General features: G+C 38.4%; 3 protein-coding genes across 3 annotated transcripts; all 3 read left to right on the forward strand.

Annotated features, from left to right (window-relative positions):
• The first annotated feature begins 10,779 nt into the window (after nt 1-10,779).
• On the forward strand, nt 10,780-24,191 carry LOC140226803 (small ribosomal subunit protein mS23-like). The gene is made up of 5 exons (XM_072307228.1): nt 10,780-10,918; nt 13,506-13,667; nt 14,062-14,142; nt 19,857-19,998; nt 22,601-24,191. Exons 1-5 carry the CDS (start codon nt 10,872-10,874, stop codon nt 22,688-22,690), a joined length of 522 nt encoding a protein of 173 aa, XP_072163329.1. The 5' UTR covers nt 10,780-10,871; the 3' UTR covers nt 22,691-24,191.
• Nucleotides 24,192-32,964: 8,773 nt separating this feature from the next.
• On the forward strand, nt 32,965-52,196 carry LOC140226804 (small integral membrane protein 14-like). Its single transcript, XM_072307229.1, has 5 exons — nt 32,965-33,149; nt 38,957-39,045; nt 47,855-47,900; nt 49,545-49,690; nt 51,091-52,196. Exons 2-5 carry the CDS (start codon nt 38,971-38,973, stop codon nt 51,127-51,129), a joined length of 306 nt encoding a protein of 101 aa, XP_072163330.1. The 5' UTR covers nt 32,965-33,149; nt 38,957-38,970; the 3' UTR covers nt 51,130-52,196.
• Nucleotides 52,197-58,649: 6,453 nt separating this feature from the next.
• On the forward strand, nt 58,650-61,282 carry LOC140226805 (bolA-like protein 2). The gene is made up of 3 exons (XM_072307230.1): nt 58,650-58,782; nt 59,796-59,893; nt 60,888-61,282. Exons 1-3 carry the CDS (start codon nt 58,720-58,722, stop codon nt 60,991-60,993), a joined length of 267 nt encoding a protein of 88 aa, XP_072163331.1. The 5' UTR covers nt 58,650-58,719; the 3' UTR covers nt 60,994-61,282.
• Nucleotides 61,283-144,179: the final 82,897 nt, after the last annotated feature.

A 144,179-nucleotide genomic window follows, 5' to 3' on the forward strand; every position in this document is an offset into this window, starting at 1 on the left:
TTTCTGATGGAATTTGAGGGGAATTGGGTACGTGTACGGAAAATAGGTGATTTTTTGAGTGACAAGAACTCGTAGTCTGGCTTTGCGGACCCTTGGACAGAATTTGGGCTGAAGAATCCACCCTGAAAATTTGATGGATGAAAGGATATATCTGACTTATCCAGGTTAGTGAAGCTGAAACACCTCATTTCTCCCAGCTATTTTACAGAATTTTTTGAAATTTGATTTTTAACACACATCACTATGGGGAAATATTCATGGGTGTGAGCCCTATTCAATGACTCAAACTATGAACATGACATGCGGCGCTTTTTTAGTCCTGTCCTTTCACGTAATTTGCAATTCTGCCGATTGATGATCTTGCACAGTTGGTTCATGTCATCCGCGTGTTTTGAAGGTCATCCTTCCCGTCAAGAATGTTTTGGGTTTTGTTTGTTTGTTTGTTTTTTAACAGTTGTTCTCATCTTCCTCTACGTGACTATTTAAAGAAAGTGACATATTGTTCTCTGTTCCTTGGAGATTCGTCTCATGCACTCGACCTTTTTTAACTAGTACTAGTTTTCAGTATGGAATTTGACTGCCCATACGCGAAATTGAATGACTGAAATACCATTTTCCGCCAGTGCTGGCAAATTTGAATGACTGAAGAGCACGTGCCAATTTGAATGCCCGTTTTACGAATTCGAAAGGCACATGTGCGAATTTCATTGACCGAAATGCTAAATTGAACGAACAAGTTGCAATTTTGAATGACAGAATGTGTAGTGATGACGATTTTCGCTAAATTGAATGAACCTTTTATCAAATGGACTGACAAAAGTGCGAAATTGGCCGGGAAAACCTATAATACAATAAAGTTTCTTCCAGGTTCATTATTAGTGAATGGTTTGCAGTTAAATCAAATAGATTCAACAAAATTTTTAGATATTTATATTGATAGTAATCTTTCTTGGAAGGTTCATATTGATAAGTTGTTGTGTAAAAACGTTGGAGTTATTCACAAATTGAAGTACCTCTTCCCCAAGCCAATATTGCATTCCCTCTATTCAACTCTATTATTACCTTACTTAAATTATGGCATATTGGCCTGGGGGAATTGCTCTAAGACTAAAACCGATTCGTTATTTTTGATTCAGAAAAAGGCCTTGCGGATCATAAATCGTGCACATTTTTTTGATCATACAAAACAATGAACTGTTTGTTTATTACTAAACGTTTCTGATTTGTATTTGTATCACGTTGGAATTTTTATGTATAAGTTGAGCATTGGCGATCTTCCTAGTTTATTTTCCTCAATGTTTGTTAAAAACAGTGAAATTCATAATTACCCTACAAGACACAGTGGATCATATCACTTTTCCCCCGTTCGTACAGTTTTAGCCCTTAAGACAATTACTTCTACCGGTCCTTCTTTCTGGAATGAGTTAGATTCTGTTCGGCTGCAATCAAGTTCTCTAAGTTCCTTTAAGCAAAATCTAAAAGCCAATTTTTTAAAATCCTATGTATAATAGTTACTTGCCTTGACCATTTGATATATCTGATCTTATTCGCAATGATGCCTCGCTCGGGTGACTTCATTTGACCACATTTCTTTGACCAATAGTGCAATTTTCTGGAGCATTGAATCCCTGAGTTTATCTTGAACATCATAAACTATTTTGTACATTCCGTATAGAGTTTATTATAATCTCGACATACCGATTTTCGCTTGTGTTTCGTCATTTTTCGTAATTAGCATGTTGCACTAAACGCTTATATTATTTCTTTGGAACCTACACCCTACAAGCATTGCTTTTTAGTAGGTTCCTCATATTTACACATAATCATATTACTGTCCTTATACATTTGTGAAATTATGTCTAAAATTGAATGTTGTGTTATACATATTTTACTCCGAAATCAAATGGAATATGAAACCTGAATATAGAATGTGGAATATGGAGCTTGAATTAAAAAAAAAAAGGCTATAAGAACGCCAAACATGACGGTGACGAACTATTCTAGTATATACGCAACGGATGTGAACGTAGATCGTCAAATTTTCGAATTCGCCATGGGCATTCGCTGAGCAGTCGTTCAAGGGTAAAGGGGCCTTTAACGCCCCGTCACGCTAACGTTCAGAAACGCCCCTGCTTTGTCCTATCAAGGAAGTACTAAGGGCTTTTTACACTTGTAAATTTTTGCTTAGCCCCGGACCAACGGTGGGGCTAAGGGGGGGCCTTAGCCCCACCGTTGGTACGGGACTATCCTTAGCCCACTTTCTGTTTACACTCGTTTTTGCCAAAGTGAGCTAGCCCCACCGATAGTACGGTACTATCTGGCCCTGCAAAATAGCAGGGGTTAGCACCGCAATTGCGGTGCCAAGCAAGTGAGTGTAAACAGAACGAAAAAATAATCCTGGGCTAAGCGACGGAGACGAAGTCCGACCCTCACTGACCAATCAGAAACGAGGTAATCAAGAGCTGCCGGTGCGTGCGTGTACGTGTACAGTACACAGCGTAATTATGAATATTCATGTGGTTTGGAAAGTCCGGGGCTAAGAAATACGAGTGTAAAAAGGTCAGTTTTCTCCTTAGCCCCGGACAAGAGATAGTACGGGACTAATTGGCGAGTGTAAAAAGCTGAAAAAATTGGTACGGGACTAACGATAGTCCTGGGTCAGAGAAAGTCCGGGGTTAAGAAACACAAGTGTAAAAAGCCCTCTACAGGCGAGCTCGCCTAGTGATACCTCCTTGGTTCTACCAGGGGAGCCTCCCTGGTTCTACTTCCTCTATAGTACTGCACAATTTTGTTTATTGAATGCTTGCAACAATGTTAATTTTTCTCCCTTCCCCCCTCACGCCCCCTCAATTATTAATGTGGTATGAACCTTTCATCATCGCGTGCATAACTATTTCGACATTGTATAAAAATAACTTTCTGTGACTATGTCGTGACCTCTGAAAACGCCTGTTAAATTTTTACACTCTTATGGTGTTGAACAGCACACTACGGGGATAAATCGCAGCTCAATGACTCTTCATGTGATTAGACTGATGAACCCTGGCTGCGTGATAACAGTAGGCCCTTTATACACACACTTCGCTTGTTCATGAAGCTGAAGTGCAGCCAGACGGTACAAGCACATATCAAGAACAATGAAGAATGCGCACGCGCGAGATTAGCTGATAACAGATAATACACTCAACATCCGGACTATTCAGTCAGTCCGCAGTACGTATGCTAATGAGCCGATCCAGCAAGATTTATTCAGCACTCTCGTTGACGATCTTTGCGTTCGAAAGGTGTCTCGTCGTGCGAGATTTTGCGAGACTTTGATAGGGCTATGGTTTTCACAGTGTAGCGACTTGTACATACATTTGTCATGGCTACAAGTCACGGTAAATTGTTCTCCAGTCTTAGATCTTTATTTTGATACTAAATTTGGGTATAACATCGGATCTTATCATGACTAAATAATCAGTTGAATTTGCGTAAATTTTACCTGCTTTTCACGGAAGATTTTGTCGTCTAAAGTTCTTTTTTGGTTACTGACCGGATTAAGAAACTGTTGTTTCTGATTTTGGCTTTTTCGTAGAGAGGAAACTTAGATGCTCATCATATATTGGAGTCAAGGAGACGCAAGCATGATTTATACTAGTTTTTCCGTTTTGAAATGTCTGTAAAATTCACTCCTAAGCCGGAAGTACGCTCCACACAAAGTCAACAGTGGCGCGATAAGAGCTCTCTGATTGGACAGTGCTTGCATTCAGCGCTCGAACTACATGCGTGCCAAGAAACCGCAAGTGGCATGAAACCGTTATGTAGCAGCGTAATGACGTAATGCAAGCGCTGAATGCAAGCGCTGTCCAATGAGAGAGCTTACTCTTGAGATTACACGGTTTCGAGCTGATCAGCACTGACATCGATGTATATTTTACTGGTTCCTGACCGGATTAAGCAACAAATTGTCAAGATATTTACATGGATACAAAGATTAGGAGATGGACTACCAAATAAAGCATTTTCATTGAGACGCAAGGTGAATTTGATATTTTTTTTGACGTCTTGAACGTGTACTGCACGAATTACTTTTTTCATCATTTTTCAAGCTCAAATTACGCTATGATTTTTTCATTTACAATAATTTGAGTAACATGTGACGATAGATTACATATTTTCCTTGAATTTGATACCATATTTGTGAACATAAGGTGTATTTTTGTTGTCGAAAGCCCAAGGACAAAATCCCCTTACGCAGCTCATTACGTATGCAAGCCTAGAGCGGGCTTGCATACGAGTTGAATAAATACGAGCGAATTATCGGGGTGCTGCGGACTGACTGTATTGGGTTATTTTCTTCCAGCTCCTTTCCGTCTTCTTTTGCCCCCCCCCCCCCCCCCTCCCCCCGCTTTTCTTCCTACTGTCTTCGTGGTTTAAAGGGGATGGCTAGACTGATCAGCTGGAATCAGTGGGAATGCTGGGGGATGATTGTTCCAATCCTTGTGGGATTCATTTAAGAGTACATTATATATCTATTGTTGTGTAAAAATCATTTGCTTCAGAATGGTCTCATATTCAAGTAATGTACAGTTTAATGTTTCCAGGTTAGCATGCCTGTGTCAGTGACGGGGCGATCGTTAACGGCCCGTTTACGATCGCCCCGTCACTGTGCAGGCATGCTAACCTACACGTTACTTGAATATGAGACCATTCTGAAGCAAATAATTTTCACATAACAATAGATATATAATGTACTCTTAAATAATACCCACAAGGATTGGAACAATCATCCCCCAGCATTCCCACTGATTCTCACTGATCAGTTACTAGCTAAATTCAATATACCTATTATCGTACTAATGATACAGAAATCGCCTTCCAATGGCAAAAAAAAAAAAATTAAAAAAATTGAGGGGGACTGCAATACACCAACTCACCTTATACATAGCTGTCCCCTTCATTTTCAGCAGCCTATTTGATTATGCAATACAATTACATAAATTCTATATGTATGATTTTTTTTAAGTAACTGTTACCAACATATCATTATAGCAATTGACATACTAATGTAAATATTCGAAATGTTTTGTATTCATACAATTAAATTGTTATGTTTATGTCTGTGTTTAGTTTTCGTTGGAAATGGAAAAAAATAATGAAATTACATGAAATGTATGTACGTATAACTAGTATGTATTCACATGAATGTATATGATCATGTCTATCAATCTATCTCAAGTATGTATCCGTTACATCCATCTATCACCGGCTACTAGTATTTTCTAATCTATTTATATCTGACAGTTACGCCAACCATCATTATAGGGCTCATACACACTCGTAAATACAATGGAATATCGCAGACCCCTTCACAAATTCGTACCAAAGATACCAAAGTAAATGAAGAAAAAAATTAATGAAAAATCAATGACGTAGTTTGGCAAAAAAACAAAAAACAAAAACAACTGAATAGCTGTAGATATTGAGTATGAATTCCTCTACAAACTGCATTTTGGTTGGAAGATGAAAGCTTTTCTGATGAAATTTGAGGGGACTATATTTCATTGGGTACGTGTACGGAAAATAGGTGATTTTTTGAGTGACAAGAACTCGTAGTCTGGCTTTGCGGACCCCTGGACAGAATTTGGGCTGAAGAATCCACCCTGAAAATTTGATGGATGAAAGGATATATCTGACTTATCCAGGTTAGTGAAGCTGAAACACCTCATTTTGATTTTCTCCCAGCTATTTTACAGAATTTTTTGAAATTTGATTTTTAACACACATCACTATGGGGAAATATTTATGGGTGTGAGCCCTATAAGCCAGTTCGGGGTTCCACTTTGAGCATGAGCAGAAAAAGGTCATCAGTACCGGCAGAGCATGTTGGTTTTTTATTCACTGAGATAAGCATCTGTGATGTAATGATTATTCAAGTGATCATTATGAGTGGTGCTTGCTAGTACATCCACCTGACAGCAAATGCGGTATTTGACAATATCAATAGAAAAAGATTGTTAATACATTCAATGCGAAATAATGAAATGGATGCTTTCCAAAGTGCTAATTGATGGATCATTCTGGTCACCTGGTCTACGCAAGTTCATTCTTTCTTTGAACATGACTGATGAATTCCATAAATTGTTACGTCGGGTAAGCTGAAATACCTTCTCTCGCTTGAAAACTCGTGGAGTGCCTAATCAACTGAGAAAGAAGAAAGGTCATTTGTACCGATGTGCCCATGAGCTAACCCCGAACTGGCTTATTCAATGACTCAAACTATGAACATGACATGCGGCGCTTTTGTAGTCCTGTCCTTTCACGTAATTTGCAATTCTGCCGATTGATGATCTTGCACAGTTGGTTCATGTCATCTGCGTGTTTTGAAGGTCATCTTTCCCGTCAAGAATGTTTTGGGTTTTGTTTGTTTGTTTGTTTTTTAACAGTTGTTCTCATCTTCCTCTACGTGACTATTTAAAGAAAGTGACATATTGTTCTCTGTTCCTTGGAGATTCGTCTCATGCACTCGACCTTTTTTAACGAGCATTAGTTTTCAGTATACACGTAGAAAAAAGGAATTTTCTTGGGAGGCCGAGGAGGGGGTATTTAGGGAGGGTGCTGTTCGTTATTCCGAAGGTTCGTTATTCCGAAGGTTCGTTATTCCGAAGGTTCGTTGATCCGAAACACGCAAATTCCCTATACCTAGTGGTTCGTTAATCCGAAAATGAAAAAGGTTTCGTTAATCCGAACATTTGTGGCGTTATTCCGAAGGTTCGTTATTCCGAAGGTTCGTTGATCCGAAAATAAAATAGGGTTCGCTATTCCGAAGGCTCGTTCCGAAAATGACCTAGGGTTCGTTATTCCGAAGGTTCGTTAATACGAAAATGAAATATGGTTCGTTATTCCGAAGGTTCGTTAATCCGAAAATGAAATAATGCTCGCTATTTCGAAGATTCGTTATTCCGAAGGTTCGCTGATCCGAAAATAAAATATGGTCCGTTATTCCGAAGGTTCGTTAATCCGTAAATATGATAAGGTTCGTTATTACTAAGGTTCGTTGATCCGAAAATGAAATAGGGTCCGTTATTCCGAAGGTTCGTTAATCCGAAAACGAAATAAGGCTCGTTAATCCGAAAATGAAATGAGGTTCGTAATTCCGAAAATGAGATAAACTCACTGTAATGACAAAATACGTCGTAATGAAAAAAAAAAAAAGCTTAAATATTACGCAATGAAAATTCCATATTGTCTCTGGGGAGGATGATACACGTGTATATTTTCAGGTAAAGCACGTCGTATTGCGTGAAGAAGTGAATCAAGAATCTTGATTTTCATTCAGTCTGAACAATTATTTACCTGAGCGATTGGATTTCGAGCGTAGGGGATTGTGTGATTTTTCTACAGCCTATTTTCAGACACCCTCACATTTTTAATGATAATAACAGTAATGACATCATATTCCAAGTCTGAAATTAAGTGCTTCATTATGCCCCATCACTCTAAAAACGCAAATGTTGAATCAACATTTAAAAGGGCCGAGGAGTGACAGCATTTTTTGAAGTGTTGCATCCAACTTTTAAAATAACATTTTAAATGTTGAATCTAGCAGGAAAACCAACACTTTCAAAATGTTGTCACTCCTCGGCCCTTTTAAATGCTAATTTAACATTTGTGTTTTTAGAGTGCACCATCCCCATACTGTAGTCGGGATCTTCAACATGCAGCCGCTCCGAGTAAATATTTATGATCTCACATCGTCCACCTTCATAATGATTATTTTCTGCACGCGGTACCATATCTATTATGTATGATAAAACTGACAACTCGGGTTTTTTTTCCACTTCTAACAATGGGTACCGTAACTTGAACATCCAAACAGTACACCTAGATATGTGTCCAAAATCGGGTTTTACACACAAAAAGTTGCAATTTCTTTTGGTAATACGTAATACAACTAATGTCATGGGAAAGGCTATCATAATGGAGTGTAAAACCCAATTTACTTAACTTCCCGAGAGCTAGAAATAATACAAAGCACTGGCTTACATTTTTTCAGTTACCATAACGACACGAATTCCATGTGTTACCATGTCACACAAAAAAGTGGAGAACTGCATTCAGCTTCTCATTGACTTCATGCAAAAATAATTTCTAACCTAGCGACTGATCGGTAGGACAAGTTCGATTACATTTCACTCTTCACAGTGAAGCTTATTAAAAGAGATGTTACATTTTGAAATCTGCTTGTTGAATATATTTGATTGCTTAAAAGCTTTTATTCTTAAGTCCAAGCATGTGCATGTGATTTTCTTTTTTCCTGCTTGAGACATGTTAGAGTCGCAGAATATGGTAATTATTTCTAATAATGAATGTATTACCCTGACACTGACGAAGAAATGAAGGAGTGGGAGGGGGCGAACTCATCCTCCGGAGGAGAAAATACCTCTACTTTCATCGTTAGTATACAATCATATACTAATGAAATTCTAAATTACGACGGCATTCTATACGTCGCCGATAAAAGTTTATATAGAATTACGTGTGTTTGTGTGTGCCTGTTTACATGACATAGTGTGTGTGTTCGTATGTGTTTATGTGTCCAAAGAGAGTATGAGTATGCTGGCATCCCCTTTTCAAAGTGAACATGCCTCTCCTGAATTGTTATGATGATGATGATAAATTTTAGACTACCGATAAACGTGAGGCTATAAGGCGACGATAATGGGGGTGAGAGCGGATAAGATGGGCAGTTAAACAGTAATTTCAAAGGTTCTATGTACTTGACCTCAATACACACACTCATACATAATTATTATGCGCATACACACGTATCAACAAACGCAAAAGACATTAATTACAACACCATATTCTGTCATAACAAGAATTTTACTCTATTTTCGGAATATTAAGAGCCTTATTTCATTTTCGGATTTACGAACCTTCATTTTCGGACTTACGAACCTTATTTCATTTTCGGAATAACGAACCTACGGAATAACGAGCCTTATATAATTTTCGGATTAACGAACCTTCGGAATAACGAACCTTATTTCATTTTCGGATCAATGAACCTTCGGAATTACGAACCCTATTACATTTTCGGATTAACGAACCTTATTTCATTTTCGGATTAACGAACCTTCGGAATAACGAACCTTATTTCATTTTCGGATCAACGAACCTTCGGAATAACGAACCTTATATCATTTTCGGATTAAAGAACCTTCGGAATAACGAGTCTTATTTCATTTTCGGATTAACGAACCTTCGGAATAACGAATCTTCGGAATAACGAATCTTCGGAATAACGAGCTGTAACCCTCTTATCAGCTGAATAAAGTCAATGTGTGTGTGTTCGTGCCTATACGTAGGGCTTATAGGGGGTGGGGCACTTTGGGGCTACTATCTGAGGCCCCGTACAGGATAAAATAGCTGGCTATTGGTGTTTTGGATATCTCTGATTGGTACTCCTTCCATTGCAAAAGAAATTAGCCGTGACTCTTTTCAACTGAATAAAATCAATGTTTGTGTGTGTTTGTACGTAGGGCCTATGGGGGTGGGGCCCTTTGGCCTTTGGGGCTACTGTCTGGGGCCCCGTACAGGATAAAATAGCTGGCATTGGTGTTTTGGATATCTGGGAACTACTTCCATTGCAAAAGAAATTAGCCGTGACCCTTTTCAGCTGAATAACACCATATTTGTGGGGCCCTTTGGGGCTACTGTCTGGGGCCCCGTACAGGTTAAAATAGCTGGCATTGCTGTTTTCATGATAAGTACACCCAAAGGAACAATATCCACCAACTTTTGTCCGTGACCCCCTTCGGCTGAATAAATCCATTTTTCGGGGTCCCTTTTTGTGGTCCCTATTCTTACGGTACAGGATGTGACTTGCCAGCAATTCATTTTATTGACCCTTGGCCACATCCGTATATGATGAGACCATCAAAAAGTGTGACCCTTTTCAGCTGAATAAATGCTCTGGGCCCCCGGTCTATATGTATTTTTATTGTTTATTTTGTTCGGTTATAACGAAATTTCGATATAACAAAGGAAACTGCCAGTCCCGAGGACTGCGTTAAAACGGGAGTCCAATGTATTTCAAATTTCAATAAAAAACGATCCTTCCAAAACCTCAAAAGGGGTTAACAAGGATAAAACAATATACTAGTAATAAAACAAACGATATTCTGATGGCAATCTTGAAGCCTTCAGGGGCCCACGCACTCCTCACCCCGTGTGCTTCAACAGCCCATACAATGGCCATAAAAAACGGCCCATATACTACGGCCCCTACATTGGAGTACAGCACTGGATCTACATAAAAACAAAATAATGCGATAGTAATGTGCGCCATGTGTATATAATAGACTAGGGGAGGGGGCGGGGACCCGGTGTCCACAAGGTAAGTATGGAACAAGATTACAAGAGATTGTAAGGAGAATATAATAAACAAGATAAGATAACACGCTTACATACATCAGAGTATTAGAAGTCAACGGCAAAAAAAAAAAGGAGAAAAAGAGCAAACAATATATAGCAAGAGCATCAGTGAAATTAGTTTGTCACCATTTTGGTGAAGGAAGCTAAGTTTTTCATGTCATCTTTTTCTAATGAGGTTGAAGTAAAGAGGGAATGTATTGTGAATGTTTTTCAACTCGAACATTTTAGAGAGAAGCCAGTTTTGGAAGCAGGTGTATATGCGTTTCACCAAGCTAGCGCTAGGCTCGGGCGCGGAGCTCCCTCTCTCGAACGAAGTCGAAGATTGATTCAATCCAAAGACTAGAGAGCGGACACGTGTGTGTATTGTGTGTGTACGTGTGCGCGTGTAATACGTGCGTCTACATACGAGCTTGAAGTACCAGTATCTGGCTGTGAAAATTAAAGTCAAAATGACAAGTCTAAGCAGGTTAGAAAAGCTTGGCACCATTTTTACAAGGTGAGTACCCACAGATCATAAAAATTTCAATTTGCTGAATATTGGAACTCTCTCAATTTTGATGCTGCCACTGTTGTCTGTAATACTGTTATAGTGTTAGTGGGTTTACGAGATACGAGTTATCTAAGTTCAGTCCCATACCTGCAATATTGTGTGGTAAGTTCTACACCTCGCAAGCAAAGCTTTCGCTGTTGTTCGAATACCACACATCATAGCAAATGGTAGCCCAGGCAGTGATGCTCCCTTGTACCATGTGTACAGTTGTAAGCTGTGTAGGAGCTCAAACACTTTGCATTCGGGCTGTTCGCAGTCGCAGTTTAGATAGAAAAATCTGTTTGCACGTCTCTTCAGAGTCTTCTTTCTACTTCTTCCTATCTATTTATGGTCATTGATGGTGGAGTATGATCTAGGCCCTATGTAAATTATGAGCTGTTGTGCCACCCCATTGCCAGGGCGCTCCTCAGCTCCTTGTACACAGTAAATTAATGACTAATGTGCAGTCTGTGGTGGAGTGTGTCCCTGTGGGAGCTTCGCGTTGGGGCTGGTCGCAGTTACTGTATACTGTCTGTAGATCTACCACTGTGCAGAACCTCTGGCTCTAACCGCACCAGTTCCCCAGGCCCAGCACGTAACATTACAATTCCAAATACTAGTTACAGCGCCCCGCACCGGGGTTGCAGAAACTGAGTCCGGAGAGTATACTTGCAAAATTGGTTGGCTCTCCCATGCACATGTGACAAACATGAGACTCCAGGACCAGGCATAAGAATGTACAAAAATATAGGTCTATTTATACATGTTTCAAAAAAAAAAAAAAAAATGAAAAAAATTGTACAAGTTGAAAATCCTGCGCTACCCTGGGTGGTTAAAATTGACTTCTTTGATCTTTGATCTGAACTTTAAGATGTCAAGTGATGTCGAGTTCAAGTGCTACATCTTGACTTGAGCCTGAGGCTGGTGGTTCCACAGGCAGATGGTGTCTGGGAGTGGGAAGAATGTCCCTCTTCGGAGTGATGTGAGGGTTCTAGGGATGACAAACCTCTTGTTGACGTTGTGTCCTGTAGTTTGACTCCAGTGTTTAATAAGGGGGGTGAATCGATCATCAGGGATGCAGATGTCAATGATATAAATGAGTGAGGTTGTTGGCCATGCAAAACATCCTGGTGGTTTTGGCCATGGCTCTCCAGTGTTCGAGAGAGTCCCACTTCAGCTGCTCTAGCATGGTGGTGACACTACTTTCTCGTGAGCGGTTATTTGTGGCAAAGAGGGCGGCATTGCGTTGGACGGATTCGACCTTGGTTTTCTTCCTCTTTGTGTGAGGATCACAAACGCAGCTGGCGTACTCCACGATTGGTAGGACAAGAAGGTTTTAACATGCTGTCTTGATGGCAGATGGGCGCTTGCTCAAGTTGCGTTTTAGGAAGCCAAAATCATTTTTTGACATTTAAGGCTCTCCTCCATAGACAGGAGTGGATTCCGTGAAGCCAGATGTAGTCTCCGCAGAACATATCCCTGACGACAAGCTACAGACTGATCTTTCGGTCAAGTCGCAGTTAAGCAAAGTGTAGCCCAACGAGATGCCGCCATACGGAGCACGGCGTCTCCACGTGTGTTTTTACAGTGACTGGGCTGTGTGTAGTTAATCAATGGGTAGACTATGACTTTTACAAAGGCCAAGGCAAGCCAAAATTAAAAGAATACACAACATTTCTACACTAGTCTAGTCCTTTGCACATCGCGTATGAACTTATAGAGGTCTACATAACTACATAAGTCCTAGATCTAGATCTCTTGACTCTAGCTGTAGAATATAGGGAATATAATAGCATAGGCTCTCTGTGTTGATTTAACTGACTAGTGATAGTGATAGGTATTCCTTGTAGTAAACTAGGCCTAGTAGTAGTACTCAAAGTAGTATTACGACCTGGCTAGACCTCTTTGTTCAGGGTTAATGAACTCAGAATCGGATATGATTACTCATGCCATGGATGGGGATTATGGTACTGATGCACGTGGAATGCAGGGCTAGTACTGTTTGTAGGTAGAGTCTAATTGAAGTCAAAAGAGGTGTTGTCTTCAAATCATTAGAACTGAATCTTTCTAGAGAAAGCAAATGTTTGGCTTTGCATGTAAAGAATCAAAAATTAAAACACTTCTATTGTTAGATGAGGGGCTAGTGCCATGTATGAGGTAACTTCTCATAGCAGAGTCAGATGATGGCAATTCAAACAGGTTAGGAAATCATGTTTGTTGCATGTCATTTCTAATTTCTTTTGTTGGCAGTGGGCAGACATACATGTACTTGTACTTGCAACCAGATGCGAGGAAAACTTGCCCTCTGTTGGTTTGACAAAAATACTATAGGTCATTGTCTACCTGAGATTGATAAACATGTATAACTACATGGTCTTGACTCAAACATTATTGAAGGGCAGAGGATTACTGACTTTCTCTTCATTCTTCACTAAAAAAAAACCAACAACAACAACAACAACAAACTGCCTGTTTGACTCCAGAGAGCTGAATAACTTTACAATCACCTTCCTTTTCATTGCAACTGATTGACACCTTCCTTTTCATCCTGCAGAGTGCGGGATCTAATTAGGGCTGGTGTGATGAAGCCAGCCGACAAGCCTGTCTGGTATGACGTCATGGCGGCTTTTCCTCCCAAACAAGAGCCGACCTTCCACCAGTCCATCGATCCGGAGCCGCTTCAAGAACTGCTTTATCCAGAGGACAGAATACGGGCGTATGTATTCAAGATTGGGCATTGCGAAAAAAAGTTGTTGTTGCTTTGTCCTTCCTTATTCATGCCGAAGCACTTATATAGTTTTCACACAAAATTATGGGGGCATAAATCAAATGCCTTTTGGAGAGTGATCTGAATGTAAGAAATTAATTGACGTGAATCAGTCACCACATCAGCAATTTCTTCCTCTTTTTATTTCATACAATCTAAGTGTATCACACAGCTAGAATCATGCACTTCTTCTTCTTTAAAAAAAAAGTCAAAAAAATCTGCATGTGATATTACTTGAAAATGTATGAGAAAAAAGGAAAGAAAAGAGTGTTGATCTTGCAAAATAAAGTTTATTTGATAAAAAATGATGACGTGGGTTGTTTGCTGTTTTTTCATTTTGCAGGAAATTCTATCAAACATACAGAAACCAGCAGACCATAGACCTGACTAACCAAAGTGCAGTCCAACAATCAATATGTTACAGGTATGAAAAAGGTTATACTAGTCTTAAAAGTACAGGATGTGTGATGTATGTGTGTAGCGACATTATTCCTTGAAAGGTCATTCCTTGGGATATGTATTAATTGTATTCATAGATGGATCTTGAAATGAGCTATTGTCCGATCTCCCTGACACAGAGTAATTTATTTGAAATTATGATCGCATTGTAATGTCAACATGGAAAGTTGCACTCCTCCAAAGAAATATGGCTTGCAGGCAGTTTTGCGGTTTTAAATTTGCAAACTATTTCACATAGATTTAACCACATGCCACTCTTGTGAAAATTTACCAAGGACAGTGGATGTTTTGGTTAGAAATGAAAGAAATCAGCTTTTCAAGAGATGTGTGTTTCCTCTCTTGAACCATGGGCTAAAGTAAGCTATTGCGATCTTTCTCAGTGATATGTTGTGCATTGTTTTTATGTCATTCCATTACATTTTACATGTTTGTTTTCTTTGATATTCATTGGATGTTAACTAAACCGTGGAAAAATTTTTCTGTGTGGGCAGGACATGCAAAGTTGTTATGATTTTTTTCTCTTGACTCCCATGAGGGCTGAGTGTGGTTGCCAATTTCAAAGATCTTAATCATTTTCCTGATCCGCAAGTAGTACAACCAAGTGTTATTGCATTGAGATGATTCTCAGCGGAAAGAATGTTGTTCATGATTACTGCACTGGTGTCCTGACAGGTCAGTGATATGAGTGGGAATGTGGCCTGGGACATAAATAAGATGCATCTATCTTCTCATCTAAGATCAGGTTTCACCAAATTCAGCATGTGGCTACACAGATAAATTCCACTTCTGTCAGCATTTTCTTTAAAATGCAATTCAGATTGTGCATCCATGTGTTGAGCTTAAACTTTTGACATTTTCAGCTTGTCCTTGAAAACCCAGTGATAGATTTTCACTTAGTTTGCCAGGTACAAAGTTTGTTGCATCTTTCGGGTGAAAGGATATCACTTTGGTGAGATAGGCACCATTTCCCCCAGCCATATTAAAGGTAGGGGATACCTTTTACAGACCTCCCAAAATGCAGCAAAACATTAAATATGAACCTCAGGGAACTTGCTTAGGCCACTGCTTAGAAATTTGGAAGTCAACAGTTATCTAAAATTGAATAATGCACAAAACTCAACTACTCTGTAGTTCTGTGTGTCAGCCACACTTAAGCCTTTTTGTTGCATTCTTCTGTATTTGTGATCTATAAACACAAATCTAAAAGTACAAGAGCTGATGTAATAACATATAGAGTGTGTGGCAAGAATGTATATAGAAATGTTTGTAAGTGTTGATGAACTTTCTCACAAAATATACATGATGGACACACATGCAGTACATGGGTCTGCAAAGGTAGCCTAGTAATATACTGGAATTTACGGTTAGCCCCGAAAACAATTCAGTTCAAAATCTAATGGTCAAAAAAATGTACTAAATGTTACCTTCCACTTGCAATACTTTATGGGAGTTTCTAAAATGATACTCTCTTCAACATACCACTGTATTTATACAACTCTTCATTTATGTAAGGCGTGCAAATAGGATTCCCTACCTTTAAGGAATCTTTACAAATCATCATCTATTGCAAAAGTGGAAATTTTCACAGAGTTTGAATTTTTGCGCATTTCGCACAACCAGACACGAGCGCGAAAATTAAAGCATGTGAATATTTTTCCTTGCCATATGTTCCAGTTGTGGATGTCTTAATTCCATGGAATTAAAAACATAAGAAACTTATCTTACCCAGCCATGAAAAAAAAAAAAAAAAAAAAAATCAAATCTGGCACGAAAATATCCACTTTTACAGTAGGTCAATAGCACAATCAGGGTATGCAATTGTGTAACAGGGCAAAAATGAAAAAACTTGGTGAAAATGCTTTTTTTGTTGTTTGTTGTAGCTGAGTGTTCAAATTTTCATTTCATGTAAAGAAAGAGTCAAAATTTTGCATTAAACTGCGCATAAATTAGCATTTAAATTAGGGGTGTCGAATTACATTGAAATGACTAATATATTGGAAAAATTCATTAAAAAAAAGGAAAATGCTTTTTTCATCTGATATTGCTGTTAGATATTCCTGATAAATATCCCTTTCATTCACCACCAGCACATAGCCATGACATATCACAAAATATGAATGAATTTCATATTTTCACTTCTCGAAATGGATGATCAATTTTGTAGGCATTATTTTGAATTCAAATAAAACCACTTTTACATATTTTATCATATTTCACTTTTGCCAGAGAGTGAAGAGGCGAAACTTTCAGGAATAGGTAACAGACATATAGTGGCCATTATTACAAATTTTTATGAAATTAGGGCTGGTACTTTGGAAGATATTATATTTTTCATCTAAAAAATTATCTGTACAGTTTGACCTTGAATGTGCGCACAGTGTTTGGATCAATTCTCATATTTGTAAACACAGATAGAAGAATGAATGTGAGATTTATGATGACTTGAGTTGATATCCAAGCTGTGACACTCAAACAATGACATATTAAGCCAAAATACTATGTTTTTGCTTATGATATCTTTAGAAATTGAACAAGCATTGAAATATGAACACGGAACACTTATCATATGACCTTCATGCAGTATTACATGGGCGTGTATCGGTCTTATTTATGCTCAGCAATTTGTAAAAATATAAAAAAATAAGTTCCTATTGCTCAAATTTGCTAAAATTTTCACACAATAGATTTCTACATATGTACAATTCATGGTTAAAAAAACAAGGATATTCAATAAGGGGAAAAGATTCTTTAAAGTAGTCAAATCAGGATATACCTAACTGAAAGTACTGAAAAACGGCTGCACTTATTTTACTCAGCATTTGAAAATGGCTCAAAACTCAAAACTGGCTGAACATTTATTGGCAAACAGCACACCATATTGTAGTGTGTCTTCAGTACTTTCAGGAAAAGCGAAAAAATAAGCTGTTTCTCCATGTATAGCTGTACAGCATGGGTTAAAAGGTCACAATGTCACAAAAATAAGCCAGCATTACACTCCTACCAGGATGGGACTTCAGACCTTATAACTTTCTCCAGCTGAAAGAACCACTGTTTTTTATTGCATGCAAGCAATGCCAGGAAAAAATCCATTAATTTGATACCAAACACATAGGGGTAGACTTAAAATATGGACCTCAAATCTTGATTTTACGTAAGTTGTAAAACGCTTTTTTTGACGCATTACGTGGGTTTTGGGGGACTTTTTGGTAATTAATCTTTAATAATTAACAGTAAATGAGAAGAAATTAGCTATTGTCTTACCACATGTGATTACTGATGTCTTGGCATGCTGCATGTGAATTTTTAAGTCAGTTGGTGCATTCTTTTAGAAGTTACAATTTTTTAAAGTGAGAAAGTCATGATTGCATACCCTGATTGTGCTTATCACCAGTAGCAAAATATTAAGTGATAAACTAAGTTTTTACATTTTGACGTTTTTGAAAATGCATGCTCTCATAGACTCTAATTTCGTCTGTTGAGAATGAGAAGGGCATGAAGTGGTCGTGAACACTATGGGTTTAGTGGCAACTTAACGCCCTTATCATTCTCAACCGACGATTTATACTATTATAGTGTACTTAGCAGGTATCATTGCCAGTGTGATAGAGTACAAGGACACCATGCCCCCTGGAGGCCTCTCAAAGCCCCCCCCCCCCCCCCCACCCCCAAGTTTGCTATGTACCTAGATAATGGGACACAAGAATGAATGGAAGGTGAACTTTTGATGCCAGCATGGGCACTAGACCCCTGGGTCTCTTTGTTTTTCATATTGGTCATAATTATTACACAGCCCTCTTGAAGTACAGTAATGTACACCTGCCTTTGTTTATCATACATGTGCATAATATGCCATCTGCAGGTCACTGTCTTACCCCAATTCAAAATGTTTTGTGTATCAGTAAATTGTTTGATCCAAGGTAAGCTTATTATTTAAAGGAGACCAATGTTTTTATAAAACTGATATATAGTAGTAGTAGTAGTAGTCAATAGAGGGCAGCATAACATATTCCTGTAATGGCTATTTTGCACACAAGCATAACATATTCCTGTAATGGCTGTTTTGCACACAAGAATGTCCGTGTCCATGATGATGTCAAAAGCTTCAGTCTCAGTTTTCTAGTGTGTGATGCAGGTATGTTGCAATCATTGGGTGTGGTAGGATACCAAGTCGAGTCTGACAAGGAACAGTGAATGAGCAGTACCCAGAGTGTCCCTTGTAAACTTAACTTGGTGAACTGTTTGTGATCATTCATGTTTGTTCAATCTGCTATGCCTTCAAATGTTGAGCACTGATAAGGACATTCATGTGTATCTTACTAATTGCCACGACTGCCGCAATTGACACAACTGATCAATTGCTGTGACTCAGGAGACAAAAATGGCTTGCTCTCTCACCAAGGAGATGACGGGACGGCAGCTTCAGAGACATCTCCAAATTAGGTCATAATTTATTTGTTGAGAAGTCTCAAAGATGTTGCCATGACATTGCTGAGACACCTTCTTAGCTGCGGAGACGGATCCACAATGTCTCTAGTAGTTCACCAATGGGTCTCCACAAAGTCACAGAGACATCTCAGAGACCTCGTGAATGAAATAAATCTCTGCACCTTGGCTGTGACTAGAAGGAGACGTCTCCGAGATGTCTCCACAACCAGCTGGAGACTGGTGTGGAAAGAGTCCAGGGTGCTACATAAGCACTGGCCCGATTGCCCGGGGCAAGTAAAAATCTCTAAGTCAGGCCATTGTTTTTGAACAATGAGAAAATATGTTTGCCCGAATTAGGCAAGCAAATGTTTTGCAGCCACCTTTACTTTCCAACACTTACATGAAGAAGACCCAATGCAATTGAACACCAACACTCTATCGAACCAAGTTTGTTACTCGGCACATGTGCTGTTTATTCAAATGAGTGTGTTTTATCAAGCCCTTGACTTTACAAGTGATTTTCTATATCATTTTCTTATATCTTTGGACTTTCTCTTTGGGCAAGTAAAATTCTTGTTTGGGCAAGTGTACTGCAACAATTTGAAAATCTGCTTGCCTGACCGGGCAAGTGGTAAAAAAAAAAGTTATGTAGCACCCTGGAGTCTTTGAAAAAATTGAACATCTGAGATTCTCTCACGACTCCCCAGAGACTCGGCTACATTTCAGGAGAATAGGATGAGGGAGACTCGAGTTGGCATCAGTTCACCAGCTAGTCTCTAGCCCAATGAGATACCCACTTTAAAATATAAAGCATCTATTGCTTGTGGACAAACTCTTGTCTGTCGACATTGTCTCATAAAACATTTTGAAATCTGGATGGGGGAGGGGTTGAGAGGATTAACAATATTACCACTGACACTTTTCTTGGAAAGCACCCATCAATTCAAATCAAATCAATCAATCAATCAATCAATCAATCAATCAATCAATCAATTTGGTTCCCTTGTATGCCAGAAATTCAAGACTGTGTATACATCCAGGTGCATTTTACGGACACAACTTTGTCCTCTGGATCCATTTGAAATCCAAAGGAACCCCGTACAATGTTTCTGTGGTGTGTGTGTTTGTGTGCATGTTTAAAGATATAAAACACATTTGCTCTTTAAAAACTATGTGTCAATTAGGTGATTCTGCCGATCCAATGGAGTGTAGATGGTTTACTCCCTGTATGCCAAATAATCCCTTTAAACTCAGATACATTCAGAAGTACCAGGAACTTGAAGCAGCTGGTAGTCAGACAGAGGAAGAACTGATGGTTGCAACAGAAGCTGCCCTGGCTGCAGAAGGCATTAACCTCCGGAGAAAGGGAGCTCCACAGAAAAAGCCAAAGGAGGAGGTGAGTTTTAGCTCTGGTTCAAAAAAGAAATCTCTGTATAATTAATATTAGATTGATATTTTCAGAACTCCCTCTCAACTGGATTCATATCTTCAACAATTTCCATTTTCGTACCTTCAGAATTTTATGGCATTACTTGTCCCATCTGATATTTTACCTCTGTCTTGCCCGCTTAGTGGAAGCTAGACATAGGCGTCACTTTCCTTCCTCCTCATCGGCATTGGCATTGTCAACAATTTGGTGTATTCTCTCTAACTTTCACAGCTTTGAGCTATGACTGCCAAACTTACACCACAGTGACATAACCTACAAATTTTAGTCAAGTTTGAATATGGGTGAAGTCTGACGTGGTCAAAGGTAAAAAAGGTCAATGAACTTACATTGAAAAAATGCTATAATCACAAATTGTCATATGCAGGCGAGACCTGCTTGGTGTTTGCCTTGTTTGTTCTCCTTTTCAGTCCTCACACTGCAGGATATCCTTCTGATATTGCCATATTGGTGCATATTAAGCTTTTAGTTTTTGCTTTTTGTGTAATTGTGCCAACTGAAAATTCTAAGTTTATATTTAAGAACCAGATAGTCTGGCATTGTGAACTCTGACCCTCAAAATATTGTGAGTAAGAAGCATGCAGTCATCTCTTGACATCATCGTATTGATTCAAAGAGAGCAAGCAAAGAACAAATCTATTTTCTTAGCAGGAAGTAATTAAGAAAGCAGAGTGAAGGTTACATTGTGTGCCAGAGGATATGTGACCCGCCATGACAAAAGGATCCGAAAGTTGCTGGCGGCTTATCTGAGAAAATCGAGTTTGATGTCAGATCATCAAATTGGGTCAAAACCATCAAATTTCTGTTTGGGGCATAATTTTGTAGTCTAATGTTTCGTCCATCATCTGCTGAAATTTTGAAGCTAAATGATCAAAGCCTTTTTTCTGGGGCATGATTTTTACGCCTCCACCACGAAGTGGTGCTGGAGGCATTATGTTTTCGGGTTGTCTGTACGTACGTCCATACGTACGTACGTCCGCATTCGTTTACGCAATAACTTGAGTAATATTGACTGGAATTTACCAAACTTGGTCCAAGTATAAAGTATGATGGGGCAATTACTTGATTAGATTTTAGGTGAAATCGGCTGTTTACGCAATAACTCAAGACTGGATCCAGCAAATTTCACCAAACTTTGTCTGAGGATGATGTATGATGGGACAATTACTTGATTAGTTTTTGAGTGAAATCGGACAGAGGTCAAAGGTCAAATCCTAAAATTTATCTATTTACGTGATAACTAAAAACTGGATGAAGCAACTTTCACCAAACTTGGTCCAAGGATGAAGTATGATTGGGCAATTAGTTGAGTAGTTTTTTAGTGAAATTAGCAAGAGATCAAAGGTAAAAAGGTCAAGGTCAAATGCTAAAAATGTTGCCATTTCCCCCTGTCTATGCAATGCCCAAAGGTATTTTCTTGAAACTTAGTGTAGACATGTACTACTGCGTAATGATTCTCCAGAGAGAGTTTCATGTCGTAAGGTAAAAGGTCAAAAGGTCAAAGGTCAGGTGAAAATGTTACAATTTCACTTTTCTCGCAAATGGTTCAATGTATCTTCATGGCACTTGGTACATGTACGCATGCATTGACTGGCAGGGATTAACTAGGGAATTTAGGGGTCATGGGTCAGTCAGGGTCAAAGGTCAAGGTCAACTCCTTAAAAATTACACCTTTTCTTCATACCTTGAAAATTATTCAATGCATAAACTTATAGTAGGGTTGGTTAAAAGTCAAGAAAAAATCCTCAATTCCCCAAATACTTGCATATGTACCTGTGCTCTTAGACAATTAAAGCAAACCTAGTTCAAGGAAAGTGAACATTCAAGACATTTCTGACAAACCTGTCATTTCATTGTTTTGCCAGTTATGCGAAACTGTCATCACACATTGTGAAGACATTTTACTATTTGGCGAATCATGCATTATGTCGAAGGCATACCAGTCGCCATAGCGACACTTCTAGTTCTGATTTTCAACTGAACAGTAACGTGTCCGAAGATTTAGATTTAGTGCCGCAGATAGACTCATAGCAGCAAGGGAGCAATCTTATTGGTCAGTGCGTGACATTGTGGTTACTGATTGGTCATGCATAGACCGCTGGCGCTAAACTTGAATGAACATCGCAGAGGTTGCAAGGAATGTTTTTATATTCAAGAGGTGAAAACTGTCTTATCTCCCCTTGATCATGATTGTGTCAGAAGGAAAACTTTAAAAGCGGTTTTCTTGAAATGCTGATTTCTTAGACCACTCGACATGGTCTCATAAAATCATTTACATATTTCTCTGCAACCGAGTACTTTTTTTAAATTCATTTTATATATGAAATTGTAGCGGAAGAGTCATGAAATAATGTCATGTTATTTTCAAAAAATCTACCTCCCTTGACTTTCAGGTCCTTTTGTTGTAGGGGGTCACATATTGCAGGAATCAGTCACTGCACTTCACCACCCTCCTAAGCTGTGAGAATATCCTTTTATTCAACACTCTGTAGGTGTCTTGTGTGTCCATATCGCTATGAACTCCCCCCACCCCTTTTTATTGTGTTTCCAGGCAAGGACTCCAGATGCCCCACCAGAGCTGGGTGGGCTCGCTAAGCTATTGAAAGATGCCCTTAACAAGAACGAGATTGAGAAAACATGACCAGACTTCAGTGAGCCTCCTTGAGGACAGTAAAGACTTGATTGCCATCTAACCACCACTGCACTCCTTGTCACGAAAGAACTACCATGGACAATGGGGCAAGCTGTAGAAGTGTGCAGATACAGTCCTACTCTGACCAATAGGATACTGCAGTATCGCTAAACTTCTGGAGGGCATGGCATTAGTAGCATTTTTTTTTTTTCTGCAGTAAATGGTTTATGGCTTGTCTCTGGACATAAAGTGTGAGTATGTAAAGCATCATTTGGAAATGTCGGCAAAGAAATAAAGATCCTTTTTATTTTGAGAAAAGAGAAGTAACATCATGGACGCATATAATTTACTTCAGCACTGATGTCTCATACAATGATAAAATGTGATTAGCATGAAACTTACTGTGAGATGATATGAAGAGGGTAAGAGCTGTGGTCTTATTTGCCTGGTGTAGTTCAGTATCAGCTGGGCAAATGTGATAAATATGAAAATATACCTGTGTATTTTGTCAGAACGTGAAATGGAAAATATGCACATGATATTTGAAGTACAGTAATGCACGATGATAAATGCAATGAGAAATGATGCTCATATTCAACCCATTTGAATGCTTCCTAAAAGTATATAAATTTTCATACCTTCATTTATGTAACAAATAGAATAACCTCCTCCCAATCAGCCAGTGAACTAGAGTATAGTTGACTCCAAATATAACAAAAGTCCTCCGGACCAGCATATTTCTTTCATCATATCAAAATTTTGTTATAACCAAACAAATAAATGATAAAAAATACATAGAGTGGAAATATTGCAGCCTGAATTTTTACTTTGTTTTAACCAGAATTTCAATATTGTCGGAGTGCACTGTATTGAAATTTATGAGATTTTTCCTCAAAGGACTTAGTAACACATGCATGAATTGTTCATGCTTTGGTATTCAATGCCACGGCATACTTGCAGTGGTCACTTTTCTTTTTGGTCATGTGATTTGTTTCAACTGGTTCATGTAATCACGCACTGCCCCACATATGACACTGGAAAGGCAAGCTTGCGCATACACTGCACAAACACAGTTTGTACATGTAGTTCCTGAAGGATGATGCATGATCCCCCGAAAGGTTCAGAAAATTTGCCCCATAATGTAACCTCAATGTCAAAACTTTGAACATGTTGATAATTCTGTCTAGTATTTAATTCATTGACCACCATCCTTCCACACATTGCCATGGATGTTTCCTGCATTGGCATGAAATTGTAGGTGCCAATGCCACAAACCATGCGCAAACCCAAATGTGTGAAATGAAAGTGTCCGGGTGGTTTGACAAGCATTTCCACCCACCAGTTCATACTCGAAGCATTTCAGTGCTTGGTTTGTGCTAAGTTTACAGACATTGATTGTTGGTATGCCTGGCAAGCCTCGGGCATATGTTACACAAACTTCTTGGTGTTTGAAAAGTTTTTGTAATAAAGGTATGCCTGATATTTAAACATGTTGGGAGACTGGTCTGCTGTGTTTAGTCAAGGAGGTTTGAGACCTGGAGTTCCAACTGGCTATAATATTATTCAAACAGTTTTTTTTAGGGATGCACAGAAGAATTCCACAGGTGTTTTTGTGCCTTTCATAATTGGGATCTGATGCTTCCATCTTTCTGAGCAATCTGAAGATTCATTTTGAACTCTTAACATAATGTCAGGTTTTATTTTACTTCTTCAGTCATCAAATGAAATGAAATTTCACCTAATGATCGAATTTAAAAAGAAAAGTCAAACCTGCTCAGAAATAAGTGCAAAAGTGTAAATCAGAGCTGAATGTTGTGAAAGTATTTGAAACTGTATCTCCTGGAGAATTGATTTTGTCACTTTTCCTATTTAATTTCTGCAAGCAAATCTGATAGGGTGTAACCTTCAAGCAGAATTTTTATGAATTGATATGCCAGATTAGTGGCCAGACATGTCTAGTCAAGTAATCTTGACTAGTCTTTCCAAATTATAGGTCTTTGTGCAATTTCTATTTGTGCATCCTTGTGTCTTTACCATTATGTACTGTCATAGTTTATTAGTAAGGATGACAATAAGTAATTATGTGGTACCATCATGAAGATATATCTTCTTTGAGAGAGTGGCTGGTCACTGTGCAAGGAGACTTGAATCGATTGTCTTCCTATCTGTGTGAGGCAGATCCAGTGTGGCATAAGCTTCAAATATTTTTGGGTGGCTGGGCTCTATCAAAATTGGTTCAAAGGGAATGAAGCTGTTGTGACTCCATCTATTGAACCTCCTTGCTTGGATATGGATAGAAAATGACTGACATTACTCTTTAAAGCAGGCCACCTGTTTATAGAGAGATGGACCTCATTAAGAACAGCAAGAAAAGATTATATATATATATATATATATATATATATACACAGTATATACACAATGGCCCGAATTCACGAAGGTGGTACAAATGAAACCATGGTCTAAACCATGGACAAAAACCATGGAATGCCAAGTGTCAAACGGAATATTTCGTTACAAAATTGGTCATTTCGTCGACAAAATGACTGTTTCGTTAACGAAATTATCATTTCGTGGACGAAATGTTCATTTAGTTACAAAATGTTGTCATATCTTTACAAAATAATCATTTCATCGACGAAATGACTGATTTCGTAGCGAAATATCCCATGCGACACTTGGCATTCCATGGTTTTTGTCCATGGTTTAAACCATGGTTTCATTTGTACCACCTTCGTGAATTCGGGCCAATGTATATTATATATCCGTATATATATATGTATACAAATATATATATAGAGAGAGAGAGGGAGGGAGAGAGAGATAGATATTATATAGATATATTCATAAAGGAAAATTCTCTGTGAATTAAGAATTGTTGAATAAAAATTAGGAAAGTGGACTTAAAGGGACTGCACAGTACTGGTTGAGGTGGAGATTCATGTTTTGAACATTCCTAATTGAGACGATGAAAAGCCTCTCATGAAATATGAAAGAGCATGTAATTTTAAGAAGGATTCAACGTTTATTTGATGAAAATTGGTTTTCAAATGGCTGAGATATCCAAAAAAGTGCTAATAATAAAAGGCGACATGGCACAACTTTATTAGGATCTCTTTGTTTCACCTTGTTTTTGGATGTCTCAACCATTTCAAAACCGATTTTCATCGAATAAACTTTTGATACCCCTTAGAACTGCATGCTCTTTGACATCTCATAGAGTGGTTTCTGAATATTTCGCAAAACGTTAAAAGCTACGTCCTCACCTCAACCAGAACTGTACACACCCTTTAACACTGCAGCAGGAGTTTGAAGTGATATTAAATGAATGCAAAGAAAATGAGAACAGTTTGTGTATCAGTGGAACATTTCGGGGAACAGAAAGTAGCTAGTACTTGTCATTTTGGAAAGCACATTTAATAGATGTTCAAGAGTCACCAGTGTATAATGTGTACACATGCGCACAAAAACAGGCACATACACACACACAACACACATGCATGCACATTGTTCTTTTTTTGAAAATATAAACTGACATCAGGGGGGTGTTTCATCAAGTTAGTCAGCGCTGGCAAGTTGTCAGTCTCTGACAATTACCATAGTAACAGTCAGTGACCAGAGCATCTCAGCCAATCAAAACCAAGGATTTTGCTGAAATTGTCAGCGCTGACTAACTTGATGAAACACCCCCCCCCCCAGACACAAACTATCATGATTATTATTTTTGTGTTGTCTTGAAGTCTTGTGTAGCAAAAAAAAAAAAAAAAAAAACTGCTGAAAACTGCTTATCCAGTAGTGACGAGCCAATGAAGTCAAAGGGGCCTGAGCTTTCAATCCTAGCAGAGTCTTCGTCAGAGGCAAAATGACAAAAAGGCAGGGAAAGCAGTCACATGATAAGGACTTACACAACAAGACAGTAAGGACAGGCTGGGGACACAGAACAAAGAAAACAAAAGGAGAGGGTGTTGAAGAGGTCATGGGCAAGAAGCCCAACAGTTAAAGGGAGGGGATTAGAGCAGGAGGGTGGACAGACAAAAGACAGAGGAGGGTCAGCAATGATCCTGAGGACCATGGGGGCAACCACTGATGGAAAGGGATGAATAGGGAGGCAACATCAAACAAGATAAGGAACAACAGAGGTATAAAGAAAAGAAAAGAGTGAAAGTCTTTAAGTCTTCAAAATAGTAAAATGGGTCTGCGTTTAAGATGTCTGATATAACAGATTCTCCTCAGCAGAAAAATAGGGATGAATTAACGGACATTTTGTATGCAAAAAGAAGATGAAGTCTTGTGCAAAGCCTGTCACAATGACATGATCCCACTGACCTTTACAGATGCTGATTGACCAGGCAATGTAATTTTGTTTGATGTTGTTAAATAAAAATTGAAGGATAAAAAATAAATAAATAAATAAATTATTACAAGAATAGGGCCTAATACACACACATATAGTAGTAGTTGTCCACATGTTGGTATGATATATGTCCAAAAAAAATATGAGACTCTGCAATGATAACTTTAAAAGTAGTGAATCAATCCAATACAATTTCAGGGTACGAAACTATAACTCATTGCCCACATCCTACAAAAAACCCCATTCGATTTGCTTCAGGGATCAATGAGAAATTAGGAATTTTCTAGAGCATGTCAGGAATCTCTTCCCTCCAAGTTCGATCTACTGTGTTCACACACAAGAGTATCCAAGTGCTAAACTTGGAAGAATCAGAGTCATGACTTGCTTTACAACAATCCACATTTTTCTGTGACCGCTTAGCCAAATTGAATGGGGTTTTCTGCAAAATAGAGCTAAGATGTTATATTTTAAGACCCTGAAGTAGCATTTAGACAATTTAATCATGTTGGGTGCTATCGATGTGAAAATCTGATTGTACTTTTTTTTTTTTGGGGGGGGGGGGCATACTGTATAAAAAATAAAACTGAAACCAAGTTCATGTTGTAATTACCAACAGTTTATTTTGGCACAAATTTTCGAGCGATTTGCTCTTTCTCAAGTCTTATTGATACTGAATGAACAATAACAATACCATAACAATAAAAGAAGATATATATATATATATATATATTACACTGTATTTACATGCACAGTTAATACTTATGATCTCCTAAACTAACATAATAATGTGAACAAACTTGGCAAGTTTTGACAGTGTTTTGACATCTTTAGTATCAACTAGTTTATGCATTTTCAGCGTGTCTGGGAGTTTTGTACACTAAGTTGGGACATATTGTCCTATCTCCTCTAGAATTTATGCGCACCCCAAAAGACAATAGAATTTGTCACCAATCACACGTAAATTACAAAGATTACATATCTATTATGTCAACGAATACCCTCATAACGCCCCTTCAAGCAGTGTAGCCTAGTTGATGGCTGCCACATCTAAATTCACACAAATTTATTGCATCCTTTTCATAAAGTTGTACCAAAATAAGTTTCTAAGATATCAACATTTTAAAATCCTGTTATTTACACACTATTTTCGACATTTTTGCTGTGCCAGCCCAGTGAGTGTAATTATTTAACTGTATTGAGATATCAGTCTGGTTTCCCAGACCCTGTACCCTGTATGTAATCCTTTCCACCCTAAAAATGTGCCCTTCGCAGCCACGGAAACGTACCATCCAGCTCAACCTGCTACAACTATTTCTCTCGTCGTTGGGTTGGAGGGTGTTAATTTTCTGGGAAACTGAATTATACAGGCAGACGGCCTAGATTAGAATAAGATTACTAGTACCTGTTGCAGATTACTGCAGTTCGTTGCTTGAAACAGGAAGGTGAGAAGCCTGCATTTATGGAAGCATGTGTGTGTGTAATTGGTGTCTGTAAGTGCGTGATGATCTAGTTTCTTTCACTGTTCATGATGCAATGGATGCTCATTTGTTATACTCTAAATAAATAAAAAAAAATCATCAACGGTTTGTTGGTATGGTAGGACTTGCATTTCAATTTCAGTGAGAGCATGAAATAAAGGACACTTTATTGTGACATTCGTAGTGGCAAGGAATAGACACAAAATAACGTAAAAGAAACAGTCTCCATAGGCCAGGCTATTTAAAAAAAAAAAAAAAAAAAAAAAAAAAGGGAAAAAGGTAGCATACTTGCCAACTCTACCGCTTTGGGCGGTAGACTACCGCTTTTTAGAGGTTTTGACCGGCTACCGATTTTCTCGTCTGATCTACCGATTTTGTAGCAAACCTACCATAAAATGAAATGGAAGTTATATTTTCCCTTCATTGTGCCTTGATTCCCTCAAATAAGCTAGTAATTAGAATACTGATAATAATTTCAAGGAACTCGTTTCGCAAAAACGTCGTATTCAGCCTTCTAATATGCACACATGTATGCACACTGCAGTGGCGCACTAGTCTCTATCCGTGCGTGCAAGACTTACTGTACACGTGTACGTGTAGCTAGAACCAGTGCCGTATATTAAGAGAGTCTGGCCAACTCATAAATTGGACGCCATGTCGTTACCCAGCGTACAGTGCGCTTATGGTTTTAGCGTGTGCGCTTGGAGGGTTAAGTGTGTACGCGCAGGCGTCCCAAAGACACGGTGTTGCTTGACTTTTCTTTCTCTTGCCCAGAGAGAGAGAGAGAGAGAGAGAGAGAGAGGGGGGGGGGGAGGGGGGGGGGGGGGACATTCTTTCATTCCATTCATGTTGAACAAAGCCAACAATCAATCATTTTTACACATTCAAATAGACACAAGCACACAGGTATACCGTATAAATAATAGGGAAGCTGTCTAAAGGACATAATTCGTGAATATAAAAAATGATGAATTATTGCTGTGAAAATAAAAGAAGAATTCACAGTAAGTCGTATCGTAAACTTTCACTAGACTGTATGCTATGTGTATTGTATTTAGCAAGTTGTCCAGGGAACAAGAATATTGTATAACAACATGATGTATTATATAAATTTACAATTCTAGCTGTGCAGAGGATAGACGAATTCCACAGTTATTACTGTTTCCCACGTAAATACATTGTAATCAGCAATTACCATAGTCCCATATAATGTTTGAAACTGACATGAAGGCCGATTAGTATGTAATTCAAAAGGAATACACCTATGTACAATGTACAACATGAAAAAGTGACGTCACCGATATTAAGGTATATGTAAAATGATCTAAAATTGTTTAAAAATAATAATCTAAAAAAGACATGTTGAACGAAAGCACAAGTACTTTACCTGGATAACATAATGAGGGATATCCTCAGTGACATCTGCACCAAATAATAATAAAAAAACCCCACACAAATAAAGATGTCCTAATGGCGACCGGTATTCCTCCGCCATATTACATTGTTCTCTTAGCAGGTGTAGAGTATACGTCTTGACAATGTTACACGACAGTTTCACATAATTGGCAGAAAAAATGGCAAATTTGTCACTAAATTTAATGCGTCGAATGTTTACTTTCCTTGAACTAGGTATGAATGGATGTCTTTTATTGTTTACGAGAGCAAGTATTAAGGAATTTGAGCATTTTTACTTTTGCTTACTTCTTTTCACTACTTTTTACTTACTACTATTTTCATGGCAATACTTTCAACGGTTATTTTAAAAGTATATAGAAAATTCTGTCATTTTAGTATTTTCACCTACCTTTGACCATCATGGCCAAAATCTTTCCCTATCACGCGTCATTGTGTAGTAATGATGGCATGCAAATACGTGTACCATATTTGGTTTTAAGTTTGTGAATTGGGTAATTTCCAAGTTATTTAGGAACTGCATGGGTAATAGTATTTCAACAATAGAGAGTAGAATTTTAATATTACAGTTTACCTGACATTGATCCTTGACCCTTACCCCCCTCCCATACCCCCCCCCCCCAAAAAAAAGTAAATAAATAAAACAAATCACGAGAAAATCACGGTCCTATAAGCCCTATAAGCTAAAAACAAAACGTTGTCCACTCACACAAGCATACATGTCAAGTTTCATTACCTCAAACGGTGTCCACAATGATTGCGATATGAAGGACAGACGGAAGGACGGACGGACGACCAAAACAAATGCCTCAGGCGACACTTTCGTATGTTATGGCGGACACATACAAATGTGAATCAAAACTTGGATAGTCTGAAAGACACCGCGAGGAATCCAAAGAAAACAAATAAGATATATTTTTCCCGTCGCACTCTGATTTCCCGCTTTTTCCTTTGTTTTGGATCTGTCGGAAAGCGGTGCATCATTACACTAAGAGCCAGGTCGGTTCGCGCAACGCCATGCTGTGCAGGAAGGCATGACTAATCTTCAGTTTATGGCAATAAGATATCAAAATATCTTTCGTGTTGTACCTTCTATATACTTAAATAAAGCTGACAACCTTACGGCAATGACATATCCCCACTGCACCATGACTGATATTCAGGGGAAGTCCCCAAGGCAAGCAATATTAGCGCGTAGCTGCGCGTAATGAACAATGGGCACTGCGTATGAGCTCTGCTCACGCCCGCGTGATTGACTTTGGTAACGACATGGCGCCTGTAGGTCACGGGACCAGCTTTTGACCAATCACAGGCTTCAAAACACCTAAGCCGAAAACCGAGTTGGCCAGACTCTCTTAATATACGGCACTGGCTAGAACCACGCGTAAATGTTTTGGTAGCTCACGTTCTGTAAGACTGAATGCTACGAATGGAAACCCTCCCAAACACTGCAGAAGAGAGCAAAATCTGCCACGTACAGGAATCTCAGAGCCAGGTCATCTGCTAATTAATTTAGATTTGGTGAGGGCAACATTATGTCTTATTCATCAAACTAGCTCCACAATAGAAAATACACTATAAGGGGATAGATTATTTGCCAATATGTTTGATTACTTTTTCACATATGCTTAGCCTACAAAAATTATTTACCAATATATCTGACTTCATTTTTATATGCGTAGTCTACAAAATAGTTCATAAATTTACATGAATTATATTTTTTTTTAATCAATACCAGGAACCCTTTAAAAGGTTAAAAAGCATGCACCAAATCTCATAGTTTAATATTGAAAAACAAAAAAAGTCCACACCGTGGGAGGGGGGACACACCCTCCCCCCCCCCCCCCCCCCCGGCGCAAGCGCGCTCGGGCTTGGTCGCTTCGCTCCCTCGGCAAAATCTACCTCTTCAGGATTTCAAAATGTTGGCAAGTATGAGGTAGACGTGACAAACTGAAGCTGCATTTGAATTTTCTAACATTCATAACTATGCCGAATAGTCTTGGTTGAATTCGATGTTTCATTTGGGCACTAAATATTTCTCGTGGTGCTCTTCTTATCTCCAGTTAAGGGATTGTATAGTACAGTATTGGTTCATTGGGTTTTTAACTTTTGCGAGATACCAAGAAACCACTTATGAAATAATACAGAGCATACTATTCTAAGAGGATTTCAAATTTCATTAGATGAAAATCGGGTTTGGAATGGCTGAGACATTCAAAAACAAAGCAAAATAAAGCGATCCTGATAAAAGGTTGGGTCCCACATTTTATTAGAATTGCTCTGTTCTCGATATCTCGGCCATTTCAAAAACCAATTTTTATCAAATAAATGTTGAATCCCTCTTGAATTACATACTCTTTCATATTGAGTTTCTCATTATCACACACACACACACACACACGCACACACACACAAATGTTCAAAACCTGAAGTTAGGTCTCAACAAAACCTGTCCAGAAGAGCACATTGTCCCTGCTACATCGACATAGTCAAATTTCAGAATAAATAGCAGTCACTATTGATTCAGAGTTAGGAATTGCATTGTGACATGTACGTACTGGAATTGCAGAATTTCATTAAAAATCTCGACATGAACTAGTCTGATCATGTGGCAGCAAAAACTTGCTTTTTTCACTTCGTTACCTAAACGGATTCTTTTTCTGTTGATTTTTTTTCCCAATCGGCATTGTATTAAGCATTTTGAGAGCTCAGACAGAAAGGTAATAAACAGTAGTAGGCTTTATAATAGCTTGTAAACCCTGTCACGTCAAGGAAGAAGATGATTTTTACTGTTCTTGTTGTTGTTGTTTTGGTTTTGTTTTGTTTTTAAGCAATTTTTATACGATCAATAGCGCCATCTATTGTTGTGATGATGTGTTACATTGGGATTCGTCCTGTGTTTTGTAATCTTTTCACATGTACATCATACACACACGCACACACACATATACATGCAATGCCTTTATTCCACTGTACACTGTGCGACGACTTTCACGAGCCACCTAAACATACCGTCAACGTACCACTCCATACAACCTACACCGTATACAACGGTGGCCCGTTCGTTATGTGCAGAAATTGCCTATCTATTTACCTGGCACCGTCGTGTTTACATGAGAGTTTGTGTCTTGGACGACAGTGAAACGCCGTTTAAAATTTGTCTGTCAAATGTCATTATCTAGATGAAGTCAAGAACCTAGCTGTCCAAACGGAAAAAGACCTGGTAAGAACTTTATGAAGACTTTCTCTAAACAAGGCAAAACCAAGTCTGCGCTACGTACGATATGGGCTGAATACCTTGCCGGAAGCCGGCTGGCTGGCTGTCACATCACACTAAATAAGCGGCGCGGCGAGCATTTTACCCGACCCGTCCGTGTACTTGGCGTCAGGTAGCATCACCTCTTGCTCAGCGGGTTTGGTATAAAATCACAATATTTTGTTGGTAGGGTTTTCGGCGAGATGGTGCCAAAGTAGGCCTACCCTAGCGCCGGGTTTTCATCCTAAACGTTGATTCTTTCTATCAAGATCAGGCAGTTAGCCATAATACAAACGATGTTGCAATTTATTTTCACGAAAGTAGACTCGACTGGACTAGATGTAGAGTAGACAGGGACTCTCTCTCTACAGACTCTAGGCCATATTCATCTGAGTATTAACTAGTTAGATGTAACGTGTAATAGTGAGTGGATAAACGTTACAATTTCTTGTGAAGACACCGGAAATCCACTGACAAGACAAGTGGCATATTAATCATTATTTATGGGTAACTCGGCTCACTGTACAACTACAACTAACTGGATGTCCAGTGCCAGTGGACATACACATCCCAATGTTTTATCCTTTTCTGCTAGTAGAAGCATGCATTGATAACTGACCATTTAATTAGGCCTAACATTAGACCCTACTGTACCTGTACCTACTACAGACAGTTTTTAGATGTGTTCGCATTGCCATCACCTACTAAATCAAATCATATCAGGCCATAGAATGTGATGTTTGGTTTCCGGGGGGGGGGGGGGGGGGGTTGTGTGTGTGAGTGTGTTTTCCATAAATCTAGAACTGTATGAAAATCGTCCTAGCGTAAAGAAAAGGAAAAAAAAAAGTTTGGCACTAGTAAGTAGAATCTAGTGCAATCACACAAATACAGCTCACTATAGAGTCAGTAGAGAAGAGAGGGATGGTTACTACTACGGTATTGGTAAATTCAAGTCCAAGCTAATTAGACAAGGTTCAAAATTATCATTATTCCACTACACAAGCCAGTGGGTACAAGAGTAGCCAAAATCAAGGTGGACTAGCCAAGATCTCAGTTATTTTATCGGTCTGTTTTAATTCAAAATACAGTGACACAGTGTATGTGGCTACTTCATTGTGGATATGAAACTTGAAAAAAAAAATCCAAAAGTTTCAGCCTAGATTGGGATGTTCGTTCTGCTGACAAGTGTGGTTCCACCACCCTCACAGTACACCAGATTTTTTTTTTCCCTTCTACTTTAGCCAGACCCTTCAGCAAAAAAAAAAAAAAAATCCTCAAAGGAATAAGCTGTGGAACTCTCTACCAGTCCATCTTCGGAATTGCAATTAACAGCCTCAATACCTTCAAGTCTGAACTGAAGACTTATCTTTTCCAGCAACTTTGTGGATGATGTGTGACACTTTGTGGGAGCTGGGCGCCTTTGAATGTTTCAACAGATAAATGGTGCTATATAAATGCTGTTTCATCATCATCATCATCATAAGCTGAACCTTTCGGACTACACACAATGAAATAGTGCACATTTTGTTTATGAATGGGAGTTGTGTGAAAAGTGCAGTCCTGTTTATTAATGAACATGGCTGTAACAAAATAAAAATTCAGGTCCTCAAATTATCATTTATATCTTTACAAATACATGTAGACACCATAGCTAACTGTTTCAGCTTTAACACAATGCCGATATAATGTATTGTAAGAAGACTGCCCGTCCCAAGGACTTTGTTATACTAATGGGAGTTGCCTTTAGTACTCCCATTTCTAATCCCACATGAAAGCAGAGTTCCATGCCTCAGAGTAAAAAAGAAATACAATGTGAATATGTACAGTGTACATATGCGATACACTGTAGTACACTTTTGTATGTCACTAAAAACTAGAAAGAAAAACCCTAATTTGCACGAGTACACTGAAGGAGGCCATTGCCTAGAAAGCAAAAATTGTTGTATGATACAATTCTACTAGTAAAATTGTAGGTGGAACATAACTTGCCTAGTTAAAGTTAAATGGCCCCTGACATCCAAATGCATGTTGATATGTGTTGATTTTGATACACTGTATGATACCCTCAACATCACTTTTGCGGTGAAACAAATATCTAGAAACATTCCATATATTTTTAGCAATTTTTTTCTTCTATTTTTCTTCAGATTACTTGGGAATCCCCACACAAAAAAAAAAAATTCCTTCCAAACCAATATTCCTCAGATGACCTCATCTGTCAATCATTGCTAAAGTACTGAAATGTAACAAAAGACATTGGAATGCACCTTCCCCTTGACTCAGCATAACTTGCATGTTTCTGTGATATTAATGTGACTAACAAAAGACATGGCGAGGGAACATGCAAGTTATGCTGAGTCGAGGGGAAGGTGCATTCTAATGTCTTTTGTTAAACATTTCAGTACTTTAGCAATGATTGACAGATGAGGTCATCTGAGGAATATTGGTTTGGAAGAATTTTTTGTGGGCATTCCCGAATAATCTGAAGAAAAATAGGAAAAAAAAAAATCGGTAAAAATATATGGAATGTTTCTAGATATCGTTTTACCGCAAAATCAACACAAATCAACATGCATTTGGATTTCAGGGGCCCTTTAAAGTTAAATTTGAGGGACATTCCCGACAATTTTCATAATTTCACATTATGTACATTTAATGCGTAAATCAACAGCTCCATGTGCAGATTTGTGGAATTTATTGTGGTCCTTGAGCAGAGGAACCAATACTCTAAAAAACCTTAAACAAATAACACTGAATAGTGTTGATGACATATTAGGCTCACATACTACAGTATTTCAAAAATGTAGTACTATCAGACATTACAGTACGGTACTACTTGCTTAACATTCAATGACAAGTTCACTGTGTAAAATCTATGCCTTCTTTTGTTTTGCTTCCTTGAGACTCAACTCATGAATGCTTTCTTAAGGTGAGGCTGCCATGCCATCACCATTCATTACAATTTGTTACAGATTTTGAAAACAGTTTTATTCCCCATCCCAATCACTATGTAAATTCGGAAGCTCTGTACTCAGTATAGCTAAGTTATGTTCAAACATAAAAGTCTTAAAAGCATCTGGAGGTCTTCTGTAACTCTTGAAAATGAGCTTGGACAAATACAACGGTAGATTGAACACCTTTTTTAAAGTTTAGTCACACCAGGTTTAAGAGGAATTAATACAGAACTGTATTCTGTAAGAAATTATCAATACATGAAGTGGGAGAGAAGGAAAAAGTGAAGGATAGCCGGAGGAATAAGAAAAGGAAAATACACTAGTACTGTATCAAGAAAAATAAGGAGAAAATGTAGGATAAATTAAAAAGAAAACCTCAGAATATCATATCCATGTTTGTTACATGTTTTTAAAAGAAGACAGATATTACAACTTCATAGTTTCTGTCTCAAATCTATCAGACATCTGTAAACCACTGTAGCGCTTGATCAACCGTAAAAAGGTCAGCAAATAGGCTGTTTTGGTTTTGTTTTGGTTTTTTTCAATCTTGTAAGCAAGCATTAGACCTATATAGACGTCTTATCAGTGTAAAGTACAGTGTACAGTGATTGATGAGGAATTGTCAACAAACCAGTGCTGATCAAACTAATGTGTGGAAAAAGAGGGAAGATGTGAACTGTACGCATGTGTGTGCATGCGTTCTGTACAACGTTTGTGTAAAGTGTGTGTGTGTGTGTATGTGTGTGTGTGTGCGTGCATCTTTGTTGTGCTTTGTTGTATGGTAAGTATTCATGTAAGCAGAGTAAAAGAAGGCAATGAAAATGATAACCTGGTATTGAAACACACTTTTGGCTGTTGTATTATTGGCATGTGATTGTCAAATTGTGACATACAGCTGTACATACGTGTACGTACATACCGTAAACTTTTGTGCGCTGTGAAGGAAGGAGGAAAAGGCAAAAAAAAAAGAAAGATGTTGTGAAGGATGGCAGTCAACACCACAGTCCTGTTCAGTTGTATATTAAAATGTTTTGGAGGGTAGGGATGCAGCCTAGTATTATGCCTTTTGTTGTGATTTCCTTCATTGATTTATAATGCAGCTGTTCGCAGTGATTGACATTATACTTGTAACATGATGTACATGTGTATGACATTGTATTACAATGTAGGTACCCTGTCTGTTATTTTCTGCATTTGCTACAATGGGAAACTGACATTTTGTTCAAAACAATGTGGATGTCCAGTCCATGAAGTAATTAGGGAAATGAAGTCTGAAAGGTCCATGCCTAAGTTATGATAAGTCTATTCCAACCCCCCCCCCCCTGCCCAGAACACACGCACACACATACACACTGTTTGTTTTATGATATTCTTTATTTGAGTTTCGTTCAATATCAAATCCATATTGACAATGAAATTGATATTACCAACAACAACAAAAGCAGCTGTATTCTTGTTTCTTGTGCTGAGCGTGAATCATTTGTCCAACGTACAGTACAATATTGTTTGTTTTTTTCCAAATCATACCATGTTTATATAAGAGAAATGACATGAAATTCTGCATTTAGAAACTCTCAGAAAAAAGCTATCTTGATTAGCCTAATCCAGCCAATCCAAATGTGCCTTATTACACATGCTCACAAAAAGAAATTGTGCTGCTAAATCACTTTTTTATTTAAATATAACTTCCTTCTTTTTTTTTCTTTCTTTTTTTTTGCAGAGCACACGCTATAAATATATCAAATTAAGCATAACTCTTAAAAGGGGAAAACACACACACACAACCTACATGTACAAAAAAAAAAAAAGCGAGCAAACTAACAAACAGAGCTGACAAAAAAGAGTGGATATTACTGTAGAAGGATGTGAAACAAGGATCTATTCTTGTTATTTGGTTTTCTCCCACTTCATTGTGTCACTGCTGGCAACCAGGGATAGCCTGGTGGTAGTGACGCTGTCCGGAAAGCAGTTGCTGTAGATGACAGGTTGGAATCCCAAGTACTGGTTCCTTTTTCTGGCATCTGTGTTAAAAAATTGTAGATCAGCAGAACTTTGCGATGTTATTCACTATAAATGCAGAGGATGTCACATGGCATACATCTGTTACAACATCTTTTCCCCGTACAATACCCAGTCTTGTACTCTAATCTTATTGTCACATATTGTGCAATGGCACTTTAATATTTTGAGCCATCTGGTATCAATTTAAGTTTGGGCTTGTTGCTTCAGCATGAGTGTATGTACACCATTGTACGTACTTGTAGTACCTCTGTACATGTATATTTGACACTAAAATTTTGTTTGATTATTGTGCATGAAATTCCATGAAGCTACATATACAAGTGTATTGCTATTTTTGCCTTGGTTTATCAAAACAACATCCTTTGGGGCTAGTTTTACTTCATAGTTGTGAAGATGATAGTGTATTCATTTAGGACACAATATGTTGCATGTCACAGTGTGACCTGTGTAGGTCAAGCTGTATTTCTTCCTTGTCAGTAGCTTGTTTGAAAAACAAAACAAAAAAGTGTTTATGGCCTTTTATTTAATACAGTTGTATGTTACTTGGCAGAATTTAGGTGTGCTGTATTGTACAGCCTCCTTCCTTCCCTAATTTTCTGTTGCCATTACACATTCACATCTGACTTTATCAATCACTGAAATTGAAGAGGTGATTAAAGTCTTTCATTTTCTACAGCATATGTATACCAACTGTAATGCAAGTTATTTCAAAGTGACTTTTTTAAATATGTTTCAGGCATTGTTGAAAAAAAAAATTATCATTATTTGTTTGTTTTTTATTCCCTTCCTGTACCGCAGCATCTAGAATCAACATGGCAGAAGGAGGTTATGACCCGTGTGAGTGTATATGGTCACATGAGAATGCCATGAGGAGGTTAATAAATATGGTAAGTCAGCAATTTGTCTACAATATTCAGATACAAGTGTTGGTTTGGGGTTTGGTTGTTGTTTTTTATGGCCTTTTTTTTATCAGTATCATTACAATTAAATCATTTGCCACAGTTGATATGTGCAGTGTCATAGCTGATGTGTGTTGTGTTTCATTCATCAAACCTCATATAGATTTTCTGTGGACTATTGAGGTAAGTCATAGCTGCACTTTGCAAGATAATAGGCCCGTTCACAAACAACGAAAATCGAAAGTTCAATCGCGATCCAAATTTCGATTTTTTTTTTCGACCGTTCATACACAGGGAAAAATCGCACTTCGCAGCAAGGAAAGAACGATCAGTGGCCAAACTGCGCATGCGCGAATCTTGCATGACCGAAGACTGACCCCGCAGTCCCAATAGAGTTTCGCAGGCGCTACGAACGATGGGATTAAAAATACCGATTTCCGAATCTCGATCGCGCTCACACACACGACGCTTGGCAAAATAATCGCTATCATTCTGAAAAATCTCACTAATAGTGCGAGTTGGATCGCGATAAGGATCGCGGTAATTAGTGAGATTTTTCTGTCCACACTGGAAAAAATTTCGAAATTTTGATCGCGATAAGAAAATTGATTTTTAAATCACACTTTTTCCCTTGTGTGTGAACGGGCCTGATATTTACCCATACAATTTGTGTAGATGCCTGATGTAATCAGGATCAAAAGAGACTTTCCATTTCTTTTAATATAGTAAGGTGTGGATAAGATCACATGACATCCATGTAAAAGGGTTTGAATTATTCAGATGGATAATATGGTATTCTCGTGAGTTGTTAGATCTCTGATCTTTCTGTCCCATTCCACAGAATTCTGCTCTTTGCTTTATCATGCACATGCTCATTGAACCAAGCTTAAAGGACAAGTTCACCTTCATAAACATAAGGATTGAGAGAATGCAGCAATATTAGTAGAACACATCAGTGAAAGTTTGAGGAAAATTAGACAATCGATGCAAAAGTTATGAATTTTTAAAATTTTTGTGTTGGAGCTGCTGGATGAGGAGACTACTACAGCTTGCAGGGTTCGAAATTAGCAATGGTCCGCTGGCCATTGGCCACCCAAAATCACGTCGGACTAGCTAAAAATCATAAAATTCTGAAGTTACTAGTCCGTCTGGCTAGCCAAAATATTGTTTCAGTGTTAAAATTGATTCTAAGTAGTCCGCCTGGCTAGTAAAAAAAAAAGTTAAGTGCGACCCCTGGCTTGTGATGTCATATGCGTACAACAGTATAAAGAAAATGTAAAGAAAATTCAACATATTTTCATTTTTTTTTTCCACATAATAAAAGAGCACTTGACTTGCCTCTTTCTAAAGGCAGGGGGAATAATATTACCCATAACGTATGTCAGTAAGGAGTCAAGGGAATGTGTACTTTTTTCAAAAGATGAAATTTTGTGAAATTCTCTATATAGTTTCCTTATATTGTTGTACTCATGTGACATCATATGCTGCAATAGTCTTCTCATCCAGCGGTGACTGCACAAAAACTTCAAAAATTCAAAATTTTTGAACGGATTGTCTGATTTTCCTCAAACTTTCAATGATGTGTTCTACTAATATTGCTACATTCTCTCAATCCTTATATTTATGAAGGTGAACTTGTCCTTTAAGTCACACACAAAGACACATGTTTGGCATACATACCAGGCTCCCAAATGTAATATCGTATTTAGGTGTCTATTGAATAAAGTATGTATGAATGCTGTGTACATCAGTCAGAGAGAAAGCTAGAACAGACAGTGTAACAAAGTAAAAAAATAAAAAAATAAAAAAATAAAAAAAAAATTATAGGGTGCAGATTGCTGGCAGAAAGGAGAAATTAGTTTGAGTACACCCAAAATGATGCGTAGGGCATGGACACACAGACATGAAGTATTGTACACCCCAAGAAGCTGAAGTTGGGACCCTTGCATGTTCTAAAACAATACCAGGTTGCATTTTCAGAACCCCCCCCCCAAAAAAAAAAAAAACAAAACAAAACAAAACAAAACAAAACAAAACAAAACAAAAACAAAACAAAACAAAAAAACTCTGTATTGTCAGTTTTTCCATTAAATGTATGTCATACACAGTACATTACTTTTGTAGATTATGCAATGATGTGTAATTAACTATACATCATAAATGATAGGAAATTACAATGTTTCATAAAAAGATTCATCTTGAATCATAATAAAATTGTTAAAAGTATTGCCTTATAGAGAGCCTTCACCAGTAACAGCTCTCGAGAAGTTTGTCATCTTCACTTGGGAGACAGCCAGTCAAATCTAAATTTCTTGACGTTCTGTAGATGCTATCTGACATACTGTACCAACTAGAAATGGATAATGGTTACACAGCAGGAAGTACAGTATCACAAAACATAGAAGAGGCAACAGGATACCAAGTGTTAATCGAGTTTGAAAGTTAAAACCACATCTCTAGTTGAGCAGAGAAGGCAAGAAATCATGCTTCAGATTACTTGTGTTTACAGCTAGTCATCTATTTTGTGAAAAGAAGGTGAAAAGAATTTGGCCTGCTAGAACAGAAAGATTTTAAGATCTAGGTTTGACATTTATGGGTATCATACAATAGTTGCACATGAACATACGATACCCTTTATGCTGTTCTCACTAGTGCGATGTTGACTTTTGTTGTAGTTTTAAATGATTGGTTGTAAACCTAACTGTGAAATAGTTTAAAGAGAGTATTATAGATCATCTGTTCTGTGGACAGGAAGTGAAAAGAAGGGAAAGAAATAAATAAAATAAATTTGCCTCCAAAGAAAGAAAGATTTTTCGCTAGGTTTGACATTTACAGTTACATACAGGTTTAATACAACTTTACTGTTTAATACAAGTTAACATTCCTGAACAGTGATGTTAACTTTTGTTCGTTTAAATTTTTGGTTTAATACATATCTGTGAAATAGTGTATTAATCAGTCATCTGTTTTATAGACTGAAAAACAAAACAAGACAAGACCATCCACCTTCATCTGTCCCCGAGCTTTGGGGGCAGTTGGGGCTTGGGGCGAGCTCTGCCACTTGAAACCAGGCATTGTGCATGCGCACATTTGATGCCCACAGCTGGACGCTATCAATTGCGCCCAAGGTCACTCTTCCCCTCCAAATCTTGTCCTCGTACCCGACTTGTTTAGAGGGAACGAAGAGACGAGTCCCAGCGAGCGCTCACATTATGGTTTTTGAGGAGAAAGTCCCGCAGCGTGGGACTTTCCCCGAATCGTGGGGACCAATGTGAACGCGGGGACAGTAGGTGCAGATCAGAGGGCATGTTTTTAGTGGTCAATCCGGCTGTAAAAGGTATTCCAAAGTACCAACTCTCATGGATCGGTTACACACGAGAGAAAATTTGTAATTTGAATCATCATTGTAATGATGATTGCAATTTGTCTTTAGAATTATCGGACCTTACACACGCTCGCTCGAAAACTGTGATTAGAATTCGAATTCTCAAGCGAAGGCGTTGCGTAATCCTTGGTGACTTGTCAATCAAAACAACAAGGTTCTATAGCGTGTATTATCTATGGAAGTGCTTGAAAGGTCACGTAAGCTCCACCCCTCAAAAGATGTTTTGGAGGTCAAGCATTACACACGCAAATTTCGCATCGTAATTTGAGTGAAACTTCACTGGAATTCACCTCTGGACTAGAATTTGAATTCGTGATTGTGATTAGCATTCGTGATTCTAATTTGCTTCCACACGTGCTAAAAATTCGTCATTAGAATTATTTTTCACTGGAATCATCATTCAAATGACGAATTTTTGACCGTGTGTAACCGCTCATGATTGATAACCAGTTCTCTTCACCACATCAATCATACACTTCTCAAGCCTGTCATGGTAGTCTGTGCATTCAGACCTCTCTTGGATGTGGAACTTGCAACTGCGGCTGCAAACTTGAAGCCTTTCCTATGTACAAACTGTGCCTATCCCTACCTTATACAGAGCTGCCAACTAGTACTGCTTTTCAGTAATGTCTACTGAAATTGGAAAAGAATACTGAAGGTTACCAGCAAATTACTGATTTTATAAATCATTGTCTGTGATATATTCTATTACACTTAAGGATTACTGATTTTCACTCAAAAAAGGTGCAAATTACTGATTTTCAGCCATCAAAGTACTAAAAGGCTCTTACAAAAGTTGGCAGCTCTGCTTATAGTAATAATGATCAAAACAATGTTAGCCCATGGTCAGTCACAGGTTGTTTGTTTTCTAGAACTTCAGAGCACATAAACTGAGCATAAACACACAAAATGAGCTTGATTTGCTTAAGACATACATACAGGTACTTCACTATGTTTAAGTACACTTTGCAGAGAAAAAGTGAGTACGTTTGTAGTTGTTTCAAAGACATTGCTCAATTCAGTTGCAGGCATTAAATGTGTCTAAGTGATAATGATGCTTGATATGTTGCTTGTGTATTATTAAACTTGTTTACAGTTTTACAGGTACACGTGTGTGTGTGTGTGTGTGTGTGTGCATTTTGGCAAGTAAAATGAATGGACAATTACAGGTTCCAAAAGATATGGGGCCCTTGCTCAATGCCCTAATACAACAATGTCCAAATGGGAAAAATATCTATCATGATGTCTGAGCGTGAGTCTGCGCTGTTCTCAGTGAGTGTACAACATGGCTACATACACAAACTAGTATTTGGCATGTTACTATGCTTGTACAGTGTATCTTCAATGACTGCAATGGTAGCAATTTGCAATTCATTATGTGATCTACATGTTTACATGGCATTGCAATTATTGAGAGAGGATCATAGAACTGTCATTTTTTTTTTTTTTTTTCATCTACATGAACATGGTATACTGGCTCTCTGCGCATTGTCAATGAGATAATCCACTCGTACTGGTGCAGTGATACATCTACTGTATACAATGGACGTCATGCACTGGTAGCGACTCATACAGGTGTATTGCCTTTATTGCGTTATAAATATTGCATACTTTCATATGCCAGTGTTTTCTCCTAATTCAATCTTTCTTTTTTTTTTCAGTGCTATAGTATAGTAGTTTCATTTGAATGTGCCAGAGTTCACTACATACAAAAGCCATGAGCTACCAGATGATGAGTTTACAGTGTTGCATTCCAACCCAGGAAAATAAAAAGAAGGCAACTAATGGATTGCTACCATGCACAGTATAAAGTATTACCATGTATTTCCATCATAGCAGAATAGGAGACATTGGTATTGTTGTCTTTGGGTTTATCCGTATGTCTGTGTTTATAGTTTCCTCTTTTTCATATCAACCACAACTTGAAAAAAAAAATGGAGGCATCTTGGAAGAAAAAAAAAAAAAAACGCCCTTAAGTACACACTACATACAATGTTCTCTACTACAGCACATACCATTGGAATCCATTTTTGTAATGAGGTCAAAAGGTGAGGTGATTTGAGGTGAGCTTTAATATAATATTCAAAAGTAGGCTACCAGCTCTGAACAACTTTACAGAAGGTCATGTGTTGAAATGATACAAGTGTACATACCAAGCTCTACAATATAAAAGTGTAACATACAATCATGAACACATGCTAACCTTGTATGTTCATGATTATGAAAAAGAAAATACATGACCCCCCCCCCAAAAAAAAACAACAATAACAATAACAATAATCAACAAAAACAAACAAAACAAAACTACAACAGTGGGACAAACCAAACCAAGCACTGAAATATGCAGAAAGCTTAAATACAAAATCTGAGACAAGTGCAATTGTACCGCACAGAAATCAACTGACATGTACTTAATACAGAGTGTTTACCCCACGTGTTGGGGAACGTGTGGTATAGAGTGAAGGCATGTTGAAACAAAGGCGCATATAGTGCATGTATTTGGATTCAAGGTCAAGGTCCAAGTCTAAAATCTGATTCAAGGACTCAAGTGGGTAGGTGTATGCATGTCAAAATTTAATCAAGGCTCATACATACATACATGTATGATTATGGGATAACCTTATCCAATACTAATTTTTTTTTTTTTTTTTTTTTTTTTTTTTTTTTTTTTGTTTACCTACTGGTATTGTATAGCCACAGTGCTTGCCAATGGGAATGCCAGAACTCAATTCAAGAACTGCATTCGTTTAAGCTTCATATCGGTATGTCATCGTGAGATACAGTTAGAAAGAAAGAAACATTTTGGGAATAGAAATAATCTCAAAATACAATTGGAGGAGCAAACTCCAAGGTGACAAGAACAGTTGATGGTGGCAGATAGGAGATCATCGTATTATTATTATTTTTTTTTTTTTTGGGGGGGGGGGAGCAGAAGTGCAAAAGGTTGTATTCTGGAGCATGTTATCACAATTAATTACACCTATCTCATGGATAGTTTATAAATGAAATATGATGATCTAACTTGTAAATTATACATCTGTAAAATGGCCAGTTGTGAACGGTACAATTCTCTGGAGCTGCTGATCACAGCATGGCAGTAATAACCAACACTCAGCTATCACTGAAATCATAACACTAACTGAAATGACAGACGTTAAAGGGAAGGTAAACCCAAAGAACAATGTGGATTGAGTGAAAGCAGCAACATTAGTAGAACACATCAGTGAAAGTTTGAGGAAAATCGGATAATCGATGCAAAAGTTATGAATTTTTAAAGTTTTGGTGTTGGAGCCGCTGGAGGAGGAGACTACTAGAGGATATGACGTATGAGTGGACAACAATACAAAGAAAATATAAAGGAAATTCAACTAAAATTCACTTTTCTAGAATTATGAAAGAGCAATGGACCAACCGCTTTCAGAAAGCAGGGGAAATAATTGCTACCCTTAACATATGTCAACATCAAGTTGATGGAATTTGTAATTTTCATGAAAAATGGATTTTTGCAGAATTTTCTTTCTATTTTCTTGGTATTGTTGTCCACTCATACGTCATAACCTCTAGTAGTCTCCTCATCCAGCGGTTCCAACATCAAAACTTTAAAAATTCATAACTTTTGCATCGATTGTCCGATTTTCTTCAAACTTTCACTGATGTGTTCTACTAATGTTGTTGCTTTCACTCAATCCACATTGCTCTTGGGGTTTATCTTCCCTTTAATGTACTAATTGGAGGCGCCGCAAATTTGTGTACTATTGATAAACAGGCCAGAACTCAGAGTTGTGGTGAATACACAGTTTGCAAACACAGTATATTTTAATGTCTTGGATTTTCAAGTAAATCTGGCTCAGTGCAGAGGTCACAAAATTCTGAAAGAGTTCTAACCATTTTATCATTATCATTATTTTGTTTGCCAAGGTCAATACACATTTGACATGGATACCTGCAATCCAAAAAAAGTTTTATATTGTGCAGACAGAGGCTAAACTGTTCAGCAGCAGTTTCATGGATATAACATGGTTCAGTTAATTTTAAATTCAAAGACTGTCCAAGCTTGAGACAAGTTAGACAGTTTTATGCAATGGAATTCAGTCAGATTTTATGTTGTCATACAAATCATGATACAAACACAATTTTATTGAAAAGACCTACAATATATAGTGTTTATTTGGATATCAATTATCAAGGTGAAGACATAATAGTATTGTCAATAAAAGTGGAAAAAAAATTGAAAAAAAAAAGATTGAAAATAATACTGGATTACCAAATGGTTTATGTACATGTAGATATTAAAAAGGATGACAGAAATGTTATTTGGACCTGAGGGACCAATGCCTGCTTGAGCACAACGTGTCAGTTCCAAACTTTCAAGCTCATTAAAAAAAAAAAAAAAAAAAATAACTAGAAAAGCACTCTGAGAGCGCAGACCTCCGCCAAGCATGCAGCTCATTTCCACCACTGACCTTGATCTTCCATAGAGATATCAGTGATTTCCACCCATACGTACTTAAAGCATTGTGTGCTGAAATTCGCCCGATTTCCCAATATAGAAGCCTTTGTTACGTCATAAACCCTCAGTTGCACTGCGCGCCCGCCCTAGCAGAAACTAGAGCACGCACTTTATTGGGCACATGCAAACCTCAAATATGCGCAGCCTGAACTCCTAAGTTCATTGACCCTACCTGCCAAAATATCAAACATCGTTCATAAATTCCCCCAAAATTCTCGGATCACCACCAAAAGTTAATCATTTGTTACTTGTGTCATTCTCAACCTTTCCTGCAATTTCATCCCAATCCGTTAACTACTTTTTGAGTTATTTTGCACACAGACAAACTAACTAACGAACACACATACACACAAAACCAACGGTAACGAAAACAACTCCCCTGGCGGAGGTAATAAAAATAGACATAACTTCATATTGAACTGACTCAATCCAGGTATAGTCACAGCTTATGATTCAGATTGAGGCTGCGAGGTCCAATGTTTATGTGTACCTGGCTCAATATGGTAAAATACTTCTTTCACTTTAATGTGGACTGATCTCCTACCATACTTTACACTGTAGCTGTCATCTATGTAGCAGTGCTGTTGAATACGAATATCCATACTAATACATCAATATATTTCATTCATATGCTTTGAAAAGGAATGTTGATTTGGTTTATACACATACACAGTTGATACTGAAATGTTTATTGAGGTTTTGCATGCATCTTCATGTGTACTGGGTGAGGTTTAAGAAAATCATAGCAATGTCCTAACTATACTTTAATCTGTGGAAGGGGTGATGAATGTGAGATGATTTAAACACACGGTTGAGAGTGATGAGAAAAGATTGCATTTATTGCTTTTGCCAAATGAATATTAATATTTCTCTTTTTGTTTTTTCCTCTCGTCTTCACACAGCTCAGGGAACAGAATTCTTGTAGTGACTCACAGTGTGACCTGCAATGTAAGTATGAAATATGTTGGGTTGAGGGTGACCTTGATGCTTTTGATAGGCATGTTTAATACAGATAGACAGGGAGCGGGAGGTATAACAGACAGACACACAGACATACATGTAGAGAAAGAGATTGGTAACACACAACTCTTGCATCAATCTACATGATAACAAGCAGCATCCAATCAACCTCCAGGATTTAAAGCTGTTCACTTATTAACTTTGCTGCAGATTTTATTTTGTCATCAGTAAGTTGCTGCCTCTGAATTTCACCACAGATGTTTGATATCGGATAAAGACTTATTCGTAGATGAAATATGTTAGAATTAGGTTGCATCTGTGCAAAGTTAAGAAATTTGCAAATATTTCCACTGTGAGAGAGACAGGAATAATAGTTTCTAAATGCGTTGCCAGTTTGAAAAGTTTGTCATGAATCTCACAATCAAGAGGCTTTTAAGAATGCTGCAACTGATTCAGATGCTGAAGCACATCTTTGATTGAAAAAAAAGAGCTCAAGTGAAAGGGAATTTTCAACTCTGCTTTATGAGAACACTGACAAGTATAGATAGTATATAAATATACTTTGCCTTGAGAGTTTCTGGTTAAACTATGGGTAGAGGTGAGTCCAAAATAGTACTGTTGGAGGCTCTAAAGGCCATAGTTTTAACCAGAAACTCAAAATTTTGCAAAGTATACTTTGTTTCATACATGTATTTTTGATCAATTTTAACAAACGAAGGGGGGGGGGGGAATGAGGCAAGAAGTTGTGAGGTGGATGTGATGTTGTGGAGGGATCCTGCAGTGACCTTGCGAAGCAGGGCACGGTTTCACATATATACAAATAATGACTGCTAGAGGGGCACAGTTAAAATTATGGGCCCAAGGTGATGTGAAAACCGTAACTATGCCCGAAGTGAAGCTGAGGGCATGGTTATGGTTTTCACATCACCGAGGGCCTACATAATTTTAACTGTACCCCGAATATCAAGCAGTCATTATTTGTTTTATATACCAAAAATATAGATACCGAAAATATAGATTCTAGTCTCTTTTACAGCACTCGTAATCAATGCTGATCGACAGCGCGGTGGTCGTATCATTGGTGCGTACAGTAATCATCTACTGTATGTGTACAGTGTACGTTACGTGTACTGCGGGGTTGCGATTGTCTCCAAACCAGTCCGCTAGTCTCTTTTACAGCACGCTGATTGAATGCGCAGTGGTCGTATCATTGGTGCGTACATATGAGCGATCTATGTGTATGGGGTCGCGACTTGTCTCCAAACCTATTTACTAACTGTGCCCGGGCCCCGGTCACAGTAACTCAAAAATAGGGCACAGTTATTTTCATGACTCCCCTTTTAACCAATCAGATGAGAGGATTCTAGAAATGAGGTATATAAATTGCTTTGTGACATTTCACAAAGTGACAGTGTGAAGCAGCGTGCAATATCTCCTGTGCTTTGTGATGTCACAATTGCTTTTGTGACATTTCATGAATAGTGTTCTATTTGGAAAATGTCGTCATAAAAAAAATAGATTTTTGAAATTCACAAAAAGTTTTTTGATACATTATTGGCTAAAATATTTGTCTAACACAGAAAAATAAATGCTCTCTTTTTCCTTTGCTTTTGTCATCTTCTTCGAACTCAGTTCCAGGTCCACAGCCTCAACAAGATGGGGACTACACCATGTTCCTCTTCATGATGGGCTGGCTGGTCCTTGCCCTGGTCCTGTTCCTCATGAGGCCTGGCCGCAATAGGACTGAAGGGGATGAGAAACCAAGACCGCTAAATCAGGTACTACCAAGTGTTCATGAAGAACTGTACGTCAGCGAGATGATTATTCTCTTTTCACACCATTCACTCACCCACCACCTGAAAACAGGTGTCAGATTGAGGATTTGTGGTTTTCGTTAATCAGAGCTCTTTTGATATTTAACTTTTAATGAAGTACAGCTAGCACTTCATGGAGTGGCAAACTATCTGTCATAAAAAAGGAACTTTTACTTTTATCCTTGAAAGTTACCCCCTTGGAAAAAACAAATAAACTTTTCTTCTTTTTATAGGCACTCTTGATTGGGTTTTGGGTGAAGGTTTGTTAATGTTTGTTAGTCAGTACATGGTTGGGTCATTCCTTTAGCAGTGATGAGTGATATCTGTGCCAGCTTGCAAAAGCAGCTGCTAAAGTCTGGGAGGGAGACTAGTTCTCTTGCCAGTTTGTGTTTATCAGAGGTTTGGCAGCAGATGTTAAGATTCTCACTGTATTTAGGTTTGATATCGATTACAATCTGTTGTCATACCGCTGTCAGACTGCGTGGGATAACTTCCCATCTGATATAGTTTACAGTTGAACCTCTCTTATCCGGCCTCCCTTTATCCGGATCTCTCTATTATACGGACGCAATCTTGCCGTGATTTTTGTTTTAATAATTACGGGAGGAAAGTGGGATTCCTAACTCCTTGAGAACTCCTACACAAACACACATGAATTACATATTACTTCCAACATGATTAACATACATTACATCAAATTTCCTTCCAAATTGCTTACCTTCAGACATTTTAACATCCCCAAACATCCCCAAAATTTAACAACGAAAGGTTGCAGTATACACATTACTACATGTGGTACTACAATTTGCTACATCAGTACATGTGTATGTATATGTACGTGTATAAAGCATTGAGTCTCCCGTATCCGGCCAAATCCCTTATCCGGATGAGCCCCGCTCCCGACTTGTGCGGATACGAGAGGTTCAACTGTACTTTATGTCTCACAGTAAACAGCACTGAATTGAAAATTAGTAGAGACAACTCCCATAATAACAAAGTCCTCTGGACTGGCAGTTTTCTGTTATATCGAAATTTCATCGTAGCCGAACAGCACAATACATAAACATTTCTAGATGATAATTTTGGGACGTGAATTTTTATTTTGTTGTGGCAAGAATTTTGTAATGACCTTGTTCGTTATAACGGGAGTGCACTGTAGTACAGTGGTATGTTTGGTATTGACTCTATGGATCATTGTGATGTATGTTCTGACTGCTTCTATTGAGGTCACATTGAGATTTCTCCGGAGTTATAATTCTACAGCAGTTGTTGTTCACAAGCATATGATTGCTTCCACAATGACCATGTTGAATATTTAAAAGTCCAAGGTCAAAGTCTCCAGTCTTTGTTGTACTTTTCTGCAGGATCCCGGCCCAGCACCCCCAGCCCCACCCTTGGATTAGACCACTGACCTTGCCTTCAGCCGAAAAAGACCAACCAGGAACGGAACTTGACTAGCAGAGAGACTGTTTTTATTTTTCTTTCTTTCTTTCGTATTTGCTTCATGCATGCCTGTCAGGGATGCATATTAAACAGGGCAAATCTCTGCTCTTGTTCCATCCAGCACAACTAAACTGTCTTGACTACATTATGGTCACAATTTCCCTGCAAAAGCAGGATGTAATTTGAGAAGGGACTGCTCTTATTTTTCTGCGGTCTCCGTTTACAGTACTTTTCTCAGTATGAAGAATTATTTGGCAGAGTTTATGTGTAAAACAGTGTTGGTTGAAAGGGAGTAAGTAATACACGTGTAGAGACAGTCAGATGAAACTTGCTGTAGTTTATTACTACTTGCTTGTCACGGTCTCTTGTGTGTGCCGAAATAATGGTCACACTCCAACACAAAAGGCGTAAGACAATGGATAAGCTTCTTTTATTTTATTGGCTGCCAATTGGGGCATTTACTTAGCTGCTTCATTTGTGAAATTTCTGTGTGCTTTGCAGTACGTTCTTTTCGATCCTCAGCTTGACAGGGGGCATACAGTCATGTAGATGAAGAGACACATGCCTTTACACAATAGACAAACCACTCTACAAAACTAACAAGCAATTCTGAGAGACTAATAACAAGTTTTAGCACTTATAGCGGGTAGAGGAGTGGCCTGCTTTTCCCTTTTCTTTTCTTTATGAAAGAAACAGCACATGTGTTTCTTTAATGTGAGTTTCTCAGATGTACATTGTGGTGTTTGCATGTCAAAGATCTGTGGCACATCAGGAAAAAACAAAAAGTGCATGTTTTCTCTTAACCTTTGAATGACCATGGACCCATTTCATGAAGCCATCACATATATCTCAGAATGGCCAAAGCTACTCATACAATGTATGTAGCTATGATAGACTTTCAAAGAGAAGTAAAATCTATTTCATGAAGTCTCTCATAAGTGTAGCTTGTGAAACTGACCTCGTGCACCTGTCTTACTCTCAGAACTTATGATCATTTGTGGGTTGTTTTATGTCAACGCCAGTGTCACTGCTGTTTAATGTGGGATATCTTGACGTGTGGATATTTCTTTCACCAATCCACACTCTGTGATACCATGGCAAAATTTAAACTCGCACACATTTTGCTTTCTGTGTTTTGTCAAAAAATTTCAATTTTATAAATTTGCTTTCGCTCTTTGGACATGTCATCTGACAAAAAAAAAAAAAAAAAATGAATTAATATATTGGGTTTTTTGGTGAGATAGGGTTGTTTGTCATCTCAAAGCTTTTGGTGGAAGAGGAATTATCTTGTTGAAGTATCTCTCCCATGGTTAATATGTGCCATAGTTTTCTGTAGCATGTCATGTCCTTTTACGATATTCTCTTCCTAAAGCTTTTGAGAAATCCCTTTCTGAGACCACCATTGTCAATTTGCCAGCATCACTCTACTGCATGTAGTGAATGCCCTTACATGTTTGAGGTAATTTTGAGTACTGTACCTCCTGAGATTAGCAGACTGTTGAATTAGTGCTTGCACCAGTTCTGTTTGGGAAAAGTAAAACAGTGCAAAACGCCACTGTTGGTTGCAAACAAAGCCATCCATGGTGGATGAACTGTATGACACATCTCATTGATCTGAGTGTGAGATGACGTTAGAAAACTGCAACATGAAGCTTGCTTGGAAGTGCAAATAAGACATACTGTACATATCGTGCTGCTCTTCTGCACCTATGTGGTTTGATAAACAACAGGCAGTGAAGAATTGAGTGAGAATCTTGGGTATTCTAACAAAGGACTTTTCTCGTGCCAAACTGAAATCAGTGTAACATAATTCCTGTGATTTACAGGGCTGCAAAAGGTTTTGCTCATTTTTTTCTTTGTGTTTGGTATTTTTATTTGCTTTTTTTTTGTTATAAGAAGGATAATCTCCAGTGGATTGCCTGTACATATCCATTGCTACTTGGTAAAGCATTCCTTTTAAGGAAATATTTCAATTATTTCAGTCGGAGATCAGCATTTATTTGATGGCAGCCTGTTTTGTCCGACTAGTCAGACCTGTTTAGTCACAGAAAATTAAGAATAGCTTGATTCATACTGAGAACATGCTTTGCAGTGTGTGCATTAATAGACATTGTAATCCAAGGGGCAGGAACCTGCATAAAATACTGGACGGATGCTTTCCGTGAGTCCTGGATTCTTGATTAAAGTTTCTTATTTGTAAGTTTCTTTACTTGCAGGTATTAACAAGATGCCAGGATTACTGTATGAGCTGAAATTTTCGCGGTGGTTTTATTTTCGCGAATTTCGCGAATTTCGCGAATTACCTTTGAATCGCGAAAATAACAACGCGCAAATAAGTAAGTTCAGTTAGACCCTCGCAACCGCGAAATTAACAACACGCGGAAATGTCCTCGAGTACCAATTCGCGAAAATATCTGTGCGCAAAAATTTCAGCTCGTACAGTATTATGTTTTGATTGCTATTTTATTGTTTGTATGGTTGATTTATGTGCTCATTATTTGTATGGTTTAATGATTTTCTTTTGTTCAATAAGTTTATGAAATCGGTTTAAGAATGTAATCAATTAGAAGTGCTGAAATGAGTGTTACATGCTCTCTTTATATTTCCACTAATAAATGGGAGTGCAAAGAGTGCACAGCAGAAAAGCATAACTGCACTGCTCATTATCCTGTGGCAAATTACTATTGCTCTGTGCAGCAGTGGGATGGTATGAACCCAAACAATTGCTTTGACTAACATGGTCCTCTGCATCGCAGATTGCAGAGTTTATGTATTGATAAAACAAATAATGCACGGGTTTAAGTGTGTGATGTTATTGGAGATGCAGCGGACTCTTGGTATTTAAGATGGTGCAACATGCACCATTGTAAATACCCTTGAGTCTGACATGTGCATAACTTGTGTAATAGGTAATACAGATTTATTGTCTGCAGTTTTGCTAATTATATAAGCCAGGAAAACACTTGTGAGTTGTAATTTTCATCCTGGTGGAAATCGTATAGCGATAAAAATGGCAGTAATGATCATAGCCAAGGGGATTGATAATTACCATGATTACCATTACTTTCCTGTGTCATCTTCATAATTTGTTATTTCTATCATTGTTATAATTCATGTTTTTATGTGTTGCACCACATATAAAGCGGAGATTCTCATATAGGGCAAGGGTGTTTGTCGTTGAGTCTTACTCATGTCACAGTTTGTGTAGTGTGGATTCCTGCCCCTTTGATTTCATACATGCTTTTATCTTCCAAAGGTGTTATTTGTGAGGAGAGCTTTTGTAAATCTAGATCGTCAGTGTATTCAGGGGTGTGAAGGGTGTTCAGATCTGTAATATTGTGTTTGATATCTTTTTCTAATTCTGTAGATACACACAAATTTCTTACTCTTCTGTATATGTAAAGCATTTGTAAATATGCAAACAAGAGAGAATCTAATATATCATATTCTCGCAGAGTGTCGTACAAAGAAAATGTGTAGAAAAAAAAAAGATAGCTTTCTCAGATGTTCAATAATTTATTCAGAAATTATCAAGGTAGATGAGAAATGTGCTAGACTGATGAAGGGATATGAGGAGGTTTCTTCATATTTTTGCAGGATTAGTTGTTGCGCAATATTCCTGTGTCGTGTAAAGAGATGTCAAGATTCGTGTGGCAAAACTGTATTTGTGACATCTCCTTGAGAGTAATTTGGCCTGCTCATACTGTCAAATAATACTTCTTGATATAGAAGAATGACTTTTTTTCTTACAAAGATGTATAATTAACAGTTACTCGCACAAAAATGTGTCGCAAGGGAAAGATCATAGTTGTGAGATAGCAATGAAACAACAATAAATCTGTCAGAATTTAAGTTATATGATGACTGACAGAAACCTTTTTAATATGGTGATAAGTGGACACTTGACAATGCTTCTTACATAATTACATCGACTTGTGAGGTTATTTGCTTAAGACTACTGTCTGTTGTTCAATATACAATTTCTTGCTGTCATTTTGCAGATTTTTCTTGCTTTTATCCTGACTGAACAAATTGTTCTTTATGGATAAGAAGTCTTTATCTTAGGTACGAAAAAAAAAAAAAAAAAGATGTGTAATTTATATTCTGCGTGTGTTTGAAGAACTTAGATTTTTAGAAGCAGGGGAGAAAAGTTCACCCCAGCAGCCTTCTCTAACAGGCTTTCAAGATGTTTCCATTTTGTTGATGCTGGAACAGTCAATGTATTTGCTGACACTCTGTAGTGCCTTATACCACAGCTGAACAAAGTAGACAAGAAAATAGTACCCCAGTCTCCTCAATGAAAAACTTGACATAGGGAGTCTGAATTCAGAAAAAAAGGAATGCTACCAATATTTGATGCTATAGTGAGGAAATCTTGATTTGTCGTGGATCCGAAATTCAGGGTATTCTTAAGGATGAGTAGGCAGGAACGCCGCTGTGTGGACTATTTTGTTCCAATTTGGAACGTTGGGGTACACCAGTTGACCCCTTTTGATTGCTTCTACAGACAGCACAGTCTCCGTTGAGACTGAACTAAATGTGCAATACATACATCAGTGTGGGGCGTTAATGCAGTGAGATGGTGCAGAGAGGTTTGACGGAGTGAATTTAGGGGAGTTCAATAGATTGTTTCATAGGGATGCCAGTTTTCAGGCAAAAGCCAAAATTCAGGTCTTGGCAGTTTCAAAGTTCAGGCTTTTTCATGTACAAGGAAGCTTCATGTAGATGTGTTTCCAACCCTCTCTTTCATTGTAACTGGCATCCCTGTGTTCAGCACAAAGTAACAACAACAGCAACAAGGTTTAGAGAGCTATTCATTATCATGTTACTCGGATCAAATATGCTAAAGCTTGGATTGGAGGCGATTTTGTCGATTCATAAGCAGAAGAGTGTTAACATTGTAAAAGTTTGTCAGCATTTTTTTTTTACTTACCTATATGTATACATTGCAAAAGGACTGCCATTATGCCAGACTCAAATATACTAATACCAAGTAAGGAAGACTCATTTGACTGAAAACATATATTGTTACATGGAAGGCTAAATACATTGTATAATCATATGCACACAGGCATTTTTCTCATAAGAGATTTGTAGGTACATGTAGAATATTTAATTCATGGTCATTGCAGTGGTCAGAGCTGTGATTTGTTTTTTGCTGTAGGCAATGACCTGTCATTAGCTGTAAGTCATGGTAACTCATTATGGGTAGCAATTGATAAAACAAGGGTCACTGACTATACTTTGTTTGGGAAAAGGCAGAATAACACGGTTTCTGAAAAAAATACATTGATGGTTCAAGACACATTTGTGTATAATGTAGGAATGCAGGGGAATATCGAGCAGCCATTTTATGGAATATTTCTGTAAAGATCAATGTTCGACTGAGGGCAAGAAATATTTCCCGTCTGCACAATCAGAACATGGTAGAGCTGTCAGAATATTGTGCACATTTCCTTTAGCCTCCCCTTTTCTTCCCACAGTTATTTGCAGCTGTATTGTATCAGATTTGCCAATGGCAGACTTTAGTGTAGATCCTTTCGATGGATGAACTCGTTGAATCTCTGGTATAATGTGAATATCTACCCCATACTTCTTTGGAAGTATCATATTAGCGACAGTCATTCCGAGCAAGGAAATGATAATTTCATTTATGTTGCGTTGTACATGGAGAAGACTGGAATGAATTAGTTATTATATTGATGGGTTGCAATGCTACCACAAACATCATGTTAAATTTATTTCTCTAAACTGTGTGAGAGTATGTCACACCTTCTCTTCTGTGCTACCGTATATGAAAAGTATGAAATATTATATCCAAGTACAAATTCTTCAGAGAAATGTCTTTTGTGTGTGTGTTGGTAATTTGTGCTTCTGAATCCGCCTAGAAAGTTTATTGGAATCTTTTTCTTTATATTTGCTTGGTTATCTGTGGGTTGAGATCACATGTAGACAATGAACATGTAAAGCAGAGTGACTACTTGTCCCCTCTGATCTGTGTGTATGTGTGGTGCAGGGCTGCCAGCTGAGTGGAAGTTTGCAGTGAAACATTGTGAGGGAGTGGAGTGATCAAGCATGAGAGGGTGCCGCTACCAAAGATGGTGGGGGTACCGGGTATGATGTGGAAGGGTGTTTTCACTCTTCCATGTTAATGAGCTTTGTCAATTTTACAGTTTTAATGGTGCATTCTGGTGCATATTTCAGCCACGATTTCAGCTCATAGATAGAAGGACCTTTTACGAGCCAAGTACCAGGTACATACAGTGGACTCCCGTTATAGCGAAGTCCTCGGGACCGGCACTTTTCGTTCGTCATATGGAAATTTTGTTATAACTGAACAAATAAACAATAAAAGTACATAAAGTGGACTATGTCACGGCCTAAATTTTTACTTTGTTATAACCGTGTTTGTTATAACGGGAGTGCACTGTACCAGTACTACTTTTTTTCTTTGGATTCGGTTCACAGTGTCAGAATTTGTTTATCAGAGTGAGACAGCTAGAGTTTGGTGAATTGCAGGATTCTTGCACTGCGTTAATGATGGCATGAAAGTTGGCAGACCTGCTGTTTCAGACCACATGTGTGTTTGTGTTGGTACGTGGGGGATTAAATTGTGAGTGTGCTATTATATCCTGGCTTTACAGGTATAATAAGTGGCAAAGGGCTAAACGAGGAGACGCCTGTGCCACCATACACATCAGGCTTTACATACTGGAGTAATTTTATCAACACTGTCTTGACATCTATAAAACTTTCAAAAATATGTAGTGTAAGAATCTTTATGTGTTTAAAAAGGTTGAAAGTCATCATGGGGATGTGGATGCAGGGGGTAGCTGTGTGGGATCTAGACAAAGAGATTTTCCCCAAGAGAAAAATCTCTTTGGATCTACAATGTGTTATGTCATGCTCGAGCTAGTGTATGTGAAAGTGCGCATGTGTGAGTAATTAGTATGTTTGTGTCAAAAATGATTTGATCGAGGTGTATGAACTAGCAGTTTGCTATATTTTTTTTTTCTCACTAACTGCACTTCAATCACATTCCTAATTCATCACGTACTCGTCATCAGTCACCAAATCGGCATATTATGCCATCGACACAATTACCATTTCATTGCATTGACAGCATCCCAACTCGATCACCATTATCCCTTAAATGTTCACACCTCACCAAGCCTCATCTCTCACTTCCAATTCCGTTAGCGTTATCATCCCCTCATTCCCATCCTCAGTCACTACCCCATTCTCCACCTCAATCACCTGCTCCTGCTATGCATCCCAAGGCCCCACCCTTGGACCAAACAAACAAACAAGCCAGTGTACTTAAGATGTTCTTGGCGGGGGTGGTGGGCGCCCGGCCTGGGGCCGGGGCGGGCCGGCCCACAGAACTCTTGTGTAAGAGTTCTGTGGGCCGGCCCTTTATGCTTCCAGCCCGGCGCCCCCTAGCGGCGCAACAACGGACAACTTGCGAAGACTGCAGTGTGTTATGGTGGTCTGACTCGTATCTCGTTGGTATCATCTAAAAGCAATTTCCTAGGCTAGATTCTTTTATAATGGCTGCAACAGCAGAAAGCCTTGAAAAGAAGATTCGAGATGAACTTCAAGCAACTCATGTGGTAAGTGTATTCACTTGAATAGCCACACATGACATCTTGGCTTGGGGAGGCCGGAGGGTTATAGACTGGGTTGCGAGTGAGTGTAGTCCCAAATACTGATATTTGTTGTAGGCCTACTCTGTAGTTTCCAGTGCATGTGAAAATCAGTGCGGACAGTGGTGTATGGTGATGTGGATGACCCTTCTTCTGACTACTGCAAACAAGACTCCACAACTTGGATATTCGGTTGCAGGCGCAAGGTGGCTAGCAGTGTATTAAAAATATCCAAATTTTGTCTTAGATTCTAGTAAAGACCAGGCACTGAGGCAGCAGCAGGGGGCTCCATTTCATCGTAAAACTTTGGATGGCAACTCTTGCTGGAAGTGGAACGGCAACTCCCAATAGTAACAGCCAGTCAGAAGCTGGATTCTTGTCGTTACTATGACAATGCAATTCCAGCAAGAGTCGATATTCTGCAGGGCCAGTTTCATGAAGGCTAAGAGTACAGACATAAGTCTAATGTCAATGATAGGAGAGACTTGCCACTCATAGTGCGCCATACACTCGCTTATGAAAGACTTCATGAAATGTATTGTATTTGAAAGACCATAGCTACATACTTGGGCCATTCTGAGATTAACAAATACTTTTATTGGATGACTTCAGGAAATGGACCCTGCTTCAGGATGCACAAATAAAAATCTGTGAAATAAGTGGACTCTAGACACTATTCACTAGTCTCAACTTCTTCAACTGTATCATGAATGTCCTACTGAAGTATTTGACGCAGGAGTAGGCATTAAGCTAATGACTTTATGTGAGTGATTTAACATTTAAGCACAAATAGGCCCTACAATTGCAGCAGATGGTAGAATATCAAATTCTTTCTCAGGAATGACAGAGTTTAGATCTACTGAAGTACAGGAAACAATTATGTGTTTTGTTATTAACTAAAAAGTACAGGAAATTTGGATGCAATGTACCGGTAGTTCATGTTTATTTATTCGTTTGTTATTTTATGGTCATTTCCACAGGAAGTTGTGGACGAGACTGCGGGTGGATGTGGACAAAAGTTTTCAACTGTGATAGTCTCAGAGAAATTTGAAGGCAAGCCACTACTGCAGAGACACAGGTGAGAATGGCATGCAGATGAGTGGCAAGCAGAAGTCATTTGTACCCAAATCAGTTGTTATTACCAAATCAAATGTCATTACCAAATATACACTTACACGCAATCAATATACACAAACAACTCGCTCACACATTCAAACAAGAGAATAAGAGGGGAATTCCGACAAGTTCGAGATGTTAAGGGAAGGCGCTTCTTTTCAGGGATGGGCCGTAGCTTGGAAGACTGAATTTCGGTTCAAGCTATAAACAAGGAGAAATGGAAACTGGGTGATGTGAATGTATTGTCACAAATGCACCACCATAATTCAGCCACTATTCCTAGGTTGATAGTAGGTACAAGCTTCAGTGACTTTTAGCCATGAACAGCACAAGCATTGCCCACCTCAGAATTCATTTTATTTTCAAAAGATAACAGAGTGTTAGATCACATTTTAAACTCATTGTGTTCCACAGTGTCAACTCTCTATGTGCCATAATATTCTGAGACCATAGCGCACTGCCCACTACTTTTGAAAAACATTGTTTATTTCTGGTCATGTAACTTTCTATTGAAGGGTGTTTGCAAGAAATGCAGTAAAGCGTAAAGAAAATTGCAAACTTTGCTGAGATGTAAATTTTATGACATTGCTATGATGCTTTCAGTATACTGTGATATATTGATCACTATGTGTTTGAGCAAGTTAATAAGTAAGTTTGCAAGTCATCAACCGAGTTTGGCATGTGAATGTGGCACACAAAAAGTTAAAAGACATGATTCATGATGTGGTTAATTTGTTTGGGGCATGTTTCTTGTAATCGATGTCAGTATGCTGCTAAAAAACAAACAAACAAATAAATAATGGCCACAAATTTGTGGTACTGAGCATCACTATAGTGTTTATGTATGAAACTGTTATAATGTATCATCATCAGTATGATTACTTTTGCCGTGAAGAAAACATTACCCACGACGTGACCTGAGAACTATCCAATTAATTTGTTTTCTTCGTATTCAGGATGGTAAACGCCTGCCTTGCGGAGGAGCTCAAGATAATTCACGCCTTCTCCATGAAGACGCTCACGCCTGCCGACTGGAGTAAGCGGCAGGAGAAGTCCAGCTGATGTTTAGGATCTTCCCTCCTTTCACCACACCCTCGAGTCCCCCACCCCCATGTGGAGGAAAACTGACAGCTTCCAGCAGCGAAGGACCGGTTCTCAGTGGGACCAGCACACAGGAAGACCTACAGTGTATGTGCTGCATTTGGTGGCTGTTTGTCTATCAAGTGGAAAGGCATATGGGTGATATAAGCAGAAGAGGACTTAACCATTGCAGCAGGTGCCATCAATTAACATGCTGATGTAAACCTGCTTTTGACATAGAATAAGATGTGATTTTACTCATTTCATTTGGTCAGATCTCATAATACAGAAATGCCAATCAAGATAAAAGTTTGCTAAATTTTATTCCCATTTCTGTCTTTTTTTTGTGTGTGTGTGTGTCATGTATTTATGTACCAGTATATAAGGGGGGGGGGGGGGTGAGAAAGTGTTCGAGTTGGTCTTGTCAAAGATTATGATTATATGTGAGGAAATATCTAGATCCTTTTCAACACTTTTGATACTTACTTAGGTATTTTTCTGTTCTCAGGATTAGTCAGGAAATGGCTGGAAAAAACAAATCATGTAGAAAAGGTCTGAAATGACTGCAAAGAGCAGAGAGAAAGAAAACATAAGCATGCATGTGTGATATGTATTGTATCATGTGTAAACAAATTAAAGATGTGTTAGAGGGAAAACTTTGCCACACTGAACAGAACAGATCAAAGCTGTTTTTATAATGTTCTTCATCTTGTAAAATGTGTTTGTGTTTGAAATCTCTAATCTTTCAAGAATCCTCTAAACCACAGCCCCATATAATACTGACACTTTTCTTTTGTAGAGCTTCCCCCCCCCCCCCCCAGAATGTGAATATTTGGATGAGCACCTGTCCACAACAAGAGAAAGTTACAACATCAATAGTACAGGAAAAACAAAAATCAACTTGATTCAGAGCCTTGATAGGTATTTAATTGTTTGGTCGATTAGTGATATACATGTACTGTTGCTTCATATTTTGCTTACAAGATATATTATGTAATCAGGGAGGTGGGGCAACTCTTCCCACCTCCCTGATGCAATGGAGAAAATTACATCAAGAATATGCACAGGAAACAGAAACACACGCATGAATTGTCTGTTCACTCTGTGCAGCTGTACTGTTAGGATATAATTTTCTGCATGATATTGTTGATATCAATAATATTTGCACTCCATCATGTGTTCTAAATTTTGTTGCCATCATTTGTGGTTGCCTTTGGCTACTAGATACTCCACCAGACCAAACCCAGTAATTCACAAGATTTCTTGATACAGGTGTATTTCTAGTGCATGAGAGGAACTGTGCCATCTGAAAAAATATGCTGGCTGGTATTGAGACTATCACACATCTCTGATCATCGTCTCCCTTCTCTTTCTGTACCACCCAGTAAAAGTAGATTTCTACCAGTTCTCCCTATAGACCGATTCTGTGACGCGCTATGTGTATTTTTGGCATGGGCAGCGCCATTACTACGGTGTCTCAGCCGACCCCCCCTCCCCTCTCCCCCACCCCCTTCCACGCGCGGTATGAAAAACTGATGCATGGTTGTTTTTGCCAATGGGCGTCTCTTACTGAGTGCGCGAATGCTTGCTTAGTGCGCGAACCTTTGTTACAAGTGCGCGATAGACATGTTGCCTGGGGGTGGGGGAGAGGAGGGGGGTCGGCTAAGACACCTCAAAATGAGCTCATGGCTGCGCCCAGTGCCACAAATTGTCTGCTGCCCTCAACGAACCTGAACCGGTCTATAGCAGATCGCATAGCTCTCCCAATCTGAACGCATGTTTGTTTTTTGTTTTTAACCTTTAATTCTTTGGATATAAACTTCCAGTTATGAAAGCGTGATATGGAAATGTACACTTCTATGCACATTGAACGTTGAAGTACCTGCTACATAGTGTAGTATCCATAGATCGTATCAAATTCTGTCTTATAATCGCGCGAATAACAGTTATTTTTTACTCTGTAACTTTACATTTGATAAATGGGATTCAAAAGTGTCATAGCATTGTCAATTCTTGTGAGTCTAAGATGTGATGCACAGGAATGAGATGTTGCTCTTCCAGTGCACACTAACACACAATATTGGAAAAATTTTGTTTATCAATCAATGTTTAACCTGCATTAAAGAATTTCAAAGTGTATTGACAGCTGTAATCTGCATCATTAACTTCATATGACCCCTGGTAGGCATCCCTTATTAATGATAACAGGGAATGCTTTACTTTTATGGAAGCAGTAAAACACTGATTTTGCACCATGTCATTTGTATACTGTGTTTGGAGATAGAATTGGATATTATATGTCTGTATTGTCTGAACATGAAATGAAACTCTAAACAAAACAAGAAACTACACTAGCTCCACACTGTGCAGGTTATCGTGATATCCCTATCAATATTTAATGTACAAAATGATTTGATACAATGTACATAATACACTGTAGCAAGCATGAAACTTGAATTGCTACTGATCTTGGGGATATTCAAACAGTGTGTTTGAACAACACCTGTCGCTTGTGTTTTCAGAGTCAATCAATAAATTCTCAAATTTACACAGGAGTGTCTTGTTGCTACAATGTCAGAATACGTATGATTTACTCAGTGTTTCCTCGGGGATGAAAAAACAAAATAGGGAAAAAATACCTTTCAAACTCATGAAAATGGGGGTGATGTTAGGTAGTGGCCCAGGTGGGGGATGGGGGCAATCTTATTTTCCCATTGAGGCACCACTACAATGTACCAATCTCAATATTGTGAAAATAATGAGAAATGCCAATTATTGTTTGGACAAAGGAGCAAACTGTCTGAGGTTACAGAACTTGTCAATACAATGTACACTAGTAATTTTCTTCCAGCAAATGCCCAGGTGCTGTTTTTTGTTGGAATGAAGAAACTGAATATAGTACCAGTAATGGAAATTCAGACTTGGATATATCCTCTTTTTATTCCTGCCAGTTCTAAATTATTTCCATATGGGCGCTGGTCATTCACCAGCTAGAATACTTGTACTAATGCCAATTTCCACTACTGAGAGTATCTGTACTTTGCATGCATGTGGGCCATTATCTACTTGTTTGTCATTGGTTAATTGTAGAATTCTTTCAAAGGCTGTCAGACTGTTACAAGTACTCATTTTTCATCCAGTTTCTAATATTGCAGATCAATAGTGATTATATTAAGTAATTGTCAAGACTTAAATGTTTCCAGTGATATATTCTTCAAGATGAAATGTAACAGTGATGTCTTTTTGAATTGTCACTTGTTTAATGAACAGTAAATGATGCAGTTTCAGGTTATCGCCAAGCAAGAACTCCTTTTTTCCTATTTACACCGTACGATGTTCAATCATTTATGACCACTATCTTAAACATTTCTCATGTGGTTACCATGTACTTTACATGCATATTGTATTTTGTACCAACTCTGCATAAGGCAGCATGTACCAGTAATAAAAAACAGAAATGAAAAAGAAAACCAGGATAAGCAGCTGGAAACGTTTTGTCCATACACTGTCGTTTTGAAAGTCACCTTGTATGGTCATGTACTGTACATGTATTTGCATTTACAACTTGGAAATAGGCTCTACGTGCAATGACATGTAGTGTGTATGAGAGAGAGAGAGAGAGAGAGAGAGAGAGGGAGAGAGATTGATTGATTTAGTTTTTATGAATGTAACAATTATGTAGTTTTATATATTCATGTATTCATCTACATAGATGTATTAACAGAGAGTGAGAGAGAGATACGAGTGTAGCTAAGCCCCCCCCCCCCCACACACACACACACATACACACATCCATGTACACGCTTGTATTTATATGCAGGTGAACCATGTTATTGCGAGAGTGGAGACCGTGAGAATTTTCTGGTTATATCTCATGAAGAAATCTCTTTGTACCTATATTCATTATAATGTTTATAATGTATGATATTTTATATAAGTTGAATATGTTGAAACAGAGAGATAGATGGAAAGTGGATGGATGTTTAGAAGGGGAGGGTGTATGCGCATGTGCGTTTGATTATGAGCTACATATAGACATGACTCTCACATACCAGTGCTTTATCGTTTACCACCGGTCTATCTCTGCTGGAGCTGGCTATGACATAGAAATAAAAATCAAGCAAATCTAGCAAATAGAACTTATCAATCAATACACCAACAGCAAGGTCGGCTACACTGACGTTATGAAACAACTTTGTGAAATTTATGTTTTTGGTCAGTGGAGTAACTGTATCACTCCTCTCAAAAACTACATTGGTATACAGAGAAAATAATACACGTACCACTGTTGAGTAAACGTGATACAAAAAAAAAAAAGAACATTTTTGGTTTTTATCTAAAAAGGGATCTGCGAAGTTTGTGAACATTTCTGCAGAAAAATGAAAATTCCATGAATTCCAAAACTTTCTAATCCTACGTCACATTCTAATGACGCTTCTACTTTTATGTTTATTGCTCTTTGTTTAAAAGTAAACGTGAAGATTGAATGTACTAGTCCATAAGGCCTATCGACTGCTTCAGTTCCTCTGACTTGCTGTGAGCTTTAACGTTTGCTGGAGTAAGGGAAACATTTTCTTTGTTCTTTGTTTTTTTTTCTTTCCTCATTTCTCTTTCTGCAGTTTTAATGACTGTTGTGATCGATTTCAGAAAATGACAATCCTATCTCCCTTTGTAATAGGAGACAATTTTATTCACTCAACCCGCCCCCCCCCCCAAAAAAAAAGGCTACAAATCATAATAAAGGGTACTTAGTACATTTGTATACGGCCCTGCCATGCCTGCCGACAGCAAAGCTGAAATGCTGCCACCACCGACCATATTTTTTTTTTTCAATGACAGAGAAAGCTGCGATGAAGAATGTCTTTTTACATTGGTTTATTTGAGATGATGCCGAACCGACCCTCGAACGAAACTAGCATATGTCTCGAACCACAATGTCTCGAGGCCTCCATTTTCTCTTTGTCTACTCTTCGTACGAAATTAAAAGCTTTTTGTTCGACCAACCTGATTGGAACGCAAATCGAAGCCCCCATTTGCATGTGGAACGTGCGTTTCCATTTCTACTTGTTATTTCACCGGCTTCCTACCAATGCCCTGCCGGTAAAATCACGAATCGAACCATGAAAAACCCAAAGCGAGCTTAGACCTCATGTGCAAACTCCATTAACCCAGCTGATTTCTCAAGTTTCAAGAAAACAGAATTAAAAGAGAACACAACTTTTCGTTAAGAGGGAAGAGAGGATGTACAGATGGCGGAGGAAATTTTATAGACCGCATTTTTAATGTGCAGACAACACAAAGGTGTAGGATTTCGAGTGGGATATTCCAGTTGGGAGGAACTTTGGGAGAAATTTAAGCCATCGCCAGGGCAGTGAAATTTCGATCGATGCATCTCAGATTAGCAGGAGTGGAAAACGGACTTTGCACTGTTCTAAAGAAGATACCAACATCAGAGAATACATTGTCACATACAAAAAAAAAAGAAACAATCTTGAAGAAATTATCATCTGTAGTATGATGTTCTTTTTCATCAACATACGTGCTTGTCCTGTGTTGTTCTAACGATCCCCGAGATTCTGAATGCTATACAAAGCGTACTTCGTGTCTTCTCTGCCTTTTGTTGTTGTTGCTTCTTTCCAATCCTCTTCTCCCTCATCTTTCTTCGTCTCCTCCTCCATCTTTCATCTCTTTCTTTTTCTCTCTTCAGCTAATGATCATTCTCTAATAAGATTGACATCATTGTCATCTCTTCATTCTGTCACAATGATTCTAATCTATGTCAGTACTGTTTTTGTTTTATTTTGTATTAGTGTCGGAGTATTAACCATTACTTCATGTTTTGATAGTATTATCATTTCCTTGGTTATTGTCACCTTTCATTAAACAATTTGCTTTTCATTGTTACTGTCAAGTATCATCACCATTTTTTTCATTATCAGTTTGGAATCGAGACTTTTTTCTCTCTTTTTAAAAGAGAAAAGACGCGATGGATGGGAGGTTTTCCCCTATATTCATTATTTATACCATTAAATGAAAGACCAAAGTGTCGGACAATACACCAAAGTGTCAGACAAGACAGCGTACATGTATCAACTGTGACTTGCGTTTTACGCAGATAGTCACCGGTTTTGAGACTCGCCTCATGTGTCTTGTTCAAATACCCTGCCCAACGAAATGAAGATTAAACTTGTTGGTTTTCTTGACCCTGCAGTGTCTGAAGCTGAAGCAACAACATTGTGATACTTTGCATTTGATGACCTTGTTCTTGTGACACACACACAAACATTGGCCGCATGTATACTGATTATTTTTCTCAATAGATTGGTTCCTCCAAACGCGTCAAGTGTATATAGGTGAATGATTATCCACCTGCATGCGGTCAAGTCGTGATATGACAGACTAAGTGCAAGGTAGATTCAACACCACATTTTAGAGAAGTAATGTTTAACACTTCAAGAGGACCGCTGATGTGTATACGAATTCGGTATGCACGGTAATGTTCACCGCAAGTATGATACTCACTAATGATAGTGTATAAGTTACTTTTCACCATAATCGAATGTCATCATGCTATATAATGATGTGAAGTTTTATGTTCACCATACGTCTTACATTAGTTACACATCAAGTTTAGTCCCCCAGCATTAGCATAGCAACGTAATCGTTGTTATTCTACATGTTCTATAAGAAGTTATGGCTGTCGGCACTTAAATATACGTGTCATTTTATGAGCAATAACAACAATCAACTGCAAGCCTGCTGATATTGAATGACTGGAATGCTTTGCTCCAATTTCCGTTTCGTCTCGTACATAAAAAGAAGTAAAAAATAAAAACAAAATGACGAGATGCGTCATAATGCAGAAGCGGGAGAAATTCACATCTGCCACAGATGTTCCTCGTAGCCGCTGGCGGCGCTTGTCTCTCTACTCTAAATTTCTATGCTAACACAGTACCCTGGCTCACTCTCTTGGAGTTGGGTTGCATTGTCTAGCGCGGCGCAATGTGTCTCAATGTGCATGACCTTCAGCGTTATGTAGATCAATTTTTGCCATGACGAAGTGTGCTTGACTATTATCTTACTTTTTTTTTTTTCGCTTTTGTCGCGTTTTGTGTCGCTGCCACGCATGTCACTTTTACGCTTTGAACGTTTTATATTATAGTGTTTGATCGTTATCATGTAAGAGTCATGTCGCGTATCAAAATAGTCAGTTCAATAGACAGAAAACATGTAACTGAATTGTGTCGTTTGCGATAAAATCAACAGGTTTTAGGGCGGTTGGTGAAAAGTAGAGGGGTGGGGTACTCAATGTCGATTTTTATATACTCTGAACAAACAATGCCGAACCCAATGTGTTCTCGGATAACGGTAACAGTAATGTTAGCATTCCCTTTTAGCATTATCTATAAACATCACAAAACACTCACTGAGGCTGAATGAAAAAAAAAAAAGGCACGTAGTTTTAAATAAAATTGAACAGTAGCTACACACGTAAGTGCCCCCCCCCCCTTTCCTTGATGTAGATCCTTTCCTGATATCCTGTCTGTTTTCCAAAAGGCGCTTTTGAAAGATATTGAGACATCGAGATGGAACGAGGCAGAAAAGGCCGGATGAAAATAATGACACAAACTCATCAGAGAACCTCTGATCATTTTTTTTTAATTCTGCATGCCGAAGACGCATGTAAACTTCATGCTGCAATTTTATTAAAATGCTTCGTTTTATTTGGTCTTTGTTTTTCGATAGTAACCCACTCAAATTAAAGAGAAAAAATCTTGCTTAATTTGACATCCCGACTGTTTCGTCTATTGAACACAACACAATGGCGTTTTACTATCCCCATGATTGATCATGCTTGTGGTGAAATCGGTGACTAGCATTGTCTTACCCATAACATTTTTACATTGTTCTTATTATCTAATTATGATATTGACATCACAAAGAAGGGTCAGAAAGAAATCATTATTTTTTTAAAGAGGAATATCTCCCGTATTTCGCATTACGGGAGTAATAACCTGACCATGATGGTTTAGTATCAAAATTATGTCAAATATTTTCAGTTACTTTTTTATTATAATGAGTTGATTTGAAGAACTTGCAACCAAAAGGCGCTAAATCCATCGAAAAATTATGGATTTAGCGCCCTTTGGAAGCAAGCTTTTCATTTTTATATCAAAATAAAATTTCATAAAAAGTGTGAGGGTGTGCATGTGTGTGTGTGTGTGTGTGTGTCTACTTTTGTGTTGGGTTCCTTGGTCATAATTCATCATAAAAGTGTAACATGACATGCAATAACTAATATTTGTCTTTAATTTCTGCTCCCCTGATAGAATATTTTTTCTAGAAGACTTCTAACTCGTTCATGTCGTTGTCTTTATATTCACACTGTATGAGGTATGCATTGTTCATCGAATCCTTCATTATAGATCCATGTTGCCCACGCACTAAGCGTTATTTTTCTCTGTGGTGTGTCATCATGCAGCAGTCAACATTGACCGCCAGTTCGCCCACTCCCCCGCATGCCGCTGGTGATCTGAATTGGCTTCACGAATGTTATTGGGAGCATGCAAGTCACATCTAACGAGAAATAGATGACCGTCCGTCACATCTTAGAGTATCACATCTCAATATGCTCGGTCTCTCCAGAGTGAGAGAGAGCCAACGTGCGTCAGAAAGACAGACAATGAGAGGGAAAGATAGAGATAGATAGATAGATAATAGATAGATAGATAGATAGATAGATAGATAGATAGATAGATAGATAGATAGAGATAGATAGATAGATAGATAGATAGATAGATAGATAGATAGATAGATAGATAGATAGATAGATAGATAGATAGATAGATAGAGATAGATAGATAGATAGATAGATAGATAGATAGATAGATAGATAGATAGAATGGATGGATAGATAGATAGATAGATAGATAGATAGATAGATACAGATAGAGAGAGAGAGATAGATAGATAGATAGATAGATAGATAGATAGATAGATAGGTAGATAGATAGATAGATGATAGATAGATAGATAGATAGATAGATAGATAGATGGATAGATAGATAGATAGATAGATAGATAGATAGATAGATAGACGCAGATAGATAGATAAATAGATAGATAAATAGACGGACAAAGAGAAAGTGATTAAGGATAGATGAGGAACAGATAGATATCAAGGAAGAAAATAAAGCAGAGAGAGGGGAAGGTGGGATGAAGAGAAGGGGAGGGAGAGAGTGAGAGGAGTTGAGAGAAGAAGAGAAAGGGGAGAGGAAGGAGCACATCGCTTTCAAGTTCCGGCGGGCTCAGTGGTTCGTTTAGCCGCCGAAGCAATTCTTCGAATTCACGCACGAATATATTAAAAGAAATCAGAATCAAAATCCAATTTGCCGGAGCGCGTTACCCGAGGAAGGGCGATAATTTGCGCCGGTCCGGCTGTTTTCTCTAGAAATTATCATCTCACCAAGGTCGATTTATCAAGGCAATCCTCCGAAGTGTTAGGAGAAATTATTGTATGAATAAGACAAGTGTTGTGCGTTGAGACAACCTCAACCCTTACCTCTCCCTCATTGGGAAGGGAGAGGGTATGGGGTCTATCGTTTGTGTGCATTAACTTGGCTTGCACGGATTTGCAAAATGATGCTGATTTTTATTTTGTCCAGTTTAAAAGGAATAATGTGTTGTGTTGCTGTTCTTGTTTTTTGTAAATAATTTCATTGATTTTTTTTTCAATGATCAAAATGAGAGACAAAAAATTTCACGCCCTATCATGTGTCACATCACTCGCGGAATACTCGCTTGAACAGGCAAGGTTGTAGAACTGCAAGGAGTCGCTCGTCCTCAGATATGAAGAAATAAATTGTGGATTTTGCACTTCAAGGATTCCTTAAGAAACAAGATATCGAGCAATTTGGTTCGTCGTCAACGCCCCGGGCCCTAGTTTATCTTTCATCTCTCGCGCACTCAGAATAAACACTCAGGAAGAGGGACAAAACACACTCACGAAAATTCCTTGCTGGACGGTTGGCGGGGCTCATCCTGACCGTGCCCCTGTGGTGTTTAGCGGGACAGCAGAGGAACATTGCGTCTTCATCCTGTATGGGTGTTTTTTCTTTGAGGGATTTCATCCAAAGACTGATGGACATTTTGTATGTTTGGTCAGACCGATTGGTGTGTTAGGAATAGGATAGTATGTTGAGAGAGAAACAGACAAAGAGATAGAGAGAGAACGAGAGATGGAGATCGAGAATTATGGGATATTATATGTTGAGCCATAGATAGATGGACAGAGGGACGGTATAAATACAATATGTCGAAAGAAAGCTATAGATGGAGATGGAGAGATATATAGGATATATGCTGAGAGATGTAATAGATGGAGATAGAGAGATATAGGTATTACGATCAGATATAAATAGATAGATGGGGGCAGGGAGATACATGATGTGTGTGGAGAGATGAATGCATGGATAGAGATTGAGAGATATAAGATATATATTTAGAGATGAATAGATAGATGGAGATAGAGGGATAAAGGATATACAGTGTACCTTGAGAGATAAATAGATAGATGGGGATAGATAGATACATGATATGTGTTGAGAGATAGATAGATAGATGGAGATAGAGAGATATAGAATATATGTTGAGAAATAGATAATTAGAGATAGAGAGATATAGGTACTATGCTGAAAAATGAATAGATAGATGGAGATAAAATGACACGGGATATGCGTTAAAAAGTTTGATGGAGATAGAGGGATATAGGTATCATGCTGAGAGATAAATAGATAGAGATAGAGAGATACATGATATACGTTGAGAGATAAATACATAGATGGAGATGAAGAATTATAGAATGTGTGATGAGATATAGATATCCACAGATGGATATAGATCTACAAAATATGTTGAGAGATATATAGATGGATAGATAGATGGAGAGATGAAATATATGAAGAGAACAGAGGAAGAAGGACGCGCTTGTCTGCAGAATGCAAATACTATTTTACGAGAATGATCAAAGTCACGTTATTCATGTCGAAATATGTTTTATTGGTACAGCCTTCGTGTGGCAGATGTTAGATCGACGAAATGCTGTATATCATTTGAAGCTTATATGTGTAAACTTGAGTCTTTCATCATGAGAAAAGGAATTGAGCATATATATACATATATATATATATATATATATATATATATATATATATATATATATATATATATTTATATATTTATATATATATATATATATATATATATATATATATATATATATATATATATATATATATATATATATATAAAGTGTAATCATTCAAGTTTTGCAACACACATTCCATACGCAGGCATAAATAAAACAAGATTTTTCTTTCATTTTGTATAACATTGATTACTTGGATCTTCAAATTCTGCATCACATAAGCAAATAAAAGCATTCTAGAGACCGATGATTTTCTTTGTCATTATCATTAATGATGATGATGAAAATAGTGCTGGTGATGATGACGGTGATGATGGCGATGATGGTGACGATGGTGTTGATGTTATGGTGATGATGATGATGGTGATAGTGGTGATGATTCTGATAATGGTAATGATAGTGATGATGATGGCGATGTTGAAGATGATGGGTAAGTGGTGATGGTAATAATGATGGTGGCAATGATGATGATGTGATGGTGATTGTGATGATGATGGAGATGGTGATGGTGATGATGATGATGATGATGATGATGATGGTGATGATGATGATGATGATGATGGAGATGATGGTGATGGAGATGATTGGGGTGATGATGGTGATGATGATGTGATGATTGTGGTGATGATGGTGATAATGGTAATGATGGCGATGATGATGGTGATGATGGTGATGATGGTAATAGCATTGATGACGGTGATGATGGTGATATTGATGGTGGCCTGCTGATGGCAATGATGGTGATGATGGTGATGATGGCGATGATGGTGATGATGGTGATGATGGTGATGATGGTGATGATGGTGATGATGGTGATGATGGTGATAATGGTGATGATGGTGATAGTCGTGTTGACGTGGGTAGCAGGAACCAGTGAGACAAAAAAAATATCTCATTAAAAGTGGTTGTGTTACAAAATTCCTCAGGCAAATAAGGATGGTGATATAGAAAGCTTTGTTTTTACATTATGTTTCATATAACTTTGTTTAAACTTTCTTAATTATCTCTGATTTCCATGCAGGACATGATCGTAATGCTAATGAAGACGATAATAGTGACAATAATTCAATTGCCTCCATACTGTGATATGGATTCACTGCCGAAAAAAGAGAAGCGCACACATATTTGACAGATGAGCAAGAGCACTTTCAGCACATTGATACGTATCAATCAAGCTACGTTTCACATCAAATATCTGTTATAGTATAGCTGTCAAACACAGACCTCTCAAACGGAAAAATTCCTTTGATGAAAATTGAAGAGAAAAATGCGAGTTTCCATAATACACAGATTGCGAAGGCCACAGAACTAAATTCAAACGTCTATTCTAACAAATACAGTGTGGAGCTACAAACATCTCCTGGTGTTTCTTTATTTCTGATTATGTTCAAAACGGTGTCGGAAGAAAGACCCCTTAAATTGGTGGTAGAACAACCCCTCCCCATCCCCCCCCCCCCCCAAAAAAAAAAAAATCCGAAGCTTAACTTATTAACCCCACATCACCTGTATCTGTCTTCCGCATCCTACATCGATTTGTTGTTTCATCCGTCGGGCTTGGAGGCCCAGCTTCACTTGGCTTTGTTTGCAGAAGAGCTTTAAGCATCTTTGAGATGTTATCCTTCCGACGCTTTCTATCTCTTTCGTCTCTTTCTCTATTTTTTTTTTTTTTGCGTTTTATCTTAAGTGCATATCCGACTGTGCCTTTTTCTATGACTATCTCTCGCAAATTCGGAACTGTATCCATTTTTCTTCATTAGTTTCTTTATCAATCTTTTCCGCATTTTACACCTATCGTAAAAAAAACAACAACTATTTCTCCGTTTCCGTCTGATCATATTAGTTTGTGTGTGTGTGTGTGTGTGTGTGTATGTGTGTGTTTGCGTGTGTGTGTATGTGGGTGTGTGTTTGCGTATGCGTGTGTGGATGGGTGGGTGACTGTCTGTCTGCGCTGTTACTTTTCTTGTCATATTATTCTTACGGTGTACTACTACTTCTACTGCTACTGTTGCTACTGCTACTGCTAACATACTGCTACTGCTACTACTTCTACTACTACTACCACTACTACACTATACTACAATATACTGTTTCTTTCTCTTCTCTCTCTCGTCATGAGTATGCACACACATACATACAGGCACACACACACACAAACATTCACGCACACACACACATACATATAAATACATTCATATATGCATGGGTACAAACATAAAAGCCGTAGGTGTATGCATTTATGCATATCTTCCTTACGTTCTCCATGTGCGTGTTCGTCGAAGCCCCTTTGGCCACCAATGGATCACTGTTCTCTTGTTTTATGTCTGCACATTCCTTTTTTCTCTCGCTCTCTTTCTTTCCGTCTTTTTGTTAAGTCTTTTCTTCTTCTTCATCTTTTTGTTGTTAGCCTGCAAGGAATGTTCCAGCTCGAATTGTGTCTTATGGCCAAGGGTCTAGCAGGAATGATCTCGGTACAAAACAACATTCAACACTCCCTAGACCTGAGTGATGTCAGCATTCATCATTGTATCTGGCGACTGCCCGGAAATCTTCCGGCTCAATTACCGATCAATCTCCTGAACACGTATATATCGCGACATCCCTATTGGTTCAATATTCGAGAATGATCAAAGTGGGAATTTACCACTCTCTTAAAGACTATTACATATCAGGGGGAAAAAAACCAACAAATTCACGAGCTGGCAACTTGACTAACTCTTGGCCAATTCCGAGTAATGCGAAAGCTTCATCACCTTGACAAGTTGCTCAACATCAAGTGTGTGTCCGACGGGCATCTCAAAATGGTCGTTTTGGTATTAAAAGGTGACTTGGATGTCGTTACAAAAGTAATCTTCCTCGAGGGGTTTTCCGACCCTGAAGTAGACTTTGAATATCGATTTCCGTGGGCAGTACTTTATTTTCTTATTTCGAATATGCAAAGAGCCCTTTGGCTCGCGATATCTCATGAACAGTTCCACGAAGAAAGAAACACTCGCTTGACAAAGAGATAACATGACGACATAACAGAGACGACAAGCAAAATATGAAAGGAATGCTAGTATGTCACTGCAGGGGATGAGACTACATCATTTAGTGACAGGTGCAAGGTGCATTTGAAGAGGACCCACCTCCTTCTCTCGCAATTTTTCTTCCTTTTGTGTTAACCTTTTTTATTTTTGTGTGATTGTTTGATTTACGAAGCTCTGCTTCATGTTTTATTGGTACATCCTTTCTCCCACCTTAGTCATTTTTACCATCTATTAATCCTCTTCCTGGTGTAGATGTTGTTGAAGGATTTTAACATCACAAGTTTCGTCTTTGAATAATGATATGTTATAAAACGTATAATGTTTGTGGAATAGCATGAGAGGTATAATACATGTATACTGGTTTTGCGATACTGTTTATTGTGGGAACATTTGAACTTGTTTCGTTTTGTCTGGTTTTGTGGTCAGGATTAATTGATCATAAATGAAATACATAGATTGATTTCTAACAACCCAAGGAGATAAAGGCAAGGCAACTCAATCTTGTGTGAGGACACTACCACGGAGGATCTTGCAAGATAGGTATTACATGTTATGATTTTTTTTTTTTGTTTATTTATCTATTTCCTTCCAGATCACTTTAAGTGCTGATGCCTTTTTAAACATTCCAGGATGCATTTTTAAACAAATATAAACTGCGGCAGGTGTTTGATTCTGTCAATAAAATAAGTTTATTTCAAATAATTGTCAACTTTGCCCTACAAAGGAATGACCCTCTTATTTTGGTCCACGTTGCCATGACAACGATCTTCTGCAATGACGTGCCCCGATTTATCCTGGTGCGTGCAATACGCGACCTGACACTTCCCTTCATCGGTCCAAGGTTGATCTTGGCGGGAAAAATGTGGAATGATGCAAACAAAGTCAAGGCTCGAGTAACCTCATAAGGGATTTTTTTTTCTTTATGTCTCACGCTCTACTTCTATCCCTTTCTAATCCCAAGAGCTCCAGCCGGGATGGACAAACTTTGAATTGGAAATCGTTAACTCTTTTTATTTTAAGTGATCTGTTCGATTTTTTGTTGGCAAGACCAAAGAAGTTCGTCTTGAGGATTGTCTCGTGTTTACCTTTGGCAGAAATCGAGAGATGAGCAAAGAGAGGTCGAGAAATGGCGGCAAATGCAGGCGAGATGTAGAGAAAACAAACAAAGCCGCTTTTTTGTCGATGCCAATGCCGAAACAACACTTTTGTTCCCTGCCAGGCCGAAAGTTCCGCCTAACAATATTGCCTAACATAATACTAATCGGTGTTACATTCCGAAGTACTCAAATAAAAATTGATCATAATTACTGAGAATTTATCAAATCTATCAGAGTAAATGGTATATGTACTGCTATTTGCAGCACAAAATGTGTATGTGAGTGTATATGTTTTCTTTCTTTCTTTTTTTTTAGGGGGGAGGGGGTATACTTCTTAATGACTTGATGCCTTGGAGAGCAACAGCTCTACGATGCTAGTACTGAATTGAGAAGGCGTCAACTGCTTTCATTTTTGTCTGTTTCAAGTTTGCTATGTGCTCCAGAATATTAATTTAATGTAATTTTTATTCTGAAATGGAGTCAAACTAAACGAAATCATATTCAATCTTATCTAATTATGATAATGATGTCAGTTGCAATTATACGTATGCATGTAGCTATGCATTACAATGCGCTGTATGTGCATTGTATGTAAGCTTGCGTAATTGCACTTGTACAATGTGTTTTTCGTTGTGCATAAGTGAGATTTCATGATTGAACAGACAATGAATGATCTCCATATACTATCAATAAGCGTAAAGTGTTGTCATGTGAAATAATATGAAATAATAACGGCAGATCAGCACTATTTCCACCGAATAACATTTATATCAGTGTGAGGATATTGGTGTCATGCGTCACACCAAGGAGATCCGAATCTACAACATTTACGTCTGCATCCCTTCAGTCGTCAATACTATGTCACTATACAAAAACAATAACAGCAATGCAGCCATGATGATAACATAGTCTGAAATAAGAAATCCACTCCAAAAAAATCGTCAATACTATGTCACTATACGAAAACAATAACAGCAATGCAGCCATGATGATAACATAGTCTGAAATAAGAAATCCACTCCAAAATATCTTATCAGTTTCATAAGAAAGAGAGAAAAATCCTGCAGAACAGTGCAGAAACGATCAAAATCGAGAAAAAATAAGGACGTTATATGACATTTTGAAATTTCAAAAATTTTCGGAAAACACTTCTTGACCAGTAACTATGAATATAAATTTTACATCAGCAAGTTGATGATGTAATGCTCTCAAAATTTCTTGTTCATTTCACATACAGAAGTGACAAAAATTTCATATTTCAGCTGTATAAATATAAAACTTGCCTGAAAACCATCCAAAATAAAAATACAAGAAGAAATCGTAACTCTGATATCTTTTGTTATGGGGATAAGTTTTTACCTGATTTAGCTGAAATAACAATTTTTTGCGAATTTCATAATTTTAAACAACGTACGGGAAAAAAATGTCAGGGCGTGAAATCATCAACTCACTCTTTTGAATATTCATAAGGACTGGTTAAGAAATGTTTTCAGAAGAAATGTGATATTTAAAAATGTCATATCTTTCTTATTTTTTTATCCGATTTTTGTCATTTTTATATCGTTCTGTAGGATTTTTTCTCTTTTTTTTCAGAGTTGTTATTTTAGCTTGGATTTCTTCTATAAGAAGTAGACACAATACAATATGCTACGTCCTGATCAGCACCTGAGAGATAATAATCGACATGATGATAACTTTGCAAACCTTTTCCTGAAGTGATTGTCCCTTTGTGTGTGTGTGTGTGTGTGTGTGTGTTGTCCACACGTGATAAACCTCAAGTAATGTCATTTTCATCATCAAGACCGTCATCATCTGCGAAATCATCACGTTATCATCCTCATCAACGTCATTAGAGTTACCACCACCATCATCATCTTCATCATCGTCATCACGTCATACGCCTTGATGAAACCGTGCCGATCATTTTTTTTTTTTTTTTTTTTATCGCGCGTTCAGCATCAATCAATGTTTCCCACCGTGGTGCAATGGTCGTCATACAGAGCTGCAACTTCCCACTTGGCTTAACGAGCACCGCCAATGCTTCGTCACATTCAATCAAACACGCACACCCTCGTTTTTCTCCTGGAAAGTTTATCGACACCGGTCACGTGACATCAACGCCGATTTGAATGTAAATTCAAATTTGACAAATGCATGTAATATAAATGGGAAGACATCATCACCACAATCAATTGCAATACCAATTGATATTGCGTATCTATCAGTTTGTTTATTTTCTTCTCAAATTTCATGCTCTGGTAATGTAAAGTTACTGAAATAAAACGATAATCTAATAGTAATCTATAAGAAGGCTTCTTCCTAATTAGCTGTATTTTGTATTTCACAGTACCATTTCTCTAAAACAAATGGTGTATACGAAGGTGATATTTCAATACAGGATACATTTATATTGTTCATGCTATTTTTAGTAATATGAGGTGACTTCGTATCATGATACGATATTACATTAGATATCGAACAATCTTCAAATTACTGTCAAATTTCATATACTCCCGTTATGAGGCATATCATACAACCCTTATCTGTACACAGTGCATGGTTCAATACTACACGTCAACGCACTTGTTTCAAATAATAATGTTTAACGGTACGTTTATTTCGAGAATATTTTCCCCGTGTGTATTTTGCCTCTGTTGATGGCAAGTTTATGGATTATTTGATAATAGCTGCGGAGTGGTAGCTGTGCATGCTGAATATAGTTGCGATATTATCTGTTGTTTACATCAATGTCACGTTCAAACCAGGTCCATATGCAACCTACAGTCCATAGATTGATTCTGTTTTGCTCAGGGCGTCTGGAAGATGCGTTAATCAACCACATTTATCGCAGAATTTGAAACAATATTAATTCATGTCCCTGCCTTGAAAAGATCATCTGATTGAGCGAAAAAAAAAAAGCTTTAACATTCTGCTACCTGTAACTAATCCCCACATTTCGTTTGATTTAAAATTGGAGGAGGATGAAGTAGGAAGAAGGGGTGGGGTTATGAGGTAGGGGTGCGGCCTGCCAAAGGAAAACCACAAACCTTCTGGGCAATCCATCCTCGGTGAAACATTCCGTCGTGTCGATTTGTTGTGACGAAGCGGTAACTGATGAATGCGTCAGGACGTCGGTGCTCACGATAACGGCCGGCATCGGGCTAATTAGGAGCAATCATCAGTTGGGAAGGTCGATGGGGGTGATGTTGACACGAGGAGGTCCACGGACACTCATTAAGCAGATCATGGGGGCGATATTAACGAGTGCTTCGTGTGGTATCTCAGGCTGTGGGTTCAAACATGTGCCGATGTTTGAGAAAAGCGTGTTTCACCTCCATCTATCTCTCTAGTTATCTGTCTCTATCTGACTCCCTTTCTCTTTCTGTCTCTATCTATCTCTCTCTCTCTCTCTCTCTCTCTCTCTCTCTCTCTCTCTCTCTTAATGTATATATTATCCTGGATACCCATCAAATGCCCATCTCTATATTTCTCTCTTTCTCTCAACGTATACTGGCTACATCCCTTGTATTCCTCCACCCTCCCCTTATCTCTTCCTCTCTCAAGATACACCCCATCCCTATCCATCTCTCTCCTTCTATCTCCACATTTCGCCCTTTATCTCTCATGTCTTTCCCCCTTTCTACCCCCTCTCTCTATCTACATCCCCTCCCCCTCTCTCCACCTATACCCACCTCTCTCTCTCTCACGCACACACACACACACACAAGCATACCCCATCTTTCTCTTTCTCGTTAAGTTGTTGATACATCTGCAGCTTTCTTTTCACGCGCCAAAGTACATCTTCATTGATCGTTTCACGGCTGTGTAGAATCGAGGAGGGCAATCTGGCTCTGAATATTCATCAAAATGAGTTTCTAAAGTGAGCCTGTGTAGAGCATTGCGTGATTTTCTAGTCGCTCATGATGTCATTAACGGCACTGCGTGATTAATCAACGCTAGACATCGTACATAGGAACTAATGTGCGGAATGAGTTTATCAGTCGCTTGCTTGAATAAGCACAAAAGCACACATGAAATACGAATCCATGTATGCACGTATGAATCCAGATATTAATATGTCATACACTGCACCAAACCATGCATACACTCGGTCATACCAACTACAGGCCACGACCAAATAATGTAGGCCCTATATATTTTGTTTTTGTTATTTGATAATCTATAAGCGTGGGGCGCCGTGTCATAGTGGATAAAACTCTCGACTCCCAACCGGAGGGACCCGAGTTCGATTCCCGCTCAGTGCTTACGTCCTTGGACAAGATGTTTTTACCCACAATGACCCTCTCGACCCAGGTGTATAAATGGTTACCTGGCAATGCTGGGGCAATAATAATGGCAGGGCCCTCTGGCAGAGCAGTGGCAACACTGAAGAGGCTACCCTGGATAAATAAGACCTTCTTATTATTACACTGGACAGCAAAAGAAAGTACCCACTTCTGTCAAAGGCTGCACATAAAAATTCACCACCTAGAAATAAACAATTTTTGTACACTTGAATGCTGCAATATCCATTAGTAATCACATACCCAATAGCAAGTGATTATCTTTATTACAAATAAAAAAAAATGACATGCACAGCATCTTGGTCACTGAATCAAAAGTCCCGAAATGTAACAGAATGAGCCTTACAAGCCTTACAAGACGTGGCATAATTTTCCTGATGGAAGCTTGCTGTAGAGCAGAGTAAAGTAATGTCCTGTCTAAAGAGCTAACTCATTTCATTCTGAGAATTAGCATAATCAGAAAGGATATCATCCCTAAATACAGAATACACTCATTAACATCATTTTGACAGAACAGGTGTTCCCTTTGACATATTGGTTGTTTAAAAATGTTATCCATTCAGTGGCCATTTTTGCATGGTGGAAAGTGCTGTTGTGTGGGACTTTTGATTCAATGACCAAGATGCTGTGCATGTCAAGTTCTTCTTTGTTACGAAGACATTCACTTGCTTATGTGCATGTGATAAGTAAGGGGCATTGTAGCACACCTGTGTACAAAAATTGTATATTTCTAGGGGTGAATTTTTGTGTGCGGCTTCGACAGAAGTGGGTACTTTCTTTTACTGTCCAGTGTATCATTATTATAATCAATAATGATTATAAGGAATAACAATCTGTGATAGTTATCTACTGTAATCATCAGCTTGTATCATGTATATTACGAAATATTCGTTACACGCCCATATCAATGCGAACGTAGGCTCTCATACGTGTACGTATGCCATGAATGCACTACCCGTTGTATATATATATATATATATATATATATATATATATATATATATATATATATATATATACATACATACATATGTAATACATATATATATATATATATATATATATATATATATAGAGAGAGAGAGAGAGAGAGAGAGAGAGAGAGAGATGGATTGATAGAAATATACTAGTGTAACAGTATTATTGACAACGTCATTTCACCAGCATACTGAATGTTCTTGATGAAAGCCTAGGGCCAAAAGTTCGATTAAATTAAAAAAGACAAAGAAGAAGCTATACACAGATCTATGGAATATTATTTTTCAGGTCTATAAAGTACACGGCCTTCACCACCGAGCTATAATCCGTGGTTTACTCTCCAGTTCCCCTTTTTTTTATTTCTCGGGGACCTTCACTGTAGAAGCTGTACTCTTTCTTCCACCACAGAAAAAAAAATAATAACTTAATTTTTTAAACAGCATATAGACATCTGAATCATATTTTCTTCCACTTATGTTACTTTAATATAATCAACTTTGAAAGTGTATCCACCCCGCTATGCATAACTTCACGACTGGACCTTTAATCTTCTCGAATTGATTCATCTTGGTTAAAGCTGCATTCCATCTACAACTTACTGTAGTTCTTATATTCCAGACCTGCATGGGTTCAGTTTGTCATGTTTGTAATATGTTTTAAGAAGCTGACTGAAAATAAAATCCTTTTCGCGGCAGCGGTATATTATACTGAAAACAAAAGAGGGAGTTAAATGGTTTTAGACGGTTACTACCGGATAAAGACGTCACTTGGTAAAGCTATTAGATATCGAAAGAAAAAAAAAAAAACAGCCGAGAGACAGATCTTGTAGCGTTCATGACTGGTTGCAATCGCAAAAATAGAGCAAGTGACGACAAGGTTATCCGCCGTCTTTACCACCGCAAAGATAATGGTGTCACGAGTTGCCGGTAAAGTTAACCACTGGTTGCCACAGACGGAGGAAGAAGAAAACTTCCTTGTATTGGCGTTGGAAGTACACCACGTCAGTCAGCGGAGCCATCATCTTCTTGAGCTCTCGTTCGGATTACGTTTCATCGCGAAAGCTTTTCCGCTAAACCTCCAAGAGCGATGTTGTGTTACTGTGGGATAGAGAGGCCTATGGGCGAACGGCTGTTGAGGGATCTTTGGTTAGATCAGGGAAGATCCCAGCGCACCGCCTACCCTGTTAGAGTCTTTGTTTTAATTCGTCTCTACCTTGACAAGTAATGTGGTTTTGTTTTACTCAACGAGTCAAGTGTAGACGTAAATCTTCTGCGGTATTTATAGCAAGCAACAATCGCCGTGTGTGTAAGATGATGCGTTGACAGAGACAAGACGGAACAGGAATCTAGCATACAACACCAAGATAGGGCTCTATCGACATAGACATCGGACAGACTAATGGATGTGCCTTTAACAGATTAAAACCACAGCAGCAACGACAACAACAAAAACAACACGCATGCACAGACACGCACACTCATACACACATATTGGATTCGAGATTCTCATTTCTATCCAGGGCTTGCATATTCAGCGTTTTATAAGGGGTGCCGACGTTACTTTCTCTTCAAAAGAAAAACCACGGCCTGATCTTGATAATGAAATCTTTAGGTAACGTTCTCTTTGTCTCTTTCGGTTGGTGAGATCGTTGGCGCCATAATAGTTAAACGACTGAAGTTGGTGTATTTGAGTCAAATTATTGAGGCACTTCTTACACCATCAGCTCAAAGGCACGTTTCTAATCCCAAGTCTCACCCTAAATGTGACGTATAACAAAGCCTTGTGATAAAAAAAAAAACAACAAAACGACACTAAGTCTTCCCTCTTTAGACTATACCCACTATTGAACTGCGACAATGCAAATAGTGAACGTTATTGTTATGTGATGTACCGTCTTTGTTTTACATTAATTTGCTATAGGCCTACCTCTTGGATTTGAAAGAATATGTCATATTGGGAAAAAAAAACATTAATTTGAAATTCATTGAACAACAGTCGATAAGTCAATGCATAATTGTTTTCGTTGTATGCGTGTGTCTGTCTGTTTGTCTGACAATTTATGAAAACACTCTTTTTCTATCTGCAGTATCCTGCAGTTGTCAACAGATCGTGGAGGTTGTACGTGTTGTAAGGTTGTTGTGAATGCATGTAGTTAGTGAACCTCCCCAGCGTGGCCATTAAGATTTATACATTATTGTTTTCACTCTGTGATATGCAAATAAGAACATGACTTCAAGGTAACAAGAGAACACTAATCTTTCACACAGAGCCTTTTTGGGTCCAAGGTTTCTACCTTTTCGTTCAAGCGTCGGATAATATTACGCTATTTTCTTACGCGGCAACGATCGAAGCTCTTGAACGTTGATTTAAGAAATGCTTAATAATCCCATAAGAATATCTCAACAAACTTTCACAGAAACTGTTTCAAAGAACAGGAGACAAATGCCACAAATAGCTAGCCACTTACAACGGTGTATATATAGGAATATTTTTCCATGTATCTTACTCGGTGTATCAAGAGAAATACGGTTTTCTGTCATTATTTGCTTTGTTTGATCACCACTCTAGTTTTGTTGTGAAGTTCTTTGACATTTGATGACTAGAATTTCCTGTTACCCCCTGCACTAGAATTCCAGGTCTATCTGCCAAGATCTAGATCAAGGTTAGTGATGGGTCGAATTAACCGTCAATTACGAGCGGGCAATTCGTTTAGGCTCATCCCCCGCCGAAGCAGCCCGAGAGAACCCTAGTTCATTAACGACACCAATTCCAGCCTTAGATTAGTGTTCTACTCCCCCGTAAAGCAGGGTTCTATTGGAGGTGCTGAGCTTGGCTAGCATGAGTAACTCTACAACCTTCAGCATCCGCTAACCGCGCTGTCACAGCGGAGTAAAGAAAAAAAAAAGAAGAGCCGAAATTGCTTTTAACTAAAACAAAGTCCATCCCACCCCCCAAAAAACAAAAACAAAAACAAAAACAAAAGTGTTGGGATAAATTTCAATAATTTCGAAATCAAACATTAAAAAAAAAAATCAATGAGTGGTATCTGTTTGTAGTCATATGTCTGTAATTCCAGTGATGAACTCAACTTACCTTTTTCCACATAACTCTTCCTGTTTGGTTGGTTGGCAACATGTTTGGTTGGCAACATATCAAAAGTCAATAGGATGACAGCCACATAACTCTGTGATGACAGCCCTAGTCCTGAGAGGTGACGTTCGTTATTCCCAACGCTCGTTCATGCGAAAATGAAATAAGTGTTCGTCAATCCGATAATGGAAAGAAGGTGCGTACAAAGGCAGCTTCGGAATAACGAATCGTTTCCTTTTCGGATCAAGAAACCTTCAGAATAACGAATCTTCGGAATACCGAAGCTGATTTCATTTTCGGATTAGTGAACCTTAGGAATAACGCACTTTAATTTATTTTCGGATTAACGAACCTTCGGAATAACGAACTGTAACCGGTCGTGAGTGGATTGATTCATATTGGGTTCGCTGAGATATACTCGGGAGTGCTCTGAGACCCTGAAACAAAAAATCTCAAGTTCGATTTCTGCTCCTTGGGTACATCTCTGGACAAGACCAAGTGTTTCATCACCATTCAACTTCTCTTTGCAGAGATATGATGATGTCGGGGGCGGCAGGATCGACGGAGGAGCGGCAGTTTGATGAGGCAACCGTGGGTAGAAAAGTGGTAAAACGGTTATGATAGTGGAAAAAATATGGCACATACTCATAGAATGAAGCAGAACATTTGTGTGACAATAGAAAGATCTGTTGATTTATGTATTTTCAATATATCGGACCAAATCATTATGTGTTACAATCGATGATGTATAAACTATTTTCCTGATTGCTTCTGTCAATGTCCCGTTCTGTGTTAGGCTCCTTTCTTGCTATGCAGGGCATGAATTCGTGGACCAGATGCTCATCAATCTTGCATTGGTAAGACGGCACCAGTTTTATTGATACGATCGAATATGAAAAATCCTGTTTATACAGATCATTTTTGAAATACTGCAGCCCTGCACTCTACATAACTCCTAGGGACTATTACATGGTTTCTGGACTACCGTGACACGGTGACAAATATCATCCGCATGATATACGGACAGATCTATGTCATGTTTTGCATGACGCACGTGACAGACACGAAGGCGTTTCGTAACCCAAATTTAGAAGCTGGGGCCATGTTTTTCTTTTCTAAACCCCCTATCTTGCTCTTTCATCCAGCCTTAAACCACTTCATTACGCCGGTCGACAACTTGACGCGAATATCGCCCTGAGCACTTTCCTACCGCGTATATAGCCTGAACAGCGCAAGGATGCTAAACCTGACAGTTCCAATTTGAGCTTTTTGTGTTCAGAACCAAACGAGAGAGCGCCATGGCAACAAAATATTTGTAGCCCACGGCAAGAAAGTTCCTTTCACACTGATATCTCTGCCAATGGCAATAAACCTCCCAAACCTTCAACGGAATCTCATGTACACGTCCATCAGAGAACATCTCGTATAAAACATTCTTAGGACTTACGCATCGATCAGCTGATATTTCTCGTTGCAATGAGCATGAAAGAACGAATCATTTTTGGCGCCAGTAGAGAGTTCCTGTCAGCGCACATGTTGTGGGAGATATGCGACGAGATAAACGAGAATGCCAAATTGGTTGCGGGTCGGAAATGGAACTATATCAAGGGGTAGACCCGAGCTTCCTAACAGGGTTTGGCATTTTATCGGAAGGTCATGTGTTCTGTAGCAGAAAAGGCGCCAACTTGTCTGGGATGTCGACATAAAAAAAAAAGGACCATCAGAATTTCGACATGCCTGCAAGTGTTATGACAGACAGTGGTTTGATATGAGTATGCAGAGCTGCAAACAACACTTTAGCAAGGAAAACAAACAATGCATAGGGGAATTGTGCGCCAAAGGCACCTGTTCGTCGTGCAAGGGTTAGTGACGTTCACTGGTGTGCAGAAATTCACCGCAAGATTCCCCTTTCTAGTTCTGATGCTCAACAGTGTTCAGATTGGATCATCAGTTCATTGGTATCATTAGTTTTTAGAAATGAGTCAGATGTTTTTCTTTGTATGATACGAAGGAAATTAAGGACATAGCAACTTCTGCTGTAAACGCCCATTAATAAAGTAACTCCATTCGAATAAAGTTAATGACTACGTAATTTCAGTATCACCAGTACCAATGCACTGATGATGGAACGATTTTTTTAATCTTTGTTTGGTCCATTATTGATAAATTGTTTGATTCAGCAATGCGTTTTTCGGTGAGATAACGAATAGTAGGTTATAATTGGAATGTTAATGAGTTTGGATCATTCCCCACTCTCTTTGGCATTCTAGGTATGATATAGGAATAATTGAGCAGGAAAAACAAATTGATGTCTTGAGGCTAGAGAGTTACTGCAACAGATAAAAACAAGACAAGGCATACCAATCTAGATATAGATATATCATTAACATCGGTAACTTATTCGTCCACACAAACTTATGTTCGGGTTCTGGGAAGGCCGAGGTAGCGTAAGTACGCGATGACAACGGAAGCATTAGGAGCACATTTCTCCAGTTTTTCTCCTATCATGCCTATCGGCCATCACATCGAAAAAAAATGGTGATGAATTATGTGCCCACATAAGACGTGACATCCCAATCAGAATATGCACGTCACTCTCATTGCTATCAGGGCGTCTAATGATTGGTAATCAACTATCCGGATGGGGGGAAATATAAAGACCCAGCACCGAAAGGAGGCTCAATTCACGTGGCGCCAGGCACAATTCGGTTAACCTTAATTCTCATCATTCTGGCTTAACGCGACCCCATCAGTCCAAGTTCTCCAAAGCAATTCGCTTCGTCAGCAGGCCGAAGCTCGCGAGTAAAGGCGAATAATGGAAAAGATGGAGCAAATTATAGCTACGAAAAAAGGAGAAAATGGAAGCGTATGCCACGCCAATAAATAAATGCCGCGATTAGTCACGCCTTGTTTTCCCAATTTTGCCAAATTATGCTTCGCATTTCAAGTCTTTTTACTTACTAACCAACAAGGCAAACATCCATACAGATGTATTTTCCATGGAAAATAAAGCATACCACCCTTCGTTTGTTATGGCTATCTCTCAATATGTGCTATGATTCTGTCGAACATTATCGGCATGTTCGCGGCATTAGACAAACTCGCAAGTCTCGAATGCCTTCATTACATTGCACGAGATTCTAATTACCATGACATGCATTAACGAGGTTTGCAGATGCCGTACGGCTACTGAACAAACTTAATCTAATACATGGCTCAAAAATCATTTTCTCAAATCACTTTCTTTGATGGCACTAGTCTTGATCACTGTGTGATCAAACCTGCCTAAGGAAAACCTGTCTATAACGATCACATGTCCGTAGCGGCCAATTCAAAATATGTCGTAATAAAAATTGTGACGTGAAGAACTCGTACATAATTATTATCAGCCTAACGGGAACGGCAACCACTGCTTATGTTTCAACTGGACAAAGGAAACATGTGTAGAACTCTACATGATCTTTCAGCAGAAAAAAAAAAATAAGCGGATGAATAAAAGTGAGCAATGAAAAGCACACTCGATGTATGTGAGTGACATTTTGATGCAGACTTACGTGTCGAACCAGGTATGGGAAGGAGAGTACATAGTTATGGAACACACCTTGAATGGTCGCTGAACAAGTTTTTGTCCGTGTGCGTGTGAGAACGCAGAAGCGGATCTAGGAATTCCGTAAAGGGGAGGCGCCTTTGCAAAATCAAGGGGGGGGGGCGCACGCACCCCCCATTTTTTTCTTTTTCTCTGGATCCGCCACTGCAAACGGGCATTACGATGTACAGATGTACAGTGTATCAACAACCTTTGGAATGCCTTTGTCAAAGTAGTTGCACCATCGAACCTGTCTACGGAGCGAGCACGAGACCTCGATCCAAAAGGATACCTTTTTAGGGGGCAAGAGCCCTGGCCACTTGCTCCCAGCATGCTTAGGGCTGAACACAAGGTGCGTTGATTTATCTAAAAAGTTTCTGAAGCATAATTACGATCCCAAACGCGTTTAATACATTTTATGGCGATAAGTACATCTTGATTTTCAGTGACTACTGAGATAGCCGCAGTCATAAAATTCTATCTCTATTCGTTGTTACAGAACAGTATGTTTACATAAACAGACCTTGTAATTTTACGTCCTTCTCTGAAGATGAAGAAATTACGTAATAATTTCTGCGAGGAATTAAAAGAGTACTATTATTTTTCATTATGAGTCCCATTCTTCTTTAGAGGTTGGCAAAAGAATTTCCCTAAACCAAAGCAGTATCAATTTGAGGTGAAATTTGATTGGAATCAATTCAGAACGATTTCTGTGTTCGTCTTCCACGGACGATAACAAATAACCGACAATGCGATGTTCATAAGCAAAATGCGAAAATCCTTTGCGGTAGATCTCACGTAGACAGCATACAAAACTATGCAAACGCATTGGATTCTATCCCGTGTATTCCTGGAAGAGTACACGGGATGCAGGCACTATATGCTGACCTTGACTTGTATGGTGGCCTCTGAAAGAATGAGAGGGAGTGAAGAAAAAAAAAACACTAAATGTTAACAGTATCTGATGGATATTGAGCAGGGTTGGACAAGAGTGTAACTGACCTCGAACTATCTCACATAGCGAGCCATGTCAGCTCTCTCATCTGTTCGTGAAGATGTTCAGAGCGTGGTCTACGGCAAACTGAATATTGGATAGATTCAGATGATAATATCGTATCATAATTTGTCTCTTTTGCCACTTAGGCGCAAGAACGTCTTTACGGGATAATCAAAATTAGTACATGCAATATATTGTTCGTCTTCTGAGGTGTTTCCGAGAAAAAGATAGTACCAAATGTTTCCATTTATCGCTATAAAGGGGCGAAGATAACGGGAGATGATTGTGTGTGTGTGTGTATGTGTTTGTGTGCGTGCGTGTGTGTGTGCGTGTGTGTGTGCGTGTGTGTTGGTGTGTGGGTGTGTGTGTGTGTGTGTCTGAGAGAGAGAACATGTGTGTTTGTGTGTATATGTGTGTGCGAGTGTCGTATATCTGTCCGTTATATGAAGAGAGGGCTGAGGGGAGGGGTGGTGGGGTGGGTGTCAGGCCTTCAGGAAATGTATCGAGACTTCTCGCTAATGTGCCAACAGTTAGCGTAGCCAAGGAGGTACCCATGTTGGTATTGAACGCATGCGATAGGCATTATCCTCATCCCCGTGTTATTACTCTTCTGCAAACATGGTAAATCGGCAATGTTTGTCCACTGTCTGCGGCAGCATTCCCGTGTTTGTAAGACGGTGTCGAGGCGAAGAGAGGAGGTCCGTCCAACCGGTCTAATTTGTTGTGTTTTTCTTGGATGTGATTTTTCATTGTGAAAGGGGCCGTTATTTTTGTTGGCAGACGCAGAAACGCCATCACTTTTTAATGGTGAGACTTAGCTGTATTGTTTTGCCTCACTTTATGCCACCTTTGATTTGTTTTTCAATGTGAACGGGCCGTTATTTTTGCCGTTAGATGCAGATCACCATTCCTTTTTACAGTCGAATCGGTCTGCATAATTTTTTTTTCTCATTTCTTGTTTCCAGTATGAAAGATATTGTTATTTTACCCCTGCAAGATGCAGAAGCGCCTTTCACTTTTCATGTGCTATGTCTGGTCATGGACTCAGGAATTCAAAATGTAATTACCGACCAGAAGATATTATTGCACGTTTGATGTTCAAGGACACTCGTGAATCAAACTGAGACACTATGTATTGTAGGATAGGCCGGTACATTGAAGTGGGGATAGAGCTTGAGTAAAGTAGATCCATTTCAGAGGGGGGAAAATAAAACCAGACAGTTAATATCTTCCGAGACCATTCTGTCCTCGGAAAACCGAACTTGTCTTCTGTGGTCCCGAAATGTTTATCATTTCATTACACTCCCATTGATGAAGAGCGATGATAGCGCACACCAGCATCCCTTGAAGCAAACCATATTCTCAGTTTTAAAAAAGGTTTGTTTATGTGTGTGTGTGTGTGTGTGTGATTTCTTTTTTTTTTAAATCAAGCATTGCTGACTGTATATTGTGTTTATACATTCAAAATGAGTGTTTTTGTCATTTGTGAGATTATAGAAAATCAAATAAAGATTATGAAAAAACAAACAAGTGTGTGTGTGTTTGTGTGTGTGTGTGCACGCGCGCGTATATGAGTATGTGGAGTTTGTGTTTGTATGCGAATGTTTGTATATACTTGATCTCGTATGATTTTCCGTTGGCGATGTGGTTAGGGATGAGAGAGAGACACAGAGAGACTTAATTAAAGAAAGGAACACACAAAAAACAGAAAGAAGAAAAAGAAGAAGAAGAGAGACAGAGAAGAAAGGAGTGCCGATTCAAATTGTGGGTATGGGTGGATAAACTGTGATTTCAAGCTACTTGAAGCTAGAATGGCGCGCGTCAGGCGACTTGATGAATTGACCGAAATAGGTGACCGGTGGCGGCACATTCAAAGGGGGTACAGCCTGATGCATGGACCGACCAAAAACGCAGCCAATTTAGCCGCGCATAACTCTTCCCGCCTTTAAATTTGTGAGTGTGATGAAGTAGATTGTGTAACCAAACTGATGATGCGTCTTCACTGGGGTCATGGTTAGGGGTGGGTGCAGACTTGCGATAGCAATCTACACCCGATGACATTATCAGTGATTAGGCGGAAAATAAAAATGCGCCACTAACAACCCAACCGGTTGATTCGAGACAACAATATACGTTGTGTGTTGTTTCGTATATATTTGGAAAATCTTGTCCCTGTTTTTGAGATGGTTTGTGTGAAAACGAAAGAAACATGAAACTTTAAGCAAAGAACTTGAAACATGGAATGTTGAAGTGAAATTTATGTTTAAAGAAGTTTATTTCCGTTTAATTGATACAGTACGTCATTTAACATAACTCGAACAGTAGTTGATTGCTGCTGATAAGTTTTGTGAAATCCTTTGACGTCATAGTGGAAAAGTGCCGGACTCTTAACAAGAAAGTCCATCACAGTTCGAATCCCATGTGGTGTGAACATCCTTTAACAAGATGTCTAACACACTACGCCCCTCTTGATCCAATGTTCACTGAGAATTGAAGTCCATCATAAAAGTTAAGATCAACTTTAAATAGAATTATGGTATTCTGTGTAAATGAAAAATTAAGACTTTGGAGACTTTTTCAAGCAGCCAGTCATATTCAAAATGAGATTAGGGACAGAGGATTGTTTCTGTAAATTTTGATAACAATTCAACGTTAATTCTGGAGACATTGACTGAAAGTGCACAGGGAAATCAATGATTTCATAGATCTAAGATCTAATCTTACATTTTACGATCAATTCTAATTCTTTGTGAAGCATCTCCTGCTGTACTAGTCTGTGCTCGGTAATGCTGGAGTAGCGATAGAGGCAGTGTCTTCTAGTACTAAAGAGGTTACTCTACATAGATAAGGCTATATGACTACTGGTATATCATTATCATTTCTACCAAATTTTGCACAAGAAGACAATAATGCCGACACAGAATTGATGACATCCTACCATCTGCTGTACACCACATTAGATTGATTAGACCGATCTAACTGACATTTTAAATCAAAAGTTGTTTTTTTAATCTTACCTAAAAGTTACTCGATTACACTTACGAAAGACTCTCAAGTTCAAGTTCAAGTTTGTAAAACATTTATTTTCCATCTTTTTCATGTAGAAAATCACATGCATGAAATTATTGTACAAGGAAGGCAGAACCTCATAAAAGCAGAGCTTGTGGTGAGCTGCCTTACAAAATACATTACATCACAAACATAAACACAAAAAACAACAAAAACATAATAATAGTTCTCTCATTAGAATCAAGTAGATTATGCAGCGACAACCGCCTGAAAAACAATGGAAGACCCTGACAGTTCGAACTATTCACGGTGAAATGGTCATCATAATAGTCAATGTTTGGGAATCTATAAACGGTCATCACAGTTTTCATACATAAACTCAGATCGGGAAGATTTGTCTTTTTTTTGACATATACTAGTGAAGATGTATAGTCTTTCATATCGAATGACGTTTTGACACGCACAGCAGTATCCAAATGTAAATTTCTCTATTTTTACCACTGGATTGTCGAAATGCAACCTTTCCAAGGATGTTCCGAGACCTGCTCTTTGTGAACAGAACTTCACAAGACGAGGGGGGAAACAATCACAGCGTATTGCGGTTCACTCAATTGTCGATTTCCCCTGTCGAGGTATAGCGTCGAGCTCGAAAGGTTCACCTCGGTGCTCGTATTTACCCTAATGGTAAAAGTCAACTAAAATTGACCACCATTAGGGCCTCCCACGCAAGCAGAGGGCGGAAGGTCTGATTTGCCAATTTGCTGGAGAAAAAAAAAAGCGTTTGTGGGAATGCAGTATTAAGGATTATCCTCTTCGATGGAAGTCCCATTACACCCGGAGAAGTGGAAAAGTGTTTACTCCGTTTCTTCTCCAGCAACAGAAGATGCGCACACTCTGCGTGTCCTTGGTCTCGGAAATAGTGCAACATCCTTGCTGGGAAGCGTAAACGACTACTGCTACAAATAAGATAATGGAACATCACTCATATTCATTTTCATGTCAGGTCTACGACTGTGGCGAGGTCATGTACTTGATTCATTTACTGACATGGTCTTGGGGACGGGCACATCGCCGTGTAATTACGCCAATATAATCTGGAGAAGAATGTTCGGGGAATGAAGAGAGAATGGTGAGCGAATCAAAGAAAAATCGGCAAAGCAAGATTAATAGTAAGTATGAGAGATAGAAACATATGAAAAGCAACAGCCAGACAGAGATACAGAGATAGATGGAGACAGAGATAGATAGAAGAGAGATAGATAGAGATAGTTAGTAAGAGAGGGAGAGAGAGATATAATATTGATGGACATGGAACAGCCACTGAAGCCCCTGAAACATTACCACTGAAGAGAAAGTGAATGAGATGATTAACTCTATCACATTTTTAAAAGGGAAGATATAAAAGGAAAGAGTAGGGGGAGAATACTGTGTACAAATATATGGCACCACCATGAACAAGAGATAAAACCAAAGCTAGACCAGAGAACAGTAGGAGAGCTCTAACGAACGGGGAAAAGGAGGCATATAGCTCTGAGACAAACACAGTATTTAAGTATATGGAAGAGAAGTAGATAGCGGGAGATATGTGGGGAGGGAGGCCGGGGAGGTGGAGGCAGGAAGGAAGATCGTCATAAGGTATTCGGTCGAAGATGAAATAAAGTTTAATTGAAATATTTAATTGCAGGAAGAAGAGAGAATCAGGGACGAAACAGAGCGAGAGAGAAAAGATGAGCCCAGGGAGAGGGAGAGGTAAAAGGGAGTATATAGAAAGATGTGAAATGGAGCATACAATGAGGCATCTCTGGATGTTGTTTCATAGTGAGAACATATACCTTGTACTCGGAGCATGGGACAAACGTGAAAAGGTGAGTTTGGTGAGAGAAGGTAGGGATAGATTAAAGGGAGTATAAGCAGATGGAAATGGAGCATACAATGAAACAACTCCGTGATGTTGTTCCATGGTGATACAAAACATATACCCTGCACTCAGAGCAACCTTCTGCTGTGAATCTGCGGCACGCTGCCTGTGTACACAAAACGACGCGCAGATCCTTGCGATGGAAAAATTAGGCAGGGGAGAAAACCTAGTAAACGATACCAATTCCGCGGCTAACGAGGTTACGAAGGTAATACATTCAATCTCCCATCAGCTGGCAAAACAATGCACGGCTGCCTTTTCTTCAAAGATTATGAACAGCATAGTCTGAAAAGTGTCAGGAGCCACTTAGGAATGCTCTATAACCAAGGGAGCGGGAAGGGTGAAAGTAAAGGTAGTACACTTTGCGGGGCAAACATACTAAGGATGATTTAAAAAAAAACTGTCGTAGAGCGAGGGTAAGTGTGAGAGGAACGAATTAAGGGAAGAACCTGTAAGTTGAAGAGGAGACGAGAAAACAATCAGAGAAAATATCAAATGGACAAAGTAGAGATGGCCTTCAGTCACTGCAAGACACAAGTCAAGAACAGATGACTGCACAGACACTAGTGGAATGGAACAGAAGCAATCAGAAGGGTTAGGGATATGGTGAAGAGGCAACAATAAGTCATTTTAGTTTGCGTAAGAATGAATAGATTGTAGAGTATAATGAAACAAAAGGAGGAACCTCAACATAAGATAAAGTTACGTAAATTCCCACGTTACCATGTCTACGTGAAGATGCCATGTGAAGTGATTTTGATGAATAATACTAAGCGTTTTTGCTTGACGGTGTTGATACTTCATGTGTCGTGCCCTGTATTCAAGCATATAATTATGAAACTTCCATGTGTTCGCCTCTCCAAACAGAGCAATTACAGAATGAACCCAGCGGCCATTTTGACGTATGGAGTGAAAAATTACGAAGTCATGATACAATTACGATCGATGCAACTTTTCGTTGAAACCTCCATTCATAATTCACTTGACAAGGTTGAACATAACACGGGGTTAAAAGCCTGAAATATCTCATTGATTAAAAAAAAAATGAGACTCCTTGCCATGCATTGATGTCTGAATTCGATTTGAGTAATTTCGCCAGGGTTGTTTCTGTCGGCGCGCAGTTACAGCTGTTGTTCAAAGAGCGCATGCGCAAATTATGTGTCCTCGGATGTGCAATGTCCGGAATGTATGAAACATTGGGATTGTTTTAGCAACGTGACTGACTCTAAGATGTATGTCATCAGAGTTCAGCGCCTCATCGTCAGTATCCCGCCGTTTGAATTATTCGCAAACTCGGTCACGCATTCCTTATACAGTACAATGTATTTTACGGTGCACGCATGCGCGTAAGGATACCGTGGCGGATTCTCATTTATGTTCTGTTTATGTAACAGTTGTTTGCTCTGTTATGGCTGTTTTTAAATAACTTTTGTTGTCGTCTTGTGCTTTATCCGTTCCTTAGTATTGCAACATGAAGACTTCTATGATCAATTCCCACTAATACGTACATGTAGGCCTACTCCTGTAAGTCGAGCTGACCAAGATTCTAGACTTGGGGCAGCTCTCCATGTGCTGTGTTATGTGAGGAATCAGATGTTATTTGAGAGGAGGTCAGCGAAACCGGCAGCGGGGCCACTGCTGCAGCGCACTGGCCACCGTTGGCCCGACGCGAAACACTTTGATACCCCCTCTCCTTCTGATGGCGTTTTATTTCAGATGTCTCATCCCATTTCGTGAGTCAGGTCGGTATGTTCCCTTCAGTGGCGTGGACAGATCGTGCGTGCAATAAGCTTTTATTGCCCCGGACTTTACGATCTCTCATGCAACCTCGTATGCTCTCTGTGTCTATTCACTCTTGGCTTGTTTTTGAGCAAAAATTTAAGCATGATTTGAGGCGCTCGTCTTTTAGTATGTAACGAACGTTATAGTTTTTCTACATCATAGTCAACAGGAATTATAAGAATTTGCCGAGACAATAGATATCATTTTATTCCATTGACCCTGAACAACTTTTTTTTTCTCTCGTGTGCAACACTGAGCAAGCAGAGATGTGAATAAAAGCCCTGACAGCCAACACTGATTTCACATTATTACCACTTTTCATGCATAATCATTCCACAAACGTAACACATTCTCGCTTTGAACATTACAGGTAATGAATAGTACATGGCAATACTGCTGCAAACAAGCAAGACAATAATAAGTTGCGAGTACACCATTTTTTTTTTCTTTTAGCGTGGGTATATGGGTATATACAAAGCAATGCACAAAATCTGAAGTTGCATGATATTTTGGGGGAGAGAAGAAAGCGTTACGTAACGATAGTTTGTAGTTAGCCCATTTGCACATTGGTATAAATGACGTCTCTTTTTTCAGTTGGTTAGGCACTTCACTTGTTTTCAAAGTGACATTTGGCATGTTTTGGGGAGCATCCGTTTTCTTGTTTTGCATTGAATGTACCACCTATTTTTTTTTTTCTGATAATATTGCTGACATACCAGGCTGGCTGTCAGGTGGATGTGCTGCCAAACACCATTTACATGGATGACACTTTGATATCCATCTTATCACAAACAATTATCTCAGTAAATTTTGACAACCAGCATACCTGTTGGTACAAATGACTTTTTTTGTCTGCTAAGGCGCAAAGTGAAACACTCCGAACTGCCTAATGTATAGCACCAAATACTTCTTAAGGGGAGGAGTTATACTGAAACAGAGACAGACAAACTGACAAAAGAACAATTACGCAGGGAAAAAAATCTTTATTGAAAGAACATGACGAAGAGGGGAAAGAGGAAGAGGACAAGGAGGAGGAGGAAAGAAGGGGAAGAGGAGGAGAAGGGTGCAGCAAGGAACTGGAGGAGGAGGAGGAGGAGGAGGAGGAGGAGGATAGGAGGAGGAGGAGGAGGATGACACCCGAAAGGCAATCGGGAGTAAGATGAGAAAAGGAGGAGACAAAAAGGCTAGCTTTTAGGGAGGAGTTAAACCAGAGGGGGCATGCGCAGTTGGGAGTCGAGAAGTTCTTATTTCCCCCACGATTCCAATCAGGCCGAATTCTTCCTCACCTTTCACACCGAGAGAGCTCTGGCTGTCATGAGTGACTTAACATTCCTTAGGCCTCTTGGACAAAATTAACATTCTTCCAAACTCTAATTGCCCCAATTATCTTCCTTTTTTTTAATCTAGGAAGATCTCCTAGATTAAATTCAGAGCATGAAGCGTCAACCTCTTAAGACTCACACGTTCATAGAGGTTCCTTAAAAACGGATGTTTCATTGTTTCAAGACACGTGCTAAGATCTATCAATGAAGAGCAACATCTGACCCTTTGTTCATTGCTTCATATCCACCTGACAAGCCACCACCTCTCAAATTTGACCCAAATTACAGCAGTAATAAACGTTCATTCGGCATTCGGTTTCCACTTTTTTTTTAATCTATTTCGAATTACATTAACTCAAATTTCGGTTGTGGGGGGGGGGGGGGGAGTATGAGTAGGTTGGTGGAGCCGGATCCTATTTCTTTGTCCGGCCTGTGCAAAGATTTCAGTCCGAGAGTAATGTAAAGAGAGATGTTTCGTGGTTTCCATGATGAACACGCCAGGGTTGTTGTCATTATTAGTGCCGCTGTTGACTGGGTTGAGTGACCCATAGTGCAGACTAGTGTGGCAAACCAATATAGAGGGCTATTTTCCGACGACCTTTTAGTATTAAAGGCGGTATATTTAGGGATGTGATACATCCCGGTTTTTTTTTTTTCACAGAGCATGTTGACTTATCTTTTGTCAGACTGACATGCAAGAGAACTGTTCAAAATTTGGTTCATGTCATGTACATTGTGTTGTCAACTTAATATTGAAGTCAGGACCATTTTTGTTGTTGTTGTTGTTGCACGTCCATATAATGATCTGGTGGAGAGTGAAATAAAGTTGAATAGAAAAAATAAGACTGACTGATCAACCCTGCTTCCCACATCAAAAGACAGCAAGCGTTGCCAGTCAAAAAAAAAGGACCGAAGTCCCAGTGATTTTATTATGTAACATAGTATTTGTGCAAGTCTTCAGACGGTAGGCTTGTACTGTATTATTCCACAGAAGTAAAAATGTGGTTTATCGTATTTGCAGAATTTACGAATTATTCCCGATTATGTAGGGACATCCCGTAACCGTCTGAAAAGTGAGTACATACAGGTACACATTTATTTCTTCTCTTTTTTAAATTCGTACGCTCGTGCAAAGGTCTTTCACTTTTATTCCGAAACCTCTCCTCTCGTGCATCAGCAGGAATGGAGGTACTCTATTAGAATTCATTTAATACATAATTATTGGTAAAGTCTATTTTTCGTGTGGCCGGTGAGTAAACGAAACAGATACAAGCCTGTAAATGACGGAAGTACTTCTAAAGAATTAATCATACATGTGTATTCCAGACGTACATCCCATCATAGCATTTGATGCTTAATATACAGATTTCATATCATTCGTTATCTTTAACGGGAACACAGTGTCTTTATATCACACCATCACAAAAGGGGAAAGAAATACACATTGGAATATTAAAAGCTGATTCGATTGACGCCAGGGAGCATGCCATAAATTTGTTCTACTGGCTTCGAGTGAAAAAAAAAAACAGTTAATAATCCGTGTAATACTTGATTAAAGACCCTGTGGCGTGTGGATACCGTGGATTGGGGAGGCTGGCCTGGCTCTGATTATTCGAGAATCGGCGTAACGAATTGCGTATAGCTTTATCACGATCTCTATGTAAGTACACACACAGTCCGACATGGCCGAAAAAATCTTTACTGAAGCTATAACAGATGAGCGTATTTTATGATATGCTTCGATGCACATCTTCGCTGACACATGCCTTTATTGCGCTAGTCGGGGTTTTCGAATGTACCCCGGTGGGCAGCGAATGAAGATTAATTCAATCAGTCTACCTGTTAATCCCCACGCTATACCTGGTTTCTACACCAAAATGCTTGGGATTATGTTCACTAGTTCACTGTCATGTCTTGTGTCATGAATATGTATTTATGTAAATTAATGTGACATGTTCACCTCATGTGGAAAAAAAAAAAAAGCTTCGAGACTTTTCGAAAAGAAATGGCGCTTGAGGGCAAGAACGGAGTTCTGTTGATGTTACTCCAAGAAAGTCTGGTGGCGATCTGTTTGGTGTCATCGGCTATATGTGTGAAGTGTTGATGTTTTGCCACGATCCTTTCCTCGGGCCTATAACACTTGGTAAGATAATCGCAGAATTCATCGTTGCTTTTAGGCAGTTAAAAAATAGAAATAAACAGTGTAAAGCCAACATTATACAATCAGCTTTGTTTGACTTCAGCTGTCAAAGTGATTCTGAGAGATTAATGTACATCTGAGTACAAACAAAAAGGGTAGGTTGTTTACGTGTTTTGTAATCACTGCGCGGAGCGGTTCAACATTATTGTTGCTTTTCTTTTTCATTTTCTCCTTTTCTTTTTCTTCTTCGTATGACATATGAACGTCTCCGTGGAATTGTTGTTGGCTTTGATGGGCTTTCTCAACCCAAAGAAAGTCGCGGCCATTGTTTGCTCTCTAATCTAGCCTGTCGCCCAACCGAGGGACAAGATAGAAAGCAGCGCCCACCGTCCCAGTGTGCGTAATCACCGCGAGTGGTGCTGCGATTTTGTTTCAGGATTACGGGCTACAAACTAACGGAGACAGAGTCGCACACCTCCGAGTCACGAGCGTCCATCGCTGATTCGCCCCGTTTCTATCGTGTCTCCAGTAACACTGGCTTTGAACTTGAGAGATGCCTAATGGCTACAGGAAAGCTTCAACACTGCTAATGCAACTCACTTGTTCGCTGTGGTGTCTTGTTTCTCACCCTGTCCTGGGCTTTGCTTCCATTATCGCACATCGGAACACTTTCCTTCCCTTTTAGCCTCTGCTCAAGACTTTTGTTGGAAGTTTAGACTTGTATTGTGAACATCGATCTGATTCACATGATAGTCAATGTATAGTGATTGTAAAGTATTTGCAGAAATCACTTTACAAAGAACATAGTGCCAAAAACTTTGAAGGTCAACTAATGGCAGACACCATTTTGACTTATGCTTTTACAGGTAATAGTACTATACGCTTTAGTGATTTCTCATAACACTTCAGAGCTATACTGACACCAAAATCACGGTCATATTCATGATGGCAGGGAAGCACAACCGAACAGTTATCACACCTACATGATGTAGGGCCCTGTATCAGATCCTGTTTTAAGAATATTGTTGGTCTTCAACACCAAGTAATGCAATTCTTCTTGATTAGGCAATTTTGTCTACCTCATTTAAATGTACGACATTCCATAGACTATGACGAGGAGTTGAGTTTGTCGCGGCATCTTGCAATATTTGAAAAATCTCAGGAGCTGGCTTATAAAACGTCTCAGCAAAATTTGAACGATCGTTGACTTTATTTTCAAAAAATAGTTACTTGCATATTCTTTGATGGTCTTACGAACAAGTGACTTAACAATACACAGTATGGATTCGCCAGATGAGACAGATTCTATACGGAAGTCAGTCGTCAATTTTCTTCGTCAATCTTCTGCTCGACAATGAAAATATTCACACTAAGGGAAAAGGGATGATTATAAAGTTTACAATATAAGTGGTTTGTTGATAGTAACGTTAAACGCGTTTTATGGGGTCAGGAAATGGTACACATCTCCCCTAATAGTCTAGTGGGATTTCTGAAAAAGGGCTCTCTAAAATGGTGTTAGAGGCATTTTTGAGTAAAAGTTGGGAACCGGTCTCTTTTACCTAATTTGAGTATGCTGAATCCGAAAAATCAGGTTCCCAAGCGAAATTCACCGATCTTGACCATCTAATTTGCATAAACAAAATGGCTGCCAAGCTACAGAAATTATCAGTTTCAGATACGCATTTTCTAGCAATTTTTTGCAAACACGCTGGAAAAAGTGATTTGAAATGTTTGTACAGAGAATAGAATTACCAATTTATAAGGGATAAACGTTTCTCAGATGGCAAAAAGTATATTTTATTCATAATCATGCAAATTAGGACTGAAATATGCAGATACATATATATATATATATATATATATATATGTATACATTAACACTGGAAGAGTAATTTTGACATTTTTTATTTCTTGAGAGGCAAATTAAATACTAAATATGTAGACTTTAAGGTTTTGAGGGTCAGGAAAACTCCGGTTTCCAAGCGAAATTCACCGATCTTGACCATCTAATTTGCATAAACAAAATGACTGCCCAGCCACAGAAATTGTCAGTTATTCAGTTTCGGACACGGATTTTCTAGAAATTCTTTGCAAACGAGCTGGAAAAAAAGTGATTTGATGTTTTGTACATATAACAGAAGTAGCAATTTGAGGGATAAACGTTTCTCAGATGGTAAATAGTATATTCTATTCATAATTATGCAAATTAGTACTGACATATGCAGATAAATGTATATTAACACTGGAAGAGTAATTGTTACAATGTTTTTTCTTGAGAGGCAAGTTAAACACTAAAGATGTAAACTTTAAGGTTTTGAGAGTTAGGAAAACTCCGGTTCCCAAGCAAAATTCACCGATCTTGACCATCTAATTTGCATACACAAAATGGCTGCCCAGCCACAGAAATTGTGAATTCCAGACACGCATTTTCTAGATTTTTTTTTTTTTTTTGTAAACGAGCTGTTTAAACGAGGTGAAAACGGAAGATTTTTTATATTTTTTTTTCTCTTGAGAGGGAAGTTAAGAATATTAGATATATACACTTGAAGGTTTGGAGGGTTAGATGACATCTGAATCCCTTCTCAGTGATATCAAAATAAATGCAAATACATGTATTGTATCGGTATGTAAATTATATGCAGGCTTCATGAGTTTTATGCGCATGCAGTTCATTCAATAGTCTATATACCCTGGTAAAATTTTATTTTTCAAATCTTTTAAAATGGTCCTTTTGGATTTTTTTAAAGAATTCAAGTTAGGAACCCGATTCTTAACCAAAAATGATTGCACTAGGGCTAAAAAAAAAAACAAAAAAACAAAAAACAAAAAACAAAACAAAACAAAACAAAAAACGGGTCTTTTTCAAGCGAATGAACTTTAAAATGTAATTTGCATAATACATACAAAATAGCTGCAATATTGCCATAAAATTGTTAATATCATGCAAAATATTTTTAGTACATCGATAATCGCAAAACGAGTTGATGAAAACTCTCTCTACACGGATCATGACTCAACTTTTTATAGGGGGGGGGGGGAATGTCATCGAACAATGCCATTTTATTCATATGCAACATCCATTATTGTATTGTTCCAATATGCAAATCTATAGCATTAGCACGGAAATTTTATTTCCCAGTTAACCAGATCATGGTAATCATACATATATATATATATATATGATAATAAAGATTACATATGATTATATATAGCAAACATTCGTCTATAGGTTGAAATGGATAGGTGGTTTTATTCTATTTTGTCTTATGAAGTGTTTTTTTTTTGTTTGTTTTTTCAAGTCGACGAAAAATACCTTTAATATCACAACAAACATTACTGATGCCCCAATGAATAAACAAAATTATGTTGCAAGTCCGTTAGATATATAAGACTGGAGAAGGATCCATTGGAAAGTTAAGTTTGTAGAATAGCCGCGATCACACACTGGCAAAAGATCAAGAAGTTTAAGATCGCGATCTCCAAGATCTCAAAAGGCGCGGCCAAATTGGCAAAATATCGAAAAGTTTCAGATCGCAGTCTTTAAGATCTTGAAGTTTTTCAAGTGCGTGTGACTGCAAACTTTCCGCGAAACTTCCCACTACAACTAGGGATATTTCATTTTATAATGCTGTCCTCTCCAAACTTCTCGATCTCTTTCCAGTGTGACCGGACAACAAAAGATCATGAAGACGTCGCGATCTTAAACTTTGTGATCTTTTACCACTCTGACCGCGCCTTATCATGATAAACTTTAATAACGATGTTAGAATAGCAGTGAGGGAGAAGAAATGGAAAAAAAAAAGACGTGTGGCACACATCGACCTATATTATATCCTTCTACATCTGTTATAAGAATGTAACTTAGTCAACTTCGAAGACAGTTCGAATTCTGAAATTGCATCGGCCAGTGCAATCTGCGAAATAAGGGGTTTACACCTTCCTGTTCCTTTTTGTTTTTGTTTTCAGTATACTTGGAAAACATGCCGCCAGTGATAACCACCAAGTATGATGCATTTCAATTTATTCTTAAATGGACGACGCCACGCTCCCTTGTCTGTCTGACTTCTGATATCAGATCATATAAATGACATTCTTAGCAAACAGGCCTCTATAACTTTAAGGGCCAGTAGATTGTAAGAAATATAAGGAATAATGAATACTGATTAGAAACCATGTTACATACAGATGATTCCACTTCATATCAGACGTAAATGGACGCCATTTTGCCTCTCATTATATGGTTTATCAAGTATAGTTTTTGAATATCCACATTATCACTTTCATGGAGGACCTGGGTTTTCCATTACCTTGCGAACATGAAGTTACTTTTGTTCCCTTGAGAGATAACATCTATCCGATAGCTACCTTAAAGAGGCCTTCTTCCGTATAGATACTGGAGTTGTGCTTTTTCTGCCAGACTGATACTGACAGTAGCACTCACAATGACTCACAATCATCAAGGATGCTGCTTGTACGAGAAAAAAACTAAAGGGTTCCAAGAACATGGTTGTTATCAGTCGTCTTTATAAGAATAAACTTATATTCGATTCAAAAGATGCATCACACAAGCTCGTTTGGCACAAAATATGTTCCGCCATTTTACCGACAAAAGTATACTGGACGCTCGAAAAGCAGTTCAACGACAATACTCCAGTATCTTTAAAAAAAAATAAAAAAAGGAAGAAAATCCTGCTCACTGTGCCAGACCTGATCTTTCTTCACCAGTAGACATTGGATGGGAACGTTTTGATCTGATCTACAGCCTGTACAACTGATATATCTAGCTCCAATCCTGCAAATTTGCCTTGAGGTGATTTCATGTGCATGCGAAAGCATTGCAGAACATTTCGATGCAATGTCACAAATTAGGCCTACGATGTACAGCCGTGTGTGCATGCTAGCAACAATGTGATGATGCAAACCTTGCATGAATGCAGATCAATTTAGCTCGATTGAGAAATAGACTTTTTGACTCAGATTATGTTTCATTTCAGCCAAAATAATAATAAAAGTGTTGATGACTAGAATTACAAAGTTTATCCTACGTTTCTGTTTCCGACACTGTCCGAGATACCAGGATTTTTCTTACAATTTTTTTTTTTTTTTTGCTTGAGCCTGCACAGTGGGTGAAGAGATAGATTTAAAAAAAAACCCATAAATTATGACGAGATTTATGAAAGTTGCCACTTGATTTTAAATTCAACAGATTGAAAAAAAATTATAAACCAATCTATCCAATGAAAAGGACAAAGTACATGGTGGAAAAAGCGACCTTGCACTTATCCATAGAGTAATGTATAGTGATGTGATTGTTCGATAACTTTGATGGCAAGACCTTGTTTTGGTGGTGAATGTGCATATAGAAAATGGGTGAATATTTGCATAATTTATTATGCAAATGAGATAATAGATGTGTGTTGTTTACTAGTTGCAGTTAATTTTTGCATCTCTTAATCACACCAGGAATAATTAACAGGTCTTGATATTGTTATAACTGTTATGAAACATATTCATATATTGCGGCAGTGCGTTGTAGAATCTCGAAACCTGCCTGGTCTACGACCTCTCGAATATCAATTTGCAAACATACTTCATTTTAGTATCATTCAGTTCTCCTTTATTGATTGATTCCAGTACTTGATTTACTTCAGACTCTGACGACATCATTATGTGCAACGTGTTTGCCCGATATCTTAGCTGTATTTTAGTACGCCAAGGTACATTTTGATAGCAAGACTTTGTTTTAGGGAATATATCCATAGAAAATTTGTATAATCTATATGCAAATTAGATTATTGGGGTATTTCTAATAACTGTGTTTTTTTTTTCTTGTATCTCCTTTATCACGAAAGAATCATCAACTTACGTCTTGATATTATAACTATAATGATTCAGATTCATATATCGCGGCAATGTGTTGTAGAATCTCGAAGCCTGTCGTAGTAAAGCCTCTTGCGTACCAATTTGCATACGTTATTACAAATATTGTTATTCATTTTTTTATTCTGAATTGGTTGATTCCAACACTCGATTTTCCTCGGACTCGGATGACACCATGAACACTTTGTTTGACCGATAGCATATCTATATTTTTCACTACGCCAAGGTACATTTTAATAGCAAAACTTTGTTTTAGGGGAAAGTATGTTGAGAAAATGGAAAAATATTTGCATAATTTATTATGTAAATGAGATGCATGTTTTGTTTTAATACATAAGGTTGGTTCTTGTATCTCTTTAGCGCACTATGAATCGTGAACCGGTCTTGATACAATGACAACTATCTTTAGAATTATGATTCAGATCCATATATTGCAGCAATGCGTTGTAAAATCTAGAATCCTGCCAGTTATGTATATTCTTGTGTACCAATTTGAATAGATATTTGCATAAGTGTAATTAAATTCTTGAATTGACTGAATTCTTTTGAATTGATTTATTTTGATTCGACTCCGGCGACACAAAGTACTTTTTGTTTGCCCGGTAACTTGTTAAAATGATTAAAAACAGAAGTGAACACTTAGGTACTATACATGTGCATATATATGCGGTAATGCATTACTGTATCAGCGGCAACGCCTAATTTGCATATTTCACTTCTTAATTTACATATATAAGTGAAAGTTATGAACAAATGATGACCTAGATATTGTCTTTGCACCTTAATTTCTGAAATTACTACTATTGCTGCATGTCTAGGGAGATGTTATGAAAATTAGATCATCGAAACACCTATAAAAAGCAATGAATTGGCGGCCATTTTGTTTATGCAAATTAGATGCTCTTACACTCAAAATTCCGCTTGGGAACCGGGATTTTTGGATTCAGCGTACTTGAATTATACAAAATAGACCGGTTCCCAACTTTTACTAAAAAATGCCTCTAACAGCCATAATTCCCCAAATCCCACTAGACTATAATAACTGATTCGTAAGGCATTGATTAGCGCAAAACATGGGAAAATTCACCGGGCACTTTATATCTACTCATATTAATTCAAACAATTTTACATGTAGAAATTTTTGGTACCTAAATGCTCGATCTCTTTTATAAACACAACAACAACAAACCAACAAACATGTATGGCCAACGTTACGACCTACGGCGCAACGACGTATTTCTCTCGCACAGTCAACTTTTTGTTACTTACAGCACGCACCAAGCTGCTCTCATCCCCTCAGGCTTAACAAAGGCACTGATGCCTGTTGTTGCCATGGCTACTGTTAGCAAGGGGTTAATGGAGGTCATAGGAGGTAGGATTAATTGGAAGCACTGGCAGATAACAATTTCACGTTACCATGACAACCAGGGGTTTATCAAGTCATTGTTGTTCGTCCATACGAGGCAGAAAAGCCTGTAGCGCCCACTGCATTATTAGTTCGCCGTGTCCAGATTAAGAAAGGATAAACCATTAAAAGGTAGTTCGTGAAACTCCCCATGTGCAAATTTGTGATTTAGAATTTAATGAGAATCGAGGACTATTTTTTTCCTTGTTGTATCTGTGTATCTCAGTTCGTATTTCTTTATTTCTGCATTCCATGTGTGTCCTTGTACTGTACTTCTATTGAGTTTATATCTTTGATTGAGTGAGTTTGAATTCAATTCTTTTATCTGTCGGCATGCTATGCCATGATACCAAGTTGTGTTCTGAGTGTATTTTAAGCTTGATAATCCAAGTAGATTAAACATATAACACCTTATTAACAGTAATAGAAATATTTTGCGTCCAACTGTTAATATCAAACTCATAACCAACATGAAATTATTCAGCTTTCAGGTATAGGCCTATGAAAAATCCGCTTTTTTCCATGAAGAGACATATCTATCAATCTATGGACCCTTGTTATCTGATCGATTGATTTACATTAAGATATGAATACGTTTTATGTTGTATATAACAATTACTCTATTTACGTTGATGAGAGATAATAGATTCTTATAAATAAAAAAAAAAAACTAATTAGTATGTATATCTACCTATGCAGACACGGTTATGCAGAATAACTAAACAGCAGAACTGGCCGACTAGCCATGGTAGCCATTAAACCTGATGAAAAAAAAAACTGCGTAAAAGGAACGCATGCCGCTTACAACAGCTTACAAACCTCCGTGTGGACCGTCAAGTGCTCATTACAAAGAAGATTAAAGGGATGATACGGTCTGCAGTCTATGTACTTTACATTCTTACACTCTGCAATCAGATCTTGCTAGAATACTGATCCATCTGTTCGGAGTTTAACTGCCCAAACACATAGGTGTAGAGTAATGAGTGCATTATCTACTCCGATCAGTATTGACAAGGGGGGGGGGGAGACTTATGGCGGATCTCCGTTGAGAAAGGATTCACTCCGACCTTGAGCAGTTTAATGAGAGCATAGTACGACAAGCACATAGGGTGTGTGTGTGTGTGTGTGTGTGTGTGTGTGTGTGTGTGGTGGGTGGGTGTGTGTGTATGTGTGTGTGTGTTTGTATGTGTGATGCAATGGAGACAGTCCGATCGCAACACTCGACAAAAATCTATCCGTGCAAACTGCAGATCAATATCTGTGAGAAGGTGCATACTCACAGGCCGTCGAGTCTTTCTCGTTATCTTTCATATTACCTCTTGACACCACGGGGATCACAAGCCGATCCTTCCACTTTGAGACCCTGACACCCTTAGGGGAGGGAAGGGGGTATGGGGGACCCTCCTGGGTCGGAATGACATGGTGGAAATGAAATCGATAATTTGAAGGGGAAAATGTTCGCTTTTTTATTACATTTTCTAGATCTCTTCATATCCCCTGGGCTTGTTGGAAGATTTCTTAATTCTCCTCGCTCTCCATTCTTGAGTTGGGGGACAGGAAGTGAAGTGGTTATACTGCACTGAAAGGTGGATGATTATAGCGCATTCAGATATGGAGTCCTTCAATATTTGCGAAACGCCGAAAGGCTCTCCGTAAAATGGGTGCACCCCGCATGGCACTCTCAAACTACCGTTCGAACCATTGCCAACTGTATATAAGAATAACATGAACAAGCAAAACCTTGATCACTGTTTGTTTTTGTGCGTGTGTGTGTGTGGGTGTGGGTGTGGGTGTGTGAGTGTGTGTGTGCTATAAAGGAGGCCGTTTCTTCTAACAAATTCACCAAATTCTTCATTCGTCCCTGTTTGAACGGAAGTCCCTTGGATTTTCAGTTTGCCCTCATGCAACTCTTGCTCTGTCAAACTATCTGATGCACCTGGCAAGATAGGGTCCAGCTGAGATGATTAGCAAAAGGTAATTACAGCTCTGAAAAGAAAACATGTTATTGAATTTCTATGCCGAATTTACGCTTTTTCCTTGTTGTTTTTTTCTTCGCAGATCAGAATTAAGTGAGCTTACGTGGCCGCCGTTTCAAATTCTTGTCTTCGCGAGCATTGGAATAAGATCATCCACTAGACGTGTGTTACACCCCTCTTACATCAGTTTCGCGTTCCATACAACTTATCAGTAATAACTGCCAAATTTCTTTGACAAATTTGCTCTCAGCCAATCAGATGCAAGGATTTTAGTAACTTGTAACAACTATCGTCACTTTTTATTGATAACAAATCTTATAGCACGGGGCCCAGATCTCCAATCACGATGATCTGATGGACAAGAATACCTTAGCTATAGAAACGGAGTGAACAGACTGTTATGATTATTGCTCACAAAATAATTAAGATAATAGCCCAGGATGATTGCGACGATAGTCGAACTTGGGACCTCTTGTATTAATAAAGGCGGATCCTGTGAGCCAGGGCGCTACTCACTGGCGAGGAGGAGGATGAGGAGGACGAGAGATAACGAAGTGGATGAGAATCAATAAAGGTGCCGCATTAAATGTGGAGAGCACTACATGCTTGAGTAACACTGAAGCTGTGAAAGGTGATCAAGATTTTATTATGAAGATTTTATTTTGTTTCAGTTTATTTTATCTTATTTCATTCTATTTTATTTTATTTTGTTTTATTTCATTCTAATTTATTTCATTTTATTCTGCTTTATTTTATTTTATTTCATTTTATTTTATTTCATTTCGACACTTTTCACAAAGTATATACAACGTAAAAAAAAAACAATTTTTCATTACCAATCATATCATATCCAACACGAAATGAATAATGACAGTGGAATATTGTATAGATGAGTTATAATCATACAAAACATTTGGAAAATAACTAATTATTCAATCGAATCTTTACAAACAAAATGCAGGAGACCGTCATCCTAAGCTGAAGCTTGAATTTCATGACGGCCTCTGAAAATGCATATGACTTATATTTCATTACAAATCATTCAATACATACATATTTTGTGAAAAACCTCAAGAGTATTTTATGAAAATTTTCCTGTACTCTGTGTGCTGCAAAATAATCTATGTGTAGTGATATATAAGGACTGATACAAATCATCACTGTGTTCAAACAAGCGCAGTTATAGCCGGAGAATGCAAAAATATTAGTAGTATCGAGTAAAGGTATCGAGTTGTGAGCACATAATGAACGGTTGAAATGAGGAATGGACACAATTTTGATGCGATAGTACGATACTTAAAACAAAGTTTAAAAAGGAAGGCGAATAAAGGAAAGCAAAGAAATAGTCAACACTTATATCGAAAGATTTCTAAGATCTAAAGTTAGGTTACTCTACACTTTGGTGTTCAATATCAGTACGGACATGACGTGTAAAATGATGGTGTGTGTTTGTGCCTGTGTATGAGTGTGTTATGATTGCATGTGAGAGTATGTGTGTGTGTGTGTGTGTGTGTGTGTGTGTACTGTGTAAAGTTCAGCAGATGGAGAGAGCGAGCGTGACTGACCCCGGGATATCGTGAATGAGGATCGTTGTTGCATATCCCCGCGTAATGACAAACACAAATTGATGGGAAAACTCAATTTGTCGAAGTCCGTTATTAGCCGGACGCAATACGGAAGACATCTGTGAAAAGGTGGTATGTTGGTTTTTTTTATATATATATATATATATAAAATATATACAAATATATATATATATATATATATATATATATATATATATATACATATATATGATATTTTATATCACTGTGAAAATTCATTTGCACTGTCATCCTTGACGAAGCGGGAGGACCGCCGAAAATTCGGATTTTTGATTAAAATCAAGATTGACATTTAATGCATTCCTCTGTTGTGACATCATTAGTAGTACTGCCAATACGCGGAGCAACTACAATATATACATATAGATATACATATATAATATGTATATTCAATTTCATTCCTTTCTATAAGAACTTGACGGCAGACAAGTCCTTACAGGTTAAACTTATTCCAGTACACTTTATTTGAAATTATGGCACAGTTCATTTATTATTTAATGTGATAATATGTCGAGGGTCTACAGCATACTTGAGTTCCAACTTCGCCGACTTCCATTTAAAGTTCACTGAGCCGTTTGTACGTACATGCCTAAAATAAATTGCTGGGGGGGGGGGCTGTGATAACAAAATATTGGATTCCCTGTAATGTGCAAATTTGGTGTTTTAAAGAGATTACATTGATTTGATAAGTCTATATTCAGCAAGTTCTCTACTTGTTTCAACCCATAATCGTTTTGCAGGAATATATAATTATCTACCTTAGATATGAAAAAACCGGATCATGCCATGGATTGACGTTAGTCTCTGTTCTATTCACAATAACATTAGGGTTCCATCGCTCATGCATTCTGGGATATTTTAAGGATCAATTTGATGCAAATCTGTTTATCAATACAAAGAATGGAATGATAAAGATATTGGCGTGGAAAGAAACACAAATAAACCTGCGGCAGCAGCCTTTGTGGCTTATGTCTTGTGTCTTCGTTTTATTTACCTACTTATTTTGGCATGTGATGCGTATTTTGTGGTTATCAATGAGGAAATCAAAAAGTATCCTCGAGCTTTAAGGAAGACTTTGCATTCTAAAAGAACAACAAGAACGTCACCGGGTACGCATCATCAAATTAGGTGAAATCTGTAAAGAAAGAGGAAATAAACAGCACTGAAATGATATGTACAGTAGCACATCACAACCTGATGTTCATAAAAATTATCTTGTACGGGTTATCAGATCTATGCAGATAACAATAGGAATGTTTCTTTTGAGAACAAGGCTTATTATGTTACTGTTTGCTAAAATGCACTTTCTTAATCTCTGTGGTTGTCCGTGGAACAACAACAACAGCAACAGCAAAATAACGGCTGGTTATAAAGGGATGATTTTCTGTGACATTAACAAAGAGAGGGGAGTTTGTGTTTCTTGACAATCTTGTTTCCAACAAATACATTTGGCAATGGATAGTCTTCGCGGACGAAGCTAGATGCTATCAAAACCCCTAAATGCGATTGGGAATGAGATGTAAGCATAATCTTATCATATAGATCAAGATTAGATACCTATGGTAAACACCCCCACCCCCAACAAAAATAGGGGTAAAACAAGCAAACAATACAGACCGTATAAAGAACTTAGTTACGGCAGAAACGTAGATGTGATTTATTTGTGGAGTTTGTTAACATCAGAATAAATCAGTGAAACGAATCTGTGAAACGTGATGGGGGTAGCAGCAGCAAAACCTTCACGACTGCTTGTAGGAGGAACAGACAAATATTGACTGGAATGTCAAACACATCTCTCATGGGTAAGGTGCAAGAAGCTAGATTTACAGCGCACTGGAACGTGGTACGCCCATGACGCCCTCCGTTCCTACAAGGTATACGTTTTACAAACCTTCTGTCGGATCTTATTCTCCGCTGCCATTCAGACGGATACCATCATTATCATTCATGTCAGCCAAGTCGACCGGATATCACCCTATCCGAGAGGACGCGTGGAGGGGTTGTACCATCGGATATATAAGCTCGACGTTCAGTAAGTCGAGCAGAGTGCAAAGAGAATGTAAAGAAAAATATAAAGGAGAAAAATGAGAAGGACAGTGATCAAACAGGAGAGCTAGGGCGACACCGGAAATGACGCGGAAAAGGGGATAGTCCTTGGTCAAAAGGCGCCTGTTCACTATCAGTCCGATCTCTTTCGGAAGAGCCTGAAGTGGATTGCGAGAGGTGGATGATCGAGTACAGAAATGTGATGCATTGAACTTCCGACATTATTCAAGCTGCATGTTTCCATGTTGAACTTTTGATGACGGCATTGTAGCCATTCTCACAACGTATCAATTTCTTCTCTCATAGTGACATCACATCATATCCCTGCAATATAATACGAAAATCATAGATATCCGTGCAACATGACATGAAAATTGTGAGTGCGTGTTAATCGACGTTACTTTGGGTTTTTTTTTTCTTTTATTGCTAGGGTGCCTTTAAGGTGCCTTTAAGGCATAAGGCATCGTTTCATGTTCATTCCCGTCTGTGTAAGTGTATTTATCTCTTACTCTATTTTTAGTGGGCTTCCAGACTTCTTTTTTTTTACGGTGCTTCAATTACCTTACCACTGATGTTCACTACCAGAGGCCCCCACATTTTACAAGTTCTGCCTTTTAGTAGGTCCCTCCATTTTTCGCACGATGCGCAATGTTATATTTTACATGACTTTACCTCGACCACTTCTGTTTTTATCATAATGTATGATTGCTCTAAGATTCCTCAATTATTGTATAGTCTTTTCATTCTACGATGTTCTGTTTACCTTATTCTCTGTTATCAAAGATGTGAAATGTATATGTTTTGTCAAAAAATGAAATAAACTTTGAAATTGAAAGGAAGACAGCCTGTCTCCCAAGACCTCATATTTTCCTCGAAATTTATCGGCTAAAATGGCCGTAACTGAAATAGATCTGTATGTGTAAGTTGGCAGCATACCTTATTAGATCTGCCATGAGACTCGACTTTTGTTTCACCTACTTGAGGTTGTTTTCTATTTGCTTTGAGCGATGAGAGTAATACATACATTTCACCTCAGAAGTAAATGAAATGCCATCAACGGTAATGGTAATTTCTTTGATGAAGCATTATGTAACACATTGTACATTGTCAAATATATTTCATATTAGTGCTTTTGCTCATTGTAGTATTGCCTCCTTACAATGTCCTAGGTGTTCTTTATGCTCTGTCGTTTCTCGTTTTCGTGCTGAAATGGTGAAGCTATCTTCAATGATTTCAAAACGAGTCTCAGAGAGAAAAATATACCATGGTCTATTATGATCCCACCACATTTGAAAAAAAAAAAATATTTTATTGATCGTTATTTTGAGCTGTGTCTTTTGACACAAAGTCAAATACTTCCTTATCACTTTCAATGTTTGTCTATACCATTCCGGCAGATACTATTTTGTATAATGTGAAATATAAATTAAATATTACGTCACGATTATTATCTTTCTTCTTATGAGTTTTGCTAATGCGTTGCAGTTAGGGCCTGCTACTGTTGAGAGATTCCTACAGTACCAGTTAACAAATAAAATGTCGTCGATTCCATGATGGTACATTTTTGATTTCCTTTATGTCAATGTTCTTCTCTTCTCCCAATACAAATGACCCATTTTTATGACGATAACTACCTATGAAGATCATCGGAAATGGACCGACATCCAAACGACAAAATGGGACAACAGTAAATGAGGTGGCATGAAAAGAGGAAATAAAAAGGAAAAGAGTAGCATTCAAGCTCTTCGGCTCCATTCTACGTCACGGAGAGGCATCATGGAAGCTGTCATTGTCTAATGGTAAAATACTGCACAAGGTATATATAAACTACTATCTGTGTTAATGTGTTCCTTTATTGACCCCGAATATTGAACACGGGGAAAGCCAGCTTTGCCAGATATTTACACCAGTAAAAAAGCAGCAGCAAACAAACAAGCATGCAGAACAAGAGTAAGGGAGTAAATTGGAGCACATTTAAATGTTTTTAGTATGTCTTTTTTTTTTCTTTTCTCGTCGTCAAGATAGCCTCAATTCAAACGTAAGAAAAGTAAACTGGGCCAAGCTGTCACATACAGTAACACCGATGTCATTTGCTATCTGTTCATTATAGGACACCATATTTTTTCCCTTCTAAGATTGAGAGTATCCTAATATGCTATTTCTATCAAAATGTTCGCGTTTGCACTTGGCCACTGTCATGTCAATTTCACGTCAGTAGCCAATTAATTTTACTCATATTCATATTTCTGTCACTGCGTTTTCCCAGATGGTGTACAAAAATGCAAGCAAAATGCTGAGTAAAGTCATACAAGTTTTGTGCACCACTTAAACACAAAAATTGGCAGGTATATCCAATGTAAACATGCAACCGAAAGATGAGAATATGAACCTTTTAGATGAATAGTCACATCACCGTAAGCATGGTAAGTAGGTTTACAAGTAGTCTCACATGTTTACTCTTGATCTGGTAAAACCAAACAACTGTTACAACTATGAGTTTTCTGCTGCAGTCATAAACCAATCTCTCCTGTAAGCTTTTACTCGGTCAATTGTCTAAACTTATAAGAAGAATCAGCACGTCCATGCAGACGCGAAGTAATTCTTCCGTTGTAAATCATTGGTAGATAGATTTTCTCAAATTGATTTCGATCCGTATATTTCCCACATTCCCGCTGTGGAATGCAGCACACAAATCAGTATAATGTGAATATTGAGGTACAATTTCTGAGTCGTTTGACTTGATAACGCTAATGCAATCTTCTGGACCCGAGGACTTTTAAGACTCATGAGCTGCCGTTGTTAAGTGGCTTACAAATCTATCTTTAACAATTGCTATTAATAAATATGCACTGAAACTACAAAGAGCATACAAAGACGATACGTTTCGGAGGAATATAAACGTATTTGCAATGCCACAATGTTCCTTTCAATAATGCTGCTATATGAAATCCAACATGAGACAGCCAAATGTGACTGCGGGGGCGATTCCCACATCACACATCAAATCATAAACAAAGTTAACAAAAAGTGGAAGTGTCTGGATGCATGCAGTCCACATTCATGTACCATGTGTACCACGTGACAACTTTTCGGTACACAAGTGGCGCCGTCTTGGCGGTATTTTCGTCATATTAATTACCGAAGTGTAGCTGGGGCAGTAAAAAGAACCTTATTTTGTCTTATCAAATTACGACGCCCGACCAGCCAAGCCCATCCTATGTTCAAGGTCATGAATGGCGTAAAGGGAAGGCCACATGTTACCCCAGATTGTGGGTATTCTTAAAGCACAGATGCCTTTTCCCTGTAATAATGAGAGAAAAGTGGAACAGTTTGTCTTTATTTGACAATCACAACAGAAAGAATATATTGTACATTTCATTTTAGTCCAGCAAACGTAAACCACACAAGAAATGGTTTTGAGTTAAAACAAATGTCGCAGTGTAATACCTTCAATTTGTTACTCTTTTCCTTTATTCCAATCCCACATACCCGAATCTTTGTAACAGGTTTGCAGTGTTGTTTGCAAATGTGCGTTTACACATTTTTTAGTCAGTCCACACAATATTGAAGAAAACATGAAAAATACGTATTTATACATTTCAAAGAAAGTTTGCCAGTTGGCGTTGAAGGAACTCACTCCGAAAACTACACAAGTTTTCCCTCTTTTTTTTTTTCATTGGCGTGCGTGTCAGTGAAAAAAAAAAACAGCTATGACGAACCTCACGAGTTTATGAACTACTTTTCCTCGAACTTTGCAATGGATGACTGCCGATAGGGAATCATCATTGTGATATTAACCTTTCAATTAAGGGGACCTCATCTAAGACGCATTATGGAGTAGGAGTTCCAGACAACTGCGCGAAGTACTGGAAAAAGTTCATGATAAAACTTTCCACACACAAAAAAAAAGACGTTTGTATTCATAAACAGAATACGCTTGAAATTAAATAATCAAAATCAGAACAATGATACCAATTTAGATCGATAAATTATGACGTAGATTTCCCCATTAGACTTGACGTATCAATGTCAATTGTTACATTCAAATGAATATTTGTTGAACTTGTTGAACCTGTTTGAATGTTTGCAAAATCCGTACCGAATAACCCTCCTTTACAAGTGACACTATCTTCACGAAAACGAACACTAAAAACATTAAAAAGTAGCCAGGAATGCATTCTCATGATAACCTATAAGATCTTAAGATGGAACGTAGCGAATGTAATTCTCATGAGTATATTCGATATGTTTATGTGCTTTGAGAGGAAGCTACGCCATCTTAAATTCACAAGGCATAAAACAAATCACGAAGGTTCGTTAATCCGAATATGGTTCGATATTCCGACGGATTTTTAATCCGCAAACGGAATAAGTTTTGTGATTCCGATGGTTCGTTAGTGCGCACCTTACTTTCATTTTCGGATTATTAACGAACTTTCGGAGTAACAAACTTCGTTTCTTTTACTGATTAACGAACCTTTGGAATGACGAACTAAACCGAGAAAACATGCAAGGTTAGACTTTTGCCTGTCAGGTCACTTTGTCGTTGGTTACGTGAGATCCAAAAAGTCAGCACAATCCATTGAGGCGGATGGAACGTAATAGTAGCGAGAGCGAGGTAGCATCTCTCGTATCATCTGTATTCTGTATATACTTTGTCAGAATATGCTCCAGTCCTGTGGAAGTTGTCCAGTTGCATCCTTCCTCTTATTTGAACACTAAGGGAACAATCATGATAATGCTTAGTATTATTGCTAGTAACCGGGTAACCGAAGGGTCAAAGACCCCTCCAGACTGCCAGAAGATTGGGCAATGAGAATGTGCCAGTGAGCTGTTTGAATGGCTCATTCAAACCCGTTCAGTTTTACTGTCATAAAATTTATCCTGCATTGCCAGCTTGACTGACAATAAAAAAGGTGTTCCTTCCTTCTTCTTCTTCTTCTTCTTCTTCTTCTTCTTCTTTTAAGTTTGTATTGATATGAGCTGGCGCCTTCATTCTATCTGCACACATACAATGCGTAACTATCGGACAAGCTCCAACATCTCAATTCCCTGACGAGGGAGGTTTCCCTTGCCTCCAGCGTCTGCCGTGTCCAATCTAGAGCCAAGCGAGCTGACCTATTCACTTCCAGTATTGATTGATAATTGACTGATCGAATCTTAATTCACCCACTTCCTGTGAGGAAAGGCAGACAGGTCCTAAGAATGTTTATACCTCAGACTTAGACTCGCCATTCCAAATCACGCGCCATTTGAGGCCTTTACATTACTTCCTCCAACGCAGTGGCCATGATTGATCTTGAAAACGGTGATTATCTCTGTTCATCCGATCAGTAAGAATGGTAATGACCGTTAGCGCAGCGCGGTCTCATGGGATAGCAATCCCTAGCCACTAAAGGTGTAGGCTTCCCACACCCCATTCTGACGATTCATCTCATAGGGTATTGTATTGAAAGGATTGTCGAAAAGTGGCATACATAAACTCATTTACAAAAGGATGTCCTGACAAATCTGAATAAAGAATGGTAAAAGATTGTAATTTTAGTGCCACATGAGAACGTGGTTTTGATTTATCCTTTAGTACGCATGATAAACCGACTGTCATCTCTAAAAGACAGTGTTTGGAGGAGAATGATTGATTCTTTGTTTCGACACGAAAGAGAGAAAATCATGAATGCATATCATCTGTAAATCCAATAACTGTCGACAGTAATGGCATGTTCTTCCCGCTTGATGTATAGGACTCGCTTATCGCTTATCCGGAAAAGCCGTCATGTGTCTCTTCGGAATCGAAAGCGACCCATCAGATTTGCCGAGGTGACTCCACTTCCGAAACCACCGATAAAGTTCGAATCTTTTCTCATAACCATAACGTCAGGACGTAAGATTTTTCATAGACAGGTGGAGGAAGGTCCATGGAAAAGGTTTGGAGACTATGCCAAGGAAAGGTGATCTACTTCTTTCTTTTTTTTTTTTTTTTACAATCTCTACTTTTTAGCAGAACCCTCTTTTTTGTGTCGGCATACTTATTTCTATTTGTATTAAAGGCATAATTTACCATTTTTGCAGATGAAACAAAAATCCAGCTATAGTGCTTCAAAATAGTTCTGAAATATGAGTTAAGGATAGAAACAACCAATGAAAAAAAATTGAATTAGTATTATAATCAGTGTTAAGTATTGTTAAATATACAAAATGTTAACAATAATTATATTGCAATAAAAATGTTTTTAGACTAAACCATCTACAGTTATGGTTTAGTGAGAAAAATAATGATAGCTCCTTATATTTTAGGCTTTATTGCATATCTGTATTTTTATTGTATATTTCATATATTGCATAACTTTTAAATGGTAGGATGTTTTGTGATACAACTGATCAACACATATGCATCAAATGTGATATCTCAAACATTTTTTAAATCACTGCTCCCAATGGTAAACTGTACCTTTAAGTATGCATTATAGCTTTTCATTTGTATATGCATTTAGTATCTAACTTTTGACTTTGACGTGTATTTTCTTTACAATTTCTTAACAATATCTTTTTTAACGTTCACTTCGTATTTGTATTACATTTTGTTGTTGGGTGGAAATAAAGCACAATTGAATTGAAGGAAACAGAAAAGACATAGCGAAAGAGAAAATGACAAAAAAAAATGTAGAGGGAGAGAGAGATTAAGAAAGAAAGGAAGAAGAGGAAAAGACAGAAAGAAAGCGGTACAGAGAGAAAAAACAGAGAGATGATAGACACACACACGCGCACACACACACACACACAGAAGGAACCCAGAGAGACACAGAGAAAGACCTTCCACTCACAAGATATGACACCGAAATGATAACCTATCATCGTTCATCTCTGTCTCTCTGACTTGGTTTGCGCTTTATAGAACAACGACGCTAGCATCAAATATTTCATCCAGTGCTTGAATACCGTCATTTCATACAGGTCTGCACTGTTCTTCGGTGAGCAAACCGACTGCAGCTCGGATGCTAGTCATGGATTGGCATGCTATTTTTTACGATTTAGGGAACTTTAGCTCTTCAGGATCCGTCGGAAAGGAACTTCCTTGCGTCAATGTTGAAAAGTGAGTGACATCTATTTGCATTCGAGACAAATCTGACTCGGAGTTGGCTGTCAAAAAGTGTCTCTGACCTCCCACGAAGGGGCACTGCTGTATTGCATTACAGCTTCTGGTTTCGGTGCATCTGGAGCGATTGGGCGGCTGGCTGGCTAGCGGGCTGCATGGTCAGTCAGCAAACACATGGATTCCCAGTTATTGTTTGTTTTTGTATGACTGTGCACAAGTGAGAGTATGTGTGGGTGTGTTGGCGTTGCTTTCAAGACATGAAAATTCGCTTGTCAGCCTTGATGCACGCAGGGCAGCATCACTGTGCCGTGCCAGGGGACGGTTTGATTACAACGACGTTCAAGGTCGAGTCTCCACGACATTTCCGCTGCATCGACCCAGCACGACTCCTGTTGCACTTCCGGGTCATACCCTCAAGATCCTGTCAACCTCATGAGATCAAAGCTACCAGACTCGATCATTATACATTTCCTCATATTTGTACAAGCTACCATTGCACGGTTGTGTTCAGCACTAAATTGGGCAAAGCACTTGCAGCAAGAACGTCGAAGTGTTGTCGAGAGAAAAAAAAATGAACGCCTTGCGTGATTATACTCTTTGTTATATTTTCTTCCTGGATTGGTTGTCAAGGGACAGTTATGACAAGGATGACACAATCTGTAATCAATATGTTTAATCAAGGATTCTGGAAATACCACTTTTATTTGCATGATGTGTAGAGAGACCGAAGACAGTATACACAGAGACGAGTACGAAATACAACAAGACCCAGCTCGTCCAAAACACGTCCAAATGCATTTATGCGATAACAAACTTATTCAAACACGTGACATACATTATTGCTTGAAAAAGAAATATGAAGGCCAAAGGCCATGATTCCAAATATTTTCTCCTTTTTTATCATCTTACAAACTGTAATATAACCTGATGATATTAACGAAAAATATCTACTATTACATTTTGCAGCAAATGCATGGGAAGGTCGGCTGTAGAACAATAATAACGATTAACAAAATTTAAGATCATTTTTTCTACAAAAGTGTACAAGGAACAGATTGTTCACGAGTTGAAACACTAGCACCCCTTCTCACTGCAATACAGATGGAGAGAGAGAGAAAAAAAAAACAAAGACAAATCACAATATGTGAGAAGACCAAAATGCATAAACAAATTTAGTAACATAATAAATATATAAAAAACAATGCATTCTGATTTGAATTCTTTCCTTGATGGAACAGCGGAACCCGAAACTTACAACTTACCGCAAAGTCAGTCAAATACTTACATTTACTTTTCTAGTCGACTTTTAGGCAGTGAAGAAAGAAACATACCAGGTATCCCAAATATTTGTAACAGTATTGGACTGTTCAGTTTGGGTGCTGTTTTTTTTTTTTTTATTATTATTCTAAAGTCTATTTCAAGCATTACCGGGGACATCAGTACGCCTAACAATAGTAACAATGATTTATGGTATGCACTGACATAGTAATGCATCACTCAGACTCATTTATACATAACCCGTTGAATAATCTTTTCTTCATATTATTGGAAGCTCCGCAGTTATGGTCAACATATTCGAGTTACAGTGTTTTTAACATCAAATAAGTTAAGTATACTGCATGAATAGAAGATGTTGATTTATAGCCTTTAGCCAAATAAATTGATAACAAGACAGAACATTTCTGGCCAGATACGACTGATTTACACCAATCACTTTATATCTGCATGTCGGTGTGTATACACATGTACATAATAAATATATGCAAGTTTATATATATATAGAAGGATAGAATCACCAAGTGTATATATATATATATATATATATATATATATATATATATATATATATATGTTGATAAGGTAGTCCACGTGTTGGCAAGATAAAAAGATAAGTTACAAAGCTGCAACAAAGTTCATGCTGTATTCACCAACGGTTTATTTCTTCACACAAATTTTCGAGCGTCTCGCCGCCCTTTCTCAAGTGTTGATACTGAGAGAACAATAACAAAATTAAGCCATAACAATATATTGCAACCGTGTTACCAAGGATGCGCGCTTTAACGCATCAATGCTAGGCATCCTAACACCCAGCGCGCATCCTGGCAACAGTGCAATGTTACGTCATAATGAAATGACAATGAGTATAAAGCATACATGAAAAAACTTGGCACTATACTGATACAGAAGTAATATTCCTCTGAATACGCAACTGCGGTGGTAATGTAAAAGCAGTGCATTAACAGTCATGCAGTGCATTAACAGTGCAGTGCAGTGCAGTGATTGATGCCTAGCATTGATGCGTTAAAGCGCGCATCCTTGGTAACACGGTTGCAATATATTGTTATGGCTTAATTTTGTTATTGTTCTCTCAGTATCAACACTTGAGAAAGGGCGGCGAGACGCTCGAAAATTTGTGTGAAGAAATAAACCGTTGGTGAATACAGCATGAACTTTGTTGCAGCTTTGTTACTTATATATATATATATATATATATATATATATATATATATTAAATATATATGCACTGTACCAACTGTACCAATATGCACCATATAGGCCTATATGCGTCAATTTTTCCGCTGCCTATACATAACGAATCTACGTCTTCAGCGCTAATAATGGATCACTAAGTGATGCATGCGGACTAGTCCTGCGTATTAACTATGTTCCCTCCCTCTCTCTCTCTCTCTCTCTCTCTCTCTGAGCATGCGCATAATGTGCGTGTTGCCACCACCAATGGCGATTCCGCTTTCTCTGTTTACACTTTGCGCAGTGCTGGTCGGTAGAGCCAATCAGAAATCTTGAAAAGAATGCATTCACTACTGATGCAGATTGCCCGCCCGTTGCGAAGGCCAGGAGAGATGGCTAATGCTGAAAAGAAATGATATTCGGATCGCAAAAGAAACGATTGACGTAGAAAACTGCATAGAATAATGAAGAGTTTTATAGTGTAATTAGTAGCTATGTAGTTATCGTGTGCAGTTTAAGGATATATTCATTTACAAAAGCGTATTTAGAGAGACTTAGGTTTGTTCCGTTTTGGTGAACAGAGTTCTCTGCCATTGAAAGTCAATTTGAAAAAGCCATGCTTTGGATGTCCTTAAAAATTGTCTTTGATCCAAATGAACGCTTTGAATTGCCGCTTGTATTTAATTAGACACCAGATTGGCATGCGCCGCTACGGAATGACAATCAGAACATGGTGGGATTCGTCTAATTAATAGGACACCTGTGGTGGCGAGTCGCCTGATTTTTCCCTGGCCTGCCCGTTCCTATCCCAGCTCTGCTGCCTCTCCTCTTCCCGCTATGAAGCCCGCTTTACGGCGATCTGCGCAGACGGCTAAATGTGGCCACAGTACAATGAATACAGAAGAGGAAATACACTGCAATAGCCTGTGCGTGCGCACACTTTACATCGGGTTTTTTTCTCTCTCTCCGTGTGTATGAGTGTGCAATGTGGCGGTGTACGTAATACGTGACTGCTCTGTGTGTGCCGACATTTGGCGCCACTGCAGTTAACATGCAAATGTGTTCACATCTTCAGTCGCCAGCAGCGCACGCCAAACACGGCGCACAGACGGATTGGGCATTAGTTGACAAAAGACCACGTTTCCTTTTCAAACATTTGGCAAGTCTTCTACCATCTCTGTTTTAGTCTTCTTTCAGCTGATTTTATTCAAGTAATAGTTTCCTGATTAACCACATCCTACCGATGCCACGAGGATTTAACCTGATCTATTTTCTTGCTGTCTTCGAGGATTAACAGACATTAGAGCTGTGGGTGTTCATTTCTTCTGTTTCCTTCGATAATTTGAATACGGAGAGTCTTCTGCAAATATCAAAAGCAAATCAGAGTCGAATTGGCACAACGAATGTATCACAAATGCAAGACGAAATTAACCTCTTCATTCTTCTGACCTTACGAGTTTCCCTGAAGGCATGAAGCAGGGTTAAAACATCTCCCTCCTCTTTCATCCACCGAACTTTTCTAGAATCGGGACTTTATCGAGTCCGTTTGCTGCTTGCTACCTCACCATGGCGTCGCACGCGAGAACTTGAGAACGTGATAACTGGATTAAAGGCCCCGTCCATCTGTCGTCAGAATGGAACGCTAATACCGTATCATTGTCCGTGCATGAATACTTGACACTGTTTGATGAATTTGACTTTGATTTCCTCGTGAGTTCGAGAGCGTCGCTCCTCTTTCGTCGCCCCCAATCCAGTCATGGACCTTATTTGGTTGGTTTACGCCGCGGCCCTCTTGGGGGAGTTTTGGCGTTACTTGTGTCTGGCGGAGAAGACCACACCGGATATCATACGAATAGGTATGTGCGGATAAAACTTGCCTCCTATATAATTCTTTAATCACATATCTTGTCACATTAAATTTTTGTTCAAAGAAAACTACGTTACTCCCTTCTTTACAGCTTAAAGAACTGAGATTGGTATTAAAGGGAGAAAACTTTAAAAAGCTGACGAAATGTTGCCGTTTTCCAAACGCTACCATCGTCTGGCATAAAAAAGGGGACTCCGTTCGGTAGCAGAAAAGTTCTTACAGTACTAATCCGAAATCACTGATGATTAAGATGATACTAATTATGAAAGCACTACTGATACGTTACATTACCACTATTATTACTTACCATAACTATTACAATTACGCTCATTATTATCATTGTCATTATTTTGTAGCAAAAGCTTGACTTTTATTACTCCTTGTTTCTCTCTACATGATTATGATATGCATGATATTTATACCAATGAGGAATACACATATCATACAAGTGATTAAGGTACTGCTTTTGGAGGTTTTTGTTTGTTTGTTTGTTTGTTTGTGTTTTTGTTGATCAGAGACTTAACATCAACTCAACTACACTGAAGGATGAGAAACAATGATAATGTGAACATTATACCTTGCGGCTTCGAAAAGGTCCTGTGTGTCAAGACATTTTTTTTTTTCCTCTCGCTGCCTTTAGAAAAAGTATTTCGGTTAAAACGAAGTTCAATTTGAGAATTCTCTGCTTAATTTTAGTCCCCATTTTTGGTAGGTTATGCAAAAGTGGTGAAGCTGCGTGGATATTGGAATGACACAGGGGTAAGCAATATACCACAGCTTTTTCCAGAGTTCGCCAATTGCGAATCTTCGCAGCACATGCCTTCATGCTATTTCATTTTTCTATCATTTTGCTATTAGTCGGGGGACTGTAATAACGATGAGTTCTCTCAAACACCTTTGGAAAAACCTGGTAAGCGGGGTCTCTATGCCCGGGTTAGAGATCAGCAGGGCGGTCCCGTTTGTCCTATTTGGAATATCAGGGCAATGGCCAATGTGACATCCATGTACCAAATGCGCGTAATGAGAAAAGTATGAGACATTGAGGGAGGCAGAGAGAACATTTTCTTCCCTATTCTAGCAACAAAAAGGACATAAGTCACTTATGGTCTTCACCCAACAATTTTCGAAGAGCGCTTTCACTTAAACCACAATGCGATCACGTCGTAATAAAATCAAACATAGAGTTTGCAAAACGCTTTGTATTTGCGTAGAACTTGTTTACAAAAAATATCCATATAAGCGTTATCAATTTGCCACACACATTCAGTGCCGGATGTCTGAGTAGTTTAGAGAAGTCGTAAGCCTTTGTCGCAAACATGGAAAGCAATTTCCGAACGTATTCTCGCGGTTTATAGGATCACGCGCTGACTGTATGCCATGACTTGATTTCCAATTCGACCAGGGTCGGAAAAGTTTATGGCTGCATGTTGTCAGATATTCGCACTTTTGTGGCAAGAATTCTGAAAACCTTACCTCACCCAGGCCTAATCTGGAATGTCTAATGCAATATACTGTGCTCTATTAAAATGTTCAATTGTGCAGCCGGTAATACATGATAGTGTGTCAAAAAAGCTCAATAATCGTAAAATGATAGCATATTGGGACAGCGTATGAGTTTCAAAGGCGATGTGCTGGTTCAGTTTCCATCCGATAGAGGCTGTTCGTGGTTCGAAACCTAGATGGGTACCTGTACATCAATGCTAGACATTCACGCCTACATTCCACTCTGCAGAGAGACACCATACTTTGTTCATGGTAGTAGGACATGAAAATGTCAATGAAGATGTCACAGGGGGTTAGGAAGCGGTAACCAGTAAATCCGATGCGCCTGAATTCACTTGAGGGTCCCAGTAATTCACGATTCGCGCACCCATCATAGATGGATGAACAGTGGGTGGCCAACATGCCTCGCATACACCCACTGGAAACGTGTTTGCGCAACCCTGGCAGTGATACCAACCCCTGGTGGTAATGTTTGACGAACGATATTAAGCCAGGTCCTTGGGCTAGATGAAAATGCAGAGCGTATAGATGGCTCGCAACCGTCTTGAGTAACTTGAAGTCTCTACCGTGATTTTGCACCCTGGAGCTTTTGATCGGTGGAACAAAGAAACAGGATCCCACCCGGTTCTTTCTTTGCCGTTAATTTACATGGGATAGCACTGGTACAACAACGTGGTCGTATTGTCACTGGTAAATGACTTGATAGTTGGCAAAGTTTTACAAGAAATCGTTTTACGAGAGGAAAACAAATGCACATGATTCCTAGTAACAACTTTGTACTTTGTGTGTATGTATATATTATATGTAAACATTGCATACATGTACAAACATGACCTTATATACATACAATATAAGAAAAGAAAAAGAATTTGTGCAGCAAAATTTATCGTACCAAGTAAAAAGACGTAGCTTTCAGGCTGAATGTGCAACACTGGTTGCGTAACGGAATCCAAATTAAATTAAGATATCATCTCCCGGTCTTAAGACTCCTGAATGCGTAACTAAATCGATGGACGTTTGTGCCAAAAAGAAAGAAAGAAAATCGACATAACAAGAGAAAAGGGAGAGAAAGAGAGAGAGAGAGGAATAGATAAGTAGAGGCAACATCACGACAACGCACACTTTAAAAGCATCGGCGTTAGATTTAACACCATGGGTGTTAAATCTAACACGGATCTAACTTCAATAGAGGACCACACCCACAGGTGTAGAAAATGTATTGTGACGGTGTTAAAAAGTGTTCACCTAGCACTTCGTGGTGTTAATTTGACACTGTGCCGGCTGGTGATATTTTTGACACTGCGCTAGAGTTAATTCAATAATGACACCGCATGGTGTTGATTTGATATTGGTGGTGTTAATTTCAATGGTATAACACCCGTCCAGCTTCAATAGGGGACCACACCAAGTGGTGTTACTGTGGTGTAAATGTGTTTACACATTTTTTCAAAAATCAAATACTTTATCGGAAAATTCTTTATCGTCTTGTTGAAGTTCAAAATTAACGAGAAGTGCAGTAACTAAGAAACTATTCAAAAAACAATTTTAAATTTTGAAATGACACCCGGAAGTGTTAATCTAACACCATGAATGAGCACCGGAAATTTAACACCAGCTCGGAGTTTCATATTTAACACCGGACTTTTTGCAGTGCACTAAATAGATTATCAGTTATTCTAATATGATTGTAGTAGTAACTACATCACATATTTTTGTTCATTAAAGAAACATTTCATTATTTCGTTTTTATAGGCCGTATTTATAACATAGAGTGTCTTTGCAAGAAATGAAGATAGAACTTTTCAATATCCCCTGGCCTTCATCCTTTCCAACCCCTCAAAGGCAACAACAAAGGGAAAATAGATGACAGCTAAATTGCGTGCTAAAACAGAGAGAGAAAGAGAAGGGGGCAGATACTGAGTTGGATGAGAGACGTGGATCCGGTAAAAAGAAGAAAATAACAAAAACAATGCATGCTATACAAACATGGATAATCAAATAAACACCATCAAGTTACCCCCAAAAGGTCAACGTCGAAATGGATTTCCATGTTATAAACGAAAATAGACTTAGCATGCGGGGAAGCAATATTTGTTTCAACCAACGTCAACACCAAGCTCTTGAATAATCTGGTCGGCAGAATTATCCGACGATTTTTGAAGGAAAAACGGTATGCTCTGGCGTATCACAACCGCCCTCCTGGAGTCATAGGAGGCTTGTTGCATTGATAGGCAGCCTAAATATGAAAACCACTTTTCCAGGATATCTTTGTTCACCGACGTGTGCGTCATTTCATCAAACCAGAAAATATATTCGGAGGAGGAAGAAAAATCTTTGCTATTATACCACAAAATTTCAAGAGTTGACACGCTAATTCCATCTTGAGTTACGATGACGTTCTTTATAGAGGAGCAAAATGGCAGAAAATGATGGAAACATGATCATAAACACAATTATGATTGGGAATACGTTGGCTGATGAGAATACTGGGCTAAAAGCGACATCAATCAGGTTTGATGTTGGGCATCACTCACCATTTTCAAGGCAATCAATCAAATATGATGGAGAAACCGTCCGGCAAATAAATGAATAATATTAAGGCAATCTATTCAAAATAAGAGCAGAAATGGGTGTTTCATTGTGTGTGTGTGTGTGTGTGTGTGTGTGTGTGTGTGTGTGTGTGTGTGTGTGTGTGTTCATTTCCTCTTGTTATTATTCAAAGAGTTTAAGTAAGGGGGATGTGCAAGAGGCCAGGAATGTGCCATCGATTTAGTTTTCGTGCATGGATGATGTTTTCACAAACTCTGCGTGCGCGGTATATTATTATCCTCCATATTCTTTTTATATAGGAAAAGCAAACAGGGAGGGAGCCAGTTGTGCGAACATTATGCAATTTTGTGCCCATAGGCTGTTTTCATTGCGTCTTCAACCTTGACAGGATTAGAGGAAAACACAGAGGGGGAAAAAAAGGTAAAGAAGAAGAAAACCGAATCACATTGACAGACTTGCATAATATAGACACTTCACCATGGAGCTCCGTTGAGGATAGGACCACGGCCCGCCTCCGGGTAAGAAGACACATTCATGAGTGCTTATCTCAACACGATCCCTCCCCGATTCATAAATGATAATTTTGACTCTCTATACTTGGCACCCATCAGGGGCACGACAGAGATATATCACTGTCTCTCCCCTTCCTCTCGATCAGTCATCTGGCTTCTGAGAAATTTTGGGAAGCGAGGGCACGTCGATTGTACTAAGTTATGTTTTTGTTGTTGTTGTTGTTGTTTCCCAAGGTCACGTGACACTACGTCATCATGTAAATTTTCTGTCATCTGAAGACAGTATTAATATTCTGTTATTTTCTTCTTAGTCTTCAGCCAAGACAGAGGCGCAAGCATGTTAGAACTATTTGTTTGCAGTTTAGTTCCTATATCAACCTCTCTTTGTCATCCTTCTATTCTGCACACACACACACACGCACACACGCTCACACACACACACACACACACATATATATATATATATATATATATATATATATATATATATATATATTAACACATTCGTTTCTGTGTCAGGTGACATATATTGCTAAAATTAGTGATAACTATCACTCAGCTTCAGACGATTTTCTTCTTTTGTATCAAATAAAAAAAAAAAAAACATTTCTTAAGTTTTTTCTCCAAGATAGAAACAGGGTTGGATGTCACACACATATTGAAAAAAAAAAAAAAACACACACACACGCACAGACGGAGAGACACAGAAACCTCCACACAGACAGAGTACTTTAATGGGAAAGTTTTTTTTTATTATTATTATCAGGTGCATGTACGCCGAAGTTCACCTGTTAAGCCCTTATTGTTTTCCGTCCACAGGCTTTTAATTAAAAATAAGCAATTCTTGACCAACACTGAGCACCATACTGACATGCCTTTTCATGACAATATGCATATTCAATTTATGCTTTAGTGTGCGTTTGTGTGTCAGTGTGTGTGTATCTGTGTGTGTGAGCACTTTGTCTTCGGTTTTTCAAACTGAAATTCACATTTATGTTTCACATTGTATATCTATATTTTCTGCTTTAAATGATTGTATGTATGTCAGCCTGACTGTGCCTGTATACATGACAAGGAAAAATAAAAGAATCATGACCACTGGGATTTTTCGTACAACGTTATTGTTAAAAAAAAAAAAAAAATGCTGTGCAGATATATTGTATAATGTCATTCCATATGACATTTGTTCATTAATGTGTTGATTAGCAATATTTAAGATAAAACCGGGCGACAAAATGGCAAGCAGAAATTGTGAGAGAGATAGACCTATACATGTATTATATTGACAAATCCACAAAACGTCTTATTGTGTTTGGCCAAACGTGAGCCCCCCCCCCCCCCCCTTCAGCTGACATGAGTTGCGTCACAGCCGAGCAATTGTGTAGGTAATATCTATTCACAATTGCATTGTAAAGTTGAGTGATACCATGACGTCATCCCTATGGTTTTGTTTCGTTTCCTTTTTTTGCTTTTAGTGGGAGGGCTGGATAAAGCATTTTTCTATCGTCGTGGATGGTTAATTTTCTGTTTCCACTTAACTCGTATCGTTTTCTCCATGGCTCACGTGCATTCACTTAATTCTCCAGACTACTAAATTCTTTCTCACAGCTGCGTTTTGTCAGTGCTGCGATGCTGACTGATGTTGGCTTGAAACAGTGCTGAAATCGAATCAAAGGTGCAAATACAGCCAGAAAGGCTCACAACAATCCTTTCGTGGGATGATTCAGTTGAACGCACTTTCGTTTGACAAGCGCAAATCGCATTATCTGGGCAAATAGTTCATGTTGTTCTGACCGATTTTTTTCGCGAGGACATTTTGCATGTTCGTGAGTGTGTATGTGTGTTTGTGTGTATGTATGTGTGTATGTGTGTGTGTGGGAGGGGATGGGAAAGTAGAATGTGTCTGTTCTTTTTTAACCTTTCAAACACGGAAAGAGGGACACACATTGTAAGTGCTTACGAAATGATCGAATGCTAATTTGTGACTTCTTACAACTCTCTCCTCGAAGTCTCGATGAGCACTCGAAAAAAAAGTATGCATCGAGAACAAACCATGAATCATAGTTTTGCCTCCATTGAACATTAATTGAACATCAAGGATCAGACGCCTTTGGCAAGGTTACGTCCATACTTTGTACTTTTTATGCACATAAAATATCGCGCAACTACGTCATTTTGTTGTTGCTTTCTTGCTATAAGTGACTGCGTCATTTGGTAAGCCCAAATCACAATAATCAGAATGTTGAGCTGTAATGTTACAAACTTTGCGCAGGTAGCAGTCATGATGGCTAGTGACATGACTTGCAATCATTAATTCTAATGAATTAGAAATGAAATGAAACTTGGTTGGATTAGACAAAGTTGGCTTGGAATGGTCTCTTCTTGAGATTCAGGGAACAATGTCTTTTGATCTAACTATCAAATGCAGATAAGGATGAGACTAAATAAGAAACAATAATTTTTATGGTGAGACAAAGATACAGAAGAGGGGGATTGAGAGGAACAGTAAGAAAAGGGCAATGAAAGGCAACAGAATATTACATGCATGGCGCTGCTTGTGAAGAGACACTGACAAGAAAAACTTGGAATGATGAAATGTAACATCTTCTTCAAGAGAGTCTGGCAAAACCTCAAATAGCCGGAGTCAGTTCGCTTTGAAGATTCTATGCTCTCAACTGAAAAAAAAAAACAACCCTTGGGAGAAAGCTTGTCGCAAACAAGCAAAAGCAAGCCCATCGGAAACAACCTGCCAACAAAAAAAGTGCCGTCTTGCTCTGCATGGTGAATTTCGATATGGGAGCTTTGAATGTCTGACAAAAGGAATAGCCAAAAAAAAAATGAGGGAATGTGATTCTTTTAACCCATCAAAGTGTCCATAAAAGAAGAAGAAGAATTGATTGAAATGTCCTTCACTCGTCCAAGTGCCCATCAGGGTGATACCAATACGAGACAAAACAGACGAGAAATGACATGACGTTTTGTCACCCCGTAAAGACCTCCAGACTGAAAGAGGACACATTCGACAGAGATAAAGCTTTGTTGACATCGTTCTATATGTCCTGTCTCCCTTGCCTGGAGTAATTCACCATCCTGATTTACCTGTGCTGAATTTCTTCTACATCTTCTTCTTCCCCTTCTCCTTTTTTTTTCCTTCTCATTCTCCTCCATCGTCTTCCTCTACTTCTTCTCTTTCCGACCCTCTTCTCTTTCCGATTGCTCCTGTCTGGATTTTATTTCCTGTTCTACTGCTCCAGAAAGCGTGTCCCCGTCTTCCTTTATATCTTTTTTTATGGAAAGTAATTACAACTGCACCAAACTTAGTTTACCACTGACAGTGACTGAGGAAAGTTATTGAGAAAGACGCAGAAAAAAAAAAACTTGAGAAGTTTCCAAACCTTTATGTAATGAGAGAGAAGGAGTCGGATTATAGGAAGATTTAGCTACGATTCAAATGTTCTGCCATTCTACCACTTTGTGGTATATTGTAGTCTCTTCTTTGTTTTTGTAAAAACGATATCCAGTTTGGCCCCCAGGATAGGCCTACCATGTATTGTTGTCTCGTGGTTAAGGATAATCCATTTCACTCACTGGATATCAATCTATTATTTGGATGAGAGTCAGCGAAAATAACAAATCCCGGAGGATGCTTCGTGGTCTTCATTGATACCCGGATTAAATGCAGGGTGTTAAAGTGAAATATATACTACTCTTCTTTTATAGCTAAAGTGATTTTTTTCAAGGCAAAAGTTTTATCGATGTCATGCAGTCATTGGATACTGGAATATCTCATTAGTCAGGATGTTTTCTTGGAAGAGAATATCTTATTTTTAAGAATCGTCTGTACCTGTATAGTTTTCTATAAAATATGATTTTTATGCATACTTACGAAAGGAATTCCCTATTTTTTCTTCAATCAGAGTGGGGGACATCATAACACAAGATTATTTTCCTGCAGCAACGGGATATGGAGCAAGATTATGCAAGTGACGTCGAAATCCTACAAACAGGTTAAAAGATATAAAAATCATTAATGACGTTTTCAGTCACATATTCACTCATGGCCTTCCTCCTGGAAAAAGACATGACGTTGTTCAAGTTTTTCAAAGTATTTTATTGTATTGACAAGGGGTATAATAACACAATCAGCCTGAAAGGCGTCAGGCAGTTGTTGCATTTCTACGTCATTATAACTATAAAAAAAAAAAGGAGTCTATTCCAGCATGAAAGAAATGATATACACTGCATGGGCTCATATCAAGAAAACTTAGGTACTGTAGTCAAACAATAATTGACGCAATACTAGTAGACGAGTAGCGGAGGACACAGTCAGCATCTGAATCCATATCACAATATATTCATGGATTCGGTCACGGTAATTTTCCGCCAAATCATTCAGAGCGCACATAGAAACATGGATGGTTGCACTTATAGTGTGCCTCATCAAATCAGTTGCAAACTGCAATCTTTATATTGTTTTTGTTGTTTTTTCTCCTACATATTGTTTTTCCTTTCTAAAAAAAAAATATATATATATATCCCAATCTTTCAGTAGCTACTCTCTTTAATCACTACGCCATGCCTAATCAGCGCCCAGACAAATCGTCAAAACAACTGCTGATCAGAACTTCGTCCTTTTTTTTCCCATACAGCTCTGTATTTGTGTGTGTTTGTTTGTTTGTATTCTTCTTGGTCTATCTTGGATATTTTAACGAGGACATGGAATTCCAATCTTTGGTGTCTTTAATCTCTGTACCTTCCTTCTTGGGACGTGCCCCTTTTTTCTGACTTCCAATCTTCCACGCGGGACGCCTTCTTATTTGGCACGAAGCAGCCCCGGCGTCAGCAGGGGGGCCTGTTTGACATTTTAATCCTTGCTGGGACGTTCTCCGATATATTCGTTAGCAGTAATGCACTTCTAGGGCAAAAGTGTCGCTGTTACAACAAATAAGGGAAAGATGAGAGGGGGAGGGTGAGGGTTCGAAAGTAGGTTTCTCGTCTGAGACACACATTGCGCATGAATAGACATGAAAGAGCATATGTCATCCCTGAAATAAATCATTGACCTTCTTTATTCAAGACACAAATTCGGCATGAGATGGACACATGACACATCCCGTAAATCACTTTGAAGTAATATTGATTGATTATTTACACAATTACAACTGACATCAAATCTGATATTACAATGCAATGCTATTTTTGTTTCAATTGTTCCATATGAAAAGAAAAATCCTACTATATATTCAAATGTACAAATACTACTTCGAAAGAATCATGGTGGACAAAGCAAGGTAACAACATTGTCTTATAAAAATGAAAAAAAAATCTTCGTCGACAGTTTGTACGTTTCCCATGGACTCGCTTAATATAACAGGAAGCTTTTTGTTGTTTAAATGGCATCATACGCTTCTTTCTAATTCTTCTTCGAGGCTAATCTAATTTGAAAATCGTATAAATGGCAGATATTTTGGAAGCTAAACTTTGCATTGATGATTGCTCTTTAAATATATGGGAAATGAACCGCGCGCCACTTTCATAATCTCGCATAGACAGACCTGGCCTGAATATTGGGAATGAGACGGCTGCCTCCTTTGCTTGCGTCACAATATGACACTATTGAACGCCGTCTGTAGTGAGAACATTTACAACATATACAGTTCGCTGATGTAAGCCAGTTTGGATTCGTGATAAACACAACACAGCATGGCTGTCGCTGATACGTTGGTACTTTGATTTCGATACTCGAGCTGGTGGGATCATAATGTCCATATCAGGTCTCATCCGGTCCCTTCTGCTCAACCATGTCAAACGCTTCAACGTAAACATATCGATTTCATTTTCCCTGGAATAGAATTGAAAAAAAATCCAGTGGAAGCAACAAGGGACACCATACAGTAAGAATAAAAAAAAAAGTGTTTTCTTTTTTAAAATCTATTCATTTTTTTTTTAAATAAGCATGTAATGTCATGTGCCTTTTGTTCGCAAGTGATTTTACAAGTAGGACCTGCATTCAAACAGTAACTACTACTAGTATCATCTTAAATTTCTCTTCAAGATCTCATTCACAGAAGTCTAGTGGACATTCAAACATGATAAAATGTTCGAGTACAATGCAAGCACATTCGCCGCTAAGAACAGCATGCCAAACTGGACTCCTTCACAGAAAACCTCTCAGAAAAACAAAATCTAGCACGTTATCAAAGTGCTTTCTAGGTGACTTCAAAAAATTTAGAATTTATTATTAGACAGGTTACCACCATGTTATGTTTCTTATTTCATATCATTTTTGTAACTTTTAGTTTTTTTTTTTACTTGCAGTGTAAGGCGGATCATTGTTCACCTTCCTATTAAAAGTTTGCTTCACAAGAACACTAATCGCATTATCTTCTGAATTTTTCTGCCTATCTAGAATTGAAAACAGATTAAATGGAACTGGTTAAGTTCATTTAATCTGCCAAAAATCATAAAGCCCCAAAATTTGTCAAAACAAGAACTTGAATCTTTAAAAGTGTGTTGAATAAGTTTTGCAATTAACAGGTTTTTGAAATATCTTCATCTGGAACCAACATCTAAACAACAAAAGTGTCAATAATAAGGATTTTTTTATAATAATTTTTTGAAAATAATGATGATGATAATAAAGATAATAATAATAATAAATCACAATAATGATAATAATAATAATAATAATGATAATAATAATAATAATAATAATAATAATAATAATAATAATACTTCTCATTCTGATAATGATGATAATGATAATATTTAATCCTTCTTGAGCGCAGAAACTATGTCTATGATTATAATCTTCTGCGCTGCAAGAGCTCCCTAATGCCATTTTACCTCACTGTCCTACATGATTCAACATAATCGATATAATATAAATGAAACATTCAAGACGAGATAAAAAAAAAAAACTTTTATGAAAAGATACAGAACAAAAGAACAAAACCCAGAATTGTGGTTTAGAATAAATTTTAGTTTTGTTTTATCTTGGTTTGTTTCGGGGTTGCTTTCTTTTTTACCGGTTAACTCGGCCCCTATGGACCACTTTCCGCCGGAGATCTCCCCCCCCCCCCCCCCCTTATTGATACCATCCCATTCTCCGTCACGTTTTGACACGCTGAGCAGCTTGGGCTTGGCGTCATGCCCCCGGGGGCCCGCGTCGGACCGCATCGAACCCCCTACAAACGCGAAAAGAAAAAATCACGGACCGGATGTTGAACACGAAGTTTTCTGTCATTCTCTCTTCAAAGGCTACGCCTATTCCTTCTTCTCGACTCAAATATTATCTTCGAGAGAAAAAAAATGAAACTACCCAAAATATAACCCTGTGAAGTTTAAGGCCGTACTTTCATATGCTCTGATTTTCAGAGGATATAAAAAAAGGAAGTTTAGCTGTTATCATCAGGCACAAAATTTCAATCATAATGATCTTCAAACATTGTTCTAGGTTATCATATTACGTTCTATACCTCTTTAACTGTCGTGTGTTGCTTTAGGTTGTTTCGCATCACACACTGACAGAGAAAACCCTGAGGATTTACACTGATTGACTAAGTATCTCACATACAGTATAAACATGGACAGACTACACTAAAAAGCACAAAAAGTAAAACAGCAACACAGCAAAAACAGCAACAAAAAACACAAACAGAACACAGTCTTTGGATGTCAATAATATCCATAATACTGTTTGTGTATTAAACTCAATCCTCTGTGCTGCTGCAATATGACTCACATTACATGTTGTTTATTATTTCTTTGGCTGTTTACGCATGTGGACTGTATATCTCAGTGCACATACTATCAGGATTGCTTATGGGAGCTGTAAAGAAAGGGTTCATGTTACATTACTTGACATAGTATCGGTAAACTATATGCTCAGGGATTACAACGGTTTTCCTGTGTTTTCTGTTGTCATGTATAGAGTAATTACGTCAGCGCTCGAACGCAGGCGCGTTTGTGTGTTCCTCGCTTTGTATTTTTGTTTGTTTGTTTGGGTTTTTTTTTTACTTTGTATGTTGACGCTTCCTCTGCTGAAGTTGGTTTGAGGCGACACGATTATTGAGAAAAGGATAGAAGAATACTGTTGGAAATGTTACGAATAGCCTGCCAATACCTGCAAGGTTGCAGAAAAAGGGAGACATGATCTTTTCACAAAATGTTTTATGTAGTTCCCGCATGTTCTTAGCGTATATACAACGGCCATGTCATATTACAACCGGGGTGGGGGGGGGGGGGGGGGATCACATTGTTAGTGCGCGGTGAAGGACTCTAGATTCTAGCAATCCATTGTCTGTCACATTTTTCTTAAAAGAGACAGAAAATCAGATAAACTTTGACAGCGATTTCTCTCGACTCCAGAATAGCGCCACGAGTCCCCAGGGCATAACACACCTCTTGAATTCCCGCCTTTTCTCTCCATTCTCGTTTCTTCTGATTATTTTCCCTAATCTATTCAATCTTGCGCTTCAAATTTCAGTTGTGATTGAGTCGTAAATCCCGCAATGTTTTTTTGTGATGCCAGCAAACTGCTCAAGATACATTTCAATTAAATTTGTCTTGAATTACGTGTCGTGAACGTTTGACATTTCCTACGCCAGCAGTCACATGCAAAAGAGAAGCCGAGGCAGCTGCAGAAGGAAAAAAGAAATCGTTGAAACTCAACGAATGTTGAGCTTGTGGGGGTCATTGTAGAATTCACCAGTGGGCAGGAACAAGCGGGAAAAGAAGAGTTCCAAGCAGAAATTTCGAAGATTAATGGCGCCAGTTGGGGCGATGTGAGGAAGAAAACTTTGTGATCAGGATTGTTTGTCACATGTGATGCTCTGTTGATACTGGTGAGGGATACCATAATAGGAGGACTTCAGACTTTGTTTTGTTTTGTTTTGTTTGTATCGTCTAAATCTGAGAAGATGCTGGATAGCCCATATTCAGCTGCAATAGCTGGTCTTCCATGGGGTCCAGTTGGATGTGAGGTGGGACCACTTCACCAAGTTAAAACACCCTGCTCTCATTAACAAATGAAGCGGGATCTTTTTACGTGGATGAGTTGTGACTATCCACACACACAGGACCTCAAGTTAATGTCCTATCCCAGGGACAGAGTGTTTTGTCTCTTACTATAGACCGGACGGTATGATTGCACCCAACATTGCTCAGTGGGACCAGAGAAATCGAACCAAGGTCCTTTGGGTCGTGAGGCAGACTCGCTACCGACTGAGCTAACTCAGCTTTACCATGTTTACTGCGTTACAATCGTCACAGCGAGATGACATCTTTGTCAGACAGGTCTTGAGGGTTTTGAAAAGAATAATACTGATGACTCTACGCACCTTTCGACAATGGTCATTTACCGAAGATTACCTTTTGACAAAGATAAAAGATGTTATCGCTTTTCGATCTCATTATCAACGATTCTAATTTACCTCGAAGTCGCAAAATGTCCTTACTTGGATTAATGACTACTGAGTTCAATCTACTGAAAAATTACTTTGTTTGTGCTTTCCTTTACCTGCGTTGATAATATGCCACACCATGTAATGCACTTTAGTATGTCACCCTATTGAAAACTGATCTATTCAAACTTAAAATCCTACTAAAATTTGTTCAGATTTCCTGGCAGCTGGTATGAAGACGATGACCTGAATGACTGAGTCTAGGTTCTGACAAACATGACAAAGGGGCCAACACGAATCTAAATCAAGAGGAAAACCTTTTTGGGTTCCACCTTGTACATCAGTAAAGCTATTGTAAAGGGTGTTGCATTTTAGACGTGTTCGTCATGTCCATCGCTATATCGCGTGAAGTTCAACCGCGTGCAGTCGCTTCCATTCTTTAAAAAAAAAACAACAACAGCAACAACAACAACAACAACAACAACAAAACAACAAATATGCTTCCGTCCATAACTAGTTCCCATGGCGACACTGTTACGCACAGCACAGGTGGTTATGTGGTGTTTTCCCGTTGATGAGTATGTGAGTATAGGACTACTCCCATTCTCGATAGAAGAAGACCACCCGTCAATCTACTACGGAGAGGCACAGGGGCACTGGACATGCTGGAGGTTTTCCTAAATGACCCTGGCAACAGTGAGGCGGCAAAATTAAAAAAAAAAAAAGATCATAACACCACGTGTATGTTTGTCCAGCTCCCCACCCCCCATTACTATAGCTTGATTTTGTAGAAGTCGTATTCACATGACTCATACGATATCTGGGCAGCATCATTACGTTATGACAATTCGAAATCACGGTCCAGACATTACAACATGTCTCAGCTAATTGAGTAATATTTTTTTTTCAATATCGAAGTAATAGCAACTTGTCGAAGGCCGTATTTTTGTTCCACAGGTTTATATCGACTCTGTTATTGTTATAAGATGTCAGGTAACAACATCACAACTTTGGGAGATTTTTCTGGTAAAACCCGGAACCTAAAAACTCAAAGGAAACAACACAGGAAACAAAGCAGCAAGCAAAGCAAGCAAACAATAAAAATCAACATGACCGTAAATCAAGTTGTTGTTTTTTTCTTCAGTTGACTGCTTTTAAAGGCATTATTTACCATTTGCAGATGAAACAAAAACCCAGCTTTAGTGCTTCAAAATGGTTCTAAAATGTGAGTTCCACAGGGATAGAAACAACAGCGTAGAAAAAAGTTAATCAGTATAATCAATGTTAAGTATTGTTAAACAAACAAACTGCGAACAATAGCTGTTATAAAATTGTCTCTAGATTAAACCGTCTACAGTTATGGTTTAATGAAAAAAAAATAGTGATATCTCCTTACATTTAAGGATTTATTGCAACATTTTTGTGTGGAGGGATGTTTTGTGATACAACTGACTTACACATATGTATCAAATGTGATAACCCGAACATTAAATTTTTTTAAATCACTGTTCCCAAAGGTAAACAAGACCTTTAATGTCAAGTAGGCTTGGACACATTTCTGGACGTTTCCCGTTCTATATTTGCCACCTCTTCCATTAACCACGCCACGCTTGAGCAGCTAAGGATAAACCATGGAGAGGATGAAAGTTTCGGCCAGCCATAGAGGTGTGAGTTTAGATTGGTGAGGGGGTGGGAAGGTCAGCACAAATTTTAGGTGTTCCCCGGTGTCTCTTTCACAAAATGCAACATCCATCCCGGGAACGTCCAGGAAAGGGGAAGCTTCATAGTTCATCCATGTGTTACTGGGCATATAGCTATGACTATTTATATGATCCAGCTGCGCGGACTATCTGCATTTTATATCAACGCTCACGTCCGTCCACCCACGTCATAAAATTTGATCATATCAGCCCGCATCATCTGTTGGAAGCAATTTCAGTGTACAGTGGGTTGAAAACACGTTTCAAACTGAAAACACGTGCGGAGTGATGACTGAAGCTTGTCGTAGAAGTGGACAGTGATTCGTCAATAAGGCATCAAGTATTATACGCGCCAAAATAACGATAAACTGCGAGTGACTTTTGTTTAGTGAAATCAGCTCAATTCAAAGTACCGTACGCGAAGTTTGACTTGTTACAAGCCAATTTTTACACCATGTATGTGTATTGCTATAATGCAGTACGTAAAATATAAAGATATTTATACATTGTATTATGATATGTACATGACATCGTACACATAGATAGCATGATACCTCACATGATTGGATGTGTGTGTACATATGCGTTCACACTCATAATATAAATGAAACTGACTAGCACGAGAGATCATCTGTGCGGTATTTAATTACACCGTGATGTGAGAACACAAGCTTTTGTATCAATCCTTATCCTTCCCTAGAGTCCCACGCGTAAAGACAAACAGCATCAAAATCCACCACCTAAGATCCCCTGCTCCATTCGCAACCTGTAATTTCGCGCAACCGAGCCCCGTCGTTATAAACACTCGGCAAATCCTTTTCGCGAGCACCGAGCTGCCTCCAGAAAGGGAGCTAAGCCCAAGCTCGCGTTTCACGTCAGGCGAGGAGTATTATTCTTAACAAATTTACCACGATCTGTCGGGGTTTCTTGGGGCCCCCATGTAGCGGGAGAAGGGAGTGCGATCATGGTGCTCTGTAGAACTCTCCATCAACTATCCAACTTGAGCTGATCACTCCATGAAATGTTGGTAGTAAGTGTGTATGTTTTCTTCTTTTTTTTTTCTTTCCACCTGCGCTGACGCATGACGCCCGCGTAGCAACAAGAGTTTGATGAAATTAGCTACCAAGTGTTTAAATAAACTTTTGAAGCAAGGGAGGCCTTAAAGAGTAAAAATTGCTGAAAGCTGAAAGGCTTTATATTTTTTCTTCCTCTTTTTTCCTTTTCTTGCCTGTCTCCACCAAAAAAAAAAAAACATAGTAAATCTAAACCTACTAATAATCAAGCATGCAGTCATGATGCTGCTGCTGCTGCTGATGATGATAATGATGATAATAATAATAATAATAATAATAATGATAATGATAATAATAATACTGATAATGATAATAACAATAATGATAATGATAACGAGAAATAATGGCATTGGTTATAGTTCTAATTACCATCATGTTATCATTATCATTGTTACTATTACTATGATCATGAAAAAAATAATACATCATTATTACATGTTTGCCATCCTTTCGATTCTTGTCTTCACTCATTCTTGAAGTCACCATTGTTACATCTATAACTTCATCATTATGATTGTTTCATATCTACAGAAGATCGTACCGTAGATATGAAGACGATTTATTGCGATATGAGCCAAGAAAATTAATTCACACTCAGTGTCAATCATTTTGCCATGACGAAAAGGCTGTCATTTGATCAAGCATCATTATGTATCTTTATTGTGACGAACTCATTTGCAGCTTAGAACATGGCATGCAAGAGAAAAATAAAAATGCAATGATTTACTGTAATTTCTATCCAAATGATTTATTGAATATGTTTTGTAAGACTAGAATTTACGTAGAAAAAATTCATTTCACCAAAATCTGTATATATCGTTTCATTTTCGTTTGTATCGACTCTGTGAGTATAATTACATGCACCATAATTTGTCTACACTTACGCGATGTTAAATGTATGTTTTTGTTGTTTTTTAAGGTAGGCCTACAGGGAAAGGACCCCTTTGAAAATCAGCCATAGCTTTGGCTGAAAGGGCAATCCTCCCCATGAGTGGAGAATATATAAATGAAAAAAAAAAAGAATAATACATTCCGGAGGGAAAATGTAGAAATGGATTAACATTATTGTTATCGTGATATTGATTGTTCTCCTACAATTATTGTATTCGAGAAGAATTTTCTATACCCTCGAGTGATATTGTCCTTTTCCTTATTTTGGTCCTGAGTGGTATCCCTGCTCCTTATCCTGTTCTTCACACTAGATTTCTCTATAGGGAAAGCCGGTTCCATCATATTTCTCTAGCATTTTTACTTAGCTTTAAACTTTGATATTAACAGTTATGCTCTGTGTAAGTTACATTTCACTGTTCATCCAAGCTTGATATCATGTATCATCTTATTTTGTTACATTTTATGCATTTTTTTTTCATTGAGAAATGTGATAATAAATTAAATTGAAATTGACTTGATTGAAAATCAGAGAAGAAAATGGAGGGTTAAGATGATAATAAAACACTACTGAGAAATATTCTTGTGAGAGTTTGAAAAATAAAATGATGACATCATAATGACTGGAAACAATATCAACATTTGCGAATTTCCCCATGATTATCAATACTTCTTCCCTTACTTCCGCCAGTCGTACTAACGCTTCTAAAGAGTTTCAGAAGTTGTATCAACTTATTAATTGCATTTGACAATCCACGACATCAGTGGTGTTGAATGTCGATTCCCATCGTCTGTCTATTAAAAGCTGCAACGTCTCATTAGCGTGCTGAGAGTGCCAAATCGGGTGAGCGGGAAACTGACTGAACAGAATGATCATTCTTAATCATCTCGGAGGCCATTTCTTGATGTGCTGTCTGAACGACGGACGTCAAGTCCTGATTTGACAGCAAATCAAGAAGAGAGAGAGAGAGAGAGAGAGACTGATGGAAAGAGGGCCAAATGGTTTTCCCGCGCTTTTCCAAGCCTTGCCTGAGATCTTGATGTCTTCTGCTACACCAGTGCGCTGGTCGCGTGGCGCCATGTGGTGCCGAGAACCAAGTGCGACTTACGACTTCTCCTTTTTGCAGGAACAAAACCAGTAGCCAAGCGTGTCAGACATTAAGCCAAAGACTCCTGGAAAAAAAAAAACGTTCAAACGCGTCTTTCCTTCTCTCTCTCTCTCTCTCTCTCTCTCTCTCTCTCTGTCCTCTTATAGCACCATATTAAACATCCGCTGACGACATTCCTAATATAAATGACTTGATTGGATTTACATCGACTGGTTTTCTGTCATATCCTTGAATAGGATGGCGGTAATGACCGCTGCAATTAAAAGCCTTTCAAATGTGGGAGATGACAAAAACAATCTACCCATCTTCTTCGTTCTTCCACCCCCGGTCTCCAATGAAGACCTTCTCATTAAACATCCAACGTATGTTCTTGCAAGAATTATGAGGTTAAATGAGTTAAATGTGCTTTTCCTGGGAGCGTTATTCCATTAGGCATGCATGAAAATGTTTCAGGGTCTCACAGCGTGGCTATTCAAACACTACGCCTGGTTCCTGCGGAGACCATCTCTGCGGAGGACTCGATTGCACAAACAGGTTGACGGGGGTCAAAGGCACTTCGACCATGTCAACGTTTCGTTGGAATCACGCGGCCTCAGTCGGTCATCAGAATGAAGTATACGGTACCCGGGCACCAAAGAGACGGAGTGTACCATTCATCACTGAAAACAGAGGTTTGCCAGCTTAGCACTATGTTAGAATTATTTGTGATAAATTTTGGAAGACGATAAAATAATCCTTTTTTGATGACTTTAAATGAATCCGAGGTATACTGGTAAGCAAGATATTTTGGCAGCGTGAAAATTTTCATGATTGGAGCCGATGGCCTTTTTAGCGGCATGAAATTTTCGCGAATTGCCACTGGCATTCAATGCATGTAGTGTAGACAAGAACTTTCGCCTGCATTTTAATTTCTCGAATCTTTGCTCTCAGGAAATTAACCTGGAGGAATTAATGTCTATTCAAGACAATCCTAGTGGAGCAAAGAAAACAATGTTTCTACTCTCAGCTGTAAACAATCTTGAAAACAAAAAGTTAGGGAGATTTTTTTTTTTTATTCATTTTCTTTTTTTTTTTGGGGGGGGGGGGGAATGTAGCAATGACGTTTCACAATGTAGCAAAGGAAAGGGCATTCACCGGTGTGCCATTAACTGTATAACTGAATCTCTTCCCCTCTCTCCCTCCCTCCCTCCCTCCCCTCTCCTCTCTCTCTCTCTCTCTCTCTCTCTCTCTCTCTCTCTCAATGCGATAACATATATATGTATGTACAACATAATTTATACAACATATATATATATATACATATATACATATAAAATATACATAGATATACATATATTTATTCATTTAGATAGATAGGTAGACAAACAGATATATATACATATATATATATATATATAACATATGCATATATATAACATATGCAGAAAGACGGATATATAGATGTAAACACAATGAAGAGTATACTTCCTTAGTCCCTTCATGGACCCAGTAGATCCATGGTCCCTTATAGGTATAGGTTGACAAAAATGCTTCGGAAATGATTCCATGTCTTTCGCATTTCAAGACAATGTCTTGAGTGTTATTTAGTTTGGACACTTTCACTCTTGAAAACACCCGCGGAGCAAGAATGAAGC

This window comes from Diadema setosum, chromosome 4 (genome assembly GCF_964275005.1).
Source record: "Diadema setosum chromosome 4, eeDiaSeto1, whole genome shotgun sequence".
NCBI classification, from domain to species: Eukaryota; Metazoa; Echinodermata; class Echinoidea; order Diadematoida; family Diadematidae; genus Diadema; species Diadema setosum.

Bases quoted from the DNA above. Each gene is read 5' to 3' on its own strand.
- LOC140226803 (XM_072307228.1), top strand. From the start codon at position 10,872: ATGACAAGTCTAAGCAGGTTAGAAAAGCTTGGCACCATTTTTACAAG. The intron at 13,668-14,061 runs GTATGTATTCAA...TTCATTTTGCAG, and splicing joins CCAGAGGACAGAATACGGGC to GAAATTCTATCAAACATACA. The intron at 19,999-22,600 runs GTGAGTTTTAGC...TTGTGTTTCCAG, and splicing joins AGAAAAAGCCAAAGGAGGAG to GCAAGGACTCCAGATGCCCC.
- LOC140226804 (XM_072307229.1), top strand. From the start codon at position 38,971: ATGGCAGAAGGAGGTTATGACCCGTGTGAGTGTATATGGTCACATGAG. The intron at 39,046-47,854 runs GTAAGTCAGCAA...GTCTTCACACAG, and splicing joins TGAGGAGGTTAATAAATATG to CTCAGGGAACAGAATTCTTG. The intron at 49,691-51,090 runs GTACTACCAAGT...ACTTTTCTGCAG, and splicing joins AACCAAGACCGCTAAATCAG to GATCCCGGCCCAGCACCCCC.
- LOC140226805 (XM_072307230.1), top strand. From the start codon at position 58,720: ATGGCTGCAACAGCAGAAAGCCTTGAAAAGAAGATTCGAGATGAACTT. The intron at 58,783-59,795 runs GTAAGTGTATTC...TCATTTCCACAG, and splicing joins AACTTCAAGCAACTCATGTG to GAAGTTGTGGACGAGACTGC. The intron at 59,894-60,887 runs GTGAGAATGGCA...CTTCGTATTCAG, and splicing joins CCACTACTGCAGAGACACAG to GATGGTAAACGCCTGCCTTG.